Raw genomic sequence first — 144,179 nt, 5'->3', positions numbered from 1 at the left:
CTGTACTGAGCAAGCTGCTCCAAGGGGGCAGAATGTCTGTGTAGTTAGTGCTCATGTGGGTGATGATCACAGTGTAGGATTGTGCTGTGTAGGAATGCAGGATGGACTTGAGTTTCTGGCAAACAGAAATTCAGTAAGTTACCAGTAAGTGCAATCATGGGTGCCAAATTGCAAAGTAATCGCATTTGGTAGAGCTCGTTTCTGTCACCCACAGTCCATGGAGATCCAGCATGAAGGTGTGAGGTTTCACTTTGTCCATTTTAAAACCACGTTGTACATGGACATGTAGGTGACCTTCCATGGATCTTATTGAAGGCCATAAAATGACTTAGTCATTTCCTACTCAGAGTATGTTGGAAGTATGGTTCAGTATTTCCAGGTTTATTGAAATACAAGCACTCAGCAAGCAGTTTTAGGAATGCTTTACTTTTCCTGTGTGTATATAAAACCTTAGAGAACTCTCTAATTGTGGCATATTTCAGCATAAAGGAAGCAGAAATAAAATCAGGCACTATAATTCATGTATTTAGTAATGGAGGACCAAAGCAGGAAGAGACAGGTGCTTTTCTGAAAGGAACGAAAGATCTGAGCAGCTGATTCATGGTGAAGTAATATGCCTTTAGCTGAGAACATTTATTGTAGCTGAACCTCATGCCATCCCTCAAGCCAGTATCTTAGATGAATCAGCAACTTGCGAGCTTTATCTCAGCTGTACCAATAGAGTTTATAATATTGTTCTGTCAGTGCTATTTATACATCATCACATGGCTGACTACTCCAGGCTGTGCTTTTTTTACACAGCCTTGGATGATGTCACTGTGGAGTAGGCAATTGTACTGAACAAAGGCTTTTTTCAGAGCAGCAACAATTAAAGCTGATGGCAGAGTACAACACCGGGCGCCATGGAAATACAGAAACAAGCTCCCCAGTTTTAAGGTAGCTCTAGAAGGGCTTTCAGTCCTTCAGTAGCTGGTCCCACTGGGAAATTACTTGAAGTGATATCCTACAGCTCTCAGTGCCCACCTGGCCCTGGAAATGTGTAGGGAGCAGTGTGGTTTGAAGCCTGGGGCTGCTGGGCAGAGCACTCACTCACCATGTAATTGTTTGGGGAAGAAAGAAAGCAAGCTCCTCCAAGAAAGAAGATCTGTGTATCTATTCTGCATCATTGACTGAGAAACAGTGTCAGCCTGGAAGCCTGCAGCCCTGCCATGAGTATCTTCCAAAAGCTAGGGGACTGGTATCCATTGTAGTAAGAAGCAGTGATAGGATCTACAAATTATTTGTAAAGGAAGAATTCAGCATCCTCAGTTGATTGCCCTTTCATTTGTGATGTTCCAGTGAGCCTGAAATTCTTCTCTAGATCCCTATTCCCCAGTGCATCGTGTGCGTTTCCAGCTGTTTATCATCATTCCATAAGGCCAGCAACATGTCAACATCAACAGCTGTGTTCTTCTCATGTGCTACTTGTACTGGAGCTCTCAGAATTTAACCACCACCACTGCTGACCAGCGCTGCTCGGACACGGCACTGTGTGTAACTCTTCCCTGGAAGCTGCTTCTCAGGAGCTCCCTCTGTACATCCTCCAGGCAAGCCGTGACAAGCACATCACTGGGTCACAGGTGGAGGCAAGGAAAAGAGAGTGCTACCCTCCACCCCTGCCTGTGCTTTGCAGAATGACTGCAGTAATGAAGTGGTTTATTTCAGAAGTACTTATAAATTGGACACAATTACTGGCTACCTCAGAGACAGAGCTGCAACATGCTTATGCTGCAGGTTTTGACTTCTCTTGCTTTGCAGACCTCTGCCTCCATTTTCCATTGCAGGTTTAGACTCAGGCGTGGAAAACTGCTGTCAGCAAGGTTGGTTTTTCCCCATTAAGTTTCACAGACTCTCCAAGTACATTCCACAAATCCTCAAAGACCTGCATTTCCAGGCAGGAGAGCACTGGCCTACTCCTAGGGGCTGGTCTAGTTGACTTTTTGCCATTACAGTGGTCACCCATCTCTAGGGAATGGCCCTTCCCAGTGCTCTGACAATTTTTTTATCCTCCTCTTAAAAATTGCTTCTTTCCAAAGCCTCCTTCCAAAGCTGTGCGCAAAACATGCCAGCATCTGATAAAGGCTCAAAACAGAAACAGAATGGCATAAATAGAAATTAAGTAAATTAGGAAGATGTGCCAAAGCAGCAAAACTCAAATGATAGCTGTGGCTGCATGTGCTGTGCAGCTTCCAGCCCCTGCCAGAGTGCCAGGCTGCCCCTCAGTATTCCTGGGAACATATGCATCCACTGTGTCACTGGCACTGCCTGCTCCACCTTGGATTGCATCTTCTCACAGACTCTCTAGAAAGCTGGGGTTCATGCAGAGAGTTGGTGCCAGAGCCCCAACCAAGCCAGCAGCAGCCCTCTGTGGCTGGATGATTTTTCCTCACTTGCTAAACTGTGCTTGTGCCATCTGGTCAATGCAAACAGCCTTATCCTCTCTCCAGCCACATTTTGTGCAAATTGTGGTCTACCTGCGTTGTCAGCTCAGCCATGATACTATATGGTTTATTTCCCTCAGGAACCAGAGGAAACCTGGGCCAGATTCCCAGCTGGTAAAAATCAACATGACTAAGGCGAAGTAATTTTGGACCATCTGATAGTCTTTGTTAATGGCCAGGGCTGGAAAGGTAGAGCACATCTTTTGCTACTTACTCATTATTGATGCTGTTTTTCCATGAGACCATTGATCACAAGTGAGCAGGAGATACATATGTGAGAGCTGTTCTCCTAAGCAGCATAACAACTTAGGCTTCCAGCTGAGATCCTTCCAGAAATGGCTGTGTGTGGTGCTGGCTCTGCTCAGGTAGCCCTGAGTCCCTCAGCTGGGCTCCCACCACTCTTTCCCACAGAGCACAGCTTGGTCCCCCAGAGCTATGCTGGAGATAACCTAACCCAGCCTTATGTTGGTCTTGTTTTTGAACCCCGGTTCTCTTTATTCCATAAATTAGGACATTCTTAGTTTGAAAATACAGGCAAAGTTTTAGAAAACTTTTGGGATGAGAAGAAAATGTGGAGCCAGTTGAGAAGGGATACTGTCACTCTTGAGTTGCTCTGCCTATGCATGTTTTGGCCTTGCTGAATATTGAACTCTGGGGACCTGTGCTTTTGAGGGAGAAAACCTAGAAGGGGATGTTTATTAGATCTTGGGCAGAATCTTTCTTGCCTTTTGGTGCCTCCTGATGCCCTTCCTTACCAGGTTGGCTTGCTGGTCTGTAGGAGGGGTGGCTCTGGGGCAAGGGAGAGATAAAATTTCCAGCTCTGTGTACAGCTGTTGGTCTGAAGCTCACAGGAACTGCCAAGTATGAGCACAGTCAAACTGGACTTATTCTTCTGTGACACAAAACAAATGGTGAAGATCAAGAGTGGTGGTTTAGAGAAAGATAACATCTCCTGTCAGACCAGCTGACATGCTCAGGAGAAAGGGGATGAGGTTTTCAGTACATGGGTCTGTGTAATCAAAAGGAGTGCACTGAATGAATGGGCCTGGAGTAAGGGAGGCAAAAATAGAACCAGCCATCTGTCAGCACACACCAGGATGGCTAATTGGGAAGCCTCAGTGCTCAGCTGCTGAACGTCCTGCCTGGTTTTGTCACGGAATGGAGGCAGCCATAGCAATCTCCCCTCATGGGCTGGGCACAGCTTGGAGCGATGGGGCAGTGCCCTTCTGCAGCACATGGGGTCCTGTTGTGTGTGCCAGAGGCATCTCTGTCCTGAGGACCATCACCTTCCTGTGGTTAGGCAACAGGAGAAGTCCTCAGGGCAGAAAAGGTAGGGAAGGACTTGAGGCAGGTTCATATCTGGTCTGTCCTCCTGCATGGGCAGGGGAATTCTCTTCACAGCCAACAGCCCAGCTGCAAAGGCTGGAACAGAGGGGAGGCAGCCCAGCTGGGGCTGTTGCATTTATCCAGAGGAGATCCTAACATTACTTTGAGATGTTACCTCTGCCAATAGTAGTCAAACATTATAAATATATATGTAGTGTGAATGTATGTAATGATTGATTTCATAGTCACCACACAAGTTGGAAACATTGCTAATGTGATGCTTATAGACAGGAGTTAGTCCAAATTAAAGGCAGGAAATTCCAAGGTATTGTTCTTATGGAAGCTGTGACAGCTGAATTATATAGGCTTGTTAAGGAACTAAAAATAACCTCATTCAGAGTAGATAAAAGCATTATGTATGAGCAAGGAAACTGAATTACAATTGCAGTGGGAGCCATAAGTCTGAATATCTTGACGGTTGCGTGCAGTTAAATGGAAACTCCACCATGCTGTTATATTAATTTGGTACTTTTTATTTAGGGACAAATCTTCAAATTCTTTACCTTAAAACCCAATGAAGGCAATGGAGAATTTCAAATGCAGAAAGATTCAGACATGGGGATTCAATGCCTGGTTTGTAAAGGTAGGATGAACTTCCATCTTGGTTGTTTCTGCTGTCATGATTTGGTGGGGGGTGTAACTGTGGGAAGCATCCTGCATTGCCTTCAGACTCACCAGGATAAGACTGTAGAAAGTAAACAAATCTGGAATTAATTTCTTGCTGATCCCAGCCTTTTCTGGGACAAAAACCATGGCAGGATCTTGGAGAATAGAAGTCTGATCTGGTAACATCCATGGCACCCCTCAAGGCCACGGTACCCCTTCCCACCACAGCACGTGTCTGCTTGCCAGCAAGGGCACAGCCAAGATGTGTCTCACCTCCCACAGCTCTCCCTTGGGATGACAACTGGGATGAAGGACCGAGATGTATGGCTGCCATCAGCCATGCTGCTGCACCTGTGCAGATGCCAGGCACTTGTCTTGGCAGGAGATCTTGGAGAGCCCTTTGGGCTGAGGAGAGCATCCTCAGCCGAGTTCACTGCTGCATTTGTTTGGGAGCACTGAAAGATACCCTGGGGTTCAGTACCTGCTGTCCCTGCTTAGTGCCCATCCTGAGGGAGCATCCTGGCAGACACTAACCTGAGCTCTAGGTAGGCAGAGGGAAAGCCTCTGCTGGCAGATCTGGGATGGGATGCTCCCCATTTAGCATCAAGCTGAAATTTTACAACATGAAAATCTGATTAAAGCTCATATTTCAGCCGGCCTTTCTTCATCCAGTATTTGAAACCTGGCATCTGTGTGCTGGCTGCGCTTCTGAGACCCAGCAGAGCAGCTTTTGGAGATGGGCTGGGGCTGGACTGAGGCTCTGCCCCACATCTGCCAGTAAACAGTGGCTGGGTTTTCCACAGTGGCTATCAGAGTTTTTCTGTAATTTTATTGCAACATCTCTGCCTTGCCACTAGTTTTCCTACTCTGAGACAGTAATTGGTCTACATTTTGTTGCCACAACATTACTCACCTGGAATTTGAGACATTTTGCTTCTGTTTTGCTTTGTTTTAATCAGACTTCCTTGAAATGTCATATTGAAATGAGAAAAGCAGCAAGGCTGTAGAAATCTCAGCCATAGACTGCAAGGCAGTAACTGCAAACAGAGCTTGGCAGGAGGCACTGGGACTACCTGAGAGTACCTCTAATTGCCACTTATAAATATCAAATATCAGTATGTGTAGAGAAGGTGAGTGCAGAGGACAGAAAATAGTTTTATTCTATGCTGTAGTATGATTCATGCTTTTAAGATCAAGATTAAAAGTCTCTGTTAGGTTCCAGACTATGATTTTATTTTCATTTACATCAAAGGATTTAAGAGCCTTCAAACCCCAGCATTTTAAAAAATAACTTTTAAGCATACTGTCTGGCAATGTGAGTCCCAGTTAGCATGGAAGAAGCCAGGTTCTCCTCATATAAATCAAATAACTGAAAAATCTGAATTAAAGAAATACCTCGTCCTCAATTTAACTCTGAAAGCTTGTATTGTATTTTTGTTTCAGGAAAAAGACTTTATGAAATGTGGGCCCTTGTAGCCAGGACATAGCCCTGGCTGATTAGCCCTACAGATCAGCAGAAACCATGCACCATAAAAGCCTGTGCTTTTATGCAGGGTTCAGAGCCTTAATTTGAATTTTTGGGCTTGTTTGTATTTCAAAAGCAAAAGCTACTGAATTGCATATTGAAAACCACATTTCAGGGCAAGTATCCTCAAAACACAGCCCAGGTTTGATCAAAAGGTTCTCAAGTCTGCAAACCTTTTGACAAACCCAATGAATGTTTACACTTTCTAAGTAAACTCCAAACCATAGGCTGGCATCTCACTATTGAGTTTTTTCAGATTTTCTCTCTTTTCCTCTTCCCCTGCTTATCCCCCCCCCCAGCCCTTCCCCCAGTTCTTACAAAAATCCAATCTGTCCTTCCAGGATGGGAATTTTAATATTTTTATTAATAAACACATGAGCAGGCACAATAAATAAATATCTACATGCAAGCAAAATACTGAGCTGTATTTGTAAAATGCCAAATAAAAACCAGTTTTGTATTTTGGCTTTATTTAATGTCCATTCCTATGGATCAGGCTGCACAGAGTTCACTTGTCCAAACCACTAAGATAAACCTTACCACATATAGAAATAGATTTTAATTACAGAGCAATAAATACTGTATCTTTTTTTTGCTGTGTGCATTTTTCTATCAGCAGACAAAAGCTGACATTTATTTTACTGATAGCCCTATATTCCCCTCCCGCTACCACCGCAGCAGAATTTCCCTTGCCTAAGGAAATTGAGAGGATCAGAGCACATCTGATGTTCCATTAATTTAAAACGGCTGCCAGGACTTGCATATTGTAGCAGCTTTAAAGTGATTGAATTTGGATTATTTCAAACTCTGGAAAGTCCTGCCTTGCCTGACAGAGGTGTCTTGAGTGACAAAATAAAATATGAATATGTTGTGTCTGTACGTCCTCATCCTCGCAAGCAGCATTGCAACAAGCACAATAGAAGCCATGGAAAGAACAGCCCTAATTTTTTATTTTTTTTTTTGGTAGCAGGCCCCCTTTTTAAGCTGTAGCCCAGCTAAGTGGAGACACCTGGTGTTTGCTGCAGCAAGTTCACTAAAAATATGTGAAAGGGGAGGAGGGGAGAGTCGGGGTGTCTGGGGTGCCCTGCCTGGGACACAGCCAAAAAATTCCTCTCCCGTTGCAGGGGCTCCCCCTGTGAATATAGCCCTGCCCTGACCACAGAAGGGCTGCTACAGCCCAGCTCTTGTCCTGGGGGGAAGCTTCACCCTGTCAGGTGTTAAATAAAACACCAGCTTTTGGGCAATATCTGTTTTGTAATGCTTAGTGGGTAGCTTATGCAGCATAATTCCAAAAGCAGAAAAGTTTATGCACGGCCAAAGGAATATTAAAGTTTCCCTACAAAAGAAATATTGTGGCTGCCAAGGCCTGATTACTCATAAACCCCACAGCATTATCACCATCCATCACTGCCGAGCTTTAATGACCAAACTAAAAGGAGAAACATCAAAGTGGGGGGTGGTGTTGTCGTTTTTCAAGAGTAGGATTCCCTAAATATAGGACCAATAGTAGAGCTTGACATATTTTTTGACCAAAAAACTTGAAAAATCATTCAGATGACTCACAAAACATATGTTATGTTTTGCTGTAAAAGCCATGAAGTTTGTGCAGTGCTCTATTATGGTGACTGCTTGGCTTTTCATGCATTCCTAAATTACCATGTAATCTAAAACCTTGTTTTCAGCTGCTCTATATTGGAAAGTCCCTTGCAATAATCAGGATGATTACAGGCTAGTGCAGAGAACAAAACTTGTTTGTATTATTACAAATAAAAATGCCGTTTATCAGAAATTTTACCTTTCAAGGGAAAAATAAAAATAATAATAATAAACTTTCTCTTTTCCCTTGCTGGAAGTATTTTAAGCATGGGATTAATTTTGGCCATTCTACGACTTAAAAACACATGGATACTTGGTATAAAAATATGTTTCTTTCCTGCAGGGACTTGACTCTAATTGGTGTGCCAAAACTATCTCACAGAGATTTCATTGTCTTATCTACTTACATCATCTTAATGCGATTTTATTTTACTTTGTCAAAGTCATATTAATGTAAATGTGTTCTTGATAGCAAACAGAGTTCTTTTTTATGCTAAACAGGATTCAGCTGACTCTAATAAAACAGCTTGCAATCCATTAGGCTATAACTGTAATATAGTTATTTTGTTTCCCAAATAAAGACCGTGTCAGAAAGCTGTATAAGGATTTTTGTCTTGTTTTTCCACAATAATTGCTTGGGTGGGGTTACATTCTGATCTTTAAATGAACAGTATCGCTTGGAACAAACACTTCATATATCTTTTATCTTCCTCTTGCAATACAGTTCTGAGTTTTCTTTGAAAATGCAAAGCTACTTTTCCAGATAAGTCATCAAAATGTTTCCAAAGTATTTTAACTGCCAGATTAACTATATCTTGAATACAAAGATAGATGGCTTACATTCTTTATGCAGAAATCCTGCCAATGCATAGCAACTAGCAACAAATTAATTTCTTTTGCAACAGTGGGAAGGAAATAAAAAAAAAAGAAACCCTGCTTTGCTATGCAAAGCTCAAAAAGGTAAATAGATATTTAAAAAGAAAATAAGGTTACTCGTTCTGAAAGGGTAATCTGTAAGCAAAGAACAGAGGATTAAACATACATTTGCTCTCTTTACAGAATCTGTGTTCCAGCCTTCTCTTAATGTATTCAGCTAATTAAGGACTGCAGTGACCTTGTGGCAGATTCTGAAATCTAGGAATGTCTATTTTTTATTTAATTTTATTTTTATTTCTTTTAATGCTGCCTCTCCCACAGAGCTTAATACAATCTGTTTCAGGTCAAAGTCTGTTTATGTCAGCAATGTTCATACTACACAACTAAAATGTTTTAATGCATTTATCAACTGAAAATATTGCAAACATTTCATTTCCTTTGATACAGACACAAAAAACCCTCTGCCTTCATTGCAAATTCTTGTTCATATGAATCACTCTGAGTAATATTTGCTTTAACTTTCGTGTGGTTCTACAAACAGCCTTTATATGGCTGGACTTCAAAGCTGGTAGAAATAAAGGTTAGAAATGTGATAGGAGTAATCTATTATTAGGCATGAAACATTAAACCACTTTTAGTTATAAGCCTTAAAACCTGAATAATATAGATTTTTAACTTGCTGCATATTTATTGTGTTTTCAGTTAGTTAAGTCATTTAGCATGGAGGAACTGTTTGGAAGAGAAATATTTTCCATAGGAACACAGACCACAATTGGGTTTAATTTTTCCTAATATTTAATTTAGAAAAACTGCAATATGGTAACAGACATCTCATATGTCAAAGCTGAAATACTCTGCTTGGTGTTCCTTGCAGTGTAAAATTAATCTCTTACCAGCGCGCTGACCCGAAAGGCAGGTTTTAGTGAAACAGGCATGGGGTGATGGGAGGGGTGTGGGAAGGGAAGATAAAATCTCCTTCAAATAGCAGGGAAAGGGAAAAAATTAACACAGAGGAATGTCACAGAGTTTGCCATTGGTATCCAGTGACATGAGCTGATCCAAACGTGTGTGTGAGGGGTTTCTTTGACCAACATGCCCCACACCATTCACGGTTCATCCCTGTCACCCCACAGGGGTTTGTGAGGTATCAGATCTGCAGGGGGACATTGCTGAGGAGGGATGTGCCCATGGGCCCTGGCCTTCACCCCTTCACTCCCCTTCAGGAATTCACATGGTCCAAGAGGAGCTGGACAGGGAGATTGCCATGGCTTTGGGGGACTTCAGCCTGTGCAGCCAGTGGAGGCTGAACAGTGTTGCTCTTGTTCTTGGTTAGGTTTGTGTACTAGCACAGGAGCATAAAAATAAGCTGAAAACATGTAACAGTTCAAGCCAAACAGGTCAGCCAGAAATAAACTACCATTTAAAATCCTGAATTTTAAATCTTCATGAGCCTGGGAAAGAACAGGGAGGCAGCCTGGGCCCAATCCTGTTCCCAGTCCTAGCAGTGGGAATTTTAACATTGACAATACGAGACACATTGCCCTTTTCTAAAAATCTAATTTTGTTTCCTTAGGTCCAGCTCTGCCAGCTTGCCGTGGCTGCTGGCTGCCCTGCACGAGGTGGGATGAGGGGACTCACTTGCCCTTTCCTGGTGGATTCAGCGACAGCACAGGGACATCGACCACCTCTGCTCGTATCACTAGGGACACCTCAGCAATGTGGAGAAGGAACCCACTGTATCATGTGGAGTGGGTAATATCCAGATTTAGGGTATGTGTCTGGGGCAGGAGGCATCTCTCAGCTGCCCTGCTCTCCCCTCGCTGTCACAGGGGTTTGAGGGATTTGGTGGCTTCCCTCACAGCTGCCTGCAGGGCAGGCATAGTGGCAGAGACCAGGTCCCACCTGGGCCAGCTCTGAATGAGGGAGGGGGCTTGGGACCTTTAGACCAGCAGAGCAAAGTTGTGAGATGTGTGAAACAGGAGGGTCAAGCAAGACCCCTCCAGCAAGGAGTGGGGAATGGCTCATTCAGCGTCAGGGAGTGGAAAACTCTGACTATTTATATTTTGGTCAGTGGAAGAAAGGGTCACGTCCATCCATCTCATTAGTATAAAAAAGCATTGACAACACCATAGTCCCCACCTTTCCTTCTCCCATGCTTCTCCAGAGCACCTGGTGCTGTGCCAGAGGGTTTAATATGTTACCCTGCAAAGCCTGGGACCTTGTGTGGTGTCACGCAAGGTTGCACATTCCCAGGAAGTGCATGTGCACAAAGCTGTAACAGACACAGACTGAGGAGCGATGGCCCTACTGGCAGTGCCGAGAGGTGCTAATATTGCTGAGGAAAGTGAAAACATAATTGAAACAGTTTATTTTGGGGGGATGCAGGACACAATGAGGCAATAGCTTCTGAGCAACAGATACCTTTAATTCACCTATCCTGGTCTTACAGACTTTTAATTTGCTCTACAAATTTGGCTGGTTGCAGAATGTGTAAACACCCAGAACTGTACACAGCAAACCATTAAACATTAACTTATTGTCAACTTTAAAAAACCCTACTCATGATATTAAAAACATAAGGGGAAAGAGATGCCAAGCTGGTGAATGAAGCCAGCTGACTGCTGAGAAGAGGCTATGGGTTTGCTCCTTAGCTTTGCTGTTTTCAGTAATCTGACTCACTGAGATATTTTTAGACACAGTAACAAGTTCCATTGTTAAGTAATTTTTCATTTGAATTTTTCTCAAATTATGCTGTCCTCTTGGCCTGCAAATCCCTTTCTTCAGCGAGGCAGTGCTGCTCTCCACACCCCAAGGAGGAAGGGGAGCTATGGAGGACTCTGATGATTTGGACCACATGGTGGAACAAGATAGATCTCAGCATCAGGTTGGCAGGATATTTCCCTTTCTTCAAAGGTCTCCAAACCCAGCAAGATTTTCTTTGATATCTCTCCAAAGGGATTTATCAGCATTGGGGCATACATTTGTTTAGATTGTTCCTGTAGGATGGGACTTTCAAAGGAGCAAAAGGATGCCAAGTGCCAAATTCTCACCAAGCTCTCCATAAAGATTTCCTTAGCTTCCTTTGAAAATGCTAGCTGTGCTCCCCATTGCTCTGTGCATCCCTGCTGGAAAGGTGCCCAATGGTACCCTCACAACGTGGGCACAAGGGATACAGGAAAGATTGTGACATTTTAAAAAACAGGAGGAAGAAATGGCCTGAGAGAGAGGAAATGCATGAAAACATGCAGGTTGGGGAGGAAACAAGGAGGGAAATGGCGACCAAATTCCCTAGACCCATCATTGTTTGGGGTTTTTTTTATTCTTCCTCTCTGCTTATTATTTCTCAGGTTTTCCCTGGCATGTTTTAGTTTAAACAAGAGATGAGCATCTATTGAGATCATGGGCCCTGTGACCAACTTGTGCTCGTGCTCTGGGCTCGAGACACGTCAGAACACATACAGGTGACCTGACGGCGCCAGGCATTAGTCTGGTCCCCCTCAGGGCTGCCATAGGAAAAGCAGAGGCTGTGCCCTAGGACAGGGCCACAGGGAAGTTAGAGGTTTGGCAGCTGGTTGTCTTATGTACTTTTCATGAAGCAGGGGCTAAGTCCTCACTGATGGTAATGCACTGCCTCAGAAGTAAGCGGGAGATCTGCAGGGAGCTGCATAGAGACATTCAGGCCAGTAGCTCCCGAATAACAAATGCACTGATGTCCAGGAGAGGACTTCCAGAGCAATTTGTTCTCCTACCCTGGGGAAAGGGCCTGATGAGGGCTGTTTGGAGAGGATGTCAGAGAAGGAATTTTTATTTTACGAGTAAGGAGATACAGAGGCTCTTTCTGATCTATTATAGGTGCATTAATGATTTGTGAGCTGAAGCAGAGCTTGTGGTCCTCTGGTTATTTTGCAGGCTGAGAAGAGCCTTCCAAGTTCTCTAAAACTGTATTTGTAGTCATGTACCTGGCTGGGTTTTTTAAATGATAAGTACCTAGAGATTGCTGAGAGCCACAACATCTCTTAAACCTAGTTTCTCCTTAGTGCTTGTTGGTTTCCAGATACAATTTAAGATGTTGATTTTGCCCCCAAGCTCCCATGACTTAGTGTTGCAAAGAAAAGTGGTTCTGTTAAAATTTGTCTTATATCATGAGCTAAGTAAACCTCAGCACATCCCTTCTCATCCCATGTTGATCCAAGGATTAGATGTTAGCTCCCTAATTCAGTGAGGACAGGCACAGACCTGCTGCAGTAGCTCTGCCTGGTGCTTTTGAGGGGGTAAGGGCAGCAGGGTGCTGAGGCAGAGAGGGAGCAGGGGCCCTTGAGTCCTTGTCTCTTGCAGAGAGATGGAGGGCAGAGGGAAGAGCCTGGAGAGACTCCCAGTTTGTCACTGGGGCACTGAATAGGACCAGCAGCCAGCTTGGGAAGTCCTCGGATCTCAGCTAGCAATGGTTGTTGAAAGGAGCTTCATTAAGCGCTCCTGACTACAACTTTTGGGAAATCAGAGTTTCACTTTGATTTATTTCAAACATTCAGCTACCAAGAATAAAATAAGGACCTCTCATATGCGTTTTGGAGAGGTAATAAAACTTATTTACATGTCTGCAAAGTCCTTTGACATGCACACTTAAATCAGCATTGCAAATCTATCTGAACGTGGTGCTCTGGCATCAGCCTCCAGATGACATGTAACATGTTTGTGGTTTGATGGCCTTCACTCAAAAGGCTGGCTACAATATTTTTATATTTAGATTTATTTTTTGGGTTTATGGTTGAAAGATTTCGGCTCTGGGCAGCCTTTTCCATGGCTTTTAGCAGCAACACTTGCAGTTGTGTTTCACGTAATTAAACAGCCAACAATACTTAATGAAGAAATAAATAACATCAATAAAGTAGTAAATAATTATATGCAGGCAAACACCAAAGACATTATCCATCAGGCAACAGCTGTGACCATTAGTTTTGATTAATCAATAATGTTGTACAATAGGAGCAGGAATGCTGGCCAGGCCTCTGGGGGAATCACCAACGCTTTTCTAAGCAGTAAGCATTGTGATTTTAAGCAGAACTTTCAGCAGAATCTTTAATTAAATGTAACAACCAAGATCTCCTCCAGCAGCATTGCTGCACTTCTCAAAGCCCATCAAGCAGCTGGAGTTTAACCAAGACCCATTTAAGGAATTTTCTGTAGCTGGGAAGGTTTCTTGGTATGTCTGTGTTGGGAGATGCCAGTGGGGTACCGCGTCCATCAGCAAAGGCACTGTTGGGCCAAGGGTGCTTTGGTGGGGTTTGGTGACCCTCTGAGCAAGGGACCAGCAGTGCCTGGCTTGTGCCACCCGGGAAAAATGAGCTGGAGCTTTTGGCTCTGCCTTCAGCAAGGTGGCAGAGAGCATGCCTGCCCAGCCTGAAGCTGGATGGAGCCCTCAGGGCCTCATCCCAGTCTGGGCAGCTCTGGCAGCAAGCGCCTGTTCTGTGTTTTGTTTCCAAATGTAAGTATGGCTGAAATTTCCCACCCATGCTGCAGCTCCTCAGGAAGGGGGCACGTGCCGTCCATGACAAAATCAGCAAAGTCTGGTTCATCTTTATCTGTACCTCCTGGAAGAGGAGCCTTATTGAAGCTTCCAGGAGGAACAGAGTTCCTCCCAGGCATACCCCTCTTGATGAGCGTTCCTGCCACCAGCTCACTGAATTCTGTGGCACCACTGTCTACTTGGGCAGCATCCCTGGATTGTGCTGAGAGGTTCCACTGCAATCAGCCAGAGCATTGGCTTCTTCCTTTCCTTTATACTTTTTCCCATTCTTTAGTGTATAAAACCTTGAAAAGAAAGTAAACTATTGAGAAAGGCTGATCATGGCACCAGATCCCAACTTAGATAATAAGGCACAAGGTTTTATAGCCATTACCCCATTAAAAGAGAAAGAGCAGAAGGGACAGGAAGGGTTTCTGGCATGTCAGGGACAGGTTTCCAGAGTCTGCACTCACATCTTGATGGTTTGTTCCTCATGAAACTAATTGCTGATGACTTCTTGGCATCTGAACAAGCAACAGCACCACATTGCTTCCACCATGAGTCCAATGCTGGGGACATCTCCCCAGCAGTGGAGACAGGCGCATGAGAAGGGAGTGAAGCAAAGGCTGTAGCTTGACTTGACAGGAACGAAACAGATGTGCAGACCCACTCCTGAAGGGTTACTTTTATTCTCTGAATTGGCAGATGCATGTAGGAATTTTGCAAGCATAAGGCACGTGGGTTTGTTGAGCTAAAAATGGCAAATCTCCAGAGAGGGCTGGACAGGGAAAGCCCTTGGCTCTTGTTTGAGAAATGGAGGTTTGCAGAAGGCAATGGGGGAAACATCCACATGACTCATAAACTCAAACAGTGCCCAGAGACCAGTCTTGAAGCCTTTTTTCCCAAGCCTTCTCAGCAGGAAAACCAAGAACAGAAATCTCACACGATAATTGCTGATAGTGCAACAAACCCCAGAGGGTTTCCTTACCCACTTCTCAACATGCAGGCACTCATAAACTCCTGTGTTAACATTAATATTCCTGATAGTCTCTGTAGGCTCCTTCTCCCAAACGTGAATCTCATTAACATCTGCAAACCCAAAGTAAGTTGGTGTATCCTGTGAACTGGAGAGCTGCTGCCTGCTCACAGCCCCTCAGAGCACCTGCCAGCCAGGTCTGGTGGCACTGACTGCACTTCTGGAGTGTGGCATGGCAAATGGGTACTGCCAAATCTACACAAGTCTGGTAACATCTCAGATAATGCCAAGTGAAAACCGCTCACATTTCTCCTTCAAAATCAGCAGATATGATTATGGTTTCCTCCCTCGCCTGTGAGGACATGTGGGGTATTCCCAGGGGCACAGAGCACACATGTAAATTTCTCTGTGGATGCTAAGACTGGTGAGGACAAATTGACTGTTTCCTGCAAAATAAAATCTCAGTTTCATGTTTTTAAATAATTAATGCAGTGTAGGTAGCCTATAAAACTCAGGGCTTTTCCTTTCCTTAGAAGACAGGAAAGCATATCAATAAGCCACACATAAGGGCAGGGTTTGGAGGTTTTTTTTAGTTCTTTGTCACATTCTTTCACAGAGTAATCCTATTGTTCCTAAATACTTCAGGAACAGTATTTAAGGCAGATATTAATTTGTTCAATGAGATAAATTTAAAAATTACAGATAAAGAATAAGTTTTTCATACGAAATGGATTTCTTTCCAGGAAAGCAGCATCTTAATAACAGATAGAGTATGGACACAACTTCAGAATAAAGACTTATTCTAGGTCCAGGTTTAAAGTACCTGAAATACTACTTTTTCCTAACTGGAATAAGGCTTCTGCAGACCCTTTCTTCCCAAGCAGATAATATTTGGCATCTTATGCACTACATCAGATAAGATAAGTGGATGATCTTCAGGTATTTCTCTGCAGTCCTGTTATTCCTGCTTAGTTTTATTGAGATGAAGCTCTGGATTCCTAAACTTGGGAAGGGCAGATCTCATCAGGCCTCCTCCTTTCTTGCTGTCCTGAGCCTGTGCTTGCCACTGATTCTGTTCAGAATGGGTTTTTCCTTGGGTTGCTGTTTTCTGGTAGTTTTGGTAGGGGTGGAAGTGCTGACTCCAGGCACGGTGCCCAGCAGCCAGCTCTGGCCTCCCTGTGGCTGTCACCAAGGACCACGCTGTCCTCTGGTTTCACCAAAATTCAGGGCTTGGGAGTGATATCTTTTTGAAGGACTGCAATTTTTAGATCCCTTTTTATTGCTAAGCTAGGTAATGCACCTCTCAGAGTCATTATTCAAATGTGGCATATGTTTTGCTGTGAATTTTCAGTAGAACTCTTTCCAGTGATTTTCAAAATAAATGAGACTTTGCATAGTACCTTTTCCGTATTTAACATTGCCTTCCTGGCTTTGCAGCCAAGGCTTCCTTTTAAAGGCATGTGCATGAGATTATGCAATCGTAGTATTCCGGATACCCAGAGCAATTAAAATAAATCAGGCTAGGTATAATGAAGATGAGCCAAAGCATCTGTTTCTCAAGAGGATTTTAAAAAAAACCCACCAACACTATCATCCCCAGGGGCCTGAATCCATGGTGGTTAGACCTCAGAGGTTCTTGTACTACAGAAATGTGTCCAGCACTCACTTGGATAAGAAAAGGAGGAGCTGCAAAGGAGGAGAGGACTTTGGTATGGCCACAATTCCTGCTCCCTCGAAACAGCAGCTGGATAACCCCATGTGTTTGGCAAAGCTGGACTTGCAGATTAATTCCATTTCCCTTCTAGTGTTTTAGTTTGACGTGTACCTGGATGGGGAGAAGGAGGAATGATTTCTGCATCCTCTTCAGTGTTTACCCCACACATCTTGTGTTTATAACCTGTAGTTATTGACAATGGTGCCTCATCAGGAGGTCCAGAAATGTCCATCCGCTTGTGCGAGGAACCACAGTGACCTGGGACACTGTGAGACAAGAAGGACACTTCAGGCCATAGAGTTGAGGTACCAGGAACTACTCTGATTTGTTTCCCCCTCCACTGCCACTTGGCACTAGATGCCAAAAGCTGTTTTCAGGCAAAACCAGGAAGGGGGCAAAGTGTGGGGCAGTCTGCAGCAGGTTGTCTGCTGAGCTGCCTTGCTTAGGTAGGATGACTCAAAGACAGCTTAGCCAAAGGTTAAATGTTGCTAAACTGTACCAGATGATTGACTCATCATTGTTGTGACATTTGTAGCTCAGGTAAAGGATGAAGAGGTGGGAATAATTGCAGAAGAGACTGCTCATGCTTCCCAGGAAAAAATCTGCATGCAAAGGAAAGAGCAAGTTGTGGTGGTGGACACTTCAGCCCTGCAGGTAGTCAGGGGACCTCAGGAAGGCTTTCTCTGTGTCAGTGCATCTCATTCTAGAGCTGGCAGGAAAGATCTCAATGACTGGGAGATCAAATGTCCTTGCACAAACCAAACTGGGGGGAACAGAAAAACTCAAGCCAAAACAGATGAGCAAGAGCTGTCATAAGCACTTAGGCATTAGGAAGGCAGTCAAAGTCAGTAAGGAGGTGAAATCCCCTGCTTTTATATGATGGCAGGGCAGAACAAAGCAAAATTTGAGTTTGGCTGGTGCAAAGCCCACTTTGCCCTGACTTGCTCCCCAGCAGCACTGACTGCTCCCTCTGAGACAACTGCTTACTGTCCTCTGGGGCCCACCAAATTTCTTTAAAAAAGGAATTTTCTAAGGAAAAAAAAAAAGCCACAACAGCTCAGACCTGCAAAGTGGAAAGAGGTCAGCTTGTTTACTTAAACCGATTTAAATCTGGCACACTGAGAATAGCAACTTGCTTTGACCACTGACTTGGGTAAATATGGCCTGGCATTCTTACGGTGATATTTCCAGCCCCAGCTATCCCTATCATGCAGGGATATATATATATATATATATATATATATATATATATATATATATATGTATGTATGTATATATGCACATAGGTATATTTTCACTAAAAACAGTTGAGGTAAATTATTTGACAGGAGTTGGATGTGAAATGGCTGGTGTGCATTTCCTGTGCATTTTTTGGAAAGTGGTGAAGCCCATCTAAAGTCCTACCAGGCAACGTCCCCTTCCAAGCTTTATGATTATAAAAGAAATCGTTTGGTCACATTTAGGAACATTTCCAGTGTAGAATTTTTTTTCAGGATTTGGTGAGAAGGCAGCTATCTTTAGCAGATAAATTAGCATGTTTTCTGGAGAGATCCACACAGGAAAGGATAGCCAGGGATTGCTTGCTGGACAGTATCAGCATTCCAGCTTTGAAATGACAATTCAGCCCTTGTAACATGAGATGAAATGATCTCCGTGGCCTCGGCTCCCTCTTTCTTCCACAGCCATCCACGCTACCACCACACATAACAAGACATAATTTTACATAAGTAGAAGACTGTGCTCTGAGCCAATATCCGAGTCGTGCCTGATTGAATATTGCCATTTCAGAGCCACCATCTAATCACATTTTTCAGGCCGTGTGAACAAAATAATGTTGTTATAATTACACAGAGTGTTTGTGTGTATGCACGCATGTGTATTATATATGTATAATGACATTAGGATGATAATATAGCTGTTTCTATTAGCTCTGTGGTATTAATAAGGTATGACAGAAAGTTATTTGATACCATTTGAAATCCCACTTGCATTTTCATATTGCTCTCAGATGTAATTCAGGGACTTGATTTTTATGAGTTATGGCTCTGATGTCACTTGTATTTTTGCCCGTAATAGGTCCCACAGGAGCAAAATTCATCAGACTCAATTAACAGCATCTGAAAAGTGTATTTGGTTAGCAACCAATCAGGCAGAAATGGTGTGGGCTCTGTTTTAGCTGACCCATCACTCTGTGCCACTAGATGAAACCAGCTTTGCAGGCAGCAGTTAGCAGCCGCTGGAGCTCAGTTACTGTGAGAGTAAAACAACTATTTTTGGGGCTGGTCAGCTGCTGGTTCTTCCTGTCCCATGGCTGCACCCCTTGTTATGGGTCTCAGAATACTCTGCAGCCATCTGGGCACCCTTCTCCTTTCTGTATGTGCAGGTGATCTGTCCCACCAGTCACTATTTTATTGGTGAATATCTTGATACTCAGTGATGATTATTTTCTTTAAGCAGCCCTGGGATCCCTGGGGCAGTGGGGTGCTTGTTCCAGGCGAGCTGCTAGCAGTGCTATGGGGGAATTAAAAACACAATGCCAGGGCAACAAAAGGAAATGCAAGGTAAATAAAAATAATTCCAAATGCACGTATGAGTTGAAGACTGGGGTTTGAAAGCTGATCTCATGTAGGGTTTTCTGCTCAGTTTGGTCACTTATTGCGGCTGGTGGATCTTTTGAAGGGAAGATAAATGCTATGACTCCTGGTATTATTAATGCTTTGAGTTGGTGATTCGTACATCTGATCTAAAGGGCTCCCAAAGTGAGAGACTGATCCCAAAACCTGCTGAACTGAACATGGGGCCTCATGGCAATTTCTCAGGGCTTTGCATCCCATCCCCTGTGCTGAGTGGGAGCAGGGGCTGGTATCATCCTCACAGCCCCTGCTCCCGCTGTGACTCCATCTCCCACCCTGAACACTCCTCTTAAAACTCCTCTGTGTCTTAAAAGCCTGGAAGGGAAAGGCTGTGAGCAGAGAATCAGTAAGTGGCCTGGAGCCCCCCAGCACTGCTGGCTGCCCCCCCGTGCAGGCACAGCCCCATCCCAGCGTGGATCAGCCTGTGTTCCCTTCCAAGCACAAAGCCAGGCTTCAAGACTCCAATTGCTTCCTGTCTCCCAACATGCCTGACCACAACTATTTTTAATTGTAAGGCATGAAAATAAGGTTATTTAATAAATTAACGCTTCAAATGTTTTTTGGTTCAACTTTGGCTGTTTATTAGGAGCAGCCTTATTTTGGCTTCTATGCAGTCATTTCCAGCTACCACTCTGTTTGATCCCCATCTTATTTCCTTTGTAATCTACTGATCCTCTGTTGTTATCGTTGCTGTGTTTTATGGTTTTACATTACTTTATTGACTCAGTATACTGTAGACTGCTTTTTTTTTGTCCCCTCTTCACTGAAAATAGCCTTTTATGAGAAGCTTAAGCAAAAGCTTGGAATGTCCAAAAGAAGGCACAGAAAAATTACAACATTTTTCACATTTCTTTTGGCAAGAGAAAGTTACAAAATATTCATATGAAGAAACTTATTCAGTGCCTGCAGGACAAAATCCAACTTTTGATAATATGTGGAATTTCAATTTCTGCTATAAACAGGCTCTGTATTTTTTGTATTTATTATTTTGAAGTATAAAGAATTTTCTGGGGGGGAGGGGGAAGGCTCCTATAAAACTGATGTCAGAGCAATGATGAGTATGCATGCCCTCACTGCTGGGAATATGTACACTTCTGCACTGCCACAGCCTCTGTTGCTATCCCATTCCAAATGCTACCAACAGGATGCTGGGGGTCCTACCAGCCAGCAGCACCAGATGAAGTGACACCAAGGGCTGGGGGCTGGAGCCATGGGGATGGAGGGTGAACCCTCCTTTTGTTCATGCTGGGCCCCTTCTTCTGCCCCATGGACCATGAGCTCCTCTACAGATGAAGGTTAGGTAGGGTCCTGCAGGAGCTCAGTACATGGAGCAGTGACTTGGGCCATCCCGCATAACCCCTGCCTCCCAGCATGCTGCAGGGATGGATAATCATCCCTCTGCTCAGAGGACCAAAGCATGCTCTTACCTGGTTGTTTAGCCTCACCACCTTCTTCATAGAGGATATAACACCATGGCTTGGAGGAATGCTTGGAGGAAGTCTGTAGCTGGTGGGAAGGATGGGACCCGGCAACTATCTGTGAGCTGTGAGTGATGCTTCATGCAGTGGGGAGGAGCTCAGGGCTGGCACAGAGGCTGCCAACAGTGCCTGGGCCCCAGCTGCTGGGGTAGAAGCAGAGGGATTTGGGCACAAATGGAGATGGGAAGTTCTCTTTGCTACTTGATTATATATGGTGGGAAAGGAGTAGCCCTACCTGCCTGAGATAAAGAAAATGAAGAAACAAATACAAATCTGTTTGTGCCCAAAATATTGTAACAATCGTTTGAGGACTGTTTTATCTGTGTAAGAATATAACCCTGATTAAACATGCCAAGGTCAGTGAAAACAAAGGTGAATTGCAGAAGAAATGTGTGTAATTCTGGCCAGGAATTCACTGGGGGTGAAATGGAGCAGCGCTCCTTGCTTTGCAGGGATGTGTCGAGGTGTGGGTCTCACTTGCATCACCTCCCATACCTGTCCAGCCCCTGACAAACATCCTCCAGGGGACTGAGCTCCCAAGCACAAAGTGACAAGACTTTATTGGCCAAAAGGGCTGCTATTTGCAGCTCTCCTAAGCTGTTCTGCTGGGTTTGCCCATCCAAGCCATGCTGGTGCTGGGTGGAAGCCCAAGCAGCAGTACCCACTGGATTCCTGCTGTCCTCAAGGAGCATCCCAGCCTACCCCTGGTGCTCACAGCGTTCTCACCGCTGTATGAGCTGTGAGGCCACAGACCGGACAGGCACTCGGGGCATCTCAAAAGGATAAAGGGCAGGAAAAGTGAAACCTCTTACAAACTGTAAGGATTTGGTAATTCCTCCAGAGGAACCAGCAGAAAATCAGCCTGCCCCTTGAGAAGCACCAAGCATCCCAGCCAGGCTTGGGTGCTGAGGTTGTCAAGATGAATCCCTCACCTTCATGGCACCGAATTCATGGCGAGCCTAGCCCTAATTCCCGTGCCTTCTTCGTTCCCGCTACCCGGGACCAAGCAAGCCTTGCGCTTCGCGTAGGGGTTCCCGTCACCGAACATCACGGCTTGCAGCGGGGAGGGCCCCTCGGTCCCAGCGGGATTTGTGCACCGACCGTGCCCCGCTGTCCAGCACCGCTGTCCGTCTGTCCTGCTGCCCCGCCGCCCGCACCGCAGCAGCGGCACCCGCTAGGGGGCGCCCCGCCCGCGGCGCCGCCGTCCGCACTTGTTGCTGCCCCCCGCGGCGCGCGCTGTGTCGTGATGCACGCGGCGCTGACGTCACCGCTGGTGTCATTATTAACGATCTCATTCATTTATTTATTTATTTGCTCGTTTGTTTATTTGCTTATTTAATTATTTATTTGTTTCCGTTTCACGGCGCCCCGCCGGGGCGGCTCCGAGCCTGTGCCCGCCCTTGCCCCTCTCCCCCTGGGATCAGGGCCTGCGGAGGGGCCTTGGGAGGGGAATGAGCCAAAAATTGGGAAGTGCCACTGCTGAGGAAAGCCCAGAGGGACATGCTCCCCGCGGAGCCACTTTGTAGTGCTCCCTCCCCCACTGCCCCGCGGAGCCGGGGCTAGCTGCCCTGGCGGGCAGTGATGGAGCCCCGGGGAAAAGGGCGAGAAGATCAGAGCTCCCCCAGACTGACCCGGTCCCTGTCCGGGGGTGGGCGGATGGGGGCTCCGCGGGCGCGGGGGGCCGCGCAGCCCGCCCGCCGCAGTAGCATCTACCTGCGGGGATGCAGCTCCCGGAGCCCCGATGGGAACTTTCCGTGCCCGGCGCTGCGGGGCGGCCCTTGCGCCGCTGCGGGACCAAGTGCGAAGCCCGCGGTGTCGGCCGAGGCTCCCGGCGGCTGAGGCTCCCGGCGGCGCCCGGAGCCGCCCGCCTTAGGATAGCGGAGGGTGCGCGGGACGCGCGGAGCCGGCGGCTCTCTCTCCCCGGCGCGGGGCGCCGCCGCAGGGGGCGGGCGGGGCGCAGGTAAGGGGCCGCCCCTCTGGGCGGGGGGCGCAGCCACCTGTTCCCCGCCCCGCGCCCCTCCGCGCCTGCCGAGCCATCGCCCCGGGCCCACGGCGGCAGCACCGGCCCCGGCACGTGCCGCTGCGCGCCCGTGTCCGCGGGCGCGGAGAGAGCGCGCTCATCGCCGCCGCCGCGCTCCCGCTCCCCCTCCCCTTGCGCTGTCTGTTCCGGCCGAGCCGCGTCCCTCCGCGCAGCGCCATGAATATTGATGTGTTTATATAATCGATAACCCACTTTCCATCCCTTCCCGGGGAACAGCGATAAATAAATTAGGGACGCGCCGCCCGCCCTCCGCGGCCGCCGGGGGGGGCGGCAGGGGGGGCGCAGCCCCCGCCGTGCGCTCCGCGGCTGCCGGGGGTGGGAGCGGGATCGGGCGGTGGGAGCGGGCGGTCCCGCCGGGCGCGCGCGGACGAGCAGCGCCCCTCGCGCCGCAGGAAATGGTCTTTATATTAGACATATACGGGCAGGTCCTGTCAGATCCGCAGCGCGCCCGCCCGCCCTTTCGGCCCCCCAAAAATCGCCGAGCGCGGACAGGGGCCCCGCCGCCGCCCCGCCGCCTCTGCGCCACCCCCCCGAGGCCCGCAGCCGCCCCGCGGCATTTTTGCCCAGCCCGGGCGGGCGTCGGGGGCCCGGCCGGCGTCGGGTGGCGCCGGCGGCGGGACGCGGCGGGGCGGCGGCGGGGCGGCGGAGCGGGGGGCGGGCGGCAGGGGGGGGCGTCGCCGCGCGCGGCGGGGCGGGAGGCGGCGGCGGCGGCGGGGCGGCGCGGGGGCGGCGGCGGCGGGGGGCGGCGGGCGGCGGGGCCGGCTTCGCCCTGCCAGGACCTGCCGGGCTCCATTCACGCCAACAAGTTTGGGAGAATGTTGAGTTCAATCGCGCCGGAGCCGCGATGGAGCGCAGCGCACTGCAGGTACCGCGCCGCCCCGCGCCCCCGCCCCGCCCCGCGCCCCCCGCTGCCGCGGAGCCCCCTCCCTCCCTCCCGCGCTCCCCTCCCGCCGCCCTCTTCCTCCTCCTGCCCCTGCGCGGCGCGGCGCGGCGCGGAGCCGGCGCTGATGCCGCTGCCGTGTTGTTGTTCCCCGCAGTGGGTCGGCGCCCCGTGCGGCTCGCACGGCCCCTACGTCTTCTACAGGGCGTTCCGCTTCCAGCGCCGCGGCGGCGGCCGGGCGCGGGTCCTCTCCCTCGGCGACTTCTTCTTCGTGCGGTGCCGCGCGGAGGAGCCCGCCTGCATCGCGGAGCTGCAGCTGCTCTGGGAGGAGCGCACCAGCCGGCAACTTCTCTCCAGCGCCAAACTTTATTTTCTCCCCGAGGACACCCCCCAGGGCAGGACCAGTGACCATGGCGAGGTGGTAAACGCGGCGCCGGCTCCCCCTTCCCCCGCGCCCGTCCCCACCTGCATGCCCGGGCTCGGCTCCCCCCTCTCCTGGCTCCCCCCCACCCGCGTCCCCCTCCCCGCCGTGCGTGGCGGGGCAGCGCGGAGGGGCCGCGCCGTCGGGGCGCACCGGTGCGCGCTGACCGGGAACTTGTGCGGGCGGGGGGAAGAAGGGAGGGGGTCGGGGTGCGGGGCGGCCCCGGCCCGGCGGGCAGCGGAGTGTGTGCGGGGTTCGCCCTATCCTTCTGCTTAACAACAAAAAAAACCCCAACAAAACAAACAAAAAAAAAAACCCGAAAGCAAAATGCACGGAAAAGCGGAGGAAAAAAAAAACACGTTGGGGGGATTTCGATATTGTTCGGGGCTTTTTTTAAGTATTCGATATGTTTAAGAGGGCGGAAATTACGAAATGGAGGCAGAGGGAGATCAAAAGCTCTCTTGCTGGCAGGGACGTGTTGAATAAAGTGATAAATGACAGGTACGGGAATAATACATTCAAATAACTTGCAGATATGCCTGGGCGTATTTCGGAGCCGCCGCGCTCCCGGCGCAAACGCGCTGCGCGCCGGCACCCTCCGCCGGCGGCCGCGCAGCCCGGGATGGGGCCGCGCAGCCCCGCACCGCCCCGCCCCAGCCCCGAGCCCTCCCGTTATCTGCTTTTCAAATTCATTGCTTCAGTCTGGGGCGGGGGACGGGTGAGGTACCCAGGCAGGGGGCTGCGAGGATGGCGAGAGTCCCCGAGAGGGGCTGGAGACCAGGCGGGAGGGGGACGAGATGTTTTGGGGGAACTTCTGTTGGAGATGCCGGGGGGGTGGGTCCATGGGGGGGCTGTCCGCAGGGGCTGTTATCGGAGGCACGCGTGGCTGTAGGTGCCGGCGTAGCTGTGTACCCGCACACACGCGTACGCAGCCGAAACGCGTCTCGGAGCCACCTTCGCTCGCTGCCACCTCTTCACTTTAATTTTCTGTGCGTGCCGCTGAGATAAGGGAGCCTTTTCCTAAGAATCAGGGAGATGACAGTGAGCAATGGATGCTCTGAAATTGCCCGTGGTGACTATTTAAAACTGTGCCTCTGCGTGTCTCGTGTGTGTGTAAAATGAAAGATATTTGGAAGGGAGGGGGGTGGGGAAAGGGACACAAATCATTTTAATACGCCTTAATGATCAGCTCATGTTACTGTGGTAGGAACATCAGAGAAAATTAATCCTACCATTACGAGTAAAACACTGCTCTGGTACGAGAGTTCTCAGCTGCATGTACCTTCCTAATAATACGCACGATTTTATTTATTTTTACATGCAAACACCGCTAGTAATTAGCCGTGTGATTATACTTGTGCATTTCATTGCGGCTTTAACTGATGTCATTCTGCATTATTCAACCATATGAAAACAATTTTCAATTAAGATAATGGCACGCCTTGAAATTATGCAAATGCCGGCCGTATTGTGTAGAATAATTATGACAAATGTAAAGCAGGTAAAAAGTTTCCTAATGCAGTTGTGTTTTACACCCCGGTGATGTCATTTCCCCTCTGGCCTAAGTTAGTCATTCATTAGCAGAGTAGCAGCAGCAGCAACAGCAACAGCTCTGAGTGATACTTCTCTGGCAGGGAGCCTACAGAAACCGGCACTGAGAGCCAGGGCCTAGAGAGGGCAACATAACACTCCCATTAAGAAATGTACTTTGTTTTCACTTACTCCATTAACTTGTTTATAGACATAGGAATGATTTTTTATGATCGATTTTTAATAGTTTGGAACAATCCGAGCAGTGCTTGGGGATGTGCAGGCAGCAGAGAGACAAAAAGCTGGGTGCTGGCTGGCTGGGAGTAACTGCTCTCATTGTGGGGCAGGGGCAGCTGTTTCCCCTTGGCACCCCAAGGTCCCAGTCCCTTTGGTAAATGACACCCACCTCGGTCCCCAGATGGGCAGCGGGGCCACCTGGGGTCATGGGGCTTCCTAACTCTGGCCTGGACCCCTTATGCAGGAGGAGATGTGGCTCTCGAGTCAGATGTGGCTTATAGCCGCATCAGAGGGGACCTTATTTGTGGTGTGGGATTGCTGATGGGATAAAATACCTCATTGTGTATTCAGGGAGTAGGGATGGAGTGAGCCGGTGGTTAAGCGTGTATTGCGAACCTGCAGTGTCCAAAGCAAAGGGTGACGGGGCGCTCGCTGTCACTGAAATGGTTGAGGAGGGGAGCAAGTGGCTGAATTGCAGGCTTGTGATCGAGCCCACCAGAGATTTAGGCACGGTCTCCAGCAGCTACCTGCGCCAGCGGCGTGATTAATAGAAGCAGCTGGCTGCCTGTTTTCCGTAATAGCAGCACTGACACTATGACAATATTCAGCTAGTGGCTGCAAGGAGGGATGTAATGCTTCTGTTACTCACAAATTTCTGATGGCGTATTTTATCTGATTGCCAAATGTTTGAGCTAATCAGTAATAAGTGTAAATATAAGTCTTTTTATAGCTAGCTGAATTCATCATCCAGATTTAAATATAACCCTGACTGCTGCTGAAACTGGATGTTTCCATGCACTGCCCAGATCCAGGGAAGGTTCAAGCCCAGGTGTGCTTCCGCTTCAGCACCCTTCTTTCCACCTGAGGCTCAGCATCCCCGTCACCACAGTGGAGAAACTCCCTTTGGATGCCAGGAGCTGATAGAGATTGTTTCCCAGGGACTCTCAGTGGATGGTGAACATGGGATGGGGTTGCTTGCATGCAGCAGGTATGGGTGCTTCTGACCCTGATGCTCATTGCATCCCAAGGAGACATGCATGGAGAGGCTGGGAGCAGCTCTGGCATTATGCTCAGACCAGGGGTAGAGACATGTTTTTAAGAGCAGCAGGGCCTGTGAGGCCACTGCTGGGTGAACTAGAAGAGTTTGTGCTACTTCACTGAAAACTTTGTTGCTGCTTTCAAAACACGGGGGCCTGGGCATGCTGCTTCTCACCTCACCGTCAAGCCCAGACACTGCAGCAGGTGCAACACTGGCCAGAGAGCAAGAGCAGCCTTTTTTCTTTTCCCTCCAGCAGGGAAGAAGTGATTCTCTTCCATCCATACAGGGCCGTTACCAAAACAGTCTCTTTTGGTGGAGGAAGTCACCACTTTGCCTTGATTTTCTCATTGATTCTGGTCTGGTGGGGTCCCGTGTCACCTTCCGCATGGGCAGGGAAGTTCTCCTTGACAGCAGGTGCCTCACACAGGGGTCAGAACAGGATGCTTGGAGGCCCTATGAAGATCCAGAGGGAGCACCTTTAAGGGCACCCCATTGTGTTTGAAACAGTTTGATGGGGTGCATGTGTAAAGGAGGCCCCCAGCTTTGCTGGCACCCAAGTGTGAGAAGCTGTGTGCTGTCAGAAAGTGCCTGCCCAGGCCCCTCGTGCCTGCTCCTGTGGCGTTCAGGGGGCACAAGGTGGGCTCACCCTCCAGCTCACAAGGTCTTGGCAAACCTTCCTCCAGCTCATTTACTGTTCTGTGCTCCAAGGGGTGGTGTGGGGTTGTGGAATGACTGACCTTTGCAAAAGCAGTTGTAGAGCAAAATGCTTGTTAGTGCCTTGTGCTTTCATGTTTTTAAAGGTGTTGGCATTAGTTAGACTAGGCTTAAAAATACATTTCAAAGTTTATATCATTAAGTCCAGGGATGGTATTTGATGTGATGCATACAATTCCTAAAAAACCCTGATTCATTTTGCATGGTATGACATTCTGTGCACTGCTCTGCATCGTGGTGAATGCTGCTTCCATTGAGGCTGGACTGTCAGTGGGGATCTGCCTTTGGTTCATTCATCAGCAGCAAAGTTTACTACGAACTCATGTTGATTTCATCTCTTCTCCCAAACTGGGGATCTGATGCAATGCTTTTCGCCTTGCAAATAATCCTTACTCATGCAAGTAATTTACATGAGTAAGCGTTGCTCATAGAGAGGAGAGGAGAGAGCTAGTTTCCTGTAATTATTTCCCTAGAAGTATTTTGCATTTTCAGACTAATTGGGGTAAAGGAAAAAAAAATAAGTCACTCCATAAATGTGTGTCATTTATAATTGCAGAAGAGATTCTTCCAGAAAGTTAAGGGAATCAGTGGTTTTGTTCTCTCTTCATTTTGGGATAGATGCTGACAGCATCCCTCGAAAGCCTGGTTCATTTTATAGGAGCTCTTCACTTGCAGGGGTCCTACCCCAGTGCCTAAAGGTAGCATAGGCTGGCCCAGGCATGGTGCCTTCTATCAGCGCTGCTTTATTGCCACCCCACTAGAAAAATGTGCTACTCCCTTTTCACAGTAATGGATTTTGGTTTTTTTTTACAGACGTAGGAATCCGTACGCTCTTATTTGAAATGAGAATAGCCTCGTTTTAGCCTCCACGGTGTGTGCCTTACGCTCGTATCTGTCAACACTGGTAATGGCAACACGTTTCAAACATGCAGATTATGATTATTAAAGGGTGCTTTAAAAATCATGCTAATAGCATCAATCTCCACTGTACACTTGCTCAAATTAATTCAGCTTTGGAAATCAGCACACTGTAATAGCAGTGTTAGAGAAATGGCATTTGTCATAAAATATCGTGGGTTTGGTAATTGCATATCCACTCTGTATATTTTTATCTCTCTTGCCACCAGTAGCATATGCTGGCAAAGGAAGGACAGGGCAATGATATTACTCAGAGAAGCCACATGTTGCTAGCCATTAGCCAGCAATCTGGAATATCTAGTCATTTAAGGCACATTCCTTAAAAAAAAAAACCCAACTTTTTATTTTATTTCCTTTCTTCTTTCCCTCCCCTTCCCTGTGCATTCAGACTGTAAAATACACCCACTGCTTTCCAGATTTGCTGTTCCCAGTCTGATCAGTGGCACTAAACATTAAACTCTTGTCTTTGGAGAATAATAGGCCTCACATGGTACACCCTCAAGCATGTTGAGATACTGTGCAGGCTGGAAAATAAAAATGTTCTAATTGTGTCTTTTAAATAAGCATAGGAGTGAATTAATTAGACTATATTTTGTCTTTAGTTGCTTAGTTACACAATAGTATTCCTAAGCGCAAGTAAGATAAATTGGCTCTTTTTGTGCTGCTTGTCCCTTAATCATAATTACTGTATTGCTCAGGAGAGTAACGCATACATAGATTTTGCATTTTTAATAATATTCAAACAATATGCGAATGATATAGAAAGTATGTTCTGATTCAAGCTCTCGTATGCTTTTATTCGGGAAGAAGTTCTACTGCTATGGGAGCAATATTTGCATTAGTTGCTCAGAGATGTAGTTCTGGGAAATACATAATTGAAATATTCTTGCAATGCTTGTTCTGGCCCTTTCATTCGCATTCAAAATAACAATGCCTTAAGTCTCTGAACAGTCATCCACTCTAGATTTAAGAGCTTTTTTTCTTTGTGTGTGTGTTTGTGCGTGTGCAGTGTGGGTTCACACCCAGCGTTAACCCTGCACAGCCTAGACACTCGCGTGATTCATGGTGTTGTATCAAGTTGAGCTTTTTATTTGTAGCTAAAATGCAGTCAGAAGGTCAGATGAACATCGGCATTTTATGGCATTAATCCAATGACCTTAATGCTTGGCAGGCATCCATGTTTCTATGTGAAGGTGCCAGGGTTATAGATAATAAAAGAGTTTGTTTTCATTTTCTGGATATTTTAATCTTTCTTTGCAAAGCGTAGCCTCGGATTTGGGGGGCTTGGGGCTACTCCCGGGGGCCAAAACTTTAATGTCTTACTGGGTTGTTGAACGTTAGCTGCTAATGATGGGCAGATTGATACAGATACTGAACAATGGAAGGTTCTGGCAAGAAACCCCCTAGACATGCTCAGTGGATGTATGTGAAAATTGGCTCCATTGTTCTGCTGTATGAAAAGCAAGTAAATTATTTACAGATATTTGCTAATTAAAGCACATATTGTTTTACCAGCACAATAGAACACAATATAACAAAAGACAAAAGAATAAGCTTGCATAATTTAAACCTGCTAATGCCATGTACTCCTTGTTAAGAAAAAATATAATTATGTAATCTATGAGGAAAGCTTCTCGTACTGTAACTGTAGTAGGCAAAATTAGGAATGAATTGCTTGTCAACTTGCCTAAACTAAAACAGCTCTTTGAGATCTGTGAGCTATCTGACAGCAAAACATGTTGACTGAAGCCTATTTTCTATATGGTCAGAACTTCTATCTGCAATGACAGATATAAATTCAATTTGAACCTCTGGCTGGGAGTGGGAGGAGGGAGAAAAAAACACCCCAGTCACAAAGGAGGAGGCTCACAGTAGAAATGTCATGTCTAACTGCTCACAGCCATCCCTCTGTGCACCCCATCTCCACCCCACTTCTGGCCTGATGTACCAAGACCCCAAAAAGCATCCTGCAGAGACATGGTGATGTTCTGCCCCAGGTCATTTTGCGTGTCACGCTTTGGAATTACTGAGTCATATGGAAAATGCTGCTTGCTAATACAAGGGAAAGCAAAAACCATAGGACTTCACGTGCTTCAGCCATGTCCTTTTAATTTGGTCTTTTCTCTTGGTTTTGGACCCTGGAAGAAGGGATGAACACATCAGTGTGAGTTTCAGACAGCTCTGTGCAGCTGTGCTTAGGCTGGGGAAATACCTGTCACCTGAGTTTAACAAGATCATTATAGCCCTTTAAAGTAATTAGGAAAGGATTAACAGATGAAAGGTTCTGCCTTGGCCTCTTTAAAATTCTCTGGTGGGCCAGGTAAATTCCTGATTTATGCATGTTTCCCTTCTCAAGGCTCTCCCCATAGGTTCATGGGTGGAAAGCAGCGGTCTCTGTAGGTCCCTGTATGTAGGGAATAGGTCCAGACCCCAGCAGTCAGTTGAGCTCCACAAATCCTTTGGGACACCTCTGTCTGCCCTGGGCTAGGGGGTGCATGAGGAGATGGCACCAAATGAGGCACTCTGAGCAGGGTCAGGGGAAAGAAAGCTGCCCCTACCTGTGCCAAGCTCTGCAGCCTCTTGTGAGGCTTCCCTGTCATTCAGTGATCCCACCTGTGGAACAGGAGGAGCAATTTCCATCTGGCAGGGCTGTGCCCAGGTCTGCAGCATGCTTATGGCAGGAGAGTCCTTCATGTGCCCTGTAAGGGAGGCTGAACAGGGCACATTCCAGAGCCAGGCCTTTTCCACCACACAGCCAGTTTTTTAGCTAGTTTGTGGTCCTGCAGTCTTTAAAACTTTTGTGTATATTCACAGCCCACAGCTGGCAATAGGGAGACAGGACCTTCTTACTCTAGAGGAAGTTTCTGAGAGCAAATCAGCCCTGTACAAATGCTCTCTGCCTCTTTAGAGCTGGGTATGGTCCCTGAAAGAAGTGCTGCTTTTAGGAGATGCTTCTGGAGACCTGGGTTCAGGTTCCTGAGTGACTTTGGACGGGTGGGTTAGGGCTGAATTGAGATGACCTGCTGTCCCAGTGCCCTGGTAGTATCTGGATGGCAGAGAAGAGCTCTGAACTAAAGACTGTGATCAGGACCTTTTGTTTTGACTGTGCTGTCAAACAAAGCTGATGGTACTTCCCTCAAACATCCAGGTAAAAGCCTTCCTATGGGAGAGGTGCTTATTGGCAACAAGCTCCCTTCTGCATGTCTGCAGCATGACCTCCTGCTCCTCAGAGGGGTCTAGAGCAGGGAACTGGATTCCTGAGTCAAGAACTGCCATGTTACATACACATGGTATGGGAAGGTCCTTTCCACTTAAATTGCAAAAACGCTAAAATATACGTGGGGTGTAAAACCAGCCCAGGATAAGGGAGGCCTTTATGCCCAAATGAAATAACAGTTCTGTTATCCCTGGTGAATAGTCTGTAAGAGTCACACTGTATTTTTTGCTCCTGTGGATGAATGTGTTTTCATCAGCAATGTACTGGGTTGTAAAATGCGCATCCCCAGCTATCTACTATGCTAAAGATTTCACAGAAAAGGCATGAAGATGTTTTCTAATGCAAATCATACTGATCAGATAAATGACATACAGTGTCTCCTGTAATTATCAGCAAGAGCTTTTACAGTACATCTCCTGTTTCTCTCTAGGCCACATATTTGATGTCAGGAGACAGCCAAGCAGGTGTTTGACTTGCTCATGCCCTCCAGAATTCCTTAAATGACCTCTGGAAGTACTGGAGTGAAAACAGCCTCAGCATGTCAAAATTTTGAGATATCTCAGTTGCTGTAATTCTTTTAAGGCTGCCTCAATGTCTCTAAAATATAAATCTTTTCTAGTTATTGGCAATGAGTAAGGAGTTGTGATGTACCGTATGTGGGTGTACAATCAAGATGTATGACCTCCCTGTGCTGCCCTGTGACTCCCTGCCTTCTAAGAGTTAATATTTCTTCTAAAAAATAATTACCTGCTTTAAGCTATTATAACTACCTGACCTGTTTCCCTGATTATAAGCATTTCAGCCATCTGCTGAGTCAGGCAATATAGCATTCTGTGCTTTCACGAGGCTGTGATGGTTGCTTAGACAACAGTGACATAATATTTAAGCATAATGGCTCTCGAGAAGATGCTGTCCTCTTCTCCCTGGATGACTTCTCTGGAAATGCAAATCCAGTGTGCTCTTAAAAAAACGAGATGGATAAGAGGGGTTTGTGTCACCATCTTTCTTAACCATCTCCCCGTTTTCTACTTGATAGGTGAAAGAATTGTACTGTGCTCAGAAGTCTTATAAGACATGCTAAAATTACAGGCTGACTCAATAACCATTTTTATAGAAGCAGCTAAAAAAGTGCCTCTTTCTGTAGTCAGTGCTTATTTAGAGATGTAGACAACATTGTGGCTGAGACCATTGGTCCATTGGGCCACTGTCCAATTGGTCAGGTCCACCAGATAAATCTCATTCCTGAGCAGAGTTGAAATCTCTGCTGGTTGTTTTCTCTTCTTGCTCTAGCAGGAAAAAATGGTAATTAAAGACTTAACTGTGCAATGGAGACCTCATAAACATATCACTTCAGAGCATAGCTAATACATGATGAGTTGATTTTGTATAGATAGAGATATATATGCACTGTTTGCTATGTGGGTGGTTTTTCATGTTTACACAGAGATATAATTATGAATGACATGAAGGTTATACAGCAGATTTCTTTAATCTTCTAAAGGTTTGTTAGTCATGTGTCACTGTGTACCTGGTTTTTATTTTTTCAACATCTGTATTCCTTTGTCATCTCATTGAAGGGGTTTCTCTAGAAGGGCTGTGGCAGCAGATAATGGTTGATTCCACAGGGGTATAGGAGCTCCTGTGGCTGGCAGAGCTCTGCAGGTCCCAGAGCAACTTTTGTTGTGACATGGGGCTTAACCAAAAAGGAGAAAGACCCCTTTGTCACCTGCTGCTCTAAAAAAAACCCCAAACACCACAGCAGTTTGGGGCTGAGTGCTTGGAAAGGTTGCTGAAGAATGTGCAAAAGCGCAGCAAGGCACATTGGAATTGCAGAGCTGGTGAGGTACTTGGGTGACCTCTGGGTGCTGTGGCGCAAGGGCAGATGACCTCTGGTGTCAGCAGACTGCCAAGATGTGGGCAAGACAGCCCCAGTGGAGCTGCCCGTGGCTCAGGCTCCTCCAAAGGCAGAGACTGGAGCTGCCTGCCATGCCTGGCTCAGTGTTTGCATGATGAGGCACTGGGGTAGGAGTGCCCCTGGAGATGCAGTCCCACAGCGGTGAGATCTGCATTGGCAGAGGAGGCCTGCAGGCTGATCTGCAGTGTTTGAGGAGTACTTGAGGAGTTGGGAAGAATGTGGACAATTCTGTGTGAACTGGGTCAAAAGTGAGTGCTGAGGGAAGGGAGCAGGTCTGTCCAGTCCTGCTGTGTGATGGGCAGGGCGACCCAAGGCAGGCTCTGAGGCGGTTCAGGTCATTTTTCCATTTCCCGCCTAAAAGTGAACTAGGCCACGTTTCTGTGGTGCCGCTGTGGGGATCGCTGGCAGTAGCAGGGGAGGACAGGGATTTGGGCCCAGCCTGGTGCCTTGGGGACAGGGATTTGGGGGCCAGCCTGGCACCCTTAGGGATGTAGCTGCTGCAGGGGTGACCAGCTGTCCTTGGGGACAAGGCTGGTGTGGAGGTGGCCGAGTGGCCCTGACAAGGGGCCAGCAGCTCTGGAGGGAGGTTTAGCCCAGAGCCCTTGTCACAGCATAGGGACAGCATGGACTCCTTCTGTGTTTTGTATTTGTGCTGGGCTGCTCCCTGGTGCCATCCTGGGCACCCCTTTGCCCTCTGTGGCTGTATTTGGATGTTGGTGTCACTTTGCTGAGGCCTGAGGGGTGGCGGAGAGTGGCATTTTTGCTGTGTCTCTGTTTTCCTGGCCCCTCACATCCGTGTGGGGATGCTGAACACCCAAAATTCCTGTGGCTGGATGTGCTGCTGCCACAGGAAACTCATGGCTGAGGTGTGCTTTCCCCAGCTCCCCAAAAGGTCCCCTGCTCCTGCCTCTGCAGTTCCCCCTCCATGGCGGCCTGACAGAGTGCACCAGTTTCGTTTCACCCTTGGTACAGTAGGGCTTTTTGGGGGGGATTTTTGTGGTATTTTTTTGTTTATTTTGTTTTATTGTTGTTTGTTTGTTTTGTTTTTTTAATTCAGTTTCTTTTTCCTCCTGTGTACACATCATGTGCGTGTGTGTGAAGGTTGCATTCTCAAAAACAAGTTTATTCATTGATGATGTAATAGTGATTGTACTTTTCTTTTGGTTAATAAATTGTCTGCTCGGCTTACTTTGTATGCCAGCCAAAATTAGTCATACCAGTTCTTGGAAAGGATATGAAGAAACTAGTAATTGAAATCATAATCATTTGATCATGAGAGCTATTTGGAAAATAATATTTTAACCAGAAGCATGTCTGATCTCCAAGTCAGGTTTTTGTTGGTTTTTTGGGTTTTTTTTTTAACTGCTGCTAAGTAGATTTCTCTAGTATGGAACATGAGAAATTGTGTAGTAGCTGGTGATGGTATTCAACACCCAAAGAGAGGACTTCATCCAGAAATTGCCGAGACTGTCTGCAGGCAGGCTGATATTTATATATATGTATTATTTTTTTCCATCCTGACATTTAATAATCACCATGTAATAGCTATAAAATGCATAGCAACTACAGCTTTTTTATTTCAAGTGGATGGTGTAATGAAATTGGGTGAAACCATCCATTGAAATTGTACTTTGTAGTACCCAGTGCTTGTTTACAAAGTATTGACGTTTGTCATAAACAGAGATTTAAAGCATCACTGTTATTGTTTGTTGTTTGGTGGAGGCTCTTATGCTGTGCAGCGATAAAGGAAAAGATTTTATTACAAGCTTGCTTAGCATATAAACATGCTGTTCACTTCTGACCAAATATTTGTTATTGCACTAAATATAATGAAGGTGCCTGCTTATAAAACAGTTTTGTATTATATAAGGAAGAGAGGAATATCAGATCTGGTTTTTTACAAGAATTACTTCAGGTTTTGTATTGTATGCGACTTGTCACAATAAAGCTCTTTTTCTTTTTTTTTTTCCATTGAGCAGTATTTTATTTCCTGAGGAATGTGTTCAGTGGACAAAAAAAAAACACACAGAGAGAATCAGTCGTGCTTTTCCCTTTGTTTAATAACTCAAAGAATTTCTCTCCCCTTTGCAAATACTTATGTTTATTTGAGAGAAAAATTGGATTCTGGTTTATTTATTTCAAGAACCTGTAACCTTATTTAGTGTTAGAAATGTGTGGTGGGCAAGGTGTGGTATACAGCCAGCTCTTGTTACAACATAAATTATTTCTGCTGTTTTAACAAAAAAATCTGGAGTGTATCTTGCTGGATATGTATGTTTGTTTGTTTATTTTTTGAGGCTTTCTTGATCCCTTGCTCAGTGGAGTCAGCTGTAAAATATTCTGCTTATTCATCATGACTGAGAGGAGTTGATTGTTTCCTGGAAGGTTAAAATCCAGCAGTTAGGACTGTTTAATTTGAGTATATGTTCTGGAGGCTAAACTAAGTTTAAGTGCTCTTCTTAGAATGTATGTTTTAGAAGGGGGGAAAGAAATTTCAGTTCTGATCTTGAAAAAGGTTTTAAGAAACATGAGAATGTGCAAGTTTCTTTTGGTGGGAAGCACATTTATGTAGTATTTCTTTTGGGATTACATCACAGTTTTATTTAATTTTAAGGACAAAAGTTAAATTCAATATTTGTGTATAAGCCAAGGGAAAATGTACCATAAACATAGGAATTTTCTGGTGAGTCAGAGTTCCAAGAATCTGAGATTTACTTAGTCCATTTATTTCAGGACTAACTATAACCATTAGTCATCCAGCCATGAATTTTTACATTTGCAGCTAATTGCACCTAAAAGGCAAACTTTCCCTCAAGGCTTTGGGTTATACAGAATGTGATTTGGCAACCTGCATTTCAAATGCCTTTTAGGATCATTGCCCTGGTTCTAGAAATTGTCTTTAGATGGTGTATATTTGCTTCAAGTAAACAACTAATATTTCCACTTAGGTGGCAAGAGGAATAAATTAAGCACTAGCTATTCTGTGATACAGAAAAATTACTCAGCCTGCAGCAAGACAGGCTTTTGCAGGAGTCAGTGCAGGATGATATTACTGGTTTCTCAGTCATCAGGGAGCCCAGAGTGACACGTTGTATTCTCATCTGATCACTTCTTGCAGGATGAAGTTATTGCTGTTTCAGAAAAAGTTACTGTGAAGCTTGAGGACTTGGCAAAATGGGCACAGTCCGATTTCTCCAAGTGGAAGTGTGGTTTCCGGGCTGAGCCGGTCCAGCCCATGGATGTGGGGAAGAATGGGCAGAAAGAGGCCTTGACAAGATACAGACAATCCACACTGAACAGTGGCTTGAACTTCAAAGATATTCTGAAGGAAAAGGCTGACCTTGGTGAGTATCCCTTACTTTCTCTTGTGGGAAGGGGGCTATGGGAGAGTGTCTTTTGAAAACAGATGGGCCTGATCCTGCCATGCCATTGCAGATTCCCAAGGTATGTCTGAGCCTGGGGCAGAGGTGTGGCCATGAGATACCTGTGTGGGATGAGTGGTGGTGGTGAGCTCATCTCAAGCTCCTAGCAGACTGGTGTGGGGTAACACTGTGATACCTGTCTGTATGGCCCCGAGCACTATGGCTCAAACTCTGCAGATGTGCATACAAATAACTGTCCCAGGCTCTCCCTGGGGCTCTGCAGGCTGGGGGATCAGGTCAGAGCTGTACACTGTGGGGAGAGCAGGCTGACATGTCTTTCTGAGGCCTCCTGTGACTGGCAGGGATGAGCAAAGGCCTTTCACTTCTCATGTCCCATCTTCCAGGAGCTCATAGGTGCTCCTGGTGCTTGCCCTGACTCTGTATGGTTGGCTCTGCGTCACGTTCAGTAGGGATGTGTCCCTTCCATGGTGTTTCCTTCTCAGCTTTATGTTGCTGCAGGGCTCTGTGAGCACCCCACTGTCTCCACACACAGACCCTGCTTTCTTCCCTTGTCTGTTTTCAGGAAGGGAGTTGATAGCTCTGCTTCTTTGGGTGGTTGCAGACAGGCTTGCAGCTGTGGGACTGCTTTGTTGCACAGGCACTCACACCTATAATACCTGTGGTGGGTTCCCAGGTCCAAGGGAGATCAGTCTCCTCTTGGTAGATGTGCCTGTTTGTGGTATTAGGACCTTGGATGTGTAACAGCTGTCAGAGATGGCTCTTTGAAGTGCATAGCAGGGACATTTGTCTCTTCTGCCAAGTTTTTAATAAATGTTCCATGTTTGAAAAGCATCAAGTTTAGGCCATAATGTGTGAAAAGGTAAGAAATTAAGAGCTAAGCCTGATGCATTGGAGGACATGCTTTTGTATCTGTGTGAACAGGAGTGCAGGGCCAAGTTCAGTTTTATAGTGTCGGACTAGGTTGGCATCGAAGCCAAGTTACATGAAGCTGAAGATCTGTCTTGGAAGATTTATCTTCTGCATCTCATTTTTCTGATCTTATCAAATGGTGGAATGATTGTGTCAATTTCACATGTTACCATTAGCTGTGCAGGTTGGAAGATTAAAGTACAATTGGAAGTTGATCTTGTTTTTCATTGCATGTCCAGGGAAAAAATAAGCCATGCAATCCTTCTCTCTTTGCTTTTCTCTGTGGTTTCTTCTAGTTCATAATTACATGCAGTAATTTTCCCTGCTATTGCCCTGGTATCTTTATGCAGTACATTTATTTGCATTTGTTGTGTCAGAAGAATCTTAATGTTTTTCAGACAGAACTTTTGTGTGCTAATGTTTTCTTGTTTTTGTTTTCAACAAACAAAAACTCCTTGTGGTAAGTTATGAAATTGCTATTATCTACCCTAGGAGCCAGAGAAAATTATCTTTAAGCCCAAGGCTTATAGTTGCATGTTAAGCCTTTCAAAGTAGGGGTTATACTGAAAACGCTCATGGAATGCAAACTATATGGTATAATTTTGATAACCCCACATTCTGATGTTGCTCATTTTCAGTTGGTGGCTCTGGCTTTATTGTTGCGTTGGGTTTTATTTTTTTTTCCCTGTAGAAAAGGGAATTTTGGCTAATGTTTAGTTATGACTGCCTTTATCTTCATAATGACTGGTTGACAGGAGTGAAACCAAAGGTTCACAAAGATCTGTAGCTGACCAGATACATTGATATAGACAATTGATCCAGCCTATTAAGGGAATCAAAGAAATTTCCTAAATCTAGTATTGAGATTACTTTTTTACCATTTGAAAGAGCCAAGAATTTAATCTTATTTTGCTTCTTGGATCTGACACAAAAACTCAGAAGAATGGTGATGTTTGAAGCTGGTGGAGCAGCCCTAGTTGGTGTCCTGTAAGGCAATCCATGAGCTCTGGTGTTTGTCTCATCTATGGTAAGACGAAGAGGATTTATTTACTCTCTCGTTCTGAGTGGTTGGTCAGGGTTGACATTGCTCTGGGAGTTGTCATGTCCCCAGCTGGAGGCAAAGGCATGATGTGGGGTGTCTGAGGTGTTTGAGCTGCTGGTGTTGTCTCTGCTCTGCTGTCAAAGGGCAGCTTTACTGCCTGGTAGGACGTGTGCCCACAGACCTTTTCCAATCCTCAGTGTCTTGCCAACAGAGCAGCGCTCAGCTGCAGTGATCAAAAGATTTATTAGCAATCACTTCTGCAGCAGGTCCCCAGCACAATGGGATGGGGTAGTCTTTCCTCTTAAAATAGAGCTGTAAAAGGAGCACAGTGCACTGTCACACAAAGGTCCCTCGCTTGATGCTGGTGTTTAACCCTGGCTGTAGGTGAGGAAGTTGCTGAACCAGGTGTTGAAAAGGCCTAGATAAACAACATGATCTCCTGGACCCCTTCTTTTCCTATAAAATGGCATGTTTCCATTACAGAAAAATTCCATAAAAGTGAGTAGATTCTGTAGCTTTTCCTACTAGATGTTTTTGAATCAAGCTCTAGAAGGTAATAGGAAATTATATCCCCAGCAAAGAGCTCAAAAAAGCTTTACAGAAGAAACAAAATCAGTTTTCTCACATTATCTAGGAGTGGGGAGGAGTGAAATAACCTGGATTAAATGAAAACATGGCTGATACAGAACCAAAGAGGTGTCACTGGGCAAACCTACTTAATTAAACATGTTGCTGCTGGGAGAAGGGCAGCTTCAAACAGCAACCAAGCAAAGTGAGGCCTCGTGTGAGCAGTGTACACCCTGTGCCATGTGTTCAGTGGCACTTGCTTAGCCAGAACTTAAGGCAACACCTGGTTAATCCACAACCTGTAGAAACCATGAACCTATAACTGAAAGTCGACCCTAATTCAAACAAGGTAGTTCTGTCTCCTTTTTTTGTTCTCTCTTTCTTCTCTTTTGTTCTTTTCTCCTTCTTTCCCCTCTTTCCTCTTTTTTTTTCTTCTTTCTTTTCTCTTTGCTGTTCTTTTCTGCAGAAACTGTTGGGTTGGGCTTTTTTTCCTGTAAAATACTGTTGTTTTTATCACTAGTGAATTATGCAGAACTTTTCCTTAGGACTGTATTAAATAAAAGATCGTGCAATAGCATTTTTTTGTGTGAGCTTCAAGATTTCAGCCTGAAAAATGATTTTTAAGAATTATTTCTTTCTGCCTGTTGAGATATTTATGTTATACATTCTGTCCCTTTCTACAAATATGTCAATACTGAATGCTAGCAGTTTATGTCTTAAGACTATTTATAGCTTTCTGAATATTTCTTTCAAATGTTGAGGAAAAATAAAGAGCAACAACAATGCAGCATATAAAAATAGAGTTGCTCAGGAATGTATTATTCATAATGAACATAAGAACCTGTTTTTCCAGAAGAATTGGTCTGATAAAATCATTCACTACTGAGGCCGCTAGTTATTTATTTTTGTCTTTAGAATTATTTAGGGAATTTTTCTTTGTAATAAATGGACTTGTATACCCATATTTGGTAAACCAATGGGAAGTCACCAAATGAGGAATTATTTCATTTTACAAAATGTTTAACAACTAAGCAATGTAAACACTATTGGTTAAATATGGCAAAGTTGCATATTTGTATTCCTTGGGCTATAGTTCAAAAAAAATTCAAATTATTTTATATAACATTGCTTCTTACAGACTTCCTTTAAGTGAAGTATGAAAGCTGCAGTGTAAGCTTTATTGGCCTATAAATATGTCATTATAGTTGGACTACATTTATATGCTTTGGATTGTTGTTTAAGCCAAGAAAATATGTCTCTACAGGTTGACTTTTTATTGAAACCCTTTGAGGCATACAACAGAATGTATTTTAGGCCAAGGTTATTAAAACAGCATTTTCATTTTTGCAGCAGACTCATTGTCAATTATGCTGCCACAAACTGTCTGTGGATAGGCAGTTATGAATGGTTTCATCTCTAAATGTGTCTTTAGAAAAAGAAATAAAAGATAGAGGAGTCAGAGCTGAAATTGAGAGAAGAGACTGAGGGGAAAATGACTGAATTTAATGCTCGCCAGCTCTGCTGGTTTGGGTTAGGCTGGGCTGCAGAGCTGCCTGGGTTTAGCCATGGAACAAATGGCCACTGTGCCTGTGCTGGGCCAGGGAGGTGGGAGCTGCTGCCACAGCCAGGCAGTCTGCAACCCTCTGGCTCTGTCATAACACAGGTCTGGGTTTGGTCCCCAAGCTGGCATTGCCATTCTTTTATCCATCCTCTGTGAGTATCATGCCAAAATGGGCGGTTAGGGCTCCTGCACTGGCAGCGTTAGTAATGGCATGAGCAGTTCAGGTGAACGGAAGGGGTTTTGCTGCACTTACTTCTTGTTTGTTCAGGTCCAGCAAGGGGAAACACAAAGAAAATTTAGCAATCAGTCCTATTCTGTCTTTCATTTCCCACAGTCATGCATTTGAGGGTGTAAAATCTGGATCTTTGTTCCCTGTGAAAACCCAGGGAAATCAACCACTGCTCCTAGCTGAGGTGTATATTCTAGCAGTCACACTTTTCTCATCTGTAGGTGGTTTTCCAGCAGTTGTTTCCTACTTCTCATGAAGTGGCTCTTTTGAACTCTCAGAGGAGCTTGCTAGGCAGACCTGGGTGCTGCAGGACTGGGTCACCCTCTCATTTTCTCATCTTTACCAGTCTCATAATTTGCCTATCTTCACTTGGAAGATTGCAGTTCCTTGCTGGACCTTGTGTTGCCACTCAAATTGGCCAATCCCCAGCAGATTGCAGTGAGTTTGGAAGGATAGGCAGAGCAGGGATGAGCTGTCTTTCTGGAAGGTGCCAACCACACAGTTCCCAGCCCCAGTGGGCATTGGGCTGTTGCATTGCCCTTCCAATTTCTCTTGCCAGTGGCCTTCCAGCAGGTGTGACTTCACCAGATGAAGATTATCAAGTTATAATGTAGTTAAACCGTGCCATTATCAGAATTGATAATCTGCAGCTGTAGCATGTTCAGACACTTGTGGTGACTTCTGATCTGACACTGACTCTCCTTTTTCATTGTGTGTCGCGTGCTGCTCAGTTCAGGCTCACCTGGCTTAACTTGATGCAATAATTTTCTGACCAACTAATCATTAGCTATTTAGAGTACAGCCACTCTGCATACTTTGTGCCTAAATCATGCCTCTTTCCCCTCCCACTCTTCTCTGTCTGCGCTCTTTGCCTCTTCTTGTGCCTTCCTGTCCTCATTGCCCTAGTTGAATGCCATTCTGATCTTGATAAAGTTCCTGTAAATGTCCCATTATCCCATTTTCCCCTCTCTACCCTTGTGCACCGTATGTTGTTTTTTGTCTTGTGGGTCAAAGCAACCTCTCTAACTCATTTTACCCAGTCCAATTGATACAGTTCTTTTGCCATAGATGAGGCTATTACTGGACTTGTCTGTTGTGCTCCATGGAGCCTGAATAGAGGAGGACGACTCCCTTGGGAAAAAAGAGGCTGTGGCCTGGCTTTTCTTCTATGTTTGTGCAGCTTATAGCACATGCCAGCACTACTGCAGCAGGACAAGAACACGAGCAGGCTCTGAAGCAGGAAGCTCTGTTGGGGTGACTGTTCAGAGAGGGTGTGAAGCAGGAAGGCTTCATTTGGTTCAACACCTTCTTTTGGTTTAATTACTGCTTACCTTTGGTGTTAACATGTTTGGGATCAGAGATAACCTGAGGTGCTGAGCAGACAGACAGAGATAAATATTTGTTTTATTACTGGTCAGCCAGTTAGTTTAATAAATGTTGGCTTCAGTTGTTGGCTGCCTTTAAGTGCTGAAAGGTGATGCAGTTGTTAAGTCCAGTGTACTTCCAATATTTCAGTCCTGGAGAAGACCCTATCTTCAGTAGCATTTTGGGGCTCTCCCTCCTCAGTTGCCCCTCTCTCTTGAGCCATTACTGCTCTCCTCTGCACCTTCCTCCACCTCCCTGGAAGGAAGTTGTTGGGGTCCTTCCAAGGTCTCTGTCCTTCTTTCAGCCACTTGTTTGCCTGAGTAGTGCTGGGATGTTTTACGTGTTGTTATTTTCTTCCTTACCCTGTGGAGAGCCTACTTCATTGCAAAGGAGGCATATGAGGGTGAGGTTGAAAACATTTTAATAAGCAGCACTGACTATGGAAGCCTTTCATTCACCACTGGGTTGTGTTGAGCCTCATCTATCTGTGATTCTTGAAAGGAGTTTTGACACTGCACACCTCAAACTTCAAGCATGCCTTATCTAAGAGCTTTGGATTTCTTATCAAGCTTTGACCTGCCTTTCAGCTTTCATAAAAAGGGGGTGAGAGCATCACTGTAGGGGGGTAGAATGTAAGAAAAATAAAGGTAGTATAGAAAATAATCTTACCCCTAAGGAGTTGCAGCTGAGCCAATTATTAGAGATTAGGAACTGGCCTGACTTTAACAGGCCACAGCTGTAGCCAATGAGAAGAGTGCTATAAAAGAGTGGGGTGGTTGGTTAAAAGGGGAACTGGAGTCAGTTGGCTACTGTGAGAAGAAGGAAGAGTCAGTGCTTAGAGGAGCTGCCTATGAGAAATATCAAGGAGGTATGAAACTCTTGCAATAAGGAGACTACAATCTGGAGCCCTTGTAATATAATAACAACACATCACCCCTGGAAACTGAGGATGCAGTATTTTGTTCTTTGAAATGTAGAAGGTATGCTAAGAAATGTAAACAAAATCCCAGGTGACTTCCCTCTTGGTAGCCCCTAACTCACAGTGGCTGTTCACCTGGCTGCAGCAGGAATGAGCTAACATGATCATCAGAATTGTGCTGATAGCCACTGTCACTGTGTCAGCATTTTCAATTATGACAGGGCACTTTGCCATTCATGTAGAGCACGGCCATTTGCAATTGCAGTTCGGGTCTATTCAGAAATACCAGAGAAGGAATCACTGCTGCAAACCAAGAGGAGGAGGAGTTAAATTTTACTCTCTGGCCTGTGAAGCTACAGAACTGCCCCATGTTCTCTTAAAGTCAAAGTTGCAGCAGTTTGCATCATCAATAAGAGTTTTGTTGCAGCCCCTGGCTGCAGCAGGATAGCCTACATAATTACAAAATAAGGACCATTCACAGACAGTGTCAAAGCAGCCAGTGTGGGACAGTGTCCCTTTAAAAATGTTTGATGGCTTTTTTTATTTTTGTCTGGTTTTAGCACTGGGATTGACCTTGCCAGGCTGTGTAATAACCCACATGTGTCTGCTCTCCAGGATTTTTTCCCTTCTAGTCACTGTTGGATCTTGCATTTAATTCTTACTGACCATGGGTTTTTGTTCCAGTAACTGGAAACGTGTGTGTCCTGGTGCAGTGCTGCTGTGCTCTGAATCTGACTTTATCTCAGTGTATGCTTTTTTTGGTTGGGTTTTTTAGGTTTTTTGGGTTTTTTTTAATCACTGGTTTAGAGGGTGCTGTTTTACTCCCCAGCCTTCCCTCTACCTTCTATTCCTGCCCATATTATGTCTGGGGCCCAGTCTGGGACATCTGTAGTTTTGTGTTGCTGTGCTTCTCTTGCCCAGCACCGTGGAGGGAGGTGATCAGTGGTCTCTTCTGTGTGCTAGGGTTGCTGGTTAGATGTGGTGATCCCTCATAGATCACTGATGCCTTTTTCCTGCATTATATCCTTTCCACACAGCCAGCCAAAAATTTGTTGAGTCCTGAGATCTGTAAACCCAACACCTATGTAATGTTGTGGTATAGCTGGGTGGGCCTCAAGGACATCCTCTTTTTTCCTGCCTGGCTGCTTTCCTGTGCTGTAATTCTGTGCTGCTGGAGCCCAGGGTTAGAGTCCTGCACCATCTTTGACTCCAAGTGCTCTGTTACTCGAGTCAGAGCTGTCTTCATACCAGCCCATCAATCATGCTGGCCTGTGACCTGCATGGCTGTGCTGAGATGCTCAGGCTCTTCTGTGGGTGCTCTTGATACCATGGGCAGATCTGGGTGTCATTTCCCATGTAGGGAAGGAGAAAAGCCAGAACAAATTTATTCACCACCTCCCTTCCATGCCTTCTTGAGTTGCTCTTTATTGCTCCCATGCCCAGAAAGGCAGCTGGCCCTTTGTTTATAGGCACAGTATGATGTGTCTGGTTTCTCATTATCTGTTTTCCTAAGTATCCTAGTCTGGTTCTGACTGTGTTGTTGCAGAAAGGCCAGTACTTTTTCTCTGAGATACAATATTCATCTTCTTATAGATGACCTGTCTTGTGTCATGAGAGGTTGTCAGAGAGAGCATCTTTTGTGCATCTGAAGGTGGAGATTTGCTTTTTATTCCTTTTCTCTCCTTTTTGAGAAATGGTTTGATAGGACAGAGGCACACAGGAGTAAAAGCTGTCAGTGAATGGCCATGTCAGCATTTATGGAGATCTCAGCAACAGCAAGTGATGGCTCCTCAGCTTGGCAAGGTGGGACCCTTGCTTTGCTTGGGCAAGCAAGGGAAGGTGGGAGGTGGGAACACTAGAAAGAAAGGGAAGTTGTCGGACAAGATTGTGGGAAGGGACTTCACTACAGCAGCTGAGGAGACAGTAGCAAATGTGCCTTCCCAGCCCAGGGATGTCCTCCAGCACTGTGTATCACCTTTGAGCACCCAGAGGGGCTCTGTGGGTACACAGGAGAAGATTGTGTTCTGGCAGCTTTGCCTTGTTGACTGAGTTTTAAGAGTCTCAGTATCAATTCTGAGTGCTTCATCCCTTTCGGTTAATTTGGGTCCTGCTTGTCTTTGCTGGCTTGGTGATCCTTGTGTGAAGAGAGCATTGACAGATGAGGGTGTTTGGGAAGGGAATGGTTAAACCTAGTGTGTGTATAAATCGGAGTGCAGTGTGTAGGAGTGGGTGACAAAGAAAGCATATATTTAAAAATTAAAACAGCATGAATTGTAACTTACTGGGCAGGTTTTGTATTAGAGAACCTTGTGGCATAGCCTTTATTTACTTCATTTAGTAAAATCTGTACATGTAAAGTAAGTTCCTCCTTAATTTTACTGCTAATAATAATTTGCTTGTAAAAATGAATCCTCAGCACTGTAAACCTTCAGCTTGGGTCTGTCTTGCTCTGTAACATTGTGAAGGGCAAATAGTTAATGGCATAAAGAGGCTTTTGTTAGTGATAGGTAATGTGTATGATTTCAGCAGCTTGTGAAAAATCAAGGTGAATTTTTACGTCTGCATAGTTGATATATGTAGAAGCTAATATTCAAAATAAGCTTCTAGGAGAGCCCACATTTGATTTTCCTAAACATTTAAATATATGTATCACACCCTCATTTTAAGATGCTGGTTAATGACTTTATGAGCATGTTGGCAGCCAGAGCATTACATGTGGTTTGAGAAATGTGTCTGGATATGCTTGGTAAGCAGTATTGTTCTGACAGTGTACTAAAGGCCATCTTCAATTTGACTGTGCTCTACTTTGTTATGCTGTGAAAGAAAAAGATAATTCAGCAGAGCTGAATTGTGCTGTCGGCTGGAGACGCCACACTTCAGAATACAAATATTACTAGGGATAAATGAATCATTAAAAGAACAGTAGCATAAAATATCTGATGAATGAACTCCAGGAGTCTGTGCTGGAATAAATTTAGCATTCACGGACAGTACCATAATATGTGAAATAATAGTATCAGTTCTACATTCAGATGCCAAAAACATTTATGGACCCAGAATAATTGTGAATTACAAGGCTATAAATACATGGAGGGGATTTGGTGATATCATAATAAACCATGAGAAATTCGCTAGGCTGGTTTCTAATGTTACCAGAACCTTGAGATATATTTACAGCCTTGTTCACACTCCTGCAGTTTTAGGGGGCAATTCTCCTCTCACAACACGTTCGTCATTCCCATCAGTGCCAAGGGGAGTTACGCATGTGTGTCATGAGTGGAATAGATCCCCACACAATTCAAGGATCCTATAACGAATACATCATTTAAGAAAAAGGTGGGAAACATTCACTCTCGTCCTCCTCCAAGTTCCCCCACATCCCATTCTGCTCCTGTGATCGAAGCTGGTGAATATAGGTAGAGGATGACAAAGTTGCTGCTGTGTTCCTGAGCATTTTATCCACAGCTGCTTCATTTTTTTCACTTTGTGTTACTGAGAATTGAAACAATCAAAGCCCAGATGTTCTCAACCCCCCCCCCCCAGTTTCTTTAAAGTGCAGGCTAGTGCATTTTAAAAGCCTGTTGTAAATACCCAGGGGCGGCTGGCATCGTCAGCCTGTCCTCCAAAAGGAGACTTCATTGTTGTGATACCAGATCCATACCCGATAAGAACAGTTAATTAGGAACTGGGGCTGAACCTGACAGGATAGTCAAGAGCCAGTTCAGCTTTCAGCATGTCCCATGTCACCTGTTTGTAACTGAGCCTGGTGTCCACTGCCTTGCTGACTTGGGGCAGTGACAGTCTCTGCAGGTACTTGTGTCATTCACACATCCCAGTATTAGGTGGGTTACAGCCCGCTGCTGCAGGACCCCTTCCCCTCCCAGCATGTCCCCCCAGCCAGCTGTGCCATGCTACCTCATCCTTCCATAAGTCATTGGCAAAATACACACGTTCAGTGTGGTGCAGAGCAATCTGCTCAGTAATTCCACATTCCTTAGTGTTGGAAGTCTCTTGACTGCCTAAGCTGCAGTCTTTCTGCTCATCCCTCTCCTGGTTGTACATTCAGGCCTGCCAGGGGAGCATTTTTGGTATTCACCGTGGGAAAGGTCTGTGTCTTCATTTATGTCCTTCCACACGGTTCCTGTTTTACTTTTTGGGTCTTGGTAGAGTTGCCCTCTATCAGTAGATGAATCACATCCCTGAGATATATCCTGGACCTTCAATCTTTGTCAGCTGATGAAACAAAGAGAAGATAATTACAGGATCAAAAAAATGACAGCAGTGGAGTGGTCATCAGCAAGAGGGGTGGCCTTGTAGGTGATCTGTAGGCTTTGGTGTATCAGTGATAGGTCCTCACCCAGTTAGTCACTGAACCTCACTTTGCTTTGTTCACTACCAGTTTATTTCATTGTCTTTCTCTCTTGAATTCAACCATGTTTTTGCTATGGCATGGTCATGGGATTATTGATTATTTGTTTTTGTTAATTACTAGTGACTTGATATTGTTTGCAATATCTGTGTGAGCTCTTGTGGCAAACCCAGTTGACAGGGTATAATGCAATCCTAATGCATGCTTTTCTCTTTAATTATTGTGAAACCACAGTCTCCACTTTTCTTTCACACAGAGTATTTCCAAATTAAAAGCTTTGTGGGATGAAAAATTAAATGAGAAGTTACTATAAAAATCTATTCCAAGAATCTCAAATGCTTCAGCGCCATCTTTATTTTTAGTTTTCTTACTGCCTGAATGACCCTTACTTGTGACAGTGTTTGTCACTATACACTTCCAGTCTTCTTGCACAGAGAAAATAGATTAAAAAGTCCTTTTACGCTTGTGTTTTTAATCCTCTGTTCAGATACATAAAAATGTGGCCCTGTAAGTTCTGTGGTACAGTAAAAAAAAATAAATAAACTAACCCAAATAATTTTGGCAGTTCAAATGCAGAAACTAAAAATAATTTAATCTGCAGTGTGAACATAGTTTCATATTTATACTAGCATCTGGCCTCAGGAATTGAATACTCCATTCTTTAAATAGCTTCACTCTGGCTCTTGAATGCTTTGTGACTAGAACATTACCCTACAGTCATACACCTTGTTTACATATTTCTGTTAAAAGGCAAAAGAACTTACAGTACTTCAAAACATTGGTACAAACTCCCTCCTCCCCTCTCGCCTTGGAAAAGAGAAGTTAAAAAGAAAAAAGTGCGAGTGGTCTGAAAGTGCATTTTAAATTTAGTTCTCTCAGTTTGCTACTGGGTACATATTTTACTGTCATTTGTATGAAAAACTGGAAGAAGAATTTTCCAAAGAAAATGTGTGCCTTTTCAGATGCCCAGCAGTAGTCAAACACAAATTTATGTACCCTTCGTCAGTTTGTTTTTAATCTGGCAAGTCTTTGTCTTTGCCTGGAGACAGTGGGTGTTTTTTTGTTACCTGTGTGGTAGAAATAAGGATCCAGGTCCCTGCAAGGAAAAATAGATCAGAATAATGATCTATTCCGAAAAAAAAAATCATAATAATGGAATTAAAAGGTAACCACTATAAACAGAAGGCTAATGATTAGCCTCTTACAATCTTTAGGGACAAAGTATCTTTTTATAGTTTTATGATCCTTGCCCAGCCTGACTTTAGAAGGAATTGCATTTTCAGAATTCTGTATTTGTAACTTCAGCTAGCTTTACAAATTTAGTAGATCCCTATTTAGTGTCTGTTGGTGAATGTAAGTCCAGCCTAATATTCTTACTGCTATTTTTTCATTCACATGTCTTGAGGTGGACCTAGGAGCAGAAGAGAAAATATTCCATTTTTAAATCTTAATCCAGAATCCATTCGTATGAGTCACTAAGACAAAATCATAGTGGTTTGGCTAAAAAAGGCTTCATGTCCAAAGGGAACGTTCCTTAAAATGCTGGCACATTTCCCACAGTGTTTCTTGAATGCATTTTATATTGTTGCCTTTGTGCTCTTGTAAAACACCAGAGGTTAGATGCTGCAGTTTGGTGTGTGGGAGGCTCCTGGTATTTCGGTGGACTGGTCAGTTTGAATGAAGGCAGTGGGCTTGCCCCAGTGCTCAGCCCCCTCAGCTGCCTGTGCTGCTCTTCCTGTGGAGGAGCCTTCCAGCTCAGGTAGGGAGAGCATTTCTCTGTCCTGTGGTAACTCTTCCATGCTGCAGCACTGGCTTAGGCTTGCTGCTGTGGTGTTCAGAAACACCCTGGAGCAGCGTGAGAGGCAGGGAAATCAGGCCCTGTCGGCCTTTGTGAAAAACTTTGAGAGTAAGTTGTTTTGTTTTTCCTACCCAGCTATTAGAGCCCTCAACAGGAAGGAGCCTCTAGGATAATCATCCCACTTGGGTTTTGGGAGGTCAGTGCTCCTTTCTGTAGGTTTCAGACCAGCCTGGGACACTGAGAAACATGAGTGCTGAGGCTGTACTCCACCGTGACTTCCAGCTTTGATGCTCTTGTAATGGAGTGGGAAAGAGGTGGTGCAAAGCTGGATAGGAGCAGGGGTGAGGATGGTTGGAGACAGCAGTTAAGGGCAGCTTCTCTGCCTTACCACTGGGATTTTTGTTAGCCTTCTCTGCAGGGAGGCTTCGTGCTTATGTTTTACTTTTTTTTTCTGACCTGGTTCCCCTGACTTGCATATAGTGAATGAGAATTGTGCAGGATTTAGGCTTTGGTGCCTTCAGATACCATGTGATTCTAAGGCACAAAACATTTGATTTATTGGGTAAAGCCTATTTAATATCTTAAAAGCATGGAGTAGGAGATCAGATGTGAGCATAGCAGCCTTAAAATATATTCCCTGACAACATACTTAAGAATGTTTAGGTCTATATGAAATATACAGGAAATGAGGCCAATTTTTTCCCTGCTGTTTTGATGGCAGGGTCTGCAGGGGAGATGGAGAATGTGTGGACAGGAATTCATGTGTTTGATAATGTGAGCCCGGCATATTTGCACAAATGGAATAGGAGCATTTTTCACTCTCTGCAGAAGAAATTATTAGTAGTTTCTCTGCCTATTTGAGAGGCTGTGATCAGATATATCAGCAAATCCATGTACGTAAACCTGAGAAGTGATTCCCTCATCTCTGGCCAACGCTGTTTGCACAAAGCAGTACCTCTTTGCCATTTCTGGTGACTTAGGGAAGCACAGAGAGCTAATTCTTAACAACCAGAGATGAGGAGAGGCTGCTGTTCTCTATCAGACCCTTTTTCCCTCATCACCTTGTAGATCAAATTAGTCTACCAATAAGAAAAGGTTTATGTACACTTACTCTGAGAACGCTTGTTAAGTGTTCTAAAAGAGAGGATGTTCATGAACAGTGAAACAGAAAAGCAGTTACCAGAAGGACTTGTAATGATTTCTGATCATGCTAATGTCTGACCATTGTCTTCTGCTGCAAAATTAAATTTTCTCCTTTTTTTCCCCCAAGAATATCAGACTGCTTAGTGTATGGCTGGTTTTCTTAAGGAAGCACTTAATTTTCTACATTTTAGGAGAACAATGCAATTCAATTCTTAATTGAAAAGGAAGACTGGTCCAACAGTGCTTGGAAATTATGTTGTCTAGGCTGTAAAAATATACTGAAAACATTATTGATACCTTGTTGGGCATGTGGCAGATTTCCTACTTAGTCATGTAACATGTCTTGAGCAGCGGACATTCTTGGGCAAGTAACAAAAGTTTTGCAAATGTTTGTTTGGGTGGGTAGAAACTTGGAAAATGAACTGTGGTTCAGTTTTCTCTAGTTATTACAGTGGTTTTGTCACGTATTTTTCTTATGGTTGTAGCACCTCCAGCTGCAGCACAAGCTCTCAGGCAACAAGCCCTTGTTACAGGTGGTGCAAGGAGTGCCCTAAGCTCAGTGGAGCTGGCAGGGCACTTTGCCTTCATCACTGAAAGTTATTAAGACGTGACAGAATGGGATGACAGTCATAGAAAAAAATGGGAATCCAGTTTCCATTGTGCTCCTTTTCCCTCAGAGCATGTCTGTATGCATTGCATGTGGGACAATTCTGTGTGTGCCTCCTTGAGATCTTTGCCCCAACTATCCATAAGAATTTCCCACTATGTCCATTGCCAGTTCACCAGCCAGGTTACCCAAATCAAAATAAGAAACAAGGCTCCTTGGAGGAGCATTCCCTTTCACCTGGTGAAGTGACTCCAGGTCCATGCCAGTGATTACTGACTCCAAAGGCAGGAAACCCTCTTGTGTGTGATAGCCTGAACACAGAGACCAAATTTATACCAGAGTGGATCCTCAGTTTTTGTTTGGTGCTAAAACTTCTGTCTTCGGAATGGTTTCAAGCCAGAATCTGCCTTCAGAATGGTTTCAAGCTTTTCTTTTCAATTAGTTTACCTACATAGCTGGTATCAGAAGCACAGTTGCATGTAGTAGAGTTGATTTTTTCTTTCCAGGATCAAAATGTTGATGTGACAGTCACTGCTAGGCACTCTGAAGTCCAGGCCTTCCCACCACAGTGTCTCAGAATGAATGTCCTGGTATATCATTCTGTGTTGCTGGCTAAGTGCTGTGTACTTCCCATTGAGCTTGGAGAACCAGTGCAGCAGAGCTCAGGTCATGTGCTCCTCCAGTGTCAGGAATCCACAGAGCAGCAAAAAGAGCAGCTTCTCCAGTGCTGTTGCTAGACTTGACTGTAAGGTTGGGAGTTTGGGAGAGCATTATTTCAGTCATTTTTTGACTGCCAGAGATAGTCACACTGAAGACTTTGCTGTGGCACACTCTGACTTTAGTGAGAAAGATTGGTTATTTGCCCTTTCCCTACTAATTGTGACTTTTCCAGATTTTGCTTTCTGGATACCATCCCTTCCCGTTTTCAAACCCTCAGATATTGTAGGCATGAATTACAAGGGGTGTTTAGCATCCTCAGGCTTGTCCTCATGCTGGTGCAGGAGGAGGCAGCTCATGGGCCAGGAACAAAATGCTTGGCATCTCTCAGAAATTCCCATCTCACTTGCATCTGGTAGAAATGCACCCTGCAGTTTGTTCAGTTGCTCATCATGAGCACTGTGGCTACTGTGCAGTAACTATTCTTTTGCATATTCTGTTCTTCCTGGGTATTGTAGGAATTACTGCATCAGTTGAGTACTGATGAGAATGATTAGATGAGAGTGAAAAGTTATGGGTCATTAAACAAACAAACAACCCCACCTCCATTTTATTGAAGGTACCTATAAATCTCATCAGTTTTCTGCTTTACAGCCAGTTGATCAAGGATCTGTGTGAAAGGGCAGGCTGTTAGCTTAAGGCAACTCAGGCTGCTTTAAGTGGCTGTGAACTACTTTTATAGTGCTACCAGTCTATTTCATTTCCAGAAAGTGAAAGTTTGAAGTAGGTCCTGAATCTGGTTTCTCACATGTGAGATCATTTTGCTACCCATGACCTAGAAACCAACAATGAATGTGTAAATTACAGGCAAGAAGAAAATTCAGAATTGACTGTAAGGTGAATGGGAGTTGAATAATTCTCTGAACTTCAACTGTGAAAAGAAGAAAAGATCACTGAATTCCAAAACAGACTTCAATAGGGACAAAGAAAATGTTATTTTAGTATAGATTAAACTCATGACTTAGATATAGATGGATTATTGTATCTGTTTCTGATGTAATTTCATGCCTGAGAATTTACATTGAAGGCAAACTGGTCTGGATCACATTAGCAAAGGCCCTGTTTTGCTGTCAGTTTAATTAAATGGAAACTGCTGGCAAGGTGACCTGAGTAGGTTTATAGAAGCAATACTATTTTGTATGTTGGAGCAGGAAACTGTTAGGTCTTCCAGTTTGCAAGGGACACAGAAATGAAATCTGTGATTCATTCTTGTTTACAAACTCCCAGATAGTATGTGCAGTGACCTTAGTGATAAATTAGCTGCAATTACACATTATATGAGGTGGGCTTTACAATAGCTGCAGACTGCGTGGTTATGAGAACCATGACCTTTGACAGGGAGGTTAGAACATGAAGTTTTTCCAAACAGTGCCTAGATCTTCAAAAGTATTTGCATTTCCTTCCCTGTTTCATGTGAGTAGATTGACAAGATGTGTGGTGGGTGTTCTGTTTGCTCACCACAAGATTGTTGTCAGGCAGAAACCCCCCAAAACAAAAAAGCCCGCCCTTCAGGAGCATTGATTTATCTGTTAACTGTGTCTGGCATGCTGCCTTTTGGCTTTGATTTCAGAGAGAAACATATTTGGTTACTTTAATAGGCAAAAGCACTGAACCTGACTTGTAGGGGAAAAAATTGTTTTCTTTCCCTTTTTCAGTTCTGTTTATCAGATCCTGACGTACTGTATCGTAATTGTGCAACAGTTCCAAGTTGGAGTAAAGAAAAGTAGAACTGGATGTCAGGCTCCATCAGCCTCATTATTTGAGAGCCAGCTTTTCTGTGTGACTCAGTGGGACTGAAAATGCATGTTTATGCCAGTTAATAACCACCCTGTGACACCAGCTTAGAGGATATCAAATGCTTTTTTGTTCTCAAGAATTGTTCACATCACCTATTTATATCTCCTCTTTTTTATTTATGTTGTTTTTTTATCTTAGAAATTTTTGCTGAGCTGGAGTTGACTTGCCTTTCCCCCCCCCAGATCTGTTTGTTCACCCTTTTTTGCTTCTTTCAGATATACTGAAAGAGAAGGATTTTTCCCCCCTGTATTCTTTGACCAAGGAAATCTAGGTCTTACCTGGTTTTGGCTACTTCTCCAATTTGATGATATAGTGTGCAAGAGTACAAGTTGAGAATTTGAGAAAGCAAATTTTTTAATCATGTTACAGTAATTGTATATTTTTTTCTGTATGTACACACAAACCGAAGGTGATTACACAGACTGTGCTGATGAGTACGTAGTCATCTCTCATATGTGAAGCTGCACATATCTCTTTGTGTGTGCACATGCAACTGTATATGCTGCTGAGCTCCAGTACCCATAAAGCACTTGGCCAAAAGAGTGTATTTTTGAAAGGCTTAACATTCTTCACATAAGTATCAGAAGTAATGAAATACATAGCTTGAGACCTACAAAGATGAAAAGAGAAAGGAGGAAGAAAAAGAGTTTTTAAAAAACTCTAATAGCAGCAAGAAAAACAGAACAAGGAGATTGTTGGGAGACTCCGTACCTGTGAGTGCAATGTTTTTGCAGGGAAGCTGTAGGAGGAATCCTTGTTTTAATATTGACTTCAGTCATGCTGTAGCCCAGTGCCTCCAGTAAGCATGAAGCTCTGCATGGCTGGAAGGTAGGTGGAGATGAGATTTGGAAAATGGTCGCGTAACTGAAGGTGAGGGGAGGGGAGAAACTCTTCAGCTGCCATCAGTGCTTTTGCCCCTCCCAGTAACACAACACAGTCCATCCCAAAGCATCTCCTGGTGTTTTCCTACATGGTGCTCACATCTGCTTGGTCTTCTGCCTTAGCTGGGCAGTGATCTCCCGAGGCCCAGCTCCCAATGGCAGTTGCTTAGCAATAATTAAAAATGAACCAACCAGCAACAAACTCTCTTCACATCCAGGGGCCGTCCATCAAAGCTGCTCCCCAGCTCTTGCTTGTGTGTGCTAGGGTAGAAAAAGAGAAGAACGGGTTGGTTAGTTTTGATTCTGACAGTGTTAAGAAGTACACAGAGGTTGGGGAGGAATTAGTAAATTATTTTGTGTGCATAAGCAGCAAAATACTTAACATGGTGGGACAAAAAATGCTCAGTTTGCTTTGCTTCCACTGCAAGGAGGGACTTTAGCTGTCTCCTCCTAGAGCTTCTAGCAGGACAGACTGCCCTAGCAGTGATGGCCCCTGTCCCACCAGACATTTGGCTGCCTGTGGAGAGCCCAGGTTGCTCTGTCTCTCTCAGCCTCCCTGTTACCCTGGTCCCACTGGCTGCATTGCAGGCACATCCTTCCTGCTCTGGCATTGCAGGATTCCTCAGTGGAGCTCCGCCAGTTGTGTTGGAAAGCTGTAAGAAAGTGAAATCTTTGTGGAGGAGGTGCCTTTCAAGGCAACTGGAAAGGAGAAAAGACTTTCCCAGTTGTAGTGGTGGTAAGACTCAAAGCCGGTAAAAAATTTCCGTCTCAAGAAAGTAAAGTCAAATTCTTTAGCAGCTAGTTTATTTTAGTTTTTCTTTTCCTGTTCTGCTTCGTGGCAGAACTTCAAATAATTATGTTGATTTATGATTACAGGTATTTTAAATCTGTAGTATGCTGAAACAAAGCAATGCCAGCTTATTGTTTCTGGCCCTATCCAATTATACAATTGAATTTAGGCATGTAATAATGTTACAACAGAAATATCCATCATGATGGATTGAATTTCATGAAGTACAACACAAGAATATTTATAGCTCCATTCTTAAAGCCACTTTTGAGTCAAAATGTGCCTTCTTGGTATGGCCTTTATAAACAGGAGAAAATCTGAAACTTTGTTAGTCTAGCCCCAAACATACCACAACCCATTGCCTACACAGGAAGGGGGTGTAGGTTGATGATAAGCAGAAGATGATAGAATAGAGTAATTATTTCCGCTAGAAAATGAGGATCCGGCATTATTTGTACAGTAACACAAAGTCATTATTTGGCTATGCCACTGTAATGAAACAATAAAGATCATACTTAATTTAAGTATCAATTCTGAAGAGACTTCTTACTCTCCCTCTACCATTTTAACTATTAAAGCAAATTTGAATTGCTAGTCTAGTCTCCCACTGTTTTTTAGCAAGTGGAGTGGGCAAAACCTCCCCTCCTCCCGTCTCTGTTTAAATGTAGACCTTTGGCATTCCAGAAATCTGACCTTGTTTGTAGGGAATGGCTCATTTTTCTATAATGTAATATGAAGCACTCTTGTGTTTTGATTCCATGAACTAGAGAGTTTAATGTTCCAGCTTGCCATGATAAGGATATGATCTGGTTAGAGATAGAAACACTAAAGGAAATTAGCTATTGTACTATTCTTTAACATATTGTTTGCCTAGCAGTTTCATTTAGAATCATTTGGAATAATCTTGGAGTACCTTTTTAAAGGATTGGGGTTTTTTTTTCTTTTTCTTTTTTTTTTCTTGTTTTTTTGGTTGTTGGCCTGGATAAAAAGTGGGGCTTTAAGATATTTCTCCTAAAATAAATGTGAGGCCGCCTCATTTATAGTCAGCATGCCTTGATTACTTGCAGACATGCTGGAAATTTACATGCGCTTTTCTCCATTATAAAACACTGATCTGTTCAGATCATTAGCTCCCTCATGACTAGAGTTTGGCAGCAAGCCAAGGCAGGCTAAATCTGTAGCTGTAAATCGTGAGTTGAAATAGCAGAAAGTGGATTTGTAACTTAAAAAGTGTAAACAGTTTGGAAAATGAAGTAATTTTAGAGTATGATTGATTGCCTTAAGATTGCACTTTAAATTAGCCCAGGGTCTCCACTGCAGATATATGTACTAACTGCTCATTATATATTTTCACTTTTCTTTGGAACAATAGCATTGTTGGTAGGCTTCGAAACAATGTATGTTTCTCCTGGAGTGACCTTTGAGGAAATGAATAGTTTTATTGTGTGTCCATTACTTTGCCTGGAACAACATTTTTGAGTTATTAATTTGCTGTGGTCTATAAATAAAGGAATCAAAATGCAAAACAGCTGTATTATGCTGCATATAGTTCATCAAACTTGTGTTTAAACATCACCATTTGAGATTTGTAATGCACTGTATAAATAATGTTTTTTCTCTTCTGAAAAAGAAGTAATGTTTTGCCTAGCCTGGAGATTGGTCCTGTAATCTCATAGAAGCAAAATTATTATTTTTAGCACAAACAATTAGTGAATGTTCTGAGGGACTGCTGCACTGCATTCCCTCTTTCAAGGACCCTGCTTCACTTAATTGTGTGTCCGTGGGCTATGGGGCTGTGGGCTGAAAGGGAAGGAGTCATTGAAGGGCACATTCAGGAATGTGGAGAACGTTAGCTGGATGTGGAGTGTTAAAATTTTAGGGCATTGTCTGCCCAGCTCTGTCTGTGCTGGTCGAGGGCAGTTAAGTAGTGGGTGATGCAGCAGCCTGGTGATGGAAGAATGTAATGCCATGTAATATCTGGTGTCATGTGAGCTCTGGCTGTTTGCACATGGTGGCTGAACCATTGCTGCTCTTTCCCAAAGAGACACAAAACCTTGTTGTGATTGTTGTGTTCCATTGATAATGTTCCTGCCTACCCAGGATGCCTGAAGTCACAGAGATTTCCAGTGTGGAGCAACATCTCAGTGGAACTTTGTGGGTGTGGGCATGTAACTTACATGTATGTGCTGAGCATCTGTGTGCAGCCAGGACTGTGAGCTTTGACCATTTGAGAAATGAGGAATGTAAAGCTAATAAATTGCCATTAGTAGTGGTTATGAACCACAATAAATATAGCTCTGACTGCTTGAATAGATTAAATAATAAAAACTCACACAATTTTGTATCAGTGTGTTTTTCATATCTTTCTTTGTTCTAGATTTGGTATCTAGCATTCAGTAGATACATAACTCTGTTTTGTGGTTCTTCTGGAAGCTCCTTTCCCAGAGAAAATTCTTTCCCAGTGTTATTACCCCTCCTTGATCTTTCCTTTCTCCCTCCACGTTTGAAATGAAGATTTGCACTTGTGAAAGAGGTATGGCTGAGAGGTCTGAGCACAGGTCTGGGAGCCAGGACCTGCTGGGTGCTGAGCTCAGTGACTCATTCGGTGGCCTTAAGCAAGTCAGAACATCTCTGATGAGGTTATTTCATATGTAAAACAGGGGAAATAATACTTATCTGTCTACCTGCCTCATAGGAATGCCCTGAGGACTAATTAGCGTTCATTAAGTGCTTTGAAATAGGCAGCGCTATCTATTATTAGAGCAGGTTCCAGACTAGCAGATAGTGTGTTAGGATTGTTTCTTACTTGGGAGCCTTCCTTTCTGCTGGGTGTGGGTCCACAGCCCATTGGGAACAGAGCTCAAGCTCTGGTGTTTCTGGAAGATCGGCAGGGCTCTGCCGAGCCCTTTCTGGGCAGGTCCACTGGAGACTCGCTCTGAAAACTTGGAAAGAGAGTTTGCCTAGAGAAAAGAGTGGGAGGATACTTGCTTGTTCCCTTCAGCTCATAGGCATAACTTGTCCTGAAATCCTTTCTCACCCTGCCTCCACCTGAGGCCTTTTCCGATAATTCAGGTAGCACGGCTTCTCCTCTTTTCCAGGAATGTTTTCCTGGTCCTGCAGAAGAGGAAGAGAAATCCTGTATTAGTTCTCAGGAGGAGCGTGGGGCTGGGTTGGTATGTTCCCATCACAGGGAGCCCTTTCTCATTCCTCTTTCTTGAAGAGCAAATACTTACATTCTTTTCCTTCACTGGATAACAGACTCCTTTGCAAAGTCCTTAGAAGGCAAAATCTAATTTTGGGTATAGGATCCTAAACTCTGCAGGTGTGTGTCTGCTGAAGTCTGGGAGTCTTTTCATCATCATAACAAGGAGGGCTGTCATCTGACCGGCAGCTTCTTTTGTTCTCTGATGCATCTTCTCTCACCGTATACTTTTGTACCTCTCTTAGAGATGCCATAATAATCTAGTTCAAAGAACCCAGCCCTGTTCTCACTGAAGCCCACATGCCTGGTCTTTCTACCAGTGAGACTAGGACTTGGTCCAAATTACCTGGAGAGAAGCTTTATTTCTCTCCATTTGCTCCTCACGCGTCTCTCAGGCCGTGAGTAATTTGCAATGAGACGGGAAAGCCTGTGTGAAATTTTCCAAGGGAACTTTCTCTATTTTAATAATGTTAATGAAATTGCTTAACACTTCATCAGCTTTTTCAGCATATGTTGCTGGGATTTTGGTGCTTTCTGATTTTTCTTCAGTACCAGAAGGCCCTTACCTTAAAAATGTGACTAAGGGCTCATATGAGCATTTGAACCCACTGTTGAACCCCATTCCTGCAGAAACATTTTTGCACAGGTATCGGTAGACACCATTTTGAGGAGGTTCTCTGCCTTTTCTCTTGTGCCTGCAGGAGGGAGAAGGAGTCAGGAGCAATTGTCCCACAAGCTCTCACATGCCTACAACTAATTCTTTTTCCATCAAAATGAGGCTTTGCCCCAGGAATACCTAATTATACGACCTTGGTCACACAGGAAGGCCCTGGCATTGCTAAATTTCAGCACAGTTGCTTTGTCTTATACAGGATATCACTCAGATTTTGATCCTTGTATCCTAGACAAGGGTGTACGTTAGCTCCCTTTTCTTTTAGACCTTTATACTATTACTCCCTTTCAGCTCCAGTCTACTTTGTTGTGATGCAGACTAGGATTAAATGAGCAACCACAGACTTACTCATATGCCTGTAACAGCTTTTAAGGCTACGTTAAAAGGCTACATGAGCAACAAATTGGGGGCTGTTTGGTGCAACCTAAGTTCAGTTAGGAGGTGAGGGTTTCCAAGGAGTTGGGAAGCATGGTACAGGGCAGTTGGGTCAGTGGCCTGGAGTTTGGCAATTCCTGTCTGGCCTTTCCTCATAGTCTTCATGTTAAGTGTGATCTCTTCACTGCAAAGGAGAGGAACCTGAGTAAGGTTCTTTTGGGGAGCAGGTATATGCTCCATTGGGATGAGATAGAGGACAGCAAATTCTTGAAAAAGTATATATGACACTAGCATTTTTGTAATTGCTCTTTTGTTAAAAAAGAAATGGCATCGTGTTTCTAATTCCAATTTTGTGCCACTCCTGGGTTTAAGCATTATTACACTGTGGATGATAACACGAGTTTATCTGTAAAATTCTTAAACTGTGGTTTTTGTTTCCCAGTTTGACTTCTTTTTCCTCTTCTTGTCTTTGATTGGCTTCCAAAAAAGTTATTAACATGTTGCAAAACAAATACAAGGGGCCACTGAAGCTTATTAAAAATGGTTTCTTTTGTTCATATCTGGCAGTTGACAAATTGTGTTGTGCTCTATCTTATCTGCTCCCGTGTGAAAGGTTACATGAGAAAATGGCTGCAAATAAATTGCTATTGAATATTGTTGAAGACTAAGCATACAGCTTCTCTATTTAGGGCCTCTTTTAAAGCTCTCTATTCAGACTCCCCCCTGCATGTCTCTCTAACACTTGTCTGTTATATTATGTTTGGCACAGAAGGAAACATTAAACAGAAAAGCAACATCTGACTGTGGTGTTTCTAGACCCTATTATCCCTCTGTCAAATGTCCACATGAGCAGGGTACAATTTTTGTCTATATTGATGATGATTTTTGAAGGCTTTACAAACTGTCTTCATAGTGAAATGCTAGAAACAAATGAAATTGAAAAGCATATTTTTACAGCTTTGGAAATCTTACTTAAATCAGTGTAATGAGACGCACTCAGTAAAATGTAATTATTCTCACTTCTCCATGTGTCAAAGAAATCAGCAGTATGGTTAGGGAGGGGAGGGTTACAGTGAGCTTGTTATTTTTATACAGAGCCAGATACTGCTCATGTGTAGTAAATTGTAAATAGTAGATAATGCAGTTTTTATGTGTATTAAATACCCTGCCAGAATTAACAGGGTTGTTACTTCATTAAGGGTTTCAAAGAGGGCATAAACGTCAAAAGCAGGGCTTGAATGTTTAAATCACTGGACCATTTCCACCCTCCACCCCTTGTGTCGTGGCTCTGGGACCAGCAGCTTCTGCCGCTGCTATTTCGAGGAGGGCGCAGTTCCTCCGAATTTTCAGAATGATAATGAAAGAGCCCGTGTGAGACACCAAAATAAGGCTTTTGACTCATACTTCTGGGTGCAGTGGAAAATGAAGGCGGTTGATTCTGCCGCAAGGAAGAGGTGATGAATCAGTCCCTTATAAGTAGGGCTTGCGTTTCCTTGTCTGTCATTTATGTTTGAATGGTGTGCAGAGGTGAAAGAGAGAGGAGATGACAGAAGACCTGGTTAGTCTGATATTAAACCCAGTAACTCAGTTTAACTCTCAGCGACCTTCCACTTCTTTTCAGTTTTTCATGCCGCACAAGTATGGATTTGTCATTGGCCTCTTCAGCACAGGAGACAGATAACAGACCATGAGAATAAAATTCATCAGTCCACAGAATATCTTGAGGTTCCATCCTGAGCACTGGGTTGGGGAGTCTGTTACATCTTTGAGCTCATTGTTCCAATGGTTAATTATCACTGCTGTAAAAATGTGTGCCCCTCTCTTGCCAGGGGCTCTAGTTGCATGTTTCTCCACCAGAGTAGGGTTTTTCATTCTCCAGTATTTTCTCTCTACAGTGCCACACATCAGAAAGGGGGACCAAGACACATGATCATAGAAATAGTAATAATAATACAGAGGATGAGAAGGTGTTGGGGGGAAAGTTAGTGGATATGAGGATGTGACCCGCCCAACAGTGCTGTAGGGAATGTGTGACTTCAACCTCAGCTGTAGTACTTGTGTTCATAGCATAACCCCCATGCTCAAGTATTTGCAGGATCAGGTTTTATGTGTAAGTACTGGAGTGTAGTTCAGTGGTATGTTGGATGGTGTTCAGAGATTGCTGAAAACAGTGCATTAAATAGCACTTTGAATTGCAAAGTGCTGGTTCAGTTTTGTCTGTGAGAATGATAACACTTATTATCTGATTGTTCCCTGTGCAAATTTCACCTCAGGAAAAATTAAATTATGTTTGAATTCAGCTAAAGCAAAGTATATCATTATTTTCTTTCGTTATTAAAAGGGATTTTTACTGTTTGTTTGTTAAAATTGAAGCAGCTGCCATGTTAGAGCCTTAGATGATTTAAAAGCAAATACAGAGGTAGAGCCATTTACAGTACAATTGGCTTGTTTAATGTGATTTAATTCCTCTTGTTGGCTTCGTCATATTACCAAATTATGTTTTCAGCTCCCCTCCCCTTTTTAATTCTTTCTTCTTTTTGTTATCAGCAGAATTGAAGCTGCTTATCAGTAACCACGACAACCAGGATAAATACTTGTTTTAAAGCTGATGCACATTCAACCTGAATGGTCTGCATGACCCAGAACATTCAAGAGGACAGGCAGCATGTGCTCCCTTGTACAATCAATCTCCCCCTTCCCCCAATCTCCATCTGCTTTAGAAAGCTAATAGGGCAGTTTAGAAACCTTTTATATCAGAGTGGTTTTCTGTAGCCATCCATGGCTGTTTGGACATGGGCTGGCCCATGCTTGAGTCCTGAGGAGTAAGAGAAGGAAATTTTGGGAGGCAGGGAGGTGATTTCACAGCCACATCCGCAGTGTCAGCTTGCTTTTCTGGGGCTCCTCCAGCTGTTGTCACAGCAGTCACCTGCCTTGGGCACGAGGGTGAACTGCTTCCTTAAAAACCTTTCTGAAGGGGGAGATAATCCCGGCTGGGCAGCAGCTGCATAGAATGAAGGAGTCACTGGAAGTGTGTGAGGCGGGGTAAGATGGTTGTGGTAAGAGAGAAGCCTCAGCACAGAGCCACCTGATCCATGCCCCCCCATCTCTGGGGGAGGCAGGCAGGCTGGCTGGGGTGACCAGAGATAGTCACTTCCCTTTTGAGGAAATTTAGGGATCTCCCACTTACCCAGAAATTTCCCAACAAGAATTTCTGCCTGGCCTCTTTGCTCTCTCCCTTGCACTCTAAATTGCTTGATGCTGTAGAATAAATCCTTTAAGCTCTCTCTGTCTCAGTTTCTCTCTCTGTGTAATGGGGATAATAATTTTTACTCATCTCCATAAAGCAGTTTGAGGCCTGTGGATGGAAGGGTTATATAAAAGCTGGAAATGACGAGTGTCAGTCACTCTTCTTTTGAGTCTAGAAACACCTCATAAGGTTTATGAGGCACTTCCTAATGTGCAGAAGGATCCTGGGAGTGCAAGGTTGGAGCTGCAGTTATGAGGAGCTGAATATAGGATTAGGGTCTGAAAAGGATGTGGAATATCTGGTTGGAAACTTTTTCATATTAAACTTCTTTTGTCTTCTTCAAAAATTGGGTTTAGGATTTGAATTTCAAGTGATTTAGTGAGATAAATATTATAGAATATTTTATTATATGGACATACTGTCAATCATTGCTCAAGATACTTGGATCTGTCCCCGTTAAGTAGGAGTAGAACAACTCTGATCCAAATAGCCGAGTGAAAAATATTTTTCAACCACGTGCTTTAAATAAGTATTAGATGTTGCTGTCTTTTTTTCTTTTTTTTTAATGACTGTATTACTGTTCAGTTGAACAGTAGTTTCAATCTCCAGTAGATTTGTAAGTATTCTCTTTCTTTCAAATGTTAAACTAAGCTTAGGAATTCTTTGAAAGGCTGATGCTCTGCTGGCACTGTGACAGAAAACAGAGGGCTGGGGAAGTGGCATGAAATTCTGAGAAATAGCTCTGTCTCCTTAAAAGGGGAGAAATATCTGACACATGCAGAAAGGCTGTACATTTTATTCTCACTATTGGCAGAAATGACTTTTGCCTTTTGATCAATTTAAAAGCAGAATCAGGCAGGCAAACGTCCATGTCAGAATTACAGGCAACTTGTTAACACCATCATTATCTGGTAAACATAAATGTAATCACTGTGTTTGTATCCTGCAACACATTGCCTTTGTTCTTGATTGCATTAGCATTCAAATAGAGGGGGGTTCTCAAAGCAAGGATGAGAGCATGAGTCCTGCCGACAAAGAGGTATCCCTGTTGTGTCAATAATTTACCCAAATTTATTTAAAACCAAAACCACAGATTTCCTGTCCCATCTCATGTGGCTAAATCATTACTTACTGTATTTGCATTTATCTGTGAGAGAAATACCATTCTTAGATTAATATTTTTAGGTCTTTTGATTAATTAGCCAGCTGAGGCACACTGAGTGTCTTTACTAGTGTGAATAAAGACCATGGGAATGAAAAAGCAGAGCGGATTGGAAGAGCTGTGTTTGAGAAATCTTTCCTGACCACTGGAGAGAGGGTGGATCGCTGTGCTAGAGCATGCCTTGTGACCATGATGAGCTGCCTGAACTCCTCAGCCTTTGCTCCTAGTCCACAGCAGATTCCTGCTGTGGGGCGTGGATTCCTGCTGTGGTTCTTAGCCTTGTGTCTGTGCAAAGGATTCAGTGTGAGAAGTGGTCAGGCAGGAGCCAGGTATGATCCTCCCATGAAGGTTATTTCACTGGGAGAGCTGTCCTTGCCCTCTCAGGAATCCCCAGAGGTGCAGGTGATGACTGTCATTGCTGCTTGGCCACCTGCAGTTATCTTGGAAGTTTGGAGGGGTTTGGCAAGTTATAGCTGGACTATGATATGGGAAGGTGTTCTCATTGCATCACTCCTCTTAAAGATTCCTCTTAAAGATTTTGAGGTCATAAAGACCCAGTTTCTTATTCCTCTTTGTAGTTATTCCTCCATTGTTCTGCTGTTTCTGTTGCTTTTGGACCTTTTGATAGATTCAGGGTTTTTTGGTAGTTGTGTGATAAGTTCATTTCCATCTGCTGAAAACTGTGCTCTCTTTCTTTGGGTTTTTATTAGAACAGGCAGCTCTGATATATGTAGAGCCTGTCTGACCTGCAGATACTGGTTTTGAAGGGTGAGCTACACATCTTTGCTTCATCTACACTTGTGTTCTCATGCCTGTACTGCAGAAAGTCATTGCCAGAGTAGAACAAGAGAAGGAGAACTAGATGTTAACAGCTGGAGGGTGTTGGAAGGTGAGTGAACACACTGCCCTGCAATAGTCAGGAGACCACCTCCCATCACAGAGGTCAGAGCTGTGTTCATTCAGCACCTCACCAGTCCCTCAGACACCCAGGTGCATCCTTCATTACCTCTGTATCCGCTGCATATTGATGATAATGGTCAAAGCTGTGCATAGAAGCAATGATAAGCTAATTGTGATATGTGAATCCTCTGGGAGACCCCCTTAGTAACAGAGGGTTATGAAAGAAGGCAGAGGAGCGAGGGCACTGTGTGGGAGAGGAGCCTGATGGACAGAACCCTGCAACTTCCTTCATTTTCTCTCTGTATTCCAGAGAGCTCCCTTGCTCAATTTGCTACCCACACACCAAAGCATTGTCCCATTTTATCTGGTTCCCCTGGTACTTCCATTGCTTATCTTACGAAGATCTGTGTCAACATTTATCAAAACAAATGGCAAGCCTGGGACCTTTTAAGTAGTTTTTTTAGTTAATAAAACCAATCTTCTACTTCTGTTATGTTAAAAGTACATTATCTTTTTATTACAAACTCTCTACCGCTCTGTCTGTTTTCCTTCTTGGCAATTTCATGACTGCTCCAGTTGATTGCTGTATGGAGAATTACAAAATCATTAAGGGTGGGGTTTTACCAGCTGACTTACAGTACAAGCCATTTCTCAAAATAACCACAACAGTGCAATACTGATGTGTAATTTACGTCACAGTATGTTTTTATGAAATAGTTTGTGGGTTATTCATTTAGATCTAGAACTGAATATCTCTTCTTTTGCTTTTTAATCAAGCCTGCTGCTTTTTTTCTTTTAACTTTTTAATATTTTCCACTCTGAGGCTTGGCTTGCCTCCAACTTACCAGCTACATGGAAAAGGAAAAAATTGATTTTTTTTTTCTTTTTTTTCCTTTGCCTGCAGTTTAACTGCAAGTGTTGTTTGCCCTTTGATGTATACATTTGTGTTAACTGCCTCAGAAGAAATGGTAGATGTGTGGTATAATATATTGTACAAAGGTAGAGCAGAAAATTGATAAGAGATGTAAAAGTTTACAATCTCAAACCATACCAAGCAAGTGTTTCTGTTTAGCCTCCTGTGCTGGTACATTTCCTTTTTAAAAATTACTTTATGTATAATGTCTTGTAATTAGAACAGGAAATCATTGAGTAACTGTAAGAAGAAAAACAGCACTTAAACTGGAAAAAAATTTACCTTCTGAGGAATTATATTTAGCTTTTTTTTCCCCTTTTTTTTTTCTTCCCTTCACATTACTGAGTTGTTAATGATAGTAACAGATGTACAGACCCTTATCTGTATCATTGTTCTGCTTGTATTTTCACAGAGGGGAGGGGGGCATTGGCCCGAAAAAGTAATTTTCAGTAATGCAAAAAATGAATGGACAGAAAATGGGAAAAGCCTAATTACAAAAAATATTCTGTGTCACAACAGAGTAGCAATTAAATTGAAACTTCAATATAATTATCAATAACAGTCGAGCCTGGAAGGGTGCCAGGCGTGTAAAGTTGGTACTCAGCCTTTATGTGGTTGCTAGGAGGACGGCAAAAAGTATAAAGCTTAGAGAAAGGAATGTCTAATGTAATAAAGTAACAGAAGGTAGCATAAATCATTGTGAGAGCAGTTCATATTGACATTATTTTACTTAAATTGGGTCGAAACTAGACGTTTAGTCTTACAAGAGGCACAAATTCATGTTTCTTCTGCAAGACTAACTGTGCTTTCTGGGAAGAAGTGGAGTGTGCTTTCATAGCACCAGCCTCATACATATTTGGAATCTTTTAAGCAAAAATCTTAAAATGTTTGTTTCTGTTGGCATCCAAATGCATTTGCACTAATACGATTAAAAGAACTAAAGGGCAAAATACTTGGCAGCTTTTTCAGTTGAGGTAATTAGGTACAGGAAGGAACATGCATAGTTTTTCCATCAAGCTCTATAAAATCCTGGTGTGAAGGTCTTTTTAAAGAGAAATAATGCTTACTGATGTTGAGGGTAGATTATGGCAGTTAGCAATAACATTATAGGCTGATGTTTCTGAAACAAGCAAACAAAAAGCATGTTACAGGGGTTTTTTTCTCTGCTCTCTCTGTAAGTAGTTCTGGCTCTAGATGGATTTGTTAGGAATTCGTCCTTTTAACAGGCTTTTTTTTTTTTTTCTTTTAGGGCTTTTAATTGTCTTGCCTTACATATTAAAAATGGTTGTGCTGATTTGAAAAGTCAGTTCTTGCATAGATTCATTGTGTTTGGCATTTCATGCATCTCTTACTTACAAAGACAACTTGAAGAACATGTAATCCAACATAAATGCCAGGCTGTGCCAAATCCCAGCTCTCTTTACCCCTGACAAAGGGAACTGTTGGATTATATCTCTGCAGATATAGGCACTGCTTGGAAGGCAGGGGTGGAACTTTGCTTCCTAATTACAGTTTCTCTGTTTTCAGCCCTGAAATATAGAAATAAATGAAAAGTTGATGTTGGAGGAAGTTATTAAACCACACAATTATGATATAAGCATAGGATTAGAGTAATTTCGGTTGAGCCTCACAAGCAGAATACTGTAGGTATTATCTTTTACCATGTTCTGTCTGTGGAATCTGAAATGAAACTCAGAAAATACAGCATCTTGGTTTCCTAATATCTCAATTGTATGTTTATAGAAGTCATGTTGTTTTTCTTAATTTTAATGGGATGTGGTCTACATTTTGAGCTTCTCTTCTCCTAAGAGTAAACTCTTTCTGATCGTATTTCTGAAAAAGACTTGCAAAATTCATAAGTCCACCGTTAAATGGCACGTGTAAGATTTTGATAAAAGCAAATAATAGTTCATCTTCGGGCTTGCATTTTATTAGGGATTGGTCTGCTTTGATTTCTCTTTTCTCATGTGGGCGTGGTTGAGGAAAAAAATCTTTGTTCCAGGAACACTGTGTTTGTCTTTCACTAAGCAAATTTTCAGTTTATTCAGCCTTTGTTCATTCTTTGATGTATCTATTGAACCTGGAATAAAAAAGGAAAGGCAACAAATGCATCTCAAAGTACTCATTGGAATTGCACAAGCATATATGAAAGTGATCCTGTAAAAATTACTTGGTTTTAATTTATGCCAGGGGGTTTGAGTTAAGTCGTCAGTTGTCAGGGGTACAAAGTTTGTGTAATTCTGCGCAGGGACTTGCAGCACATTTGTCTAGAAACTAATGGTTTACTACAAAGGCACGTGGGACATACATTTATATACACCCTGTTTAAAAAGCTGACCACATCCTGGCATGAGAAAAGTGCTGTCAGATCGACAGATTCAGCTCAGCACTATCTGCACAAAGGTATAAAGTAGTAATAACTGTCAGGCAGGCGTACGTGCAACTCTCGAAGGAGTTAAAGGACGGATCATGTGCTTCTTAATTCCTAGAACAGTTTTCCTGATCTGATTTTTAGAGTTTCCTAATAAAGAAGAGAGAGCCTTATTCCCAGGAGCAATTGGCTCAATCGTGCTGTTGTGTAGGCTTATGGGATACTTGTTGAAACAAAGAAAAGCATGACCACATCCTTGTTGGCCAAAAGAGGTTTTAGGGCCATCAATTTTATTTTCTTAGAAAATGCCAGTGCTGTTTACCAAAATGTATTACCCTTACTTCAATTTTTTCTTTTTTTTTTCTTTTTAACACAAACAGTTTTATCTCCTCACCTATGTCAGGATAGTGGTGAGAGTTCTGAGTTTTTAAAAGTGATTGCTTTCAGGAGCTGTGCTAGTAAAGACAGTGCCTTGCAAGTCTGTCTGTCGTGTTGGTTTTTTTTTTCTACAGCATTGCATTCCTCTGCAGTGATGACATTCTAGGTGATATATCTGCTTCCAGAGACTTCTTAAAATTTAGCCTTTTATGTGTCAACATTTTCATTGCCTCACTTGAATCTAGATGAGTGGTGCCATCATATCTAGTTGGAGAGAACTGATCTGATTTTTCTTTCAATGTCTGAAGTGATTTTTACTTTAGGAGTAAGAATGATTTCAGTATTGGTAATGGGATTAAATAGTAGACCTTTTGTCTCTGGCAGAAGAAATAGCTGAGTTATTCAGTAATCAGAGTAGAACAGAAAATGTAAAGTGAGTGCTGTTGCTTTGTCCTCATTGGCATGCCTGGAAAGCCATGTTCAGTTAGGTACCTGAGGAGATAAATGAGCATAAAAAGAAGTTATGTTGAGTACTGGCTGTATACCTGCAGATGAGTAATTTCTCATGTTTGTATCCCTAGTTGAGTTTTTTTTTTTTTTCCTCTTAGGTTTCCTTCTGGTTATATGATGACACTTGATTGTGTTATTTCAAAATCTGCCACCTTCATATGTGATATCATCTAAACCATGGAGGAATGGAAAGCTCTGAGGTCTAGATTGCTTTATATTTTGAGCCCAGCAGCACAAGCTGTTTGAAAATTCATTTGCTTGTTGTGCTCTGTAGGAGTTTTATTTTAACTGCTGTATTTGCAGTTAATGTGAAAAAAGTTGCTTCCACCTCTTGGGGTTTAGCAACAGTGACCAGGTTGGGTCAGCCCACCTCCCTGGCCCAGAGGTCTTTGGTAGTTGCCAGTATCAGGGACTTCAAAGGAGAGGTAATAGCTGTATGCTCTGCATGTATATTATTGTTTTTAAAAGACGTTAACTGATGTAAACATGAGTGTAGTAAAGCTGTATGGGGAACTGAGTAAAAATTACAGATTATATTTCTATTGAAGCAGCCAAATTGGCAAAGTATGGAGAACACTTTGATTAAGGCCCTTGGCCAACTTCAGCAGAGCAGTGTTTTCTTGCTCATCCAGGTAGTCCTTGTGAGTAACTGTGGAAAAACTGAACAGAAAGGCAGAAAATAATCTGTTTTAATAAACTTTCTTTAAATTACTGGTTTTTAACCTTTCTTTCCAGACCCACTGTGCTATAAAAGTTGTGTCTTGAGAAAAGATGAACTTACTTCAGAAAATGGAGTTTTTCTGAAATACTTGAGGTACAGCTCTTGTTTTATATTTTTCTGATATACTAAGAGTATTTTTTTCTGTTCTTCCAGGTGAGGATGATGAAGATTCAAACCTTTTAATTCTCAGCTACCCACAGTACTGTCGCTACCGTTCCATGTTAAAGCGCATCCAGGACAAGCCCTCGTCAATACTGACAGACCAGTTCGTTTTAGCCCTTGGAGGCATTGCAGTAACAAGCAAGAACCCCCAAATCTTCTATTGTCGGGATACATTTGATCATCCTACCCTAATAGAAAATGAAAGTATATGCGATGAGTTTGGTAAGTCCCATCACAGCTATTTTCTTTTTCTCACAAGACATTTTTCTTCTTTTAAGTATCCACTGATTTCCAAAGGGAAGATGTGATTCCTTTGAAGTGAACCATGATTTATGATAACCATATTTATGATTGAAATGATCAGTACCAAATATGCTCTTTCTTCTCTAAGACTGAAGGCTTTTGGCCACTGGTGATCTCAGTATTGCAACTTGAGTTCACAATCATAGATAATGTTATAGGGTGGAGTGTAGCACAGTGACTGGGTCTGAGTGGAACAATACCTTGCCTGGGTTTGAAGTTCATCTACCTTAACCATTCACCTCTAGCCTGTCTTCCAGAAGCATTACAGTGTGTGTTAGTTTTTTGAAGTCATTGTTGGTGCAGTATGCTAAAAGATGCAAAACAGGAGGGAGTCCTGGCACACCCCATTGCTGTTAGAGAGCACTTCTCAGCTGTGCTCCCCAGACCCAGTAAGAGTGTCAGCTGTAGCTGGTGTGTTCCTGGTCATCCTGGAATGTGGCTTGTTCAACATGGGCTTTACCACTGCTAGGAGCTTGGTTTCATGAGTGCAGAGATACTTAGGGGAGGTGACCTCTTAATTCAAGAGGCATAGAGAATACTCTGCAGCTCTAAAGGAGTATGCAGCTCCTTACAGCTGGGGAAAAGGACTGCAAGATTTGACACCTGATAGCAACCAGGTAGTTTCACACAGGGTTTTTTTTTGTGTCAGATCATCCCAGCTATAGCAGGTGTGCTTTGAATATGTGGCAGAATGCATGTTGTGTAGACACCCAGTAATGGGTCCAGTGTCGTTTCTTTAGCATTGTACAGAATTAAGTTTTATGCCCCATATCACCAGATGGATGAGTTCTGTGGCTCATGCTGGCAAAGTCTGCATGGTGCTGAGTACACCTTTGCTTGTAAGACCCCCCCCCCCATCTCTGCAAGGAAGCTCCTGTAGTCTCTTATAGAAAAAAAGTCTGTTGATGCCCTTAAACATTTAATAATGAGATTGAGAGGGAATGTTTCTGATGGGAGAGTCATCTGCCTTTTTTTCTGAACTGGAACACACTGGCTTTGAGCTTGGTGCCCAGCTCGGGCATTGTTGTGACAGCAGAAAAGCCCTGACTCATGTGATGGCATTGGGGTATTTTGTAAGGTAGTGCTGCTCTGCTGCTCTGCCACTCCATTCCCAAAAGGCAGAGGAGATCCCTCCTCACGTGGTGTTGTCACTGGAGCACATGACTGCTGAGAGTAGTTTTAGTTTTGTGCTGTCAAGATTTTTCAGAATCTGGCCCAAACTGTCAAGTCTGCTCACACTCACACAAAACATTGCGGGTTTTGAATGAACCATGAATAAAAGTGTTGGCTGCTCTTAGGGGATGGGGGTGGCGAAAAAAATGAATTAAATGCCCTGAAAGTTTGGTCCAATGACACAATAGTATCGTGTTGGTTTTTATTTACTCTGAGCTCAAGCTCAGAATATAAAGTTCAGTTGTAATTGACTCTCCTTTTTATGTGAGAAAGGTTATTTTAGGCTTGAAGGCGTTTGATGAGCCTACCATCTGCTTTCTGTGGAGTATTTTATTCAGGGTCATTCCTTGATTACAGGTTTGTTGAAATAGTTGGATCCATAATGCAAGTGTATCATGGAATATTAGTAATAGATGAATCAAAGAGATGTGGAATGATGCAGAAACTACGCTTAGTGAACCATAGCAAGTGCTTTGTTCAGCCTCTGAAAGCAAACTATGCCATTCTCTTGACCTTTGCGAGGCAATTATCTCATTATCAACCAGAGCCACAGAAATCTTAGCCATAGAAATTAATAATGTGTATTTAAAATTTAGCTTGGTTTAAGAAGCAGATTTTTTTTAAATCCCTATTTTAAAAAAAAAGAACCACCAAAAAAAAACCTCCAAAAACACGGTTTAAAAGTATTTATTATGAAAGTAATGATGTAAAACTTGCAAGCCCTGCTGTTTAAAGAAGGAAAAACTGGCCAGTGTGTGGTTTCATATCTGCATTGCGAAATGTATGGTGTCAATTATGCTACCTTTGTTGAAGACAGCAGGCAAAGTACTAGTTTATCCTTTTCTTTGCTGGCAGGACAATAAAATGTACAACGCTTCATTATACAAACAGTTTACATTGATACCATGTAGATTGATGTCACATGGGGAAGGTGATGACTGCTGAGCCTAAACAGAGGCAGGGTGGTACAGTAGATAAATAGATTACTCTAAGGCCACTGGTATTTATCAGTCAAATCTGAGGGGATGCCAGATTACAAAAATGGTGACTAAAATTCTGAAAAGGTGTCTATAAGGAGACCCAGACACATGTAGTTTGAAGGTTTTGTCCCTCTCTTACTTTGCAAATGAAATAAGCGTGCAGAAGGAACAAGACAGGAGTGTGTATTTCACTGTTTTTACCTTAAATTCTCCCAACTCTAAAGCAAATGCAAAATTTGGGAAATACATTCCGCTGATGTCTTTATGGGGGAAGCACTGGAGCACTGGTTTCCAATGTGGATGCCAAATCTTCTTCAGAAGCATTGCTTTTGAGGCACGTTTTACACATTCTCTGTATGTTGGAGTATTTTGCAACAGCTACAGCATATCACAAATGAGACACAGAAAGACCTTTACAAAGAACCCCCAGCATGTAAGCTATTGTCCTTGTTAGGTAGTTTTAATAGACCAAAATGTTTTTTCCTGGAACTATTCTCTCTACTTTCATTATAAGTTTATAACAAAAAAAATTTGTTGAGCTCTGACTTGTTCTCAGACTTGTTCTCATACTCCTTGCCTATTTTCCCCTCTTTTGTAGAGTTTAACAAAAATAAATAAAGGTGGAAATGAGGAAGAAGAATTAAGTTTTGTTACCAATAAATATTGTTTTGGTGTGGGACTTTTTGAAGCAGATGTTTGTAGATGCTGCCACAGGTATGACTGGGAGGGATGCAGCAAGCCTTTGGGCAGTCCTGTGTGCATGTTCTGTGTTTCCATAGAGCCTCTGTGAGGCTCAGGCTGTGCTAAGCTTCCCCTCCAGCTCCAGCCACAGGTGTTCCCAACACCCCAGCTGCCTGTGCTTACCTCTACCCTGTGTGCCCACTGCTGCATGGCATGTGCCCAAGTGCTCTGGACAGGAATATTTAGGATCTGTTTTCTTGCACGGTCCTCTTGTAATTCTCCTCTGGTTGGTTCAGTGTGCCACAGCATCCCACCTAGGAGGCTGCTGGAGGAGCAGGCTGCTGAGGAATGGGCTCAGCAGCTGGAAGCCTCAAACATTTGCATGTCTTTCTTTGCAGCCTGCCACAGAAGGACTTGCTCTACATTTACAGAGGAAAGACTGCTGTGAGTGGGAAGCTTCCTGCTCCCATTCTTGTTGATATAACCACTGATTAGTTAATCCAACTGCCTTGGAGGGTTCCCCTCCAGAATGCAAATAGGCTCAAGAGCTTGCTTCTGTTCAGAAAGCAGAAGACATAAACCATGCTTGGATATCTTGATAGCCCACGTTCCTGGCTATGACTGGAGTCCAACTGCACACATATCCCTCTCCTGAAATAAGAGCAATTAGAGGTCCTCACCAGCGTGAAGCAGTCCAGGTGGATAATGAAATGAACATGAGCAATGAAAAGGAACAATTCATTTCTCTTCAACTCAAGACATTTTTCAAAATCTTTTTCATTTATCAGCCTCTGGGGTTGCTGTTACTGAATAACTTTCATAAATGCATATCATTTACTGGCATCTGCTGTGTGGTCATATGTGCTGCAGGAGAAAAGGAATGAAAAAATTAGGTTTCTAATAATTTTCATTACAGACCAAAGGGATCTAGCTGGAGGCAAAGCTGCCTATGAGTGTTCAGAAGGTGTATCTGAAGGTCACTGGGCATAAATCAGTGTGCACTTGTTGCTAGAGCAGCACATGTCCTCTGTGTTTGCTTGTCCAAAAAAGGTGACTTCAGTTGCCAGGCTTGTGCCAGCTCCATGGCTTGGAGTGGCTTCTAGGGCTCATCAATGAGCCAGGATCTTTCTGTGATCCAGCTGTGGTCTGGGTGATTGTGAGTTTCAGCTCCATCAGCTTCACCAGGTGAAAATTTCAGAACAATTTTTCATGGTGCTTTGGTAGATAAATGTTATAAATTCTGTCTGCTAAAGATGAATCCAAAAGCTATTTTTCATTGTGTGAGGATGGCCTTGCTTTTTCTATAAACAGGAGTGTGAGAGAAAACAGAATACCTTATTTCTTCTCAATTTTCAAAATCTGTTTGGTAAATTTTACATCATTCTGGATTATTTTTACAGCATGCTAGGTCCAATATGCCGTTTAACAATGTGCTTGGTCCCTGGAGTACTCAAAACACATGTTCAAGCCCAAGAGAAGGTTTTGGGTTTGCATGTAAAACTCAATTTTTTAATGAAACATTTGATAGCAAAATGTGAGAGAACTACAACCTACTGTGGTATAAATACAATTTTTTCTCTGAAAAATTAACCATCTTCATTTGGCCGTAACATGAGCAATGCAGAGGGAAACTGCTCATTGAAAAAAATCCATGTGCAAAAGGGCATTGCAGGTCCCTCTTATCTCCTCCCCATCCCCCAAACCAAACTTAACTTTTCCCCTAGCAAGCAATATATTGTTATCTGCATTAAAATGCAAACCTCACAACCTTCAGCAGCTCATCTCTCCCTGTAAAACAATGGCGAAGGCAGTTTGTCTCACTTCCAGGCCTGGCAGGGAGTGGTTGGGAATGAGGGGTGACTTACCAGTCCTCCCAGCTGCTGGAGTTTCTGAGCCAACAATTTCAGAAAGACTTACCCTCCCTGTCATTGGCCAGGGAAGCCATGGAAGAGCAGCATTATGAAGAAGGAAGGACTTTTTAGGGATGGATCATGTGCCAGAAAAATTCTGTAGCCTGAAAGCTGGTCACTCCAGGGTATGGAGTGGTACCATTACTCTTGGTATAGCTGAAATTTGGTCTTTGCTCTCATTATGCATCTTAGTTTACAGAAGTTTGTGACTCACAGATAAAATCAGTTGTTTGGGGGAAAAACATAACAAAATAAAACCTTGGCAGGGAATGAGTCTTTAAAACAAACAAAAAAAAAAGGACGGAAGAATGTTTTCACTCTAAATGAAATACAGTTTTCCTGTTGGTGACTTATTTTATTTGTGTGAGTCAAAGTTGGCTTTTCTTTTTAAACTAGCTCCAGTACAAAAATTGTATTTGAGCTGACTGGGTGTTTTATTAAAGTTTTTCAGCTGATGTAAAGTATCAGCATTATTGCCGTTGTCTGTTTTGGCTACCTGCAGGATAATTTATAGCAGTGAAATTCAGAAAAACCTGAAATTTCTATATAGATGCTTTGGGCTTCTTTGTTTTAATGCAGATGTGATATTAGAGTGGGATAGGTGTTAGTGGTCCTCTGCAAAGACTGGAATGTTTAAAACATTTTGAACAGCAATAGGAGGAGTATGGAGAATTTTATTAACATGGATACTGGGAGCTCCTTAGATGGAGCTTTACGGTGGCATCTCCAACAGTCTGAAAAATATGCTAATTTTTTCCAAGGTCTTGGGCAGGGTGGCTTAGCTAAATATTTCAAATTTTAGGTCTCTCAAAACAAAAACAGGACATAGCTGGAGGGGAAGTAGTGATTAATGCATAATAGTGCTAAATACAATATAGATAAATGTACATTTCCTCTTCCCTCCCACCCCACCTCTGCAAACACGAGCTTTTAGCTTGAGAAAGTGAATCTGGAAATGTTCTGGATTCTGGTCAGATTTCTTTCTTATTTTGTTAATTCAACTGTAGAGCAAGATATTAATGATCCCCAGATGTTGTTTATAATGATTGATTTTTCAGTTGTGAAAAAATATTTGGAGGGGTTTTTTTTAAACAATTGATATTTTCTAGCGTGCTCTGCAGCATTTGAATAAAATGTCTGAAGGCAGAGCTGTTTATGTGCCCAACATAATTGCTTCTGTTAAGTGATTTCTTCATTCTTAACATTTTTAGCTCTAATTGCTTTTTCCCCATACAGCTAAAAATAAATATTTGCAAGTTTTGCATTCTGTCAATCATTGAAATGCATAAAATATTTGTATACTCAAAGCAAAAAGGCACTGATAAGGGGTCACATTCTGCCTTCCTTAGTGGCGTAAATGCAGCATAACTCTATGCACTTCTGAGGCTGTTACTCAAGATTTTCACCAGTTAACCAAAGACAGAATCTCACCGAATGTTAACAGCAAGCTGTTAAGTGAACATAAGTAATATGTGGTAAAGTATGATAAAATACCTTCCTCTGCAAGAACTTCAATGGAAACAAATGCTGTTAGCTTCCACCCCTTTCTGTCTTTTTAGTGCATTTTCACTAGCAAGCATAGTTGTAACCAGGATAAATAGCAAGATAGATTAGTTTTCACTATATAATCAAAACTCCTTGATGGAGAACACTGATTTTTATTTGGGATGCGTGTTCCTGCTGCCCTCAGGAAGGCCGCAGATGCTGAGTGGAAGGGCAGGTACTGCTTGAAAAGCTGCTTCTGCGCATTCCCTCAGTGTCCCAGAACTACAGTGAATTTTTTAGCTTAGTGACTATGTGATGCTATTGTGGGGTTTACATGTTTTGCCAGACAAGAGTTCAGCAGAGAATTGATGTGTAGTTCCAGCAAATGAGGGTTTGCAAGTGAGCTGTTCTTCTGTGCCTGATAAATGTAACCCATAGCGTGTGTTTTGTCATCTCCTACACATGCATCCTCTTTATTAGTGTCCATTCAATAAATTATTGTAGATGTACATTACTAATTCCTTTTTTATAAGATTTCCCCTTGATGGCTGTTTTTAAAATTCAGCTATCAACATCATGTTTTGTGATCGTGGCAAAAAGTAAGATGGGCTGTGTTCGTTGTGTTTGTGAGCCACGTCCATCATAGTCTGGAGCCATCTCTTTTGCCTCATATGCCTTCATTAGCACATCCTTGTTTGACCGTTCCCCTGGTTTCTGTGCCTCCCTTGGACCAACAGGCCTGCTCCGACTCTGGAGCTGTCTCAGAACTCTGGGCCCACTGGCAACCCAAGCCTTGTGAGCAGCGTCCCTGAGGTGTTGGGGCTCAGCAGTGGCAGTGAGCAAGGGAAACCTTTATGGCCAGGGAAGGGCCCCCATTCCCGTACAATGGAAAAGTGGAGTGGTTTGTGTCAGAATATGGTCACATTCTTCTGATTAAACCCACTCAAAAAAGACAACATTGTAATATTTTCCAATGACTGTTTATCATGAATTACGTCAGCCTTAGTTTAAATTGCTATTATTTCTCCTTAATGCTTCTTGGTGCCTGCATAATTTACAGCATTGGCAGCTGCGGGACTATGAAATAACCTTTCACAACCGCTATACAATAGTAAAGAACATGAAGTTTTTGTTGTTAATTATTATGGGACTCCTTTAACTTTTTTACAAAGTGACATAAAATATTGTTGAGGTATTTACGGTTAAAGCTACTTTTACGTGGCTCTATTTTCTTTCTGGCTAGTTCTTAACTAAAGCAGTCATTTGTGGTTATTATGCCTAGGGAAATATTATGTCAGAACTGGTTTAACAGTATTATTATGTATCCCATGTCATATATTACATGTCAGCACTTGAGGCTGTCTTTCAATAAAAACAAATGCAATTTTAGCTAATGGTCTTTTAGGTATAGACCATTTGTAAACTTACCTGAGTTCATTTGAAGGTACACTAAAACTAAAAAGCTTTGTTCTCTGAGAGTGCACTCGGGTAATTTCATTTTGGCTTGAGATGGAATTTCCAAAATATTTATCATTATTTCAGTCAGAGGGTGCTGCCTCTAAAAAGCAAATAGTTTCCCAATAGCGAGGTTAATGTACACATTTTAAGGAGCTGTAACTGTTACTCATTACTTTGTTTACTTTTTCCCCCTTTGGAGCTCACGCTTCCCAGGTTCCCTACTGGTCAGGCTGATAGGAGTATCCTAGGTAACTAAGCCACCTAATGATGATACTTCACTGTGCTGCTTAAATGAATAGCTTATACCTTCTGCATAATCCGTGGGTGAAGGGGGAGAGAAATCAGAGGTTGAAGGTGAGTTTTAGGTTTCCTTGAAGTTGCATTTCAAATTTGGAAAACGCAAACTTACGCAAAGTAAACTTTGAATTAATGTGTCATTCCCCTTGGTTCCAAATACTATGCATATTTTCCAGTACTTACTTATTTAAAGCAAGAAATGAAGCATATAGGGCGTGCCAGAAAGTTTACACAAAGAATGAAAACACATAAATGACTCATGAGAACTTTTTCTGTGGTTCTTTTTTGTTGTTGTTGTTCTTTATGTGTAATTATTTAATTACTGGTAGGCAAATAAAAGGAAAAGAAAAAAATCATGATTTCTCTCTCTCTCCTCCAAATCTATGCTTGAGCACCATAAAAATGATCAAAGCCTATATTTGTCTCTAGTTGCATTTTCCTCCATGGGATTGCTGGTTTTGGTGACTCTATTGTAAGAAACTGAAACTGCTGGACAAAAAAAATCAGTTTCTGTCCCCCTTTAAATGCTTGGACTAAGGAAGTAAAGATGCAAGCATGAAACTGGAAAAGCAAGCAAAGAGCGGGGTGAGGATTTTGTGTGTTGCTAAGGTGAAATTTAATAAGGGGAACATAAAACGGAGCTAAACTTGCCTGGATGCCATGAGATTTTTTAATATTAGGCAGCATGCTTGATTTCCCTGGAAGTGAGTGAGCATTCTGAATTTAGAGTTGTTTGGCAGGGGGAGGGGGTGTTTCGTTCTCTTTTTCAATCAAAGGCATTTCACAAGCCGATTGCATGTGAAAGGGGAATCTATCATTATGTAAGAATGTAACAAACTTTTCCCTTTAATGAATGAATATTAGGTATTTCAGGAGCTCATAAAAGATGGTAAAAGAGAGAGACAGAGCTGACGTCTGAGAGATTTTAATAAAGATTGAAGTTAGTAGTGAAAAGGTCAAAGTGCCATTTGTTGAGCCCCTGCTTCTGGCATGGTTTCAAAGCTCCCAGTGCTGACTGGGGGGCTGTGATGTGTGTTAATGAACAGTTGTGGCACTTAACTGAGATCATGGGTTGGTCACATGAATATATATAAAAGATATGAGTGAACATTTTCCCCCTTTTTGCAGCAGTTTGGCTTTTGGAAGGACTAAACAATTAAAAGAAATGTTTGAAATGCTTGAACACCACATTAAGTCCCCTAGTCTGTAAGGAAAATGAGCTATGAATAATAGAATACTGCTCTAGTTAAATATAGTTATTCAGAATTGTTTTTAGCCACAGATGTTATGCCATTTTAGAAACTTAGACTAAATAATGTCAGATCTTGTTTGCTTTTTTAGTATGTTATTCATTTATTGGGAAATTCAAAATTTAAAACAGCTGGGAAAGGGTTTGGTGTTCACTAAGTAATCTCTAAAATGTGTACATTTCAGACTTACTCTTACAGGGCTGTTTAGAAATGACTGAATTGTATATTATAGTTATAAAGTTCTGTAAACATGCTCTACCATGTAGATGACAGGGAAACATGAAATGGGAAAATGAGATCATTTTGAAGCCAAATTTTGTGTATTACAGACTTGATAAAACAGCAAATGGCCTTCTCAATTTAAATAGTTTGTAACTTTCCAGGAACGTTCGTGGATGTTATGAACAGTAGGTCTAAAATAGCAGCAGAAAATAATGTTCGTTCTCCTTTAATTCTCCCTTTGATGTTTATGTCAAAACGAAGGAGTTAATTTATCTAAGAGTTTCACTGCATGAGTTAGACTGTACAAAACCAATCATGTAGAAATAATAGACTACCATTGGAAGTGCTGTACTATTGCAGTTTTAATAGCTCTTCAGTTCTGCTCAACAATTAGTCCATACATTTTATAGCTGTGTATTTAAGAAACTGGCACACTCAGCAAAATCACAGTAACTGGGAGATGATGCAATGTGGAGAGAAATCAGAGTAAGAAAATTAATTGAAAAATAATGTTTTGTTCAGGTTTGGGTTTGTTTTCTTTTAAAATTTTAAACACTGCAGTAGTAATTGCTGGTGGGTGAGACTTCTGCAGAATGTAAATTCCACGTGGCTGGGATTTTGTGAATTTGCTTTTAAATCAAATTGCAAAAGAGGCAAAATAGGTCATTAAAATTCTTGCTATAGTTTTCTCTCTCTGAAATCAAGTGAGGGCATTGAGGGGGATCCAGAGTAGGGCTTTTTCCTCTCTATTGACAATAGTGCTGTTTAAGTTCTCATTATCTGTCAGCATCTTTGTAAACCTGATCAAACGGATCACAGGCAATTAGTTTATCATTTACACAAATAGCTTAAGAGACCTCAGCAATCACTTTTTGCATGTGTCTATAGCCAGTGGATGCTGGTAGTTTCTTCCTAGGACCTTGTTTTTATATATGTCCTGAAAGTGAAGGCAAATTTTAATAAAAGAAGTAGTGTGGATTTATTGTATAGGTTTATCATTGGCAATTATGACTTTTTTGTGAATTTTTTTAGTTGATATATTGTCCATGATGGGCCAAAGGTGAGGGAAGTGGTGATAGCTTACATTTCAGCTGAAGTTTGGGCCTCAGATACAGGTCTGTCTTGGTCTTCTAGTGATCTGGCAGCATTTCCATATGCTTCAGGGCTGTTGTGTTGGTCTTAATGGCATAAATTACTTGGGGTAATGCTAGATAACCAATTGACTGGAATAAGAGAGCAGACCTCTTCTTGGATTAATAAGCAGGGAACAGAGAGAAAAAATAGAGAGGTGTTACTACTCCTGCCTCTAATGCTAGAGGAAATCATTATCAACCCCCTAAGAGCTAACATTTTTGGTTAGTCAGTCAAATGATGATAGCTTGCTGCAGAAAGGGTGGTACAATTTCATGGAATAACTGCACTACTAATACTCAAGTGTATTATTCTGAACTATGGGCTTGTAGAGGAACATGGAAGAGCAGGAAGTGTTTTAGAAGAAAGGTTTTTCCCTACTTTTACCTTTGTACCTGATTCTGATTCCTTTCAGAATATTCATATACTGGACAGGGTTAAGGAAGGGCCTAAAAAGCAGTTCATGGCTCAGAAGACTTGCTTCTAAGTGAAAGACTAAAGAATGTTGCTCCAGTTAGTGCACGTGGGAGAAGACTAAGAAGGGGTCCAATCATTCTGTTAGTACTTCATGGGAGACCTGTGGCAGTAGAGGTCTCTGTAATTTGGCAGACGCATAGCAAGACCCCATGCTTCAAAGTGGAAGCAGATAAATTAATGGTGAAACGAAGGCACAATTACGTAGCAGCGAGGGGTAATTAACCATGGTAACAACTTAACTAGGAGTAGCATAGATTCTTTTTTACTTGAATCCTTTAAATCAAGACTGCTTTGTAAAAGACAGGACCCTTAATCAAAGAAGAGATACTGTAGTCCAGGACTCTTCATCCAGTAGTCATTCAGCTGTATAGCCACTATCTGCAGAAGATAAACAAGGTGCTAATATCCTCCTAATTCCTTCTGGACTCAAAAACTGTAACTTCATTAATATATGTAGTTTATAGCATCCAGGCCAGTAAAGGCTAGACTGTGCTAGATCTTCTGTCCATTATACAATAAAACAAACCTTCAAAAATTTGCTTGCACTCTTGATTAAACAAGGCAGAGCTTTGTCTGTTCTGTGGACAGGAGAATGAGGAACAGGATTATGGAGGAAATGTGTTGTGTTAGGAGCTAAACATCAATGTCTTCACTGATCCACTCAGGGGCTGTTAACAGCCTACATCATCTTTATTCTCCTTCCCTGGCTCCATCCACCATGCGCAGTTGCCTGCCTCAGAGTACTGATCAGGCAGTGTGCTCCTCTGCTCTCCTTTCGGGAGATCAGCTCCGGGAAGAGTTTTAGGTCCATTTGAGGCCACTTTTAGTAACTCCTGTAAAGGGCTCTCCTCAGGTGAAGAATGGAAAACCTAACTCAGTAACGTGTCATTTAAATGTGTGGCAACACACTGCAAGATCATCTGCAGATTTAGACTTCATGAGTCTTCCCCGATGGGTCCTTCACAAACATCTCTGGTCACCTTAACTTAGCAATAGCTTTAAAGAGATGTTAATTAAAAAGAAGGTGTTAGAAACAAACGGATAGTAGAAGAGAATGAATTTATTTGAAATTAGCAGTTTCAGGTCACAGAAGGGATAAGAGAATATGTGAAAACGCTAATGGTGATCATCCTACTCACATAAGTGATATTCACAGACACTGCTGCTGCTTCAACGGAGAGGTGTGGTGCGATCTTCCAGCTCTGTCATCACCCTCCTGTGTTTCCCTCTGGATTTGCAACTGTAATGGAAGTTGAACTCCCGGTGTAAAACAGCTGTTTGCTGTGGGGTGGCATGTTTACTTTGAGTAGGTGTTGATGATTCTACTTCTCACTTCCCTGATTAAATAAGTCCCTTCACCTTCAAGTCTTACAAACCTCAGCTGAACTGTGATGAGCTAAGCCTGTGTCCCATTACGAACTTTCACAGAGGTAGAGCACAATTTTGCAAAATGGAAAAGGTTGTTCCCAGGGTCCTGAGCAGCTCTTAGCTCAGAATACCATGTTTAAAATTAGCAGTATAGTTGCCCTCTTTCTTTTATAGCATCCCGATTTTGCAATGAACCATAATCGTTGTACTCATTTGCCAAAAAAGATGGTTCTTCAGGGGGTTTTCGGTGCTGGTTGTTTTGCAAGGCAGCCTGTAATTAAGATGAATATGTGTACATTGTGAATGTTTAGTAATGGTAGAGATGGTTTTTTTTATAAAACAACCCCCCCTAAAAATTACCTAGCTGCAAATCCTTGCAGTTGCTTAGTTTAGAAGTTTAAGTCAATTTATGGAAGTCTGTGTTTACTGTCTTTAGAGCTTGATCATGACATTGGAATGTATTTTGGAAAAAAAGACCCTATAAAATGAAATCCACATTTATGGGTAAGAAGCGCAGAGCACTTAGGATCAGCAGTGAGACTACAGCATCTCTTTGAAGTGTAGCAAAGAGGAGTAGTTGCTGGTGCCATGTTTGGTTTAGAAGGTACTGAATTGATACACTCCCTACCTTCCAACACTGTAACAACAGCTGGACCCAACACAATTAATTTCATGAAAATGTGGACTGTGATATCCCAATGACAGCAGTCAGAAGATAAAACTAGATCTGAAGCACTTAATTTAAAATAAAACTTTATAATAAAGCCAGGTCTGCTGAGATGCTGCTTTTGTGCTGCGCTGCATGTGAGTAATCTGAGTGACTCATCTGGCCTCTGACATACTGAAACCTTCAACATTCCCAGCCACGAGTGTTGCCCTCATAAAAGAAAAATCCTATTTTTGGTATGGCAATGTCCTCAGTTTTAAAGAATTTTCCTCTTTTAAAGTGCTCATACAATTAATGCCTCATGCATGTATTCAACAATAGTTGCCTAGCAACCATCAGAAATATTCGGGAGAGCAAAGGCAGCCAAGATGAATGAGCAGTAACATCAGCTCCCATTTCAGGTGAGCTGGAGAAGGCATCAGGGCTGTCCTGGCTGGGTCTAAGCGTGCAGAGCCATGAAAATCAGACAGTCCCAAAGTAGCAAACACAAGCTCCAATTGGCACATCAGTCAAAGGCAGAGATGAGGTGGGGCATGCAGCCAGAAGCAGTTGCAGGAGGCTGCAGTTGGATGGACTTTTGCAGGTTCAGAAGCTTCAACCAAAGCGAGGTAGCAATGGTTAAATAGGTTACAGGAAGTCAACAAACACTCCTTAGTGGCTGAAGAGAGTTTTGCCACCTTGTCTTGCATTCCTGCAGCTAGAGAATGCATGAGGTTCCTGCTTTCTTTGGTAGGAACATTTGGCCGTGGGTCTGAGCTCCAGGCAAACCCCTTGTTTGGCTCCACCCCTTCATTGCCCCTGGTTGCCACTTATGGCTGCATTTTAATTCTGGCATAACTTTTACCTCACACAAAGTTGTCCCATTCTACTGAGTCAAGTCCTTCATACCTTTTTTTAGCCCTTGAAGATGCCATTTAAATGAAATGGAAATCTTTTCCACAGTAACAGCCCACAGCTGCTATATGTCTGTTTGGATTTTGGTCTTTTTCCCCTTTCTTTCTTCTTTTTTTTTTTTTCATCAGAAAGGTTGAAATTAAGTGCTTGGTCTAGGATTGGAAGATTGGTTTTTATCATGTGTTGACATATTCTCAGGGCCAGTGCTGTCACAGCTGGTGCTAGTGTGGCCATGTCCTGTACCCATCCCTTTCTCTAGATGAGTTTTGGTGCTGTTCCACAGTGGTTGTACCATTGCAGCTCAGGGAACTCAGCACTCACTGTTCAAGCACAGGGCTTTGAGCCCACATTCAGCAGAATGCACTGTCTTGTCAAAACCATTTGAGATGAGAGTTTTAATCTGTATAAGTATTTCCAGTTGTTTTCTTTGCATTAGACACGTTAAAATTAAAAAGCCTGTTAGTGTTGCTCAGAACATTTTTGACTGCCTGCCTGATTTGAAGAAAGTTATGAAATTCTGACATTTTCCTGTTGGACAGGAAAACCTGATTTATGATCATCTCTACTTCAAAGGTAAAGGTTAAGAACAAGATTAGGATCTCCTTTCTACTCATGTAAATCCACAGGAGTCAATTACTTTGAATTGACAGTGCTGTGATTTAGATCAGAATCTGGCATTAAAGCTTTTTGGGGTTTGCTCTTATACCCATCAGCTTCAGTGCCACTTCAGTGCCAACTCTGCTTTTGGTATGTGGTGGTGGTATTTGCATGTGGAAGTGCCTCAGGGCCCCCACATAAAACATTGCTTCACTAGCTTTAATGGGATTTTTTTAGATTAGATGTTAAAACGTTGAAATCAAAATATGTAGAGGGTGGTCAGGAAGTATCAGGCACACAATGATAATCAGAATGTGATTTTTCAGTTAGGATATCTTGTGACTTAGCTGAAAAGCTCATGTATCTTGGGGCTCTGAGGCTTTCACTCTTTCTGATTATAACAGGCATTTTATTTCTGGCCTTGATAGTTGATGAGATATCAAACTTAAAATATGCCATGATCCTATAGTCTGGTAGTGCTTTCTGGCACTGGTCAGTGACTAAATATAGCCAGTTTTGAACTGCTGTGATAAAGCTGGAAGTAATGTTGAGCAGAAAATTCTCAGACAATTCCACAGACAAGTGTGGAATATGAAACTACTTTTCTGGATTGGATCTCGTTTGTAGTGTATATGTTTTTGTGTCCTGTGTCTCTCATCCCCAAGTTTTCCAACTGCTGTCCTACGAATGTTTTGTGGTACAGCTAAATCTTAACTAAGGCATCTCAGTGGTTCATGTTGGTTCATGCTAAAGCAAAAAATAACATGGTTTTTAAACCCCAGCTATTTCATGCATTCCTTTTGGCTTTGTAAACCATTTTGCTTTGTTTTTACAAAAATAAAGTGTATTTTAAAAAACCCATGCATTTCCAAAAATCACTGATTGTCTTCCAGTGAGCATAGTCCAGAAACATGCAGATTCTTGCATTGTATTATGGGATATAATACAATGCAAGAATGAGTGGTATTCATCTGTCATGCATAGTGTGGAGGTGATAGGGGGGAGGAAAGGAACCTATTAGAAAGGATTTTTTTGTTTGTTTGCGGTTTTAAAATTATTTGTTTGCATGCATTTGTTTCCTTTTCCTTTAATTTCTCTTTTCTTTTTGGTTGTTGTTGTTTGGGGGTTTTTTTGTTTGTTTTGGCTAGGGTTTTTTTTTTTTTAATAAATTTTAAACTTCTACCAGGCTATGTTTAATTTCAAGATGGTGTCTTTGCTAGAAACATAATCAAATGTAATGTCTTCCACAACCTCTTCATATGCATGACTGTATAAAGCTTGTATAACAGTTTATTATTATAAAATTAGTATAGAATGGCATGGAGCAAACGGGGCCCCTGGCCAGATGAACTAGACAATGAATAGTTATATAAGGTTTAGAGGCACATGTATTAGAACACAAGCGCCCTGTATTTTCTTCTCAATTGTCTGCTGTTTGTTAATGTTTCCCTTTCAGTGTGATTGCATCTCAATTTAATAGCACTTGCCATTTCAGGGTTTACTGTGCCAGCGCTTGCATAGTTACATCCCCTCTGTGCTGCAAAGCCTGCATGTATATTAAAACTGAACTAGGCATGGTTGGCTAATGGGTACTTCAAGAGATATGCACTTATAGAATTAAGTGATGTATGTAATTGTTAATTTTGTGTTAACAAGTTTGAAAAATGTGTTTCACCAATAATTGTAATGCACCATTCTGTGCAAAGTGTGACATTTTAATTCTTGTTGAACAGTTTCCTACCTCTGCTCTGTGTTTTCATGGCAGGATATTATTTTGCAATCAAGATAAAAGCATTATTTATTAAAGTTCTAAAATATTACATTACTGGAAGTTATAAGCTGCAGATCAATCTTCTCTTTCATAAAAGCATTTCATTGATTTTATTTTTTTAATTGGCCTTTGAATTTTAATTTAAGTTCCATATTATGGATTGCATACGATTGCAGAAGCAGAGAAGTGTTTGAGTGGAGACTCGATGCTGTTTTAAAGGCAGCAGTGTACCTGTCACAGAACTGTGGGAAAGGCTTGCATTTGGCTTACGCAGCTTTGGGACTGTCAGATCCCAGCCTGCTGCATTTTTTGGCACAGGGAGCCCATTGACTTGGGCTGTGGGAAACCTACATTCAGCACTATCGGTCCTTGTGTCTTTCTCTGAGCCTCCAAAGGAATTTCTGTTAGAGACTTCACTTGGGAGTCAATTAACAACTCCTTCATGCTTTCAGTGAGCCTTTCCATGGTGAGAGGGTGCTCCACAGAGTCTGGCTGCAATAGCCCAGGTGTCTCTTGGTGACACTTTCACCTGCCTTGGGAGTGCTGGATTTAACTGCTTTCTCTATGTAATCCAAACAGTCCAGAAGTGCACATCTCCCTAGTACCTATTGCTTCAGTCCTCCTTTTCTTCAGTTCCTCACCTTTGCCCCCCTTGCCACATGGTCCCATCCCTATCCTGCTTCCCTTTGCCATGCCAGGGCCGTTTCTCCCATGCCAGCCCTTGGTGGTTCATTCATTTCATTGCACATGTGAGACCAAACCCTGCCTATCATTCCCTTTTGCAGGGAGTATATTAATTCTTCCAACCCTAGTAGGCCCAACTATGAAGCTGCACAAAGCAAGGCTCACATTTTTCTTCCAGTTAGCAGGCATTTACTTCATTTGGCCCTTCTGTCATCTCAGCAGTGTAGTCTGACCTTGTGCAGACTCACTGGTTGGCGAAAGTGAGGAAAGGCAGTTGAGATAGGGACACCATCGCTGTCCTCCATGGAGCTCAGGAGTGGCTGTGTCTAGGCTGTGCTTCCCAGTGAAGCCAGTTTTTCTTACTTGCCAGTAAGATAAGGAAAGGGCAGGGTGGGATGAGCATAATAGGCTCAAAACACAATAAAAATAGCAAAGGAAACAAACAGTTTGTGCCTAATTTGAAACCAACAGATCTCCATGGTGATTGCAACAAATCCGCTATGTTTGACTGTTTAGTGAAGACAAAAGGTTAGAAATAGGAGTTCAGCAGCTGTGCTGGGCTGTTTGAATGAACACAGGAGTAGGGGTGTTAAAACCTTCCCAATGGCTGAGTGGCTGTGTGAAGGTGCTAAGGGGAATTCTAGGAACAACTTCATTGAAAATCCAGAGGATGCAAGTGTCTTTCTTCATAATGCATCCTCAGAAAAATCAGCTTCTACAAATTTCCTGGAATTTTTGCTTTCAACAGTGCTGTTGTATGGAAAAGAGTCCATAGCACTGTGGCTTCAGACAAAAATAACATGTAGAAAACCTTTAGAAGGCAGGCAGTAATCTTGAAACCTTAGATAAATAATAGGACTAACACACTTGCCACAATAAATAATAGGACCATAACCCCTCCAAAACTCTTATTTAGCATTGTACCAAGGTAAATCTTTATGTGAACTAGAAACCAGAGATAAAATTTCAGTCCTAATTTACAGATACTTGAGACAGAGGAAGAAGGGGTTGCATTAGTCCTCACCAAAGAAGAAATTCTGTTTGTGGTAGTCTGAAATATTGCCATGCAATGAGTCAGAAAGTTTTTGTTGTTCACATCTTCAGAGTTCAGGGCTGCTGAATTTTGGCATGCAGACTGGGCAGATAGCATTTGCAAATCAACACGTCCTTTTGCTGAGGCCATTGGCACAGGAAGCTTCCTATTTGCAGTTGGTGTGTTTGAGTTTCTGAAGTTTTTTTACATATGAATTTTGGAGGGGAGAAGATCCTTCTGTAGTATTTAGTTGTAATGAAAAGATCTCCAGAGACAGCTGATGAAGACATTCTGAGTGTATGTTACACTGCATCAAGATTAGAGTTTCTTGAATAAATATTGACCAATTTGACCTTTGCTTTTCCTCAGTCAATATTTATCTCCTGGGACAATGAATCTTCATATTCACCTTAGCTGAAGTCCAAGTCTTACTTAATAGTGTACTTGGAAATCCAGAAGAGGTGATGATTTGTCTTGGTGCTATTTTTATCTGTTTAAAATCAGATATGTAGGTTTGGCCACCCTGTCACTTTGTCAGATTTCCTAAACAAAGTAGCTTCAGGTCATGGCTGATGGGGAGACTTCTAGAAAAAACTTAAATCCAAGAGATTTAAGAGAGCAAGAGACTAGTCTGCAGTGGACTTCCAAAGGGGGCAGTGGATTTCCAGGGGTCCCACTCTGTCCCTGAGAGACATGTCTAGGGGCAGGTGATCCCTAACGTGGCCAGGTGGTGCTAGGACTGTACTACCCCATTAATTATTTTAGTGGCATTTCCAGTATTTTTGGGCTCTGGCATAAGTTGAAGCTGAGACACAACCTTCCTCTGAAAAGTGGGGGTGCTGCAGCAGCACAAATGGCTGGACCCAGTGGGTCAGGGTTCCTGCACCTCCTTGCCACCTCCTTGCCTGGATGCACAGTGTCACCTCTTCAGTGTCCACAGCATCGCTGGCTGCTGTTGGAAAAAAGCTCCTCTTACCAATTGGGGCAACACTTTGGGGTGGAAAGTGAAATTACTGTGCTTGTGAACTATGCTGTGAAAGTGAGAGCAAGAGAAATGGAAAGTGCTGTTCAGGCAGTAGAGAAAGGCGGAGCCTTACAAATATCTGCTTATGCAAATCAAATCATTTGTCTTCTGAAATGTTCATTTCGCCTTTTCCCTGATTATATTTTCTGAATTGCCATATGTACTTCTTGTGATATTTCAGTCTTGTCAAATTAAGGAGAGAAGGCCTTACAATTAACTTAGGATATATACCAAATAAAGTAATGTTTGTCATTTTTACTGTGTAATCAGTCAATAATATCATAGGTGCCCTGTAAGTTAAAAAAAAAAGTCAACTTTTTTTGTAACCTTATAACTATCAAAGGTATTTGTTTGGGGAGAAGGCATTGAGAAAGAAGAGAATTTTAAAATTGCACAATTACAGTTAAAAAAACAGAGCAAGCAACGTCATGTGTTTCTGAAGAGCACACTGTTTAATTTTATAGTAACATTATTTTAAGAATGCTGACAGTACACAGGAAGGCAGTGAATAATTCTTGTTACAAAACCCTGATGGTTTGCTGTTTTCAAAATGTTAAGACTTAGTCAGCCCTGGATTCCTTTTAGGAAGAAGAGGACATTTGGGAAAAAAAAAAGAAAAAGCCAGTAGTAATGTATCAAAGCAACATTCAAATAAAATAGAGGTTTGGCATCCTTACTTAAAATAGACTGGAAAATGCATTTGTTTTCATGTACCTTTTTTTTTTTGTGATGTGCCTGATTGACTTATTTTAATACTGGTGTTATTTACATTTCAGGGATGGGCCTCTATTATGCAGGAAATTGTCCAAACCCTTCAGCTGTATTTTAAATTGAAATTATTTATTTTATGAAGTGATTGTGCAGACTTAATTTAGTAATCTATTATTAAATCTATAGTTCCAGGCTGTATAAAGTCTTTATATAGCATGAAAATAGGCACATATGAAGATCTAGGCTATATATACACCTGGTTCTGTATATTAAATCTTTCACATATGTTGTCCATTTTCAGAAACAAATAAACTGCTGCTTTTGAAAACTCAGCTTCTCTTCCATATTAGGGAATTCTGCAGACTCCCTATGTTCCTTAGGCTTCAGTATAATGCTAAATCAGTTTGTACATTAGTCTATTTTTAGTTATGAATGAACTTTATGGAGTGCAGCACACAGAGCGATTTCAGAGATTCTCACTCATAAAACCCGTGTGTCATGCGCCTCAGTTACAGCTGTAAACATTATGCAAGCTCTGGGCTTCCTGGGCCGGAGCCCTGAAATTTCCAGGGGGGGAGAAAGCATCCCCCCCTCGCCCTTTTGTGCAAAATATTAGGCAAATAGCAAATCTGCCGTCGTGAAATCAGGTTAAATTGTGTGACCTTGGCTGTGGCGGGCAGGCTGCTTGGCGTGGCAGCAGGGGGACACTAGAGGGCAACTGAGAGTTTTCTTTAAACCAGCCGAGCTGGAGATGGTTTTAATATCAACTGTTTAAACTCAGTGAGGATTTATTTTCCTGTCTGCAGATTTTACATAAGTAAGCTCGGAGTTTCCATTGACAGTAGATAATAATCCAACTGAAGTTCTTCTGGGGGAAATGCAGCGGGAGTGAGTCCGGAGCCTGCTCTTGCCCAAATAAGGCTTTTTTTGCAGACCCCATGTGTTAGATAATGATCAACTGACAGTCGGTCATGAGTTAATAATGCTGGATGCTGAAATATGCATACCATGTGGTATACAACAGTTCTGCGGGGAGAGACAAACACAGCTATAATTAGACATCTGAAACACAAGGAAGTGTGTAAATTGTTTAATAGTCTTCCACTTAATTCACTCAGATAATTTCCTAAGAACCAGTATTGACTACGGAAGAATATTGCACAACTGACTGCATATTTAGTTTAAACCCTGCCCTGCTCAGATAAATTTATGAATACAGCTCAGTTTTATTTGGATTTTTGAGTGCTAGAGATTTGCTGGGGCCAAGATGAAGAGATGGGATCAGTTTTGTTTGTGTTGATGTTTGGGATGATTACACCAAGTCCATGGGGTTTGCACTCATTTAAACTGGGCACATGATCTTACAATCAGGACTTTAAAACCACCATTTTTGGGATGTTTTGGGACTTGTACAGATTCCGTAGCTGCCTATACACAAACTGACAAAATTGCCAGAGCTCCACTTCTGTGTTTTATGGGTGAAAAAGTGCAGATCCTTTCCTGTGCTCAGCAGTGCTGGGCAGCGTCCCCTCTGCACCTCAGCAATAACACCCCATGTCACCCAGATCTCCCAGGGTGCCAAGGCTTTGTTTCCCAAGCTCTCTGCAGAAGTGGAGTTCTCTCTGAACACTTTGCTGACTCTGTGCACTGTGGTGGGGGGGCCTGGCAAGCCAAGTGCTGCAAGTGAAGTTGGTGATGACCCAGAGATGTGAATGAGCACAGGGCTTAGGCTGTGGCTGCTGCTCCTGCCTCCACCTAATGCCTTGTGTAATTGTTGTGGTAGCAGCTGAATGTAGGCATCAAAGGGGAGAGCTTACTCGGGAGTTTCTGCTTGTCACTTTACTAATATCTTCATGCAGGTTGATTATGCCTAACAAATTTTGATTACTTTGCAGTAGAATGATCAAGTGCAAAGGGAAAAAAAAGGAAAGGAAATTATAATATTCTCACAAAAAAAATCTTATATAATCAGTTACAAATCAGAAATGCAAGAGATTATTTAAATAATATGTTTGTCACTTTCACATTGTGCACAACTTGATGATCATTGCTTCCTACCTGGCGTTGTTATTCCCAAAAGCAAGGTCTTGGAAACTGTCCATTTTATCCTTCTGGCATGGATTTCTGCCTGTTTATATTCGTGCACAATGTCCATCAGTCAATTAGTCCATCTCATCCATCTCTCTACGTGGATATGACTGGTTACGTTCCTGTTGTATTTCTGAGGTATGTAGGTCATGTCTCCATTGGGTACTGCTGACTCTGCTAGACAGCAATTACACAAATGCTGCCTTTTACTGGAGAGAAAAAGAAACGTTGTGAGGAAAGCTGCCCTAAGATTTGCCTTCTATTTTCTACAGCCCTCTAATGGGAGGTCTGCCCTGAGTGTTCTGATGAGTTTCGATCAGACAGGCTGACTTACATGGCTTTGCTGTGCATTTTCACTTCTTCTTGCCATGTTTGCATTGCCTTTGTCTTGGCTATTACATAATCTGTTAGAACCTGCTCATTTGCTCACTTTCCTTTCTTTGCTTGCTTTTTTTTTTTTTTTTTTTTTTTGAGAAGTCAGGCCTACACTTCTTGAGTGTTGCTCTGACCCTCCAACAGAAACTGAAGCCCCTGTCTGTGGGTGCAGCTTCCCAGGAGGTGACCTTTGGGGATGGAGGGTTTTGGGGCTGGAGATTGACTGCGGATTTCTGAGGGAAAGGGAAATTTGATGAACCCATGTCTGATCCTGTGATGCTGCCCAAGCACAGGGTGTTTCATGATGAGATAGGAAGATTTCTATGTTCAGGGTTTGAATGCATCATTCCCATAAGTGGCAGAGAGAGCCACGCTGGCTTGGTTGTGTTCTATGCTTAATGCAGGGTCAAAGCTGTGGCTAGCCCCAGTTAAGTCATCAGACATCCTTGTGTGCTCCAGGTCTTTACGAGTTAGGCATGTACTTTGCTGAATTAAGTCTGCAGCCCTTCATGTTCCTTGTCCTGCATTGCTTAGTACTTCACTGTGTTTGATCCTTATATTCATGCAATTTCTCACCAGAAGAACCACTGAGTCATCTAATCTGGTATGAACCCCAAGTAGTGGCTCATCAGCCAAAATTGCTGGCAAACTCTTTCATCCAGTTCACCACCTTTTTTCTAAAGGAGAAGGGAAACAGCTGTTTGAGCAAGGACCAGAGCCAGACAGCTGGACGCCTGGTGGTGCAGCCAGCCAGGCTGCCACAGCCGCCCGCAGCGGCCAGGCTCTCCTGGCAGCAGCCTGAGAGAGGGACACCCAGCCCCTGTCTGATACCTCAACCCTCCAGACCCTCAAATTCATCTCTTACTTCCTGCACACCAGCTTGTGTCTGGCTCAGGCTTTTCCCAAAGGCCTTGAGAAAGCTGGTTATACACATGCCTCCATATTCTGGCACTGGATCAGGTATGGGGACTGCAGTGCCTGGGCATGCCTGGTTATGCCTCCTCACTCCTGTGTGCCAGCTTTTTCTCACCTTTGAGGCGCTCCTGTTACCTGGTAAAGTGACTGCTCTGTCATTTTTGCTCAAACCCAGCACAGTTTGAGTTATTCAGACCTCCCTGAAGGCAGATCTTCCTATCAGCGTTGGCCACAGCATCTTCCTATCAGCATATGTTGAATTTCCAGTGGGGAGTGGCCTATGAGCAGTCACCCTTGTCTTGGTCAATAGGACCTGTAATCCCTGTTTGCAGGTTTCATGCTGGAGCTGTATTGAGGAGCATTGTGTTTTCCTGGTCTGTTTTCCTTCTGATTACTCATTTGTATGAGTCAGTTTTAGCACTGTGCCAGTCCTTGTGTCAGTGTGAATGTAACTGTCAGGGGCTTTATATTTATTTCACTGATGAAATTTGTAATACTTAAAAGGTTAGGAGCAGCCCCTGTGGAATCCCACGAGAAATCTTTTCATTTGGTAGAAATTCCCCACTGATGCCTACATTTAGCCAGTTCTTAATCCATTCAATATACACTTGAATAAAATTATGTAGTGCTGTTTTTTAATCAAAGTATTATCTAATATTAAATCAGCTGTCTTACTGAATGCAGGTAAGTTCCATGTGTGCAGCTAGTTTCTCTAACCAAGCTTATAGTTTCAAAGTGTAAAATAAGGTACTTTGTTTGTTTTTCTTTTCTGTTGTTTTAAGATCTGGTTTCTGTAAAACCAAGTCAATTGACTGGCTTTAATTATATTCTTTTGCAAGCATATCATCTGGCTTCTTTGCAAGTATGGAACAAATATTTACCAAACACCTCTGCCTCTTTTTGAATCATTAGTAATAGTCCTATCAAATGTAGCCAGTAATAGGCCTACATCGAATTTTTTTGTTACTATTATTTTAATTTGCTCTAAGGTCTACTTGAATGTCATGTACTTGTCAAGCATAGATTTTTCTCTGAAATCTTCAGCTTTCCATTTCAATTTACTGCACTTGATAATTTCCAGCACATACTTAGGTTTTGTCCAGGAAAAAAAAAAACAAAACAAAACTTTTTTCCATTTTTTTTAAAATGCACGTTAGTCAGCAGGACATAAAGAACTCCCGATCAAGGAAAAGTCTTAATATCCAACCATGCTGAAATGAAGAAAAAGAGACTCCAAGCCTCATCCTGAACCTTATCTCCGTCTTCCATGGAAAAATGAAACATTAATTTTTCAAAATTCACCAACCTGATGTTTGTGGTGCCTCTAAATTTTCTGTTAACAGCAATGCTAGTCTGAACTGTAACTCATGAAAAATACTAGCATTTTGCTTTCTTCAGAGATTGTCTGGTCAGGAGGAGGGTCAAAACAACAGTCTGCAGCAAGTCATATGTCTCCACATTAATCCACACAAGGAAGTGTCTGTTTCACTTATTTCCAAATGGGGAATGTTTTCTTTAGAGAGGTAGCAAATTGATTTTCCCCACATGGAGCATGGGATATCTCATTTCCAAAACAAAACTTTCAGAAATGGCTACACAAGTCCACTCTTTCTCCATGTGGGTTAGAAAGCAGCATGATTCCTTAATGTTTCCTGCAAGGTTGTTCACTGCTGTGCTCGGGCGTTTCCAGGTCAGGCCTGGCATGTTCAGTTGTAAAGAAAGGAATAAACAAGTGTTTTCATTTAGAAAAAGCCTAGTAAAAATATTTTTGATATTCAGGTTGTTTCATGTCAGCTTGAGCAAGCATGAGGGATGTGTGTGTGCACAGAGAGGCTGTGTGACCTCCACAGCTTGGTGAGGGCTTGAGTTGTTGGTAGGTGCTCATCACTGACTTCCATAGGTGTACTTAGGATCCTGTTGAGACCTTCCCCAAATTGAATTGATACTGTTGTTTCCTAAACACAGGTCTGGGGTTTTTTTAGCCTAGACTGATATTTTGCTTTCTTTTCCAGGCACTTTAATTTCTACCCTTTCGATGCAATATTAGGTTACTTACAGCTTGCTGCTTCTCTTCATCAGCTCAGCATGCCTGGGCAATAAATGCCCCAAGCCCTCATTTTTGGACCATGTTTCCTGGAGGCAAAAGCTTTTAAATAAACTTTCAGGGGTGAAAGGAAAATAAATTAAATGTGAAGGCCCGAAGTCAAAATGCAGAAAAGGGAATGAGGGGATGGAGATAAAATAAGGAGATGGTGGTGATGGGGAAATCAAGGAAGCAGCTGGGACTCCACAAAATATGCAAGAATAACTAAGCTTTGAACAGTTTTTGAGACCATGCTTAAACACAGCAATATCCTTTTCTCAACGTCCAGATATTGCAGAATGCTGGAAGTCCCCTAGAGGGGTAAGTGTTAAAGCCATTAAACCTGTTAACTTTCTATTCATTACATTTTAAAAGGTGCAACATGTAACCATGTTTTTCAGCCAAGAGCTGACTTTTGCCAGGCTGCATTAGGGATGTCCTCAGCAACCAGCTGTTTGCCACCTGCTAACAGGCATGGTCAGTTCATGGATTTTGTGGAGATCTGGGGCCATTCTTCTCACCTTGACTTTGATGGCCAGGCACCTCCATATGCCACCTCTAGCTTCTATTTGGCACCTGACTCATGAATAGCTCTGGGATCTGACACATTCAGCCATTTTCACCTGCCACAAAGGCGAGATCTCCTGATCTGTTCTGTATGTACTGATGGTTTTGCAGCTTAGGGCCAAGGATTCTGGTGTCACAGCTTTAGTGCAGAAGACATGTGAAGGACTGGCACAGCACAGGAGGATTCTGTGAGGGGACACTGTGCAAGGTGTCCTTCAGGGAAGAATGGCTGTGGATGCATTTGGCAGCTGTGCTGCCACTGCCTTTTGCCTCTTCTGAATCCAGCACCACTGTTCATCCCTGTTTATTCACATCTTGCAACTTCCACTGCCCCACTTGAATCCTGACTTGTGATAACCTCCCTCTGGTGCACTCCCAGCTCTACATTTAGAGCTCACCTGACTCTGTGAGCCCACCCTAAATGTAGACCCAGATCTTCTGCTGGCCCTTCTTTGTTGATGGCTATGGAGATTTTTAGAAGCTCCGTTGATTTTATTTTTTTAATTGATTTTTGCAGTTGGCAAATATGCTGTTGTTCTTCCTTAATCTTTCCACAAAACATAGTCACAGAAAACAGCCAGCAGCCAGAAGATTCTCATTGGCAGTGTAAGTTGTAAGTCTATTAGCTGAGTACATTCCTCAGCAAAATATGGCAATGGCCTTCTTTTCCTTTTTTTTTTTTCTTTTCCTTTTTTTCTCCTACTTTTGAAGTGTGTCTGAGAAACTGGAGTATCAGCAGGCCAGAATCAAAAGTTGTATCAGGAAATAGTTACCTGGGTCAGAGAGGCCTGGAAAGGCCAGAACTTTGATCACGGGCATTACAGCTTAGATGTGCTCTAGAGTAAGAAATGTGGAGCAAGCAATTAAAAGATACATGTTTTAGGCATGAGTACAGTACTTGTTTACTTACATGGTTTGCTGAGCAGCCAGCAAGGTCCAAGGTTATTTTGGGCTCAACATGAGTAAGTGATCCAGGTATGAAAAATGAGGTAATGCATTCCAGGCTCATTAAAAACTCTTGGCTACACCACTGATTTTGACAAAGTGCCAGCATAGCTTGACCTCAGCTCTGTGAAGGCCACTATTTTTTTTTAACACCCTCCCTATAACAACAAATCTTCTGCATCAGCCAGAGTATGTGAATGTAGGGAACAGTGTTATTGGGAGGGTTGAACTCCCTGGACCTCCAATGATAATCAAAAAAGAGGTCATTTTACAGTAAGTGACCTGCTAAATTCAGGTACCCCAAAACAACAGCCATTATTTCTTTATTTATTCATGTCATTATCGGTGTGGATGTAGCTCAGGTGAGGCTGACCTGATAACAGGGAGATGGTAAGCCCTGTAATTACTTCCCCATCCTGGACACATAGGAAAAGAAGGTGGCAGGTGAATGTGCTGTCTTGTTGTGGCAGCCCATGTTTTTCCATTGTAAACAGTGTTAATGGTCATGGTTGATTTTGGCAGCTCCCGCTTTTGGGTATTTATCTTTCCCCTGCATAGAACTTGCCTTTCTTGGGGTAAAACCAGAGCTGGTGGGACTTCTTCTAGGCAGTGAGGCATGGAAATTCTCCTTTTTCTCGTGTCCTGCTGAGCAGGCAGTGTCTGTGAAAGTTGAACAACTGAGGGTGGTAGAGAACAGTAGCCACAACCTTAGTGAATTTTCTGAGCAAGTGAACAGGGTAGCTGCCCTCTCCCTCTCCTTCTGGCCTATCCCAATCACCTACAATATCCTGATGTTTGCACAGACTGGTGAGAGTGCTGCAGGGGAAGAGGTAATTTTTGAGCAGTGATGCTTTTTCTTGGCTCCATGAACAGAAAGAACTTCTGGCTTGGAGGAAACAGCTAGCTAGTGAGCAGCATTAGCCTTGAGCTCCTCTTTTTTCTGTGTGGTTCTCTTGGTGGGTCAGAGCCTACAGCTGAGCTTATCAGTGATTCCTGGTCTTTATTTCTCTGCACAGATGCCTCTGAATTGTCCTTGTTACTGGAGTTTGTAGGCAGCTTGTGCAAGAAGAGGCTTTGGAAGCATCTTCTTATTGGGATATGTTTAAACAGCAAAGATTTGCCAGTCTTCATCTACAGATAAGCTAACTCATGCTGTGCATTACACAGGCTTTGCATTTAACCTCTCAGGTGTAGCAGTTTGCAGTAAAAACTGCAATGTAGGGCATTGCTGGTGTTTTGGCAATACAGAGCCCAGCCACAATCTGGGGACTCCTCCAGGCCCAAGGAATGTTCACTGGTACTTGTGTGCATTTTGCTGCTGGCTGTGTTCTACCTGGCCACACCTGAAAGGTTTGCCAGGATTCAGCAGGTACAAGGAGTGGGAAAACACCACACATTGGCAAAAGGCAATCACGTTGTCAATTACACAGGAAAGGAGGTTTTTTTACTGGTACTGTGTTGTCTCTCTCGTGCTCCTGTTACAAGCACTCACGCCGAAGAGGTGGTAAATAACGCAAACTTTTTTCTGTACTTATTTATTCATTTTTTTACTTCAATTTTCTTTGCTTATGCTCTCGCCTTCTGGGAATGTGTAAATTATCAGGCCTCACTGCCACAAATGCTTTCAGAAGATGAATTTGAAAGCCATATGCACAAACACATGAAGAAAGTGAATCATTTTGGATATTCTTAGGTAGTCATGCCAGAAGTCCTTCTCCACTAGAAAACAGAAGAAAATCTATAGGATACTCACTTAGCTGTCCAGTACATACTGAACATCCAACATCATCAGGAAAACTGAATGTGACTAAGCCACAAAATGTAAAAAATTGCTTTAAAATAATTATGAATAACAAATTCAAGACACTTGCAGTGTGCTCATGAATATGTCAAAAATTAAACAAAAGATGACAAAATTGAAACATGAATGTGACTTGTAAGTTCTTTCTTCTGTCCTAGTCATATTTCCTTGCTCACACGAACAAAACGAATGTCACTGAAATGCAATAATCTTCAAATACTGTGTTTATTTATAATGGTTTAGGGAGCAAATATTAATGACTTTGTTTCAAGTGTGACTTGGGACTATGTCAAATGTTGTTTTTTTTTCAGAGTAGATATTAGATGCCAGGACCTTCTCTTCTCATAATAATTCCTGTTGCTGCTTTCTTGTTGTGTGTCAGATGTGGAGTGGCATTAGGTGATTTAAAACCATACCATGGGGCGTGTGGCATGGTCCTTGTGTGTGCTGCAGACAGACCTTCCCTGCTGCAGCTCCTGAGCCACAGGGAGAATGCAAATACCCCATTTCATAGTGGGTTTGTGCCAGTTCTGCCGTGGAAAGCTCCAATTCAAACAGTGTTTATATGCAAGCTCAGTATACCTGGAATTCAGGAACAAATGCCTTCTTGCTGTTAAAGCTTTTAGCAAAACATTAGCAGTGCTTTATAGTGTGATGCAAAGTACAGTGCCAAAACTCAGGATAACAAGTGTGTTTGAAAAACACTGAGCCTTGAACTAGTTCCTTTATTTGTTAAAAAGTAAGAACGGAATGAAGGAACAAAAGAAAGGACGAATAACTCACATGCAAGTATATTTCATGGTAGCTCAGCCACATCCCTCTTTGGCCATTGGTTGGGCCAGGCCTGGGGATCCTTTCATTCAAAGGTTAATCTTTTTATATGTGTGCCAAAGTGTAGTAAATTGAGGGAACATTTCTGTTTCCTTCAGTACCTTTTTAAAGAACTTAGTGACTGCTGAGGCAGACCGTGGCTAAGGATCTGCTCCGTCCCATCCCAGGTCGTGTGCCAGAAAAATCCCTGTAGGCATCAGGAAGACATCAAAGCTTGAGCGGGGTTTATAAATAAGGCAGGGCGGCGTGGCCAGAGCTGGCAGCCGGCGCTGGAGCCCTCGGAGCTCATCCCACGCTCCCGCCGAGCCGCTCATCTCTGTTTGGATGAGTAATGGAGCCGCTGGGGGAGGGGATTTGTAAGCACGGAGCAAACACTCGCAGCGCTCGTTTTGTGTGAGACTGACATCCACACCACGTTGAGACTCCCAGCGACGTGGTGTGCAGTCACATGCTGTAGCATTCATGAGTTCAGATATAAATCAGGCAGATGTTTGTCGACTGGAATGGGTAATAATTTCTTTCTCTCTTTGTTTGATTTTGCATGTTAGCCTCAGATGACAATTTCAGAATTGCTTTCTGCAGTACTTTTCAATAAGCAGAATGTGCTTCACTGGAGATAAATGGAGATATTTCTGTGGGGAGATATGTGTATTTTTAGATAGACACAAATATGGACTTACTCCCATATGCACACGCATATATATATACTCATACACATATAGATTTTTTTTTTTTTACCTTACACCAGCGTTGGGGGAAGAAAAAGGATCTTTTTATTTTAAACCCAAAGCTTTTCTTTTTCTCGGAACAGACCAAATATGAAAGTGCTACTCAAACTATAAAATCAAATTAGCACCCTTTATTGTGTTTGCAAACTAATTAAAATGTAAAATGTCCTGAAACCACTGGCTTACTGTGTAACAAATGAAAGATTAGAAACAATTAGAAGACACTCAAGAGGTTTGTGATGTTTAGATTTCTGACATTGTTCTAATCATCCCTTTAAGTAAGGAAAACAATGGTTACCTAAAAATTAAAGGTTTAAAGGAAATTATCTTATTCGGTACAGTCATTAGTTAATGATTGTTTATCATTTTAAATGTTGCCATAGTAGTCCAAGGCTGCTTTTTAAATCTGAAAGCAGAGGGGACATGTAATAATGAGCAAACATCTGCTGCATCTATTATTTCTATATATGATCATAATTTATGTGGTAATAGCACTATTGAAAGATGAGTGTGATATTTTTTATGATGATCCATATCCCATTCCTCGTATGGCTCAGCACAGCTAGGATTTAGTCACTGTGTTATTTCAGAGCTGTTTTATCTTAAGAATTGGACAAAACTGAAAGTGATTCACGTTAATTTGTATGTGTGGTATGTAACCCTTATGAAACAATCAATCACTTATTTCAGTACTTGTCAACTTCCAGAACTGGTTGTTAAGGGGTTTTTTTTGATCCCTTTCAAGACTCAGGGGTAATTTTTTTATTTTTTTCTTAAACTTTTTTAGAAAAACTTTGACAAGACTGACAGGATATATAAACATTTCTTGGAGCTGTAAGGAATTTCAATATTTTAGAGCATTTCCAGTGCCAGATGTTTCCCAAAGTTGGAAATAGCAGTTAGTACTCTTGCTTGAAGATTAGAAATAAAGGCAGCAGGGTGATTAAAGTTGCCTGTTAATATTAAATTTTGTTCTTTTTTGTACCAGGGAGAAATATTTGTGCTTTCTCTCTGATTCCTTGGGAGACCAGTGTTTGACTTAATATTAATTAGTTATGTGAAAGTAGAATAGATTAGCCTTGGGGGATATTTTATAAAAATGTATAGTGTGTCAAGATGTAACCCATAGAGGATGAGAATCTCATAATAAGCATTTACTGTAGACAGATGTGTACATTTCTGTGAGTGATTGTAGTGGAATTATTTATTATGCTTTTGGCATAAATCCAGTAAGAAGACAATGTGCTCAATGTGCTCAAAGTTAAGAATCCAGTATAAGACAATGTGCTCAAAGTGTTCTCCATTAATTTTCAGCACCAAATCTTAAAGGCAGACCGCGCAAAAAGAAGCCATGCCCACAGAGAAGAGATTCATTAAATGGCATTAAGGATTCCAACAATAATTCTGAAAGCAAAGCTGTTGCCAAGGTAAATCACTTAATAATACTCTTTTCGGCACTCTTCTGTTTTAGATACAACCCTGCCTTTGTTTCCCAGCATGCGGTTTCACATTTAGAGTGTAACTTATTTTCTTGGGGAGGTAAACTTAATTTTTTCAATAGTTTTATTTTTCACTTTAAATCATGCCTGTGTTCAAAGTTACCAGCAATTATAATCACCTAACAACCTAATGCTATCAGCTTGTTGGTAACTGGTAGTGCTTAAGCTTTCTTGGCATCTAGTGTTAGTTTTCACATTCTGTGACACACAAACATAGTGTGTGACAGTATCTAGGAATTAAAAATAAACCTGGGAGCAGCTCACCCTGTTACAATGTACTTCTAAATATAAGTTTGAAGATAAACAGACTTTGAAACAAGAGCTGCCTCAGTAATGGTTTCTAAGAAGCAAACACAAAAGACATTACCCTGATGTTAAGATCTCGACATTTTTTAATTGGAAAAAAAATAAAGGCAGGAACTCAATATGAAAGGTTAAAAAAAAATCTGGGCTGTTTCTTTAATACTGCTGAGCGGCATGTTCCACGGTTTGCTGAATAGTGCATGCTTTTACAGAGTCTTCTGTGTGTGCTGCAGTGCTTAGCCCATACTGCAAGTAAAAATTGGATCACTGATTAGTGTTTATAGACTTAATCTCTAAGATATTTGTGGGTTTGTGTCCTTTCCTTAAAATATTTTAAAATGGAGTTTCTGTGGTATAAATTGCATCCTATTTTGTATGTTGTCTGAGTGGTTTTAGACAGGAATTTAGTTTTCTCTTAAAAAAAAAAGAGCAGCACAAATGGCTCCTTTCAAGATGATTTAATTAGAAACTCTAAGGTGCAAAGATGGAAAATTACTTAAAGCAATAGTTGATTTTTATCTGAGACAGAACTTTATCGCTTATACTTTTAAGCTAAACAGCTAAAGAGATTTGCATATACTGAATTTTTACACCAGCTCCTCCCAAATCTATTGTTTCAATAAATTAGATGGATGTGTATCTGAAAAACACTTCCATTGCTGTGACCATCTCTTTAGGAAATCCATTTGCGTTGGTATTGTTGTACACAGTGAATGTCCTGGGAGATTAGGAGGTTAAAGAGGTCAAGTAGGAGTGTTCTGCTCTCAGTTTCTCACAGGAAGGCAAATTAAATTCCACCTCCTCCTCCCTAGGAGTTCAGTTAAAATTGTGCCTTCCGTTGATGATGATAAAAGAGGCTGAAGTTCATGATGAAACTCTGCCCTTAAGTCATTGTTTCTCTTCTTTTTGGGCCCTATTGTGCTCATTTGGAGTCTCTACTATTGTATTAGACGGGCATGGTAAGAGGTGATGGAGCCTGGTGTGTTGAGTTGCAGGGTCCTGCCAGATACCATAGAGTTTGTCTGAATGTTTTCTCTGTGAAAGAATGTGCAAAATCCATTGTGTGAAAATGTCTCAATTTGCCTCAATTTCCCCTTCCCCCAAGCCATTTTTCATGTCTAAATATTGCCAGTGCACTGTGGCATGGACCATATTGTCAAAGCACCCCAGACTGTAGCACAAATAGCTCTGCCTCTTCAGCACCTGATATATAGGTATTAAATAATTAAAAACAACAGTAACACTTCATACCAAATTGTTTATCCTCTCTGTTTATCTTTGGGTTCACTTCTAGTCAGATGGGAGGATATTTCAGATAAGAAGTAATTCCACCTATTTATCTAGTCATACTGTGCTCATCATTGTGCAGATATTAATAGCATTAATTATCTTGGCCAGCTTAATTTCATTATAAATAATAGACATGCTCATGATATAATGTCCTTGCATGTAGTCACACTGACTTCACTGTGGCTCTTCACATCAATCTGTGTCTCAGGGCTATGGATACACTTCCCTGAGAGGGGGACAGTGAATCAAACCCTGCATAGCAGATGTACTGCACTTTGTACAGACCCTGCCTCTGCCTTACTGGGGACAAAGGAGAAGGGTATTTGAGGAAGGAGAGGAATAGAGATCCACCTACCATCTTGTCATTGCTGGGAACTGTTAGGATGTGGTCATCTGAAGCTCCATGTTGGAGTTCACCATTGGTTATCCTCCTCTGTGTGCTCCATGTCTGACTAATGCTGACAATGGGTCCATGGAAAGCAGGATTGAACACTGCTCAGTGTGAATGGGATTAATCCACTTCAGGCAGATGCTGAAGCATTTAGCAGTCCTGGCTATATTCTTGTTGCAGATAAAATCCCTTCTGACCAGAAGTTGTGCAGCTTGCATTCTCAGGTCCTGTCACTCAGTGTCTGCAGCAGCCTCATTTCTCACTGGTGGGGCGATGGCTCTGATGGAGTTGCAGTGGCTGAATGGTTTGGGTTGGGAAATGGCAGAAGGAGCATTCCAAAGGCTGTGGTTTTAAGCCTGTCAAGACCAATGCAAGCTGCATAGTTGTCATGACTTGCTGAATTTCATGTTCTCTACTGCCAGTGACTAGAAAGCTTAATTCTTAAAACCAACTTCTCATCAGGCATGTTTGTCTTGAGCTATCAGCAGATCATTTTGAGGGTTTCACAGTTAACCTGACAAGGAAAAGTGTTTGGTTGGGTAGGAGCATTTCTGGATCAATTCCAGTATAGGTGACTTGTTAGAAATAGAGTGATGGCATCACAGGTAGTGTGGTCCTGGACCTGCAGGTGCTGCCAGGGAAGGTGGGTCTTTTGTGTGCCACTTCTCTTGCTCTGTTGATGTCTTTGGTGGTCACTGCATCAATTTTAGTGGCTCCTGGGGAAGATGCCACGGGAGTTCCCTCCACAGCTGGAAAAGGAATACAAGTCCATCTGCTCCACAGAGGAACAGCTCTCCTGGAGAGGGATATATCAAGATCTTCCCTTGAAACATTCCTAGGACTCTGGAGGCTTTCATACTTGATGCATCATCAGTACTGGACAGGCTTTTGGAACTTGGGGGCTCCAGCAGATGTCCCTCATTGTTCCTGCTTCATCTTCCCAGAGAGTGTCCCCAATTCAAAGTGTGTTCTAATGCTTCTTAAAACTGGCTGATCTGACCATTTTTAGGAACTGAAAGGATTAATTTGTTAAACATGGAAATTGTCTCCAAATGAATCTATTAATTACATCTCCTAGTGCAATTGCTGAAGTAAACCTCTCACTTCATTTGTGCGACAGGATCTGGGAAATTAGTTTAAAAGTTGCCAGGATATGCTTTTCCTGTGGCCACAGGTGGCCTGGCATGCTCTCGGACTTGGAGATTTATTCCGAGTGCCTCGACCATTATCTGATGGAAACTGTAAAGTGCAGATCTGTTGTGGTCTCTGTTGTGTGTGACCTCTGGCAAGAGAAGACAAACACACAGTTGTACCCATGAGTGTTCACTGACCATTTGGTCATGGATCATCCACCTCTGATGGAACACACAGCAGGAAGATGGTCAGATGTTCCAGTGCACCTCCATCTTACCCAGCTTAACCCAGCTGTGGCCCTGGGTTTGTGTTTTGAAAGAGAAGGGCAGTTGGTGGTGCTTGGAGCAAATCTGGTATCATTCTCACTGATTTTGATATGTTTATGTTGGATTTACACTGGTGTTACCCAGAATGGCATTTGGCCCATTTTGTTCTCTTTGATCATTGATCATGGCATTCATCCATATTGCCTGTCAGATGGTGGGGAGGTTCCAGAAGTGAGGTTTGGGCCTCAAATGCTGAGCAGATGAAGCATTGTAGCCTTCACCAAAGCTTTGTTGAACCTGATACTGCTTGGAGTCAGCCCATTGCATTTTGACACCTCTTGAGTTCCACAGGGGCTTTGACCTTGCTTCTCTGTAGACAAAGAGAAGAAGGTTGTGTGTACCATGGGTTTTTCCCACTCCTGGTAGCTTTCTTAACATTACTTTGCCTTTGTCTCCTTTAGGGTAGTATCCCTTGCCATTAGTTTGCTTGCACAGCTGTGAGCTTTGATTTCACTTAGAGTTCATGCCCAGGTTTGTCTTTGTAAACATAGTTCTGAATTGTCTGGTTTGAAAAAGAGAATCCAAGCAAGTGGGTGAGAAAACTGCAATATTGTTCCCAGGTCCAGTGAATTTGTTCCAAATTTGCAGCTCCAATTAAAAGTCCCAGAATTATTGAAGTCGTGCATTCCTTTTGGGGTGTTAACCCAGTCTTTGGTGAAGCATTGAAACCTATGACAATGTAATCTAAACTTTGGAAGCTGCTAAATAATTTTTGTGATATGCCAAAGTAAATAAAGTCAAGGAATTACAGTGCTGACCTGAAAAGTGGATGAGGAAGTTCAAAGTTCATTTAATAGGGAAAAAAAACCCTGTTAGCTCCTCTGAGTTTTGGATGAAACCCACGATCTTTACAAAAGTTTAATCAACAAGCATATCTGTTTCTAAAACGCAAAGGATGGTGTCTTGTGCTATAGGAAGACAACATCTCTTTGAACTGTGCAATTGGAGAATATCAAGCAGTACACTGGACGTACTTCAGCAGCAAGTCATCAAGAAAAACCCCACAGGAAGTCCATTTCCCAGTCTCTGCTGCATTGCCTGGGAGGAGTGAGACAACTCCAGTGGCCAGTATTGGAGGTTTTTCAGCAGCATCAGTTGCCATGGAAAATTGTGACCACTTGTCCACTCTGCTTAGGAGCTACCATTGCTTTGTCCAGCATCTGTGGAAAACTGTGGAGCAGATCACCTGAACTCAGTACTCTCTGCAAAGTTAATACCTGGAGCAGTATAACAATTTTGCTTTCCCTGAGCCTGAAATGCCAGAGTATCTTTTATTAAGATAAAATAACCATATTGTGGCTGTGGTCTTTCCAGTGATGTTTGTTGTTTGTTTACAAGCACTTACATAATGCTCTTCATAGCAGTTGCTTCCAAATTGTCAACAAGTATCCAGAAAGCACCTGGTTTAGAAGTGACAGTTCTGAAGGAGGGCCCATGGGTTGCTTGACCAAGAGCTCCTGCCTTCCTGCGCAGCAGGATACTCTACTTTCCTCTGGTATCCTCCTGAAATACCAAGTCATGGCTCTTAGAGCCTCCCTGCTCCCCCTGGGAGTACAAAGGACCTGTCTTGGATGGGGTATGGAAGGCTCCTGACAGCACTCAGAAGCATTGAAGGGGCAGTTCAAATCCAAAATACATGTAACCATCTCCACTACCTTGTATTAGAGAACTTCCAGTATTTCACTGGAAATTTATTGATCCCATGGTCCCAATGTCTTGGTCATGCACAGCTTGTAAACATCAGGTTTCTGCTCTTTTTTTTTTTCTTTTTTTTTGTATACATACCTTAAGTGAACGCTTGATTTGTAATTTGCTTCATTCAGTGAGAGGATTATCTTCAAGAGGGACTGCAGGATTAAGCCAGTCTCACTGGGTATTTTTCCTCATGTATGAATACTGAGGAGAGGTGAAGTGGTTCCAATTTATTGATTTCCTGACTGGCACACATCTGCTGGGCAGTCCAGTGGAACACCTGGAGCTCTGCATTGGGGATGCCAGTGTCTACCAGGAAAGTGTCCAGCACCAGCCTCTCCCTTCTGCTAAATGCTTAGGGCTCAAGTTTAAGCAGATGCTCAAATACACTTGAGTCCATGCTACAGCAGAACCTCCACTCGTGTGCTGAGGGCTCTGCCTGGATAAAGCTTGTTGTGGTTTGCATCTGTTTTGGTGGGCCAAAGGAGAGAAAAATGTGTCATTTCAGAGCTGGCTGCTGAGCATTCCTGGAAGGGGCTGAGCACCATCAGCTCCAAGGGTTGTCTACAGGAGTTGACAATGCTCAGTGTCAATCCTGGAACAAGGGTTATTATTAGACTTGCTAGTGGCAACTGTATGTGAGAGATAGAAGCTGTGACATAGCAATGTATAGTCATAAAAATGCAGATCTGGAGAGCATTACCAGTGAGTTATAATGATTTAAAGATGTGGCTGTTTAAAAATGTTGTGACTAAGATTCAGAACAAGACATTTAGCTCTATAAATAGCTTCCTTTGTTTCCCCTCAAATACAGTCGCATGGTTTGGCCTTCATTTTTTTTAAACAATCCATTCTGCTAGGAGAGGGTATTTATTCCTTAAGTGAAAATTAAAGGTTACGCAGATCTGATATGACATCTTTTCTTTTCCCAGGTAAAATGTGAGGCTAAGTCAGCTTTGCCCAAACCCAAGAGTAACAACAGCAACTGTAAGAAAGGCTCAAGTGAGGATAAATCAAAGATTGCCATAGGTGAAGAATGCAGAGCTGATGAGCAGGCTTTCCTTGTGGCTCTTTATAAATATATGAAAGAAAGGAAAACACCAATTGAACGAATACCCTATTTAGGTTTTAAGCAGAGTAAGTATCCTTTTTCTCACTTTCTTGTTGACGTTTTAGAATGGTTTGGCTTCTCTGGAGAAAGCAATTGCACACAAAGCCTATTTTAAAGCCTTATGGATGGGGAGGGACCATGTTTATCTCTACACATTTTCCAGTCGAGGCATTTCACTGTCTTATGCCTAGATTTGCATCTCTTCCTTCTGGGGTAGTTGCTGCTGGATATTTATAGGTTTAAATCCGCTGATTATGACTAGAAATAGGCATGTTGAAAACTCTCTAGTTTTCTGTTTTGTAAATCTGCAGCGTCTGTAATGCCTTTCTTCTGAGTTAATAATATGACGTATCTTTATTGTGCCCAGATGTTCTTTATGAAAGGACAAATATTAAAGGAAGACATTTAAAGGTGGTCAAGAAAGGCACAAAAGGGATCATATTTTTAAGCCCCAAAATGTGTTTCTAGTTAATAAATTACTGACTTCGGAGAATAAAACCAGACTGTATCTGCTTAATACAGAATGCAGTCTTGAGAATTGCTTTGGCATGTACAGTTTGTAGTGCCACAATCTGTAAATTAATTGTATGTGGAGAAGATACAGTTGAAACTGAATTTTGCATAAATGTTGCAGTACAATGTAGATCTTTCACAGTTTCCAACAAAAGCTGTAAATGGGGGAATTTCTCCTCCTTATCTATAGATTGAATGATACTTTATTTCCTTAAAGGGAAAACGCCATGGATTGAAATATTATTTACTCTAATTTATCTCCTAGATTAAAACCATGTGTTATTTTGATGAAGAATGTCAAACCTGTATGTTTTACATAACAATTTACATACCTAATAGCAATTGGCACTGATTGCAACAGGCCTCCAGCAGCCATTATAAACTTATATAACTCAGAATGATTACAGTGTTTGTCTGAAAACTGGCTGCTTGAAATGGGAGTAAAATTAATGTACTATGAACAGCTTCGTTGCATTATGCATTGGTTCAGATTAAATCAAGGCCTAAGCAAAGCTCTTGATAGCTTTGAAGCAGTACAAGGTTCAATGAGGCTTTCAGAACATTTTGTGTTGAAGAAATTTTTTATTTCTCCCCCATCCCCCCATATTATTCTGCATTCCATCAAGCATGGAGACAGGGTGGGCTCAAAAGACAAGCTAAACTATTATTTCTAAAGTTGCCCACTGAGGGTAGGGTCTGCTGCTAACATTTAGCTGAAATACATTGAAACTTGCCTGATATTCATTATGAAGTTGGGGCCTGATCCGGCAAATACTTCAATACCAAAAGTATGCCAAGAAGAGCAGAAATGTTTGCAGGATGGGGCTCTGTATTTGTCCAGCAAGGCTTGTGCAAACACTGCCAATATAAATAGGTTGTTGGGAAGAGGCAGAACATAGAGTACAGCAGAGCATCCCCCATGGAGGAGATCCCATTCTCCATGGTCCGCAGCGTTACTGCTGACCTCAAGTATTTGTAGTGTGTCTGTGGGGAATCACTGTTGGTGGAATTGTGCGTACACCTTTGACAGGACTGACATGGATTTTTCTTCTATCAGTTAAATTAGCTAAAATAAAAATTTAAATTAAAATTAAATTAAATAAAATAGACACCAGCAAGCAGTGACCCCATGGGACAGGGGGCCAGGATAAAAAGCATGTGAAAGGAGAGAAGTTCTGCAGGAAATAACAACTCTCTCCCAACACATCTTTTGAATTGAGTTGCCTCTGTGCTCTGACCCCACAGCCACAGGCAAGGCACAACCAGCCACAGCACAATTTTTCCAGTAATGCTCATTCGTGCTCCATCTGGGTTCATTCACGCAGGGCCGCTAGAACGCAGCTTATTGTTCATTGATTATGGAGCCCATTATCTGAGCTGCAGTAAATATTGGATATTGTCTAATCAATAGGCCTTCTCTGTGAGCCAGTGTGTGGGGCTTGCTTGCTTGCTAATGAAACCAGTATTAAACAAATAATTAAAAGTAACATTCTTCCCAGTGAGTAATTTTTATTATCAAAGTTATGGAAACATGCTACAGTCATTATACCGTGTCTCTTATCAGCAAAGTCAAATGAGCCCATTACCTTTGTCTCAGTGTATTTTTCCAGTCCTGTTAAGGAATCTCTAAGCGTGTTCTCTTATATGTAATTAAAAATATATATAGTATGGGCTAATATTTACTCTTCAGATTATGTGAATACCTCTTTGGAAAATGTTTCGCAGGAGCTTTTTCAGGGACTGTGAGCTTTTTTTTCTCTATTTTTCTTTTTTTAAAACTGTTTAATTTACATTTCTTTGAAATATGTTGGCTAATGCAATGCTTATCTAAATACTTATTGTCCCTCTAACAGTTAACCTTTGGACTATGTTTCAAGCTGCTCAAAAACTGGGAGGATATGAAACAGTAAGTGTTTAAGTAACTTAAATGAAATAATTGTGCAATCTAACTTTTCCCTGTTAGAAAAAAAAAATGTGAAAGCAAACAATCATTTGCTGCATTTTAGACTAGCTGTACTCATTGTGGGTTTATTGGGCCATTTTTGGAAATGGTCCCAATTAGTTCCAGATCTGGCAAAATTGTAAACTTGTCGTAAAAACTCCAAGTGGAAAACATATGTAACTCTTCTCTGTCAAGGAAATTAGTTAGATCTGTAATTTTTTCCCATGTTGAGAAAGGGCTATTATTGTACAACAAGCCAAGATTGCATAAAAGAAATTTCACTTGGCAACATCCCTGACATCTGTTCATGTCTAATATGGGAAATGTATTAAAGGCTTTCAAAAGTAATCAGCATTGTCCATTAAGGAATAGTATGCTGCAGAATCTTCTCTTATTCCAAGTGTAAAAGAGCTTTATTAGACAAGGGTCAGTATCACATAAACAGGAAGTTATCAAAGTAATTCAGAAAAGTCTCTGACACTTTTTATCAGCTAACCATATCTGACGAGAGCGGTTTATTTTTAGCTCACAGGAAAATTTGATGGCCACAGATTTTACAGCATGTATTTTGAACCAATAAAATATTAGAGCAACAAACTCAGATTAAAATCTTGAAATGAGAAGAAAGAGGCGCATTAATATGGCACATCGAGATGACATCTGTAATAAAAAAACAATTGACATAGGAAGATGTCGTCACTGGAAATATTTTCTTCGCACACAATGATCAGATTAAGTTGTTCAGTTCCTGCCACAGTTAGATGAAAGAAATTATTTTTGCTTTGTTTATGAAGTAATCTGGGACATATCTGTTCTGTAGAGAAATGACAAGAAGAAATGCACTATCAAGAAACTGAAAGTCATTTGAACCAAAATGCAGAACTCACTGTTTTCCTTCCTTGCAATCAAGCACAGTGCTCTGTACATCAGCAGCCTGGGCTGGTTAGCATGGGTGTGCCTGGGATTTTGTAAAACATGAAATCTAACATTCTTTAAAAAAATATATGCTTGATTTGGCTTTTACTGTTGCTCTATCTTTCATTAATCAGCACATACCATGCTTATGTACAGGGGTGTGTGTAGGCGTGCTCATGGGTATGTATGAATGAATAGCTACCATAGATAGATCGTTACAGCAATTATGAGCAGTAATTGCTCGAGTTGTAAAGTGCAACGAAAATGAGGGCTGAAATCTTGAACTTGATCCAGAGCACCAGGGAAGGCCAGGAGGGAGATTGAAGGGAGAGTGGCGTGTTCAGAGTGCTCAGGAAGGCGAGCAATTTTCACAGCAATGTTTCAGGTTTGCTTGAGGGGACTGAGTACAGAAGCAGGGATCCCAAAGTGGTCGCTTGCTGGAGAGGCCTGAGTTTTAGTGCCAGAGGGAGAGGGATGGATTTTGACGAGCTGGAGCAGGTGAGGCTCTATACCTGAGGGAGAACAAGAACAGGATTGTGAATTTGTGGCCACCAGGCCACAAAGGCAGGTTTGAGAAAGGGGGCAGAATGAGAGGGGAAGGATCACAGCCAGAGTAGCTTCAGTCCACACTTGTCTCAAAGCTCCTGTCCTTTTCTTGGTGATAGACATTCTCTGTTGTTTAGGGGCATTTGTCACCTTGAATGAAAATGTACCAGCAGTGCTTATTCTTCATAGAGAGTAAACTAAGCAATTGCTTCCTATTCAGTAAATGGCAAGGCAAGCACAGCTCACACCTCTGACATAGCCCTGAGCCCAGCTTTCATTGGAGAGTGACTGTGTCTGAAATGATAGGCCTGTCCTGTTTCTGTGCTCTTTGCAGGCAACCTGAAGTTGTGAGGACTGTTGTGATGCAATTTAAGTTGTATATGGAGCATGAGGTTTCCTGACCTCATTCTCTTCTGTTAACAGTCTCATCCTCGATATGGATCTGCCTTTGATTTAAATTCCCTGAGTATCATATTGATAGCTGTTGCAATACTTTGACCTGTGCACACCCTGGGATTTATTATTTTATGGCCAGTTGATATGCATTGAGTTTGCCAACTGCATTAGCTTGTACGTAGTTTATAATGGCAAACCCTGCTGAGAAGCTTTTGTGTTTTGTTTCATTTTTCACAAGTCAGTGGATGGTAGGGGTGACATGGACCTCAGTTATCAGTTCTAGGATCTTAGGCAGGTCTACTTAGATGCAGAAATTTCAAGTAAGGGCTTGAATTCAATGTTGAGCAGAATCCAGCACTCTCATACACGGTGCTACCATCTATTGATGAGAAGTTGTGGAGTGCAATGGCTTTGTCAAACCTGCCCTGTTTAATATGCATTTATCAATGCACTTCCATCTGCTGGAGCAAACCATTACAAGGGCTTCATCATCTTCAATTGGTTTTAAAATTTCACAAGTTTCTGGTTTGAGCATTGAGATAGAAATACGTCTTTTCTCTTGGAAATATTGTAAAGAAAATGATATTTAAAAGTAGATGTTTGACTTCAACATGTGACAGCCATTTTATGAACAGGAAATAGATAAAAGATTGCTTAAAATGACATATGGAAACTCAAAGTAGTCAGATGACAATTTTTAAAGCAGCTTAGAAACCTTCCCAGTTAGAGCAGTTGCAAACTTTACATCCTTTTATTTAGCAGAACAATTATAGTCTGCCTATTTTTAATTTTATCCACTGCCTTGTCCACTTTGTTCATGTATAGGTGTTTTGATGCAGTCTAAAAAACATTATTGAGAAAAAGCATGGATCATTTGTGGTGTTTTTCAGCTTCTGCACAGATTCTCAGAAGATTTTTGTGATATTTTTGAGTCCAGTCCTGTCAGTTAAGGATCTAAAAGTGACTGAGAACAGACAGGAATTGGATTTGAGATGCAGAGAACAACTTTCTTAGCCATCTGACTTTCCCCCTGGGGGAATGGATCCAGTGAGGCTTGACAGAGAGCATTACCTTTGCATATGGGATATAAATACAGGATATCTAATAGTGTCAAGTCATGATCGTGTGTCATATTTAAGTGCTCTCCATTTCAAATACTTAAGAGAGTCATTTGTCCTCCATTTGATTACTAATTCTTAGTTAGTTGTCATCTATAACTGTGTAATACCACACTCCCTTGTAGTTGATGTTGAACAAGGCTTAATAACAACAGCAATCCATACAAACTGGTTTAAGACTTTAACAGATGAAGCTGTCTCTTTGTAGTTGGTGGAATCATATTTCTCTTAAACAAAGATATGTGAGATGAGCATCTTTGTTACTAATAATAGGAGAGTGCATTGGAAAGCACTCTCTATAGCAGACCTTCACAGTATGAGTGATTTAAAATGTGCCCAAATCACTGGATGAAATATGAGACAATGCCATGTTGTAGGGGACTCAGCTGCAGTGGCATTTAACAGCTATTGCTTGGAATTTTCTCAGTCACCCTAAGTCAAGTGAGTAAAAGGTGCAGAAGTTCATAGATGGGAAACTTCCAGGACTTTCCTAAAAAGTTGTCCTTGGCAAATTATGAAGTAGCGTTTTTCCTTCTGAGCCAACATAAAAGGAGTGCCTTGGCATGTTTGCAGAAGGCTGTGCTGCTGAATGGACTCTATGTGGAGATGTCTTAGAAAGATAAAGGATAAAAAGAAAATTAGGTGGAGCTTAGCCTTCAGTATGTAGCCGCTTAGATTTTGCCAAAGGTCAGTGGGATCCCATTTAGCTGCTGCCTCCTGGAAGCAACAGTGGAGTGCTTTAATTTTTAAAAATTAGTGATTGACGCATACATGAGTCCTGTGTCTGAGCAGGCCCGATGAAACTGGTATATCAGTGGAATGCAAAGCTGACTGGGTTTGTTTCATACAGAACTAATTCCCAGAGCTCTGAAGGGAGCTGTGAACATCACGTACCATGACCAGAAAATCTCCCATAATGTTTGCAGCAGGAAATAAGCAAGAAGCCTTTCACAAGGAAGGGAGCTGGGAGGTAGGATTGCAGTGCAGAAGACCTTAAGATTTCTCAGAGCAGAAGACACCATTAAAAGCATGTTTGTAAACAGCTTTCTACCTTAATAGATAAGATCATTGCTTTTATATGGGTTTTTTTTTTTTGACTACCAGTCGCTGCATAATTCTGTGCTAATAGAAACCAGATCAGATCTGCTCTTACGTCCCTAGACAGGCCAGTCTCTTTGCTTAACTTGGATTTCTCTTGGTTGGAGAAGATTTCACAGAGGCTTTCAAAGGTGCTGGCTTCCAATGGGCCCAGCACAAGGATTTTGAACTGGGAAGAACTTGTATGAGAAAGGCCCTCAGTTTGCACATGGTCAGTAGGAACATCCAGCTTGAGCAGTCCTGCCCTGCATGACAAGAGTGCACTTTCCTCAGTGAAGCATTTTGTTCAGATTGTTTAAGGGTGTAATTAATCAGTTCCTTTAGTCCTTTGAAGTTTATTAAGCATAAAAAATAAACTTTCCAGAGCAGGGGAAAACTCAACCCCAGGCTTTGTTAGAATAACAATTGTTTCAGGGAATGTCAAATTTAAACTCCCTCTGTGGGAGGGCACAACTCAGTTAATTGCCAAGGAGCTCTGGTCCATTGCAGATGTAGAATTGGATAGAACTGGGCAAATGTTTCTGAAAATACTGTTATTCTAAGCAGCTTAGAAGAAAGAGACACAAAAAATGATCTGTGGACTTCAAAGGGATTCACTTTTCCCTTAGTTATGTTTACCAGTGTTCCAGCTTGAGTATCAGCTCTTGAGTCAGCTCATGATAAATGAGACTAAGGCTCTAAAGTTCTCCTTTTGAAAATGGAGACTGTGCTTCTCAGTCACATCAGGATGATTATAAGGGGGACTTAGAGTAGTCCTCCTGCTAACTAATCCTTGGTTTCATTTAAAGTTTCTGCTCAGCATCACTGTTCTTAGTCAAGGTTTCAGGTCCTGGACAGCCTTGCAAGCCCAGCCAGGTTGTGCTTGTCAGAGGGCCAGAGCAGAGACCCCAGAGCAGCTTTGCGCACCTTCATTCCCCCATCTGCAATCCTGCCAGAGGTTTGCTTGCAGCAGTCCTCAAGGGATCTGTGATTTTTTGGGAGCTCCAAGAAGGCAAGGGCTGGTTGGCCACACCTCTGTCCTGTGTGTCCTGAGGACTGGTGGAGTGTGGGAGGCAGGACCAGAGGTAGCTTCCCATCCAAGCATTCCTCCACAACAGGATACCTGGTCCAACCCTCATTTGACTTTTTGGGTTGCATAAGGAGCATCCATTCATATTCTCAGGATGTGATGTTCTTTATGGCTCATTAGGACTCTGGTTCTTCAAGCACTTCAGTAGTAATAAATAAGTGTGGGTAGCCTGGGGAAGGGACAGCATAAGAACTGAAAAAAAACCAGACTTAGTAGGAACCTTATAATCAGATAAGTGTTTGATTTGTATTTAAATAACTTGCTTAAATAACTTAAATAACTTCTGTGGAATTTATCCTTGAATTGCTTGAATCCTTGTGCTGGTAGTCTTTGGGTTTATAATAAAGACAGGAAATAAAATTAGTGAATGAAGTCAGTTCATTTAGCTTTATATAAGGTTTAAGATAAAACAGCTTTTTTTTTTTTTCCAAAGTGTGTTTAGGCATAAACTATGCTCAGGTGCTAATAGTGAGTTAAAGCTACTGCTGTTTTCTGGAGAACTCTGCAAACAATAAATTTGAAGAAATTGTAATGTTATCAAGTGATAAGACTCCAACCATGCTTTTGGCTTTAGCGAATGATTTCTGCAAAGGAAGGATTTTCCCTTTCTATTGAGCGAAACAGAAATATCTCTTACCCTGTAATATTTAATGATGGTAGCTATCTTCTCTTGTTTAGATTAAAATTACAGGCTTCAGATTGCAAGTTGTAATATTTGTTCTCTTCTGATTGCTGCCTTTAGCTCCTCAGTAAATGCCATTGACTGCTCTGTGGGTAACTCCAAAGAAGCCTCCAGGGCTGAATATATTAAAATCCACAGCATTCCACAGCAAATGACAAAATTCTCCCCAAATTGCCCCCACCAGTTTTCTACTGGCTTTCTTTATGAGCTGCGGGCAAACAAGGGTGATCTGTTGTGCTTGTCCTGTTCCTGTTTCTCTTCCTGTTTTAAATATAGCAGCATATATAAAATAATGAAGTGGTATTCAGAAACAATCCTTTTGCCAGGTCTTCCATCTGTTATTCTGTATAATCCTAATTTCTGTACAAAAAAACCCAGAACCATGGTATGCAATTCAATATGTTACAAGATGTTTGTTTTCATCAGCATGGTCCAATAAAGTACACAGCTCAAATATTAACATTGGAGTACGTTAAGATTTCAGTACTATTTGATCTGTATATTTACAGATATAAATGGATAAAAATAAACAGCTCGTAACATATATAGTTACGGACTATGGTTTTGTGGATTTACAGAATTCTGTGGTGGATTTGGGTTTTGCAGCAGATTTATTTTCTCTAATTCAGTTAAAATAACTATGTAGTCATTATTTGTGCTGAATATGGTTTGAGCTTCATTTTCATAATTCACTGTGGGATTTGTCTGCATAACTTCTGATAGTTAATGACCCTGTATTGATTGAGATTCTTTTGTGAGTCTGTATTGCTTGTGACTTGATAATGAATCAGTCAGATCACTCCATTTTAGAGAGAAAGAAAATAGACATAGTGTTAACTTACCAAAAAAAAATACACCCAAAGCTCTGTGTGCTCTATATATTCTGTAGGGGCTTTTATAGTGCTCGTAGTACATGCTGTTCTGAAAGTGTCATATGTGCATTTGTTGTTGTGAAGTCAAATGCTGTAGAATCTGTAAAGATGCAAGATAAAATTTTCCATTGCCATTTTTACAGATAACAGCCCGTCGACAATGGAAACATATTTATGATGAATTAGGTGGTAACCCTGGAAGCACAAGTGCTGCTACATGTACTCGCAGACATTATGAAAGGTAAGATAACAAATCTGAAATGCTTGTTTAATAATGAAAAAATTAATTTGGAAAGCCTTCAAAGCATTTTATAAGGAATTAGAGAAAAAGAGAGAGAGTAGTCTTAAAGATATAGTAAATAGTTCCCCAACAGTTTAGTCAGATAATCCATTGTGATTTAAACCAGAGTGTCTGTCTCCAGTGACTAAGTAAAATAAAAAAAGCATCTTGATTTTTCTTTGGTATAGATCTTAATTTTTGCAACAGCTTTCCAGTTAAAGAAGCTGAAAAATTGAGGAAAACATACTCAAGCAAAAATAAGAAACAGCAGCAAATTGATGAAAACACTTGTCTTCTATCATTTTTTAGGAACACCAATTAAGCAGATTGTGGTTTTGATCAAAATAATGGGGTGGCCCATAGTGCAGGGTGCTGTTAGTGTTGTAGGTCATGCCGAGCGTTGCATTCCTCTTCTTCATGGCATTCCTTCCCTCCTCCCTGCCTGCGAGCTGCTGCCAAACACTCTTTCTCTGCAGCCATTGTTGCTGGTCAGAACTGTTGAATTCTTATTCTTCCCATGTAGATAATAACTTCCAGGGCTTGTGAAGCCAGAACACATGAATAAAATACTGGAGCTGGAATGTTGTTTTGATTTGGTTTTTAGAAACAACTGTTGGGGCTTTTTATTTTCTTTTTTCTTTTATCTTTTTTTTTCTTCTGTTTTTTTTCTTTTTCTTCTTAGACAAGCAAATGTGATTAAAACTCAGCAATTTTCATCTCAGATAAGTAAAATTCAGTCTCTTGTTCCTTTGGTCCTTGGCATAAACAAGTCACTTTGCTGGGCTTAGGAAGAGATTGTACTTGCCCATGCAGATGGTGGCACAGCAGAGTTGTGTTCAGTGGGCAGTTTCTCTCCTTATCTTAGTGCCTGATGTGTCAGCCTCTCAAAGAGAGATACTGCCATCCTCATGGAGGGTGGGGCATTTGATCATGCTCATTTACAGGGGACATCTCCAGCAGAAGGGCTTGGATTCACAGAGGAGTTGCGTGTAATGATTGCCATTATAAATGTTAGAAGCTTTCTGGAGATTGAGCCAAGCAGCAGAGTGAAGTGAGTGAGTTGCTGTGCATGTCAGATGGGGCTTTTCCCTGCCTTCATGTTGCAGACAAATCTTAAAGATTGTTTTATTGACTCATCAGATTGTAGGTATTCAGCTCTTCCACCCCCCATCATTAGAGTCCTGAGAGTCTCAGAGCTTCCTCTTGCACCCAAGCCAGCTGACGGGTTTCCAACTGGCAGTGTGGCTTTTCCCTTGCCAGATGTTCTGTGGGGGATGTTATTTGACAGAGGAGACCCGGGCACACATGAGCATTAGATCTCTGTGGGTTTGGGTTGCAGAGGGAGCCCTGCTGAAACCCTGGAGTCACTGAGAGAGCACATCTCTTGTAGTTGTGGAAAACTAAATGAGCCATTCACAAATACTCTATGAACCCCTGTCTCTCTCTTCTGCTTTCCTGACAATGTTCAGTGCTAGTGGTTTGGGTGTTTTTTATATGTAAAAGCTTTGCATTGCACTCCCCTGCATAGAGACTTGTGTGTCACTGACTCAGCAGTTACTTGGATATGCTCTGAAGTGCCACAAAACTCATTGTGCTGTCTGGAAAACCTGAACAGTCCTGATGACTTCCAAATTGAAAAGCCTTTCCAGGCTACCCAAAAGCAGTTCTGCTTGACTTGACCTGGTCTGAGGAAAGTGTCTTCTAGTTTATGGTTAGATTGGTCTTAATACACTGAAGAACTCAAATCTGAGTTCATGGATGCCAGTCTATCATGTAGTTCTGTATGAAGTCTGATATGAGGCAGCACCTAATTTTCCACATCCCTGGCAGGCTATCAAAAGATGGCATTTGGAGCAAAAAATCTTTCAGGACTTTCAGGTTAGCCCTGAGCTTACCTAAAATGTTCTTCACTAAATCTGTTCTGAAAAACCAAAACACATATACAAAAAACCTCAGTAACTCATCCAGTCTCTACTTTTCTAGTATTAGATGCTCTTTTTCCACTACAGGAAAGCTGTATGAAGCCTCAGACTTGAAAAAAAGTAAATGAAATTGTCATGGTTTGTTTCAGCTGGTAATTCTAACTACAGCACCTGTAAATGTAATGCTCATTTATAGGCAAAGTGCTCAGATGACATTTAATCTAAAACTAGAACTGTAGTGCAGGAATACACACACTCATGATTCAGGACACACATACATTTTCAAACTTGAAACTGTACAGCTAAAATGGAAATTGAATTATCTGGAAAGCAAATGCTGAGTAAATCTCCTGATTTTTCCTTTCTGAATCCCAGTGGCCCTTCCTTGCTTACTGGAGGCAGAACAGGCAGTTCCCAGACTTCACTGTCCCTGCTGCTGTTTGACTTAACCTTGCCATTCATCTCTACAACTGGATCTCAAGGGCGTCCATGTTGTGTTAACCAGCTCTCTCCCAAGAAGAGTTACTGGCTGCTTGCATCAGCTTTAGCATATCAAGGCTGTTCAGGTGGCAGCCACCTTTCAGTGACATCCTTGGGATGCTGTGGAGTGGAATGGTACATATGTCCCAATTCAGGCATTGCCATCCCTCCTTCCTGCCCTCTCCTGTTCTCCTTTGCAAGGCGGAGTTTCACACACGATTTCAAAGGCTGAAAAGGGAGAGAGAGGAAAAAAAACCCATTAACAACAGCCAACCAATCAACAAAACCCAAACACAAAATACAAGCACTGGAGAGGGCAAAATTGTCTTTCTGTCTACCAAATCCAATGGAGAAATACTGCTTTCTGTAAAGGTGTTTATAACCTCTGCAGAGCTACCATGTGGCTGCAGATTCATGGTACAGCGGATGGCAAAAGCTGGAACAAAGCCAGATTTTAAGGTTTTGGGGAATGCGTTGCTCTGCTCCCTGCTGTTTTGGAACAGGGTTTGTGGTGGTAGCTGCTGGTGTGCTATAGGTAGGTAGACTGCTTCAGTTGGGGCGGTGTTTTCTTTGTTTCCCTGGTAAAAGGGAAAGAAAGGTTTTGTGTGCATTTTCAGCTGATTCATTTATCATTAATACAGTTCCTGTTTCCAGTAACTGTTTTCATTTTAAAATAAGGCAAGGCTGCCAGTGTTTCAGTAAGTGTTATATTATATATCAGTTAGACAACTTCTGTTTTATTAATGAGTATAATAAGGAAAGTGCGGGTTTCTGAGTAGAAGCAATGAGTGTTTTTATTTAAAGCATAGCAGGCATCGTATAATGCCAATGAATACGTTACTGTCACTGTAGGCATGGCTGGTCTAGACCTGCCTCTGATTGGGTTATTCCAAATAGGCCCAAGCACTTCATAAAAATGTCTTTGTCAGCCTAGTTTTCCTTCCAAACCTATTCATCTCTGTCAGTTTTTAATATTAGTACCAGGCTCTTGGCTATAGTCCATTAGTACTGTACTTAATTGCTCATGTTACAGATGATTACCAATATAAAAAGCATTAATGTTTTCCCATCATGGGACTGTTGCTCTGTGCACGACTTGGACTGTACAGAGCTTACAAGGTGTTGTTGTTTTGGTCGTTACTGTCTTCATTAGTGTTCCTCTAATGATCTTTCATGATCACAGAAAGGCAGAGATGTGTGGTTGGTATGAGCTGATTCAGCCTACAGCGTTCCCTTGAACCTCTCTCAGCTCTTGTCAGTACCCTGCATCTCTCTCTCGCTTATCAAGAAACCCTCAGAAACGGCTCCTTTTCTGCGAAGCACTCTGCCCCATGCTGTCTTCCCCTAATAATGCAGATGTGGTTTTCACATGCAGGGTTTGAGGTTTCTTTTCGCTTTTACACAAAACACATGATCGGCAGCTTTGACTTTCTGGCACGAGCAGTAGGCTGTGTTTCTGCACTGCTGATGACGTTGTTGTCAGGGATTTTTTGTAAACACTACACCACTGCTCCCCCCTTCTCCCCACCAAAAAAAGAACCAAACCAAAAAACCCAGCCTGCTTGTTGGCAAGGTATAAAAAGTTCCCAATAAAATACATTGAACAAAACAGAAATATTCGTAATTACCCGTTGGGATCTTATTCTGTCTCCAAGTCTGGCTGCGATTCATCTTGGTTTCCTCCAGAGCAAGTCCCGTGCACAGGCTGTGCACAAACACACAGCCTGGGGGGATTGTGCTGTGCAGGGCATGCAGTAGCTGGGGGATTGTGCTGTGCAGGGCATGCAGTAGCGCTCCTTGGCTTCTCTGGTGGACAGACATGTTGGGAAGCATCATGGCAGACAGATGCATGGTGCCACAGACCTGTGGCTTCCTGGCCTCTTTCGGTGCTGCAGGAGGCTGGGTTCCCTTGGGATCTCCAGCAAGGATGGACCCAGAGAACCTCATGGCCCAAGTCCCGCTCTTCAGCAGCATGTCTCCTGTGCTGGCCCTCACAAGTTACTAGCATTTCAAAAACCAGTCTGTCCTGGGCAGACACAGCTGGAGAGGGATTTATTAGGCCTTGTGCTCGCAGTAAATTAAGGCAGCTGAGTGGGAAAGTATTCTGCAGAGACACAGCCACCTGGAACTTGAGGAGGAGCAGATAGGTGAGATGGGTTCTATTTCTTCACAATGGGGTGGCAGGTGGCTGTGCCCACGCTTTGGACACTGACCTGTAGAGGGTTTTATTCTGGCTGTGAGTTGGGCCCTGGGTACTTGCACATCTACCAGGGGACTAAACTTCAGGAGATGCAGTGCCTTGTACAGTTCAGAGCCCATTCTATCATTTTTCTTTCTAAATCTCTCACATAAAAATTATATATGATCACAAACACAAGGCAGGTCAAAATAGGTCCCTTACATGGTTTCCCTTTAACAGCCATAAAGTCTGTCTACCCTGAGGATATTGTGCAGTAATTCAATATGCAGGAGAGCCCTGTGTTCCATGCAAATGCTGTTTGGTTTTCTAAAGGGTTTGGATAACTTTCATAACATGTAAGCATTTCAGTGGAATTTCGCAGGAAATAACAGCCAGTCGTTAGAGGGAACAAAAAGTAGGGGGCTAGTATAGCATCTGCATGAAATTGCTTATGGTTATCTTTTTATACACATTGTAATTAATAGAAGGTTTTGATTTACACTGTTAAGTGTGAAAACATCCCCAGGCAAAAATTAATCAAATGTTATGTCATGCTGTAAACTACAACTAGCTCTTTGTTTGACTCAAAAAAAACTTGCCAAGCAACAGTTTTCTCTCCTTGTTTTATTTTTGTCTTCACCCCACTTCCCTGCCCCCCTCACACTTCAGCTGGTCCCAGACTCCCAGAAAACTTCACAAGTTGCAAATTGTCTCCATAGTTTTCCATCAAGCACAAATTTAAGCCTGAAGATAGATGAGGTGTCTCAGTTCTCTCTTTATTTTCCTAGGTTTTTGGTTTGGGTTTTTTTTTTCCTTTTTGATAAATAACAAGAGGTTTCTACTTATGATTTTCTGCCCTCAGGGCTTTATCATTAAGATTAAATAACTGTACTCTCAAGCATACCACTGAACAAACATCTTTTCAATTATGTGAGTAACAAATGCTTTAACAAAGGAACTATTGAAAATTCAGAAAGCTTCCCCCCTCCCCAAAATTTAAAAAGTATCAGATGACAGAGGAATGTAATTGTTTACCATTAAAACAGATCCCTAGCTGTCCTTTTAAAACATCTGAGAACGTGCTTTTTTTTTTTCAAAATTTCTGGGGTTTCAGCCTCAGCAACTTAGTGGCCATTGCTGGAGTCAGCAGGAGTCCTTGAGTGCAAAGTTATGGATAGTCGGGCAGTGCCTTTAAGTGCCTGCAAGCAGATGATCTCTCTCCTGGTGGGGAATTGTTTTCCCACCTACATCCTTCCTTTCACCCAGGAGTTTGTCCCAGCAGAATTGGGGCACGCTGAGTGCTGCCCAGTGCTGCTGGGTGCATTGTCACCTGAGCAGAGAGGCCCTTGCCAGGCATGCCCACCATGCACGTGTGCCTTGGCACTGACTGGGTGCTGGGGCCCTGCAGTGCCCAGAGCCTGGGGGTGCTAGCAGTCCAGCTTGGAGTCAGTGTCACCCATGGCAGTCTCATTCCTTGACATGCAGGAGTAGGAACAGACTCAGCACAGGGGACAAGCCCCTTTTCCCTGCTGGGAGCTGAGTAGCCCCAGGAGAGTGCTGCACAGTGAGAGGTGTGTGCCATTCTCTTTTGCAGGAGCAGCACTGATGAGTAAGCACCAAGATCTTGTCCCTCAGACTGCCCAGCAATGCTGGGAATCTCCACCTTGTACTTTAGAATTTTGTTAACATGAAAGAGAATGCCCATAGTTTGTTCAGCTTTCTGCAATATAGATGTAATTCAGAGCTCCCAGGGAGGGTCAGCAGGATTTTGGAGTCCTGCCAGGAGACCTGCACCCCACAGGCAATGCAAAATGGCATCTATAAGCTTGTTCTGAGCCTAGGGACCAAACATTGCAGGGACTCCATGGACCTACCAGAAAAAATGCATGTCTGCCTTTAGATGCAGAAATGGTGACTATGGCCAAAACAGAGCCTTGTAGTGGTTTTGGTAGAGAGAGCTGGGGAAGTTGCTCTGTGTCCACCACCCTTGCTTTGACTCTTTTCCATGCTGTAAATCTGCGCCAAAGGCAGAAGACTGGAGTTGTTCATCTCCCCCTGCTGAGCCCTAGGATCAGGAGTGCCTGAGCTTGCCTCACTGGGCTGTGCAGTTAAATCAGCAGCTGTGTTTGTAATGTCACTAATTTCCAGTTTACTTAAAACGAAGTGTCTTTGAATTCTCTTAGAGCAGCGCTGTTCCCACCTTTCAGCAGTAAGCCATTCTCATTACCCACCAGCACTCCCAGTGGGCTGTGAGGAAAGTTGTTGTTGAAAGGATGAAAGAGCCATTTCTTTAAGGAAGGAAAGTTCTTTGGAAAGAAAATTGAACTCCAGCATATTTTGTCTTTGCTGATATAATACGTGCCAGTTTTGTACTTCAGACAAATGCAAATAAAGCCGTTGCTATTGTGTTCTGCACAAAAGCACGTGAGGCTTGCTTTCATAACCCCTGCATTGTACAATGCAATCCAGGGAAAGCAGACTTCAGGAACACACTGCTTCATTTCCTGAGTGTATTTTATATTCCCATTTTGGAAAACAAGCTGAGACCTTAAAGTTTGGGTTAGTCCTCTCCCTTCTTTCCTGGGAAAGTGTCACTGGTGCCCAGGAGAGCTGCCTCCTGCTCCTGGCTATCCCCACCAACTGATTGTCATTGAAGTTTTCCCTTGTTGTTTCCCTTGCCCGCACTGGACCAGTGCTCGAAGATTTATTTTTTGAAAAGCAGCAGTGTAAAAAAAGACAAGACTTCTCTTGGGATCAGAGCTCAGGCATTCCTGTTGGTCCCTTAGAACAGCTGAATGTTTTGCCACTGACTTTCTAGGGGAAAAGAATCAGGTTTCTCTCACTGAGGTTACTGATAGGGACCCATTTTCACCACAGGGGCTGTCCCAGCCCTGCACTCAGACCCTCTGGCTGCAGGGGCTGTGGGCAGCTCTGCCCAGCTGCTATGAGGACATCCTAGAGCAGATGGGTGCCCTCTTGGACTGAAAAAACCGGTTGTCTTGCCCCCCAGCTCTGGTAGTGCCTGCAGAGGAAGGAATTGGAGCCACCATAGCCTTACGTGCTCAGGAGGAAAGCATTTTCCAAATTCCTACCACTAAAGAGACCTATTGCCTGTCCCTTTTCAGCATTTTTGAAGCTCTAACAGCTTAATGTTCTCATGATTTACATTAGCATCTAATCCTTGCATAATCTCACTAATCCCTTGGCCCCAAGATATCCATTGGCAGTGAGTTCCATGGGTTAACTGGTTGCTGTATTCATTTGGTGGAGCAAATTTAAATCATTTTTCATTTCTGTTGCAATTAGCCTCCTTAACCTGGCCAAGGGTGCGAATGGGGCAACATCTCCCAAGGAGTGGACTTTGATATTTTAAGGCCTTCCAAGATTATTCTTGTGGCTGAGAGACTCCAATGCATCCTATTTTGTCTTGGGCTTGGATCCCTGGAGAAAGTACATTGATGTCAACATGCTGAAATATTTTATTCTGCCAGAAAGAAAACAAAAATAAACACTGAAACAGCGATACAAAAAAAAAAATTTGTAGGGGTTGTGCTGGGTTGCCTCCTTTCCTCCATCACCCTGTGTGTCCTGGGCATATGGTTCCTCCCCAGCCCAGAGCCCTGTCATATCCATACACAGTAGGGAGAATTAAAGAGGAAACTGGCAGCCTTAACATTTAATTTCCTTCCTCTTTCTGGGCTGGTCAGATCCTTTGCATTATTGTAACTATTTTTTTTTATCATGCCTATAAATAGATGTGCTCTCATGTGTCCTGTGAAGCAGAGTCAGGCCAAAAAAGTCATTCATTCTGCATAATCAATACATGTAGTGGTTACTGGCTCAGATGAGAACTTGTACTGTTAGTTCTGTAGCTGGGAAAAAAAATGTTGACTAATAAAGATTAAGGGCTTTTTTTTCTTTTTATGAAATGCTAATGATGAAGACATGTTTGATATACTGTGAAATACATTTCTCTAATATGAAGTTTCTGCTTTTTGTTGGGAAAGAGATTTAGTCCCTGGAGGATTTTAGAATTTGTAAATATAAAATTATCTGCTTCAGTGTTTTTTAAAAAAAGGTTGGCAGAAAGCCAGCTTACTTACATTACTGTAATAGATTTGCTGACCTCTGACATCTGCTGCAGAGAAGTACATTGAATTTTTCATAATATCAGATGATGCAGATCTAAAAACTCGGTACACTGCACCATTATTTAATTCAGGACTTACTAAAGGAAAATCTTTTTTTAATAGCAGTTTATACGTGATTAAACTTAATATTGCCGATTGTAATAAATCAGGATTAGTATAGTACTGATTTGTTAATCTAACTTGTATTGATTTTAAGTTGTCTTTATTTAAAAAAAAAAGAAAAAGAAAAAAAGGAAAAAGACTGGCTTTTCACAGTGACTGAATTTAATAAGAAGCCCTGTGATAGCAAAGACTCCCCTACTGTTTCTGCTCTTGGCTGGAAAATGTTATTCTTGTATTATTCCAGGAAAAAAAAAAAACCTCATGCTGCTAAAAATCTGCTGCCTGTGGAAAGATTTTTTTAATACACTAGTGCTTACATATTCTATTTATGTTAATTGACTTATAAATAATACATTTTATTAATGTTAATATTGGAATCTTGATCATGATAAAGACCCTTTTATTTGGTCTTCTCGCAGGCTTTACAAGTAAATATTCTTTAGACCACAAAATATTCCCCCTCTTTTCCTTTTTTATGAATACTTTTATACTTCCCCCCCTGTCGGGAAGTACAGCCACAGTTCAAAGCGACTGAAAACATAATTGTTGTTTCCAACACGCGATACATTTGAGGTATCTGGATCCAGTTTTTTGGACGTTGTCTTTACATCTCCTTGTGCAAAGATTGATTAAATCTTACCTGCAGTGCAAATATTTGACCAAGAAAAAAATATCTTGTGCTGGTTTCAGACATGTCACATTCTGCTAAACTATTTGGCTAACAGCAGATCGCATTCTTCCGGTGTTGGGCAATATTGACCTTAAATTGGCTAAGCCGGCTGCTTTCATGGCATGTGAGCCGGCTGCTTACATGTTGAGAGAGCTGTATTAGCTTTATTACTCCTGCGCTATAAAAACTTCTAATAATCAAATGATAAGATCATATCCTGTGGGTAATTGTGTTGTACCATGACAGGATAACTGAAAAAACATTCAGTGAAAATTGCAACCGACGGAAATCTCTACGTGAAGAGGCAATTGCTGCTGTTGCTGGGCTCGGTGCTGCTCCCTGGGGTCTCGCAGCCCACGTTCCTGCCCGGCTCCTCGCCAGCCGCCCCCCAAAGCCACCTCGGCCGGCACTCCTTTGAAACGAGGAGGGGAAAATCCTAGAACAAGCCATCCTTGTGTTTTGACTCAGTTTTACCTTAGTCATGCCGCCTCCCCGATACACGAAACATTTAATTCCAGATTTCCTGCCACTGGCTCCAGGCCACTGACCGGCTATGTGAAATGTATTTTTACTGCTGTCGGTCTGCCAACTGCTGAGCTCAGTGAAAAATAACTAAAATGAAAACCTTGTACTCCCACATGAACCCTTAAGATCAGAAAAGGAAATTTAAGCCATGGTTACTAATTAGCACCCAAGCTAATGAGTTCTGGAGAGGTGCAGAGGCAGGAGGAGGAGTTTGGGTCCCGCGTTACCCTACAAGGCTCAGCGGAGAGCACGCGAGCAGTGATTAATCATGTTGGCCCGGGCCTTGCTCCTGGCCCGGCCATAGCCACTGGGTTAATCCCTTGGCATCTTCCAGGGAAAGGCTCGTTCCTGGGGCCGGGAGCATCTCTGTCCCCATGAGGCACCGGACAGCGGCTGAAACCTTTATGGATGGAATATGTAGATTTTTAATGGGCGATGCGTTCCCATGGAAACAAAACAAAGTCAAACACTCCCCTCGCAGTGCTAACAATTACTGTAATAAAATGTGTTTTTATTAAAAGCGACTTTAAATACTTAACACATGGCAGAGCAGCCTCGGCACTGCCCTGTGTGAAACCCAACCTTGCCTGTAAGTGAAGTCCAAAGTGCTTTGTGCAGCGCGGGGAGGAATTCGGTGTTTTCACCAATATTTGTGCTTTGCAAATGAAATGTAGCAGCCTCAAGTATGAACAGGATTATTTTTTTCTTCTTCTGCTTAGTTATGCTTTTTTTATATAAACATTACCTGTAATATTACAGTGGGAAGCAGGTATTTGGCAACTACACATTATTTTGCTAAGTTTGCATAGAGGGAGCAGTTTCCAGTTTTAGCAGCTGTAACATGTTTAAACTCAGTTTGTAATGGGATCTGAAGATGAATATTCCCTGTGGGCTCTGCTTAGCTTCATTACTGGAGCCCTGCCAAATTCAGGGCTAGAAAGTATTATTCACGCCTCTTTGCACATACCATGTCAGAGCATGCTCAGTTAATGAATTTTGTTTCTAATATAGCATAAATTAGGTTTATATTTTAACATAATTTATGTTGTATTTTATTAAAAAGTAAAATATTATGATCACGAGCAATCTAATTCTGCTCTCTTAAGCCCAAACTGCGTTTGAACATCTAAGTATGTAAATCAAAATTGCATGCTTAGAAACTGATTCTAGGATAACAAACGAATATCTGAACCTAAGAGGTTTCTGCCTTGGAGTCTTAGATTAAAGATAATTAAGGATTCCTGGTATTTGAGTAGATCTATGTTATTTATAAGCAAAGTACATTTTCTTCACAGAGTCAACTTGTCTTTTTTTTTAACAGATTATGTTTGCTGTATTAATGTTCATATTTTTAAAGTCTGAGTCTTATATTAATCCCACAGTGAGTCATTAATCATACTAAAATGCATTATAAAAACTTTAATCACTGAAGTTGAAACTGAGATTGTAATGCAATCCATCCCTTTTAATTATATCAGTTATTTTTCCTTTCAGATCAAGAATTGCAAAGGGAAAACAGAGAGATTGAAACTCGGTGTGTTTGATGCTTTCAGGGGAGGATATTTTTTGTGTTTTTTCCTTGTGTTTTTAAAGCAATTTTGTGCACTTTGTGGCAGACAGCTCCACAGTGAAGAATTCCTTCATATTTAACTCTTCTCCACTTCTTCCTTAAGAAAGGCTCTGGTGACTGTCACTGCATGGGTGCCTTGCACGGACATGGCTGGGCTGGCACTGGTGACGGCCGGGCGGGTGCTGTGCCCACCTCACAGGGTTTCTGCAGCCCAGCTCTCCTGCCCTGCCACGTTCCTGGCACTCGCCCTTGCAGTCAGGGGAACCAGCAGCCTGGAAATTGTGTAGCTGTTACCAAGTTGGCTATGGCTTTGTAGGTGTTTTCCTGGGGCTTGCTGCATGCTGTTAAAGTTGGGGAGGGAAAATAAAAATAAGCAGTGGAATTTTTTTTTTTTTAATCAGTCTAAAACATAATGGCTGATATTCTCATCTGGTACAAATTGGTGTAGCCACACAAACCACTGTGAAGTTACTGACAACTAATCCACACGAACTCTTAACTCCACTGAATTTATTCCACATTATAATCTTGCCAAATAAATTGATTTCTTATACTTGGATTTATAGATGTAGAGTTTAAACTGTTGCTTTTATGGCATGGAAGAAAATGGATTTATTAAGTAAACTGCTCACAGCAGATACTTTTTTTTTCTTTGCTAGAACAGCAAAACCTGATCAATTATTTGTTCCTTAATCCCCTAGATTAATCCTGCCATATGAAAGATTTATTAAAGGAGAGGAAGATAAGCCACTGCCTCCAGTGAAACCTCGAAAACAGGATAACAGTTCCCAGGAGAGTGAAGCAAAAACAAAAGTGTCTGCAACAAAACGCATCAAAAATGAAAACCAAAAGAGCAAGAAGGAAAAAGATAATTCACAGAAACCCCAAGATGCATCTGAGGTCTGTTGCTTCCCTGCTTTTCAGTTTTTCAATTAAAAATGCACAGCTTTAATCACATGAAATCCAGTGATAAAATATATAATTTAAACTGGAGAATTCCAACCAGTTGGCCTTTTAGTTTGCTCAGCAATGGAAATTCAGCTGTTGTGATACTATCTGTGCTGGGATTTTGCTGGGCTGTGAATGGCAGCCAATTTGCTCCATATTGCACAGTGGGGATGGCAGAGGACCAGGCTCTGGATCTGACTAGTACCAGTTCTGTTCATTGTATTATACAGTGGTCACCATTAACAGATCAGCAGCTGCCAAAGGGAAACCACACAACTACCACAGTTATTTCCTAATCTAAGTATAGGGTGCGGGAACCTCTAATATTGTTGATAATACTGTGGTAACTGTTGGACACAGCTGATTTTTATAATGGTAACCTCTGGATCAGCCCTTCTGTGCTCACAGATGTATGCATGACTGTGAGAAAACATACTGCTCCCTAGGATTTTTGTTATATTATACTAAGTTTTTTTTTTAACTGAAAGGTCACATTTTGAGGGAACCACCTTCCAAGCCATGGGATCAACTTCCCTCTCCCGAGCAGTAGATGGCTTTCAGCTGAGGTTCCTATTCAGGCATAATAGGTTACTTTGGTGTCACTCTGCTTCACATGGGCAGGCCCCAGTTTTCCACATACAGCCACGTTACTTGCAGGCATAGGACAGCCCTGTAGAAGAGAGTTTGTGTTCACAGCTCAGGGTAACATTGATGGTAGAACTCGTATTTGTCTGCAAATAAGTGTAAATTTCAGGTGTTGTTAAGTGATGCAAAATCAATGGGGTTTTTGCTCCAGTGTTATTTAAGCACCTTCCTTTGCACATCTGCCCACTCTCCTGTGCCCCGCTCACACCGCATGTGAAGGAGGTGGTGAAGCTCCTCACACACAACCCCTGCAAAACATGTTGCTTTTCCTGTCTCAGTCTGCCAGATCACAGCAGCCTTCAAGGCGTTGCAGTGAAAGTAAGTATTTAAAGAATGTCGAAACACATGATGTGCCCGGCAGACTATGGCTGCTCCTTTGACTTCATTGCGTCTGGCAGGTACAGAAGTCCTGGTTCTAAACTTGTTTGGAAATTGTATTGAGTCAGCTATCAACAATCCTCCTCTTCATTGTTTTAAAAAAACAATGCAGGTCCTGTAAATGCAGATGCCTCTGAGACTCCATGTACCCAGTTTTGAGAACAGAAAATTTGGGGTTTCATGTCCCGCTACCTCTTTAAGTTTACAAGGACAATTCAGTCTCCCATCCAAAGAAGAATTTGTGTTTTAAATAACAGTACCATTAATATCTAATTTAAGAACAATACCCAGAAAGACTTTTTTCTTATCTGTAATTTTAAAGTAGGGAGAGCCCTGTTTGGGTAAAATTAAAGAAAAAAACAAAAACACATCAAGAGGAGAGTGTGCACAAACGTGCTTTAGTCACTGGAAGGTTGCAAGACAAGTTGCCCAAAGCAAGGAGAAGTGAAGTGAAAGCTTCTGCTCCCTTCCCTTGTCATTCCTTCATCCCTGATTATTTACTGAGGGTCTTGGATCAGGAAGACACATTACACACTATCAGTACCACTGCTGCTATGCCCAGCATAACAAGTCAGCAACAGAGCAACAGCCTTCACTTTGAATTTCCTTGCTTTTGTTGTTCCCTATCTCAAACTTCCTGCTGTTTAAACTGAAGTTATTTTTGTGTGGATTGCAGGAAGAGTTCCTAAGCTGCGCTTATCGGAAATGTAGGGAGCTTAGATGAGACAATAAAAATGTACAATTATGGCAGTTCCCTATTGTAAAATGGCATCTTTTATAGCAGAATTAATGTCTCCTCCCTGACTGGGGTGGAAGACGTGTCCTGCCCCTATTTGATCAGGGCAGGCTATTAAGTATCTTGACCTCCATGTCAGTCACCATGCAGGTCAGTGATCACACAAAGCCCCAGCAGTGAAGGGGCTGCAGGGTGGATGTTTCACCCCTTGGTGGGTGTAGGGCTCCAGAACTCATCTGTGCTTTGCCAAATGGAAGGCTCCATGCCCAGGATGTCGCACTTAACAGGGGTAGCAGGCTGGAGATGTTCAGCTCCTTTGGATGGAGCAAAATCCAAGTGTGCTGGAGCCAGGCAGAAGGTTGCTTGTCTCTTGCACTGGAGCCATGCCTTGGCAGTGGAGCCCCATTCCTGGGCCCTCATCTAGGCACAGCACTGATGGGGTATTGCTCTGAGGGAGAGCCTATAGCCACCACATAAATGTGTAGGCATGTCCCCAACCAAGCCACCGCTTAAGCCATTACTGCATGTGGCCTGGAAACTGAGCTGGAAAAGCATAATCCAGTTACAGATGTGTGGTGGTCTCAATTGCATGTTCAACTCGTTCACCATTAGAAGTATGCAGGGAGAGAATATAACTTGAATTTATTAGGATTGCATTTGCCTTTGTGCTCTTCACTGTTTTCCTGCCATCACAATGACATTGTCAGTGTAACAAGACACCAGACAAAATGCTATTAGCCTTAGACTGCACATTTCCTCACAATAGCTGAAACTTCAATCAAAGTATTGCTTAACAGAAACAAAGAGCAGAATGTACAGTTATTAAGTATGATTCTCTTTTTTTTTTTCTCTTCCTTGCTTTGCTCATCTGTCTGGTATTTGCCTGTAATTTTATAAGCTCAAGAGACTAGCGATGGTACTTTGTAAAGGACCTAATGATGGTATTTGGCTGCAAAAGGCAGCTACGAGTTTAAAAAGAAGAAGTTAGGATGACTAACAGACACTGTAACTAATAGGCCAACCAAACAGGAATATTTAAAAGCAGCTGTGAAGAAATAAATCTCTGAGAGGGTTAGATTCGTTAGGACCGTCTCCAATTCCCTGCTCCTGCGACAGACCATAAAGCAGCATTTAGATGATAACTTTCTCGGTGCGTCTTATCTTTACAATGAAGGAAGAAAGAAAACAATAATAATAAAGGAGTCGCACAATGCTGCTGTTTTATGACTGTCTTCTACCATGACATGTCAGAGGAGAGTGACAGCAGTTTTGAAAAGGGCTGTCAGTCAGCTGGATCGCAGATGGGATGCTCTGGTGACCTCTGGGGGTCATAGTTCAAGCAGCTACATAATGGGATGAATAGTGTGAATTGTGCACACACGCTGTATTAATGGGGGAGCAGAACGAGCCACGGTCCCATTGACGAGAACGTATAAAAGCCATGTTTGTAATAGCAGGCACACACACACTTACTGAATGTTGACAACTTCATTTTAATCCGTTAATAAAAAAATGTGTGTCCTAGTTAAGCTGTGGCAGTGATTTGCTGCCTACAATAGGGATTTCTGGTATGCCGTTTCTATCATTTTCACACTTTAATGCAGAACTGGGTGTGAATGATCTCCTGTGTGATCACTGAATTTTAAGATAGCTATGAAGGAGAGACTTTAGGGAAGGAAAAGCGTAGGAATAGTGTGGTTTTTCTTGGGTGAAGTTGGCTGGTAGGAGAAATTTCTATAGCCTTATTGTTTGTGTCATGAAATCTGCTCTTCTGCATTTGCCTAATTAATTTTAAAAGAGTGTATAACCTCAGCATTTAGCTATCTGATCAAGCCACCAGTGCCTCTCATCAGGTTACAACCATCTGCTGTTTGGAAATGCTTTATTGTAACTCTGACAGGGATGGTGTATTTTTTAATATTTCCTGGAGATACTTCTCTTTCTTTGAGTCCAGCACCTGATGTTAGAGTCTTCACGTGCCAGCAAGGTGGTTGGCAAGTCCTTCTGTACAAGTAGCCAGCAGCGTACTGTGTATAACCTTACAAACAGGCTGCCAGAACATACTGCATTCTTACTATTGTCTGTTGAATCATTTCATTAGGTTTCATCAGAACAAGAGAAGGATCAAGAATCAGCAGACCAGAAGAACTTCCCTGAACATCCTACAGTGGGAGAGGTGAAACAACCTGTGCAAGGCCCTCCATCTCTTTCACCAGAGACAGCTCGGACACTGCCTCTGGAGAAGACAGACATGACAGAAAACAGCACCAACAGTGAGAAAGCCAAGGAGGAGGTTCAGCACTCATCTTCTTTCTCGAGTGTTTCTGTGCCTGCAGAAGAAGACACTGTGCTGGATGCCACTGTCACAAAACGATTACACCCCTCAGCAGATGCCCTGGAAGACACAAAGCCTGAACAAAAACTACACAAAGCTTTTACTGACAGCCTGGAAAGTGAACCTCCAGAAATGCCCTTCACAGCTTTCCCAGTCCATCTGCCCACTCAGAGCGACATGGAAGATGAGAAACTGCCAGGGATGGCCGATTACATCGCAAACTGCACAGTGAAAGTGGACCAGCTGGGAAATGAAGATATCCACAATGCACTAAAGCAAACACCCAAAGTCCTGGTGGTGCAGAACTTCGACATGTTTAAGGAAAAGGAGCTGCCCGGGTCCATGAACGATGACTCCACCTTCAGTTACACACCACTGCTGTACTCTAAAGGTAATCCAGGCATCATGTCACCCCTGGCAAAAAAGAAGCTGCTGTCACAGGTCAGCGGGGCCACGCTCTCGTGTAACTATCCGTATGGTTCTCCTCCACCTTTGATCAGCAAAAAGAAACTCAGCAGCAGAGATGAACTGTCCTCAGGCGTATCGCAAGGTCCCCACGCCCCTAATTCTGATCCTGTAGCAATTAATAGGCCCTCAGTCATACAACATGTACAGAGTTTTAAAACCAAGGAAGAAAGGAAGTCAATTAATAATGTTTTTAAACATGACATGCTAAGTAAACCGGATCCTCAGCGCTGTGATTTTTCAAAACATCACCTCAGTTCTCTTGCCGAGTCATACCTACCGAAGTTGGATATCCAGGACTGCAAAGATAAAATGAGTGAGAAAAGGGCACTGCAGCACTCCCATGTGCCCACTTTCTTGGCAGATTTCTATTCATCACCTCATCTGCACAGCCTTTATAGGCACACAGAACACCACCTTAATAATGAACAGACATCAAAGTACCTCCCCCGGGACATGTTCAGAGAGTCTGAAAATATTTCTACTTTTACTCAACACAAACACCAAGAAAAACTAAATTTAAATTATCGGTCGTCTTTGCATCAGCAAGAAAAAAAGGCAACAGTGGAGGCCTCTTCAGATGATCAGCCAACAGATTTGAGTCTTCCAAAGAGCATACACAAACAGACTGCAAAGGTTCCAGGCTCCAGTCTCCCTCACTCATCCACAGCCCAACAAGAATGCAAAGGGATCTCCCCATTCCAGGCTGGAGGCAGCCAGACGGTGAGCCTAGATTGTAACCCCAAAGCTTGCCGTGTGTCCCCTATGGCATTGACAGCCCCAAAAAAACACAGTGAGTTGCTCCACAGGTCTGGGAAGCAGCAGGCCCAGAGGCTGGAGAGCCTGAGGAAGATGGAGGGGATGGTGCAGCCTATCATCAGCCGCAGAACGAGCCCTCAAAACGTGGGGGCTGCCCGGCCTCTGAAACGGAGCCTGGAGGATTTGGACAAAGTTATTTCTGAAAAAAAAATCCGAGCTGTCTCTCCTATTCACTTACCAAAGGAGACCCCGGCGAAAGACAAGGTTCCTGACCAAGAGGGGGAAGGTAGCAAGTCAGTGCATGGCCTCCATTCTGGCAGCATGCTGGAAAGCCACAAATTTCCCCTGTCAGCCCCCATCTTCCCAGGCTTGTATCCGGGAAGCCTGTGCACGGGGCTGAACAATCGCCTCCCACCCGGGTATTCTCATCCCCTGCAGTACTTGAAAAATCAGACTGTGCTATCCCCACTAATGCAGCCTTTGGCTCTTCACTCCTTCATGGTGCAGAGACAATTCCTCACGTCCCCTGCAAACTCCCAGCAACTGTACAGACACTTAGCTGCAGCAACACCTGTAGGAAGTTCCTACGGTGACCTTTTGCATAACAGCATTTATCCTTTAGCTGCTATAAACCCTCAAGCTGCATTCCCACCTTCCCAGCTATCCTCTGTACATCCCAGCACAAAACTGTAAACCTCCTTCACTCACAAAGGTCTGAGGAGAAAGTTCAGTTAGCCACATTCCTCCCCCTGTGACGATGTCTTGCAGATTTAGCAATCTGTATTTTTGTCAACCAGGATGCAGTTGTATCCTGCCTAGAGGAGCGTCTTGGAGTTGGATGGAGACAGGACTGCTTCTTTAATTCTGGCTCCCACATCAGCCCCTCATCTCTTATCCCTGCCCTTGCAAAAAAGAAAACCAAGCCAAAAAAAAAAAAAAAGCCAACAAAACAAAAAAAACAAACCACACAAAAAAAAGAGAGAGAAACAAAAACACAGAAAAAAAAGGAATTTTTTTGGATTTTGCGTATGTGTTTTCTGAAAGGACTTGAACATGGTAAGAGCAGATGTTCAAAGGGAGCCGTGGAAACGCAGGCCCAGTCCTGAGCTCACTAAAGCCCCAGTGAGGGCTGTGTTTGCCTTTCACTGAGCCAAGGACCAGAGGCTGTGCATTGTTGCAGATGAGTCAAGGACTTCAGATGAACCTGGAAAGGAGAAGTGGGCCGAGAATCTGTACAATCAGTGGATGTGCTTTTTTGGGTAACTTTTCCTGACTTTTAAAGATTCAATCAATGCAATGTATAGTAAAACGGCAATAGATTTTTTCATTTTAACACTATTAGAACAGAATGGTAAACACTGTTTAATTTGACTGTACATATCCACTTCATAAACTACCAGTGTCACATTTGGTCACAATAATTTATATAGTTTCGTTTGTCCAATATATTCTGTGCTCTTTATGTTTGTTTTTCTGTTTTGGGTTCTTATTTTTTTTTTAAATTAAACAGTATCATTTTATCTGCAACTTTTTTAAAGGCTGTGGCTGTCCTAATTTTTTTTTATTACGTGTTTATAATTTTTCCAGTTTCTTTATACTTTTGAGCAGCGTTTTTGTTTCGTTTTTGTCGTAACGTTTACTGTTTACAAACTGAAGCAACTGGTTCAGATTAATCTTAATGGTTATAAACATACTGTAGGTGATGTTATGGTGCAAGGATGCGAACAAGGTTCCTTTCCCCACGGCCCACCCCTTTGAGGTGCTGAGCATCTCTCACCCTCCTCCTGTTGTTTCGATGGCTCCTGGGCTGCTTCTCCCCTCCCACCGAGCTTTGCTTTCCTGTATCGTGGTCTGTGAATTTGTCGAGCGTTGTACTTAATCTTACCTAGGCTGTGAAACCCTCCTGCCTACCAGAGAAACGGTCTAGAAAACAAAATCTCCCTGGCTCAAGCTGCTGAATGACAAAGGAGTGCAGAAAACAGATCTGTGGTTTGTGTGATTGTTGAGAATTTCAGAAGTTGTGAGAGGAGCCAGTGTGGATCTGAATCAGAGGCTTACAGGTTGTTTCTGTGCTGCCTCCCAATGGGTAAGGGGATTCTGTGCAGTGGTTGGGATGGTCCTTCCATGCTCCCACGGGGATCTCGGCCTCTCCCTGCACATCCTTTTGCAGGGGGAAAGCCCAGGCATGGAGAGGCTGGATTTTCCTGATGAAAGAGCTTCCCTGTGGATGTATACTCACTTTGCAGGACATCACCACTACGTAGCTGAGCACAGACATTGATAAAGCAAAGTGTCACTTGGAGGCTTTATACAGTGTGAAAATTGGTTGTGATTCAAACCATCTCAGTTACTGTTCAAAGACAGTGTACTTGATATGAAAAGATAAAACAAACTACTAAGAAACACTTTGCATGCTAGGCATGTCATTAAATTTTCCCGTGATATGAAGCCAAATACAATATATAATGTATCATACTTAATATCCAAAGGTGGAAACCAGAATAATATACTCGTCTACTGTTACAAATCCAGCTTCTTCAATTAAATACTTTATATTCCTGTGGTAAAACTATATTTAATTGATTGATAAACAGACTAGTAGAACTTGGAACATTGATGTGCCAGTGCAGGGTATCCTGCTGCTCCACAAGTCATACAGGAAACAGAACCGCAGGCTCATCCAGGCAGAGGTCGCAGTGTGGAGGACATCTCTAGTAAAGTTGCACTAGATCTGAATCACGTAAGAGTCAGGGGTTTGGGGATGGGAGGGAGGAGGGCGGGGGAAAAGGGGGTAGAGAATATAAAAACCTACAGCAAACACGAACAGAAGCTTGTTGTGTGTTTGGCAAAGCAAATGCTTCTCCTTGTTTTGGTTAAGTTGTGTGTTCTGGAGTTGTGCATTTGTTTACGCAAAGTGTCCAACGTCCCTTTTGGTTATGTCCTGTTGGAGTTTGCTGGTAGGCTTTTTGGAGCCCTGCTGAGGCAGCACAGGGCTGGGGGACAGGGAGTGGGGAAGAAGGCTCCTCGCTTGTCCCTTGAGGAGACTGGCCACTGCTGGCTGGGGAGGCTCATACTGGGCAAAACGTCAGGGCTAAGGAAAAGAAATGGTGGCATAAACCCCCAACAGAAGCAGTGCATTATTTGTTTAAGAACTCTTTTAACAGAAATCTTGGAAATCTTTCAACAGACTATTGAATTCTTCATTGGCTGAAAAGTCTTTTTTTTCCCCTCAGTGTCTTAAATGCGGCTTTGTTTGCATTGTTTGAGTTCAAGGGGCCTTATTATTGAATGAAATTGCACAAGCCTTTCTTTGTGCAATCAGACCATTGTTATTGGTAGGTTTGTAAAGGAAACTGCAGAATCTAATTGGCAATAGAGTCATAAATCTATTTACTAGGAGCCAGTTCCAAGAAATGTTGCAATTCAAACGCACGATGTCCAGGATGCATTAGGGATGCTAGAGGTTGTGAGATCCAAAGGAAGAGGCCCAGCAGCAAACGGCTCGTGTGTAGCTTCTGGCCACACTCTGAGCCAGGCTTCGTGAAGCACATGGGAAGTAGGGCCTGATTCCCAGTGTGATTGTGCCCCTGGCCAGGCAGGGTGGGAGCAGGGCAGCAGTTTGTGGCAGGTCTTTTGTGGCTGTGAGCTGGCCTGGTGTGAAGAGCTTGCCCAGTGGGTTCAAGCCTGGGAAGCAGTTTGTCCTAGCAGCAGAGGAGCTGGCTTGGCAGCAGCTGGAGCTCAAGCAGGGCACAAGTGCTGTGCTGCCTCTGCCATCAGCTGTGCCCCATTTGGGGAGATGTGGGGCTGCCGCCTCCAGAGACCAGCACGGGGGTCCCTCGCGCCCGCCAACTGCTCGCTTCCTTTGTGGTGATCAGTGAGGTCACAGCTGGGCCAGTTTTGCCATCGTGCTGATTTTGATGAGCAGTGGGACTTCCTGCACTGGTGTGAGGCGGGTGGCATTGGCAGTGCTGCCATGAGTGCTGTTTGCTGTACATGTGGTTGATATTTTGCTCGTTCTCTTCCTCTTCCTCCCCTCTCCCCCCAGTCCCGCAGTTTTAAATATGTTCTAATAATGGCAGCATAATCTACTAGCTGTTTATACTTTTTTAACTTTCTTTTGTTGTAAATATTGTATACTTTTTGTGATTCAAGTTATGTAGCCTATATGCTCTGTAAGGTGATGATTTGTATATATAAAAATGGCCCAGTAATATTATATAGTTTCCCATTTAAAAGGTTATTGAGTAACCTTTGCATTAGTTTAAACACTACCAGAAATAAAGCTGAGCCAACTATAAACACTCAATTTTTGTATGTTTTCCAAATTGTACTTATTAATGCTTTTGATACTGTATTATGTGCCAATAGTTTCCCAATCACATAGCAGGCAAAAGATATTTTGTACTTTTTGATCCACTGTAATATTTAATAAAAAATGTTACTATCTGTTCCCTTTTGTGTTTGATTAATAATTCTGTAAACAGCCCTTATCACATTGGATTACGTATTATCCCATCCGACCTTTCAGCCCTCTTATATTGGCTTTTCTAGAGAAAGTATCTCCTCCTGCAAATGATTAGATTAAAGAAATGGAAGTTTGCAATTTCCTCAAGGAGGGAGAGACAAGATCTTCAGTCAGTGCTCCACTATTTTTGCAGTGTACTTGCTTTAGTGTGGCTATGATCATGCTGACTGTAGGAATAGCTTTTGAGAGGTTAACTTCCATGCTTAGCCAATGGCTCCAGTAGCAAATTTGCTCCATTTGCATCTCAGAGTAGAATGTTTTTCTGCCAGTACTGCAGGCTTGAGCTGGGATCTGAAAATTGCCCCCTCTTCTCCCCAGCTCAAACATGGGTAAGGTTCTGAAATCTTGGGAGTCAAATGCTAACTACTAATTTTGCTGATGATGCTGAACAACCCTCAAGCAAAGGTAATTTTTACTGTGTTCTTTGGTGGGTCTGAAAAGCCCCCCATAAATCTAGGGCCCCTTTGAGAGCCCATAAGCACAGCAAGTGCTGTTAAACTCCTGGTCTCCATAGGTGGGAAAATCCTTTGGCTGTGTGTAGGTCAGGCCTGGGTACTACCCTTGTCCAGCACAGCTCGGCAGCAGCACAGGAATGCCCAGTAGCGACCTGCTAATTCCACATTGTTTCTTAGCTCCATGGTTCTGGAGCCATGGAACAGGGAGATTTCCCTCTCCCGTCCCTGGGCAGTCCAGGAGCTGAGGCCATGGCTGATCCTGGAGGCTGGAACTGCTTTGTGCGTTCTCCCTGCACTGGGTGCGTGGCCAGGCAAGCACAGACCAGTTTCACCAGCTTCCAAATACATGCTGCAGTCTCAAAAACAACCATTTCCTCCTCTGTGTGCTGGGAAATACCAGCTTGAGGAGGAGAGCCAGCCACTGGGCATGTGTAAAGGATGCAGCACTGTTGAATCATAGAATCATAGAATATGCTGAGTTGGAAGGGACCCATCAGGATCTTCGAGTCCAGCTCCTAGCCCTGTGCAGGGCACCCCAGGAGTCACAACCTGTGCCTGTCAGTGTTGTCCAAACACTTCTTGAGCTCAGGCTTGGTGCTGTTACCAGCACTGTATGTGAAGTCGTGGGAGAAGATGAGGCCTTCTAGCAAACCTTTTCCCCTAATCCACTTCTATCTTTGCCAAGCTGAAGCATTTTTTTCTTTTTAAGTTGAAAACACAGCCAACTGGTGCAAGAGGTGGAGGAAATGTGGACATGTAGAAGCTAGCCCTTGCAGGAGATGCAGAGATGGCCGAGGCAACTTGGTTTCCAGCACCATGCTTTGCTTCCTTGTGGTTTTTTTAGCCCTTCCTAGTTTGTGGATTAATGTAAGCCAGCACAGCCTGTTTTTCCAGTGCTGGGGGTGCCTGTTGGGTTGCCTTACCCACTCCTCAGAGCGTGGCTGGGAAGAAGATCCCAGGAGCAGCACCCTGGAGCTTTTCATAGCCAGACCAGCCTGGCCTGTGAGTGGCACTGAGGCACAGCATCCTCCCTTGGCTGGGCTGGGCACTTCGCAGTGCGTTTGATGGGGGTCACTTGGGGGTCAGAGCACCCACACCTGGGCAAGCAGCAGAGCAAAGTAGTCTGTGTTGACAGCACCCAAAGCATTTGCAGGGAAACAGGGGCACTTCTGCGGCACACAGTGCACCCCACCAGTGGCTGGTGGGGTCTGCAGGAGCAGAGCTCCACCCAGGAAGAATTTGTCCCCCTATTAGGGACTCCAAAGTGCTTCTGTGTTTGAGAGTGAAATGTCCAGTGATCTGAGAGAGGACAAGAGATGCTGTACCCCTGGCTTGCCGCAGACAAAGAGTTTGTCACCTTGTCACACCAGTTTTTCAATTCGGCTGCCAGCAGCAGGGAATTAACAGTTTTGAGGGTCTGAGGAAAAGTGGAGATGCACAGTCTGGTGTTGATGGCTGCAGTTTACTTCCCCTGGCTGATGGCTCTTGGTCCGCTGCTTCGCTTTTCCACAGTTACATGGTAGTACCCTGTGCCAGGCTCCTTTCAGAAAAAGAATGTCATTGAACCTGGTTTCCTGATTCCTGGGCCATAGCACACACCCCTTGAGGACCTCACAGAACTTTCACAAGCCTTGCACCCCAGCAGGTAAGGAACAGAGGGCACAGAGAGCTGAAAGGCAGTGGAGGTCCTGGGGCAGGATTCCCCTGCCCTGCATGGATCACAGGGAAATTGGCTCAGCCGCAGCTGCATCCTTTTGGGGCCAGTGATAATCACATGATGATGCCAACCTGTTGAGAGTGGGGCCCTTCCTCTGTCTCTGCCTCACCAGCAGTGTCTCTGCTCTGGAATATATCAGGAACATTTTCTGCAAAGTTTCCGCTGCTGGGAGGAGCTGATCACACACAGACGTCACTGCTAATCCTAACTGGCACCCTAATTGCTCTTGGAAATTCAGCACTCACCCACAGGCTTTCCAGGAATATCATACACCTTTTGCTCTTCCCAAAGCAAAAACAATAGAACCTGTATGTGTGCCTTCCCAAATTTGGGCACACTCACAACTGAAGTGCTATGGGTTTGTATCGCCTCTGCCACTGAAGAGAAACATGGGAGGATTGGCTGGTCTTGAGGAAAGCACAAGGAGTGGCCCCCAAAGTATCCTCTACCTGGAGCCGTGGCTGCTAAGGGTTTGCATTCCTGCAGGAGAAAGCCGTGGCTGTGGCCAGGCAGCATCCCCTGCTGCCCCCTGCGCAGGGAATGTGTGTCCAGCCAGCAGGCAGGGATACAGCTTAATCTGTGCTTTCATTTAGCTTTTCAGTTTGTCCTTTACGGGATTAAAAAAAGCGTATTCGCGATGTCAGATGCTCCATCTAGTGCTCACCTTTGGAACGAGCCCCCCGGGTCACAGGCCAGAGGTGCCCTGTCCTGGTGGTTGAGGCAGTAGGGACAGAACCCTCCACGAGAGCCAGCAGATTGGGGACGAATATGCCCAAAAGCGGGTTAAACAAATTCATGAAGATTTTCGTGGCTGCTGAAAGAGCAGTGATTTGGGTAAAAGGGCCACATTCAGGAGACCCACAAGTTGTGAATGGTGGCAGCTGTTAAGACCTTCCCGTGCTCACAAGGGTAAGGGGTGCCTGCGGGGCCAGCGCGCGTGCCCTGTCCTTGGGTGCGCACACGGGCACAAAAATCCTGGTAGCTCCCTCCTCCTCCTCCTGGTGCTGCTCCTGGGGACAAAGCGGCTCAACAGCCGCTTGGTTTTGGTGATGAGCATCAAAGCAATTAACCAATTGCCTTGGGTGTGGGGGCTGCTCTCCTGGGAAATCCGGCTGAGGATGCCGGGCCCATGAGGGGCTTGTCTAATAATGGAAGAAAGAGGGAGGAAACCCACTGAACTTGCAAGTGTTACTCAGTTTGTTCTGCAATTTAGTTAGGAAAGGAAAGAAAGGCACCCCTATCCCCCCCTCTGCCCAGGCCATGCCCCAGGGCATGTGCAGTGAGATGCCATGCCGTGAGGGGCTGCTATGCCGTGAGGGGCTGCTGTGAGGGGATGCCATGCTGTGAGGGGATCCTGTGAGGAGATGCCATGCCGTGAGGGGATCCTGTGAGGGGATGCCATGCTGTGAGGGGATCCTGTGAGGGGCTGCCATGCCGTGAGGTGATGCCATGCCGTGAGGGGCTGCCGTGAGGGGCTGCCCATGCTGTGAGGGGATCCTGTGAGGGGATGCCATGCTGTGAGGGGATCCTGTGAGGGGATGCCATGCCGTGAGGGGCTGCCATGCCGTGAGGGGATCCTGTGAGGGGATGCCATGCTGTGAGGGGATCCTGTGAG

The 144,179-nt window shown here is 42.8% G+C and overlaps 1 protein-coding gene and 1 long non-coding RNA gene across 4 annotated transcripts in view; both read left to right on the top strand.

Moving 5' to 3' along the window:
• Positions 1–10,178, top strand: part of LOC136559214 (uncharacterized) — a 15,365-nt gene extending 5,187 nt beyond the window's left edge. The window contains exons 2-3 of the long non-coding RNA XR_010783983.1: positions 4,347–4,449; positions 10,043–10,178. This is a non-coding gene — a long non-coding RNA (uncharacterized lncRNA). The remainder of the gene's footprint in view (positions 1–4,346; positions 4,450–10,042) is intronic.
• Positions 10,179–23,577: 13,399 nt separating this feature from the next.
• Positions 23,578–140,317, top strand: ARID5B (AT-rich interaction domain 5B). Of its 3 annotated transcripts, XM_066554562.1 has the most exons (10): positions 23,578–23,679; positions 23,852–24,112; positions 36,804–37,029; positions 70,368–70,598; positions 102,140–102,252; positions 108,393–108,597; positions 110,938–110,990; positions 117,866–117,963; positions 130,303–130,501; positions 134,410–140,317. In XM_066554562.1, exons 1-10 carry the CDS (start codon positions 23,659–23,661, stop codon positions 136,558–136,560), a joined length of 3,558 nt encoding a protein of 1,185 aa, XP_066410659.1. In that variant the 5' UTR covers positions 23,578–23,658; the 3' UTR covers positions 136,561–140,317. The 3 variants fall into 3 exon arrangements, with proteins under 3 accessions (XP_066410659.1, XP_066410660.1, XP_066410658.1); XM_066554563.1 differs by lacking the exon at positions 23,852–24,112 and having other exon boundaries at positions 23,584–23,679; XM_066554561.1 differs by lacking the exon at positions 23,578–23,679 and having other exon boundaries at positions 23,822–24,112.
• The last annotated feature ends 3,862 nt before the right edge of the window (positions 140,318–144,179 follow it).

This window comes from Molothrus aeneus, chromosome 8 (assembly GCF_037042795.1).
Source record: "Molothrus aeneus isolate 106 chromosome 8, BPBGC_Maene_1.0, whole genome shotgun sequence".
NCBI lineage: Eukaryota > Metazoa > Chordata > Aves > Passeriformes > Icteridae > Molothrus > Molothrus aeneus.
This window is presented reverse-complemented; position numbering and strand designations above follow the sequence as displayed.

Bases quoted from the DNA above. Each gene is read 5' to 3' on its own strand.
- ARID5B (XM_066554561.1), top strand. From the start codon at position 23,822: ATGCCGCTGCCGTGTTGTTGTTCCCCGCAGTGGGTCGGCGCCCCGTGC. The intron at 102,253-108,392 runs GTAAATCACTTA...TTCTTTTCCCAG, and splicing joins AAAGCAAAGCTGTTGCCAAG to GTAAAATGTGAGGCTAAGTC. The intron at 110,991-117,865 runs GTAAGTGTTTAA...CCATTTTTACAG, and splicing joins AACTGGGAGGATATGAAACA to ATAACAGCCCGTCGACAATG.